At 29.4% G+C, this 118,444-nt stretch overlaps 1 protein-coding gene across 17 annotated transcripts; it reads left to right on the top strand.

The window, feature by feature from the left end:
• The first annotated feature begins 509 nt into the window (after positions 1-509).
• LOC135960936 (uncharacterized) lies at positions 510-87,798 on the top strand. 17 transcript variants are annotated; one of them, XM_065512351.1, is made up of 3 exons: positions 510-584; positions 660-717; positions 86,974-87,798. In XM_065512351.1, the coding sequence occupies exons 1-3, from the start codon at positions 525-527 to the stop codon at positions 87,405-87,407; spliced, it is 552 nt and encodes a 183-aa protein (XP_065368423.1). In that variant the 5' UTR covers positions 510-524; the 3' UTR covers positions 87,408-87,798. The 17 variants fall into 17 exon arrangements, with proteins under 17 accessions (XP_065368423.1, XP_065368418.1, XP_065368413.1 ...); XM_065512346.1 differs by lacking the exons at positions 510-584; positions 660-717 and adding exons at positions 1,557-1,688; positions 1,764-1,872; XM_065512341.1 differs by lacking the exons at positions 510-584; positions 660-717 and adding exons at positions 18,573-18,650; positions 18,731-18,854.
• Positions 87,799-118,444: the final 30,646 nt, after the last annotated feature.

Raw genomic sequence — 118,444 nt, 5'->3', positions numbered from 1 at the left:
TCCATTTTGGCACAATTAATACATTAAATTGGCACTAAATATAAATCTTAAAATCACTTCACTGGCTCATGATAGAAATAACGCTCACGTTCTCAACTCTACTTAAATTGTAATGACATTAAGTTCTCAATTAATGTCTATTTTAACTGTCTCTTATTTTATTATCTACCTAAAGTGGAAAAAACATTTAGTGAAGCTAACTTATGAGGAAATTCAATACTTAATTTGTTATTATTTGTATTGTTTACTTTTTATATAGTAGATAATAAGTTTGAAATGTCTCTAAATTCCACTCCCGTTTACCAATATTATACGATAAGATTACTGGGCCAAGTTATTGAACAGCACACAACAAACGATTGCAAAAACCAGGCGTTTAAGTAAAATTTCTAGTCTTCAATTATTTTTTCCAATGTACAATTGTTTGTTCTGTGTTTAGAAATTCGTTGTAAAAAGAAAATTTCAAAAAAAAGAAAAATTAATTAAAAGTAAACAAAATTATTTAGAATTTACAATTCATAAAAATGGTTTTATCAATGTTTTATTTTATATTTTTGGTATTGCTTATAGCTCTGATCGTAAGGGTGAGATTTAATTAAAAATTACCAACATACATTCAAATATTTTATTATTACTTTATTTTCCTTCAAATTACATAGATATTTATAACGTTTTTGTGCTCGCGTCCTAGAGATAATAGTGATCAATTAACAACGAGTAAGTAAATTTTAATAATTTGAAATCTTTATAATACATGCTATTTTCTGAAATCTGCCTTGCTCAGAAAGTTCAGGGTTCGGTTTTATATAAATGTTTCTAGAATTTTTATTACCAGTAGAACCTCTAATCGAAAGAAAATCGCAAAATTTTAACACATGGGCCAATGCGGAAAAGTTGTGTTCTCAGCTGCTCCGAAGAGCTTTTAAGAATATCGCCCATGTTCTGGAAAACGCAGCGTTTTCTAATCGATTACGGTTTGAAAACCACGCGATTTGCTATTGGTTTCAGGTACATCAGCGGTTTGAAAACACCAAATTCTTAGCGTTTTCGTTTGTCAGACCACCTGTTTGGCGTTTTCAAATCGATAACGCAAATTTTAAGCGATATGCGCTTTTCAGAACATGGGCGTATGATCCCTTTTGAAGGTTTTAAATTTCCGTTCAATCTATCCGTTAACGTTTTCATTGTTATCTAAGAAGCTTCTACGTTGTTGAGGCGAGAGTGGCTACAGTTAAAAAGCTTTTCTACTCGTATAAACTAAATATTCAAAATGATAAGATAACATCTTAATAACAATATTATTATGTATTTTTTTATTTTGTTCGTACGAATTAAGCGTCTGTATTCATTATTTTAAGATAATATTTCCTCAGTTTAACAGTAAAACTGCTTTATTTTTGTGTCGTCTATAATCAAAATACAACTTTTTTCTAATATTTTCAAAATAGCAAAATAAATTTGCAATAAATACTATTGTAACTAAAAATTATATTAATCTGAAAGTGATTTTACAACAAATATTTGTAATTTGACATAAAGAAAGATTTTTATATGATATCTTTAAAACTATTTGAAAAACAAACAAATTGAAGAAAAAAAAAAAAACTTAAAGAAGAGAAATACCTCCAGAGAAAATGCTTATCAGTGACATTGTTTATTTAATATTCTTGATGGTTTTATTATTTATCGTAAGTGATTTGAAAATTGTGAAATTTACATATTCTAAAACATAAGAATTAATGCTGAAAACTTATTCCTTATAGATCATTTATAAGGGATTCTCGTTTAGTTCTCGTTCGAACGAACAAGATGGTAATTTTAATGCTACACGAGATGAATTATATTACAATCGTCACTGTCTGCCAGGAACAGGTATGTCAAACAAGGTCCACCACAAAATACTCAGCATGAGCAAAATATCTGATAACTATTATACTTAATAGGGGTCACACTATTTGATTAGAGATCTATTTGATCTTTACGAACTATGCATCAGTTTAAAGATAAAATAAGTCTCTGAGTCAACTATTATTTTTACGTTGTTTACCGTGGCACAAGTTTTGTATAATCAAGTAAATATGTAGTTAAATGATAAAAGAAAATATTTACTTTAGTAATTCGGCAAATATTTATGCAATTCACAAATATAGTTTAAGAACTATGACGATGTTTTTTTTTTATCAGAACAAATAATTCTTAAAATATACATGCATAGCTCTTGAATAAAAAAGGTATTGTTTTTAAATATTTTACATACATTTTTCTATTTTTATACCAACCATCAAAAAAGATGGGGGTACTATATTGATTTTGTCATACCGTTTGTAACACATCGAAATATTCATCACAGACATAATAATGTTTATATATTCACGGTCCTCATTGGAATCGAAAGCTACGTTTCCGCATACACCGTAATCGGCATCAAAAACGAAATTCCATACATTTGCACCGAAAAAAGTTCGTTACAGAAATCAGTAACGAAAATTGGGAACGAAACGGCACCGATCAGTAACGAAAAACCTGTCATTTGGGGCCGGAACGAAAACAACTTCAAGTAGGTTGTTTTCGGTGCTGTAGGAACGAAATTATTTTAATTATTTATATCCTACACCCCCATAGTCGGGAGGGTATTATGCGTTTGTGCAGATGTTTGTAACGCGCAAAAATATTAGTCTAACGCCCACCTTAAAGTATACCGATCGACTTAGAATCACTTTATGAGTCGATTAAACGATGTCCGTCCGTCTGTCTGGTTGGCTGGCTGTCCATGTAAACCTTGTGCGCAGAGTACAGGTCGCAATTTTGAAGATATTTCGATCAAGTTTGGTACATATTACTTTTTCGGCCCAAGGACCAAGCCTATTGAAACTGACTGAAATCGGAACATTCTTTCACCTAGCCCCCATACAAATGTACTCTCGAAATATATACAAAATTCATGTCACCAAATTTTGTTACAATCGGTCCATAATTAGTCATATCTGCCATATAGACCCGCTTCCGAAAATCACTTTAACATGCATAAATCTCTTAAAAATGTTGGCATATACACAAAATTTAACATAAATAACTTTCATATAGACATAAATCACACGACCTAATTTCGTGATGATCGTTCCATAATTGGTCATAGCTCCCATATAAGGCCCACTTCCGAAAATCACTCACAAATATAAATTATTGAAATTTTAAAAGGAAAATATTTTTGCTCTATTACTTAGTGTAGGGTATTATATGGTCGGGCTTGACCGACTATACTTTCTTACTTGTTTTATTTCAAATTTAAAGAAAATCAAAATGAATAAAAAAATAATTTTTCTTTATTGGAAGACGAAAAAACACATAATAGATTTTGTCAATAAAAATTAAATTCTATTTAATGTGCGACATCCAAAATTAAACAATAATTTCGTTTCTGTTTTATGCCGTAACGCACCCAATTGAAACGAAAACAATTAAGAAACGAGACGGTGACGAACACCAACGTTTTTCAGTTTTCGTTATCGGTGCCGATTACGGTGTCTGTTGAAAACACGATAGGGGCCAAACGAAAGGAGCTAGCTGGGCTAATTTCCATTTTTGTGCTGTTATTATAAATACTAGACTTCATGTTATATTTTTCTTAAGCTTCATCAAAATCGGCCCAAAAATATATAACATTTCGCTGTCTTTCCTTTAGAAATTCCAAATATTGACATTTGACCTTCACGATTTAAGTTTTAACGTTTTCCAATTTTAGTAAAACTTTCAGAGTATGTATATTTAGAATTATCTGGACTATAATAATCTGAATAGGTTCTACTTAAAATTCATAACAGTAAGGAAATTGAGCTCATTCGCCAAAATATGGCCAAATAAATAGTTTTTTTTTTTTTGGAAAATTGCTAAAATTAAATCGCAGGTACGGATAAACTATAGCAGATATTTTCATATTTTTATTTCCTATTATATTCTTAATAAATTCCAAATGAGATGATCAAAAAGTTCTGGAATTTGTTTATCAAAATTTTAAAAAATTTGAATATGGAGTTTTTTCTTTGTCATACCTGCATACATACCTTTGTCCATGTATGTAATCACGTTAGAACGGCTGGAGCGATTTGGCAGATTTTTTTTTGTTTGATTCGAAATTTTCAGGAGATGGTTTGTAAAGAAAAAAATTAAAAAAATCCGGGTAAAACTCGCAAATTCTTTTTTTTGTGAGTCCAGTCAACTGTAATAAAAAGCTCCCTAAAGTATGCAGTACAAATTTTGATATTTTATTTGCAAATAAATAAGAACAGGCAGGTGTATGTGGGTTGGAGAAACTTGATGAACTAACATTAGTAAATAGCTACCGGGCGAAGCCGGGGCTGTCAACTAGTATAGAAATAAATATGGATATATTATAAGTAAAAATAAGCTTTTATTTTAATATTTCTCAAAATATGTTAATTTTGTTCCTACATTTCTTGTTCTAGTGGCCTGAGACACTCGAATTTTTAATAACTTTAACATTTTTTAACCAATTTCTGTTTTTATGTCTCATTAGAACGACAATTACGTATACACTTCTATTCTTTTAAATTAAATTGCAAAAGTAATTTTTTAATGGTAAAATTTTTACAAAAACTAAAAAATTTGCATTTCCCCTTGTAAATGCATCTCAAAACTAAAATTTTGCAGGATGATTTTTTTTACCACTGTTCACCAATCTGGGGGGGGGTGAGACTCACCAAATTTCAACTATTGTTTATTAAGGGCCACCTAAGTGCTCACTCTCGCATTGTCCTTGTGAAAAAGAACTTTTTTCTTGGCCAAATGCGGTCGGTTTTTTTTCAATCCTCATTAAATCGACCCAATAAGTTGACACAATATTTGTCATTGATTGTTTTACACTTGTGAACGTAGTCAATGTGGATTATAACGCTTGCAAAAAACGGTCGCCATGACTTTATTGGCTGACATACCCACCATGGCCATCTTTGTCGTCGATTCGCCCCGAGAAACCAATTGTTTTCACTGCTGCATGGTCTCTGGTGTTTTGGGGTGGATCCACGTTTTATCCACGATTTCAAAACTGCTCAAAACCACAATCGGTTGAACAACTCGATGTTCTAACACGATAGAATTTGTGGTCGATTGTGAGCAAATGCGGCACCCATCTTGCAGACTGCTTTCTCATACCTAAGTAATCATTCAAATTTGAAACCACAGTGCCATGTGAGATGCCTATGGCTTCCACAATCTCTCGCACTTTCAATCTCCGATCGGCCAATACTAGATCGTGAATTTTTTCCATTGTTTCGGGTGTAGAGACCTCAACTGAACGTCCAGAACGTTCGACATCTGTTGTGTGTTAGTACGGACAGAATGAAATTTGGTAAACCTCTTTTTTACCATTGCAATTGATGGTGAAGAGTTTCCATGAGCACATGAAATTCACTTTTTTCCAGCAGCTTGTTCAAAGAAGGTAGGGCGGAGCCTCATACCCAAAAATGGGGTATCTCGGGTATATGAAAAATTAAAAATGATGCCAAATTTTTGTTCTCGATCTGATTTGAAAGATTTTTATAGGATTAGAATCTACAAGAAGATTGCTACATTGCATAAACTATATTTTATCTCTTATAGTTGACGAGATATTCACATTTGAAAATTAAAATGTCAAGTTTATTATCTATTTTAATCTCGATTTTTGCTAATAGTGAATCCAAATCTCTTTCTATTTTGTTCAAATATACATTTTTGAATTACCAACAAATATATTAGTAATAGAAAAAAATAATAATTTTAAAATCTATATTAATTCAAAAGTTTTAAATTAAAAATATTTTTAAATGTATTTTTTTTTTTTGGAATTGTGGGATTCTCAATAAGAACTCACAAATTTCTTTCATACTTTTGCATATTAACTTCATTTTGTTGTGTTCGCCAATTTTCGGTAATGGAGTAGTGGAGCAAGATTCTGTACAAGGCGAATTTATTCAAGGTGGAGTCAGTCAAACAGCTGATAATTTTTTTTTTCGCTTTTTGGTTCTAACAACTGTCAAAGCTTGTTTTTATATTTAAATATCTACATATTCTAAGCTTATTAACAAAATATTTATTGTTTACATAAATTAGTAAAGCCCTCACTATTCAATTATCTATACTATATTAAGTTTAAATACTTATTTGTTTAATTTTTCATTTTGGTTTTTTGACATTTGTTAAGACCAATCGTTGTTTTTGTAGAATTGACACCACCTTGTATGAATTCGCCTTGATTCTGTAAATTTTAAGATTGTTGTTGAATTTGAATTCATAAGAAAAATATTGAGAGAGATGCGTCACAAAAATAGGTGGATATATAAAGTACTAGCTGACCCGGTGCGCTTCGCCATCCCAATTAGAAGAAAGAAATAGTACTATCAAGTCTCACTTTGTGAATCTAATTGTACACAGAAAAAACTATATTTCAATTCAAACATTCATCACATATTGAACTGTTTTCAATTATTTCATAATTAAATCAAGTATTCATTTGCTCAAAAACAAAATTTTCTGATATTTTCTATTGAATTTTGAGTTTTGAATTTGATAATTTTGATAATTGAATATAGAATTTTCGTTATTGGTTGAACTTTAAATACAAAAGTTATTGAATAGATAATTTTCGTAATTGAAAAAACAAAAAATAACAAAAATGTGTTTTCAATTACGAAAATTATCTATTCAATAATTTTTGTATTTAAAATTCAACCAATAACGAAAATTTTATATTCAATTGTCAAAATAATCAAATTCAAAACTCAAAATTCAATAGAAAATATCAAGAAATTTTGTTTTTGAGCAAATGAATACTTGATTTAATTATGAAATAATTGAAACCAGTTCAATATGTGACAAATATTTGAATTGAAACGGTTTAAGAAATAGTTTTTTCTGTGTAAATATCTAATTTCATATTTCTGGGTATATTATTATAGAAAATGCAAAATGTGTTCCTAATTTTAAATTTTTAGGTTTATTATTATGAAATATTCAATGAGTACAATTGCAATAAGGAAATAGTACCATTGATTATCACATTTAAATTCGCATTCACTAAACCATAACCCGTCAAGTTTGAATTTAAGATTTATATATCATTTCCTATATTATCAACTAATTTTGTTTCTATAATACTTAATATTTAATAAATTATCACAAAACCGAAACCGATCGGTTTTTAATTTATTAAAACCGAAATCGCGTTTTTGAAATTCTTCGATTTTTTGGAAACTCTAGCTCCATTATTATAGGAAATTCAAAAAAGTACCCATGAGAATAAAGAAAAAGTACCACGAAGTATGCCTTTGAATTTTCACTCACTTGGGATCATATACGCCTAATTTCATATTTCTATGTCCATTATTACAAAAAATTCAAAAAGTACCATTAGAATATATAAAAAGTACCAAAAATCCCCCACTTGTGGTTTCCCACTCACTCGGGTCCATATAAGCTTAATTTCATGGCTTTAGGTTCATTGGTGAAGAAATTACAAAAAGTACCATTCGAATAAAGAAAAAGTACCAAAAAGAATTCTCACTCACTTAGGACCATATATGCTTAATTTCATGTTTCTAAGTTCATTTTTATAGAAAATTAAAAAAAGTACCATTAGAATATAGAAAAAGTACCAAAAAACACACACTTGTGGTTTCCCACTCACTCTGGTCCATATAACCTTTATTTCATGTTTCTAGGTTCATTTGTGAAGAAATTACAAAAAGGACCAATCGAATAAAGAAAAAGTACCACAAAGTCTCCCCCTAGAATTCCCACTCACCTAGGACCATATATTCTTAATTTCATGTTTCTAAGTCCATAGTTATAGAAAATTCAAAAAAGTACCATTAGAATATAGAAAAAGTACCAAAAAACCCACACTTGTGGTTTCCCACTCACTCGGTTCCATATAAGCTTTATTTCATGTTTCTAGGTTCATTGGTGAAGAAATTACAAAAAGTACCATTAGAATAAACAAATAGTACCAAAAAGTCTCCCCCTAGAATTCTCACTCACTTAGGACCAGATATGCTTAACTTCATATTTCTATGTCCATTATTACAGAAAATTCAAAAAGTACCATTAGAATATAGAAAAAGTACCATAAAGCAGTCACTTGTAGATTCCCACTCACTCCGGGCCATATAAGCTTAATTTCATGTTTTTAGGTTCATTGGTGAAGAAATTACAAAAAGTACCATTAGAATATAGAAAAAGTACCAAAAAGTCTCCCCTAGAATTCTCACTCACTTAGGACCATATATGCTTAATTTCATGTTTCTACGTTCATTGTTATAGAAAATTCAAAAAAGTACCATTAATAAAGAAAAGTACCAAAAAGTCTCCCCCTAGAATTCTCACTCACCTAGGACCATATATGCTTAATTTCATGTTTCTAAGTCCATAGTTATAGAAAATTCAAAAAAGTACCATTAGAATATAGAAAAAGTACCAAAAAACCCACACTTGTGGTTTCCCACTCACTCGGTTTATATATAAGCTTTATTTCATGTTTCTAGGTTCATTGGTGAAGAAATTACAAAAAGTACCATTCCAATAAAGAATAAGTACCAAAAAGTCTCCCCCTAGAATTCTCACTCACTTAGGACCATATATGTTTAATTTCATGTTTCTAAGTCCATTGTTATAGAAATTTCAAAAAAGTACCATTAGAAGAACAAAAAAAGTACCTATAGTTCAGTTCACACATTTTGGTACCTAAATCTAATCCCCTATTCCTAACACTAACTTCACTAAGATGCATATCAGCTAACTTTATAATGTCTATAAGTGTAATAATTAAAATATTAAAAAAGTACCATTAGGAAAAAAGTACCAATTTCCCTTTTCCTCCTTGAACACCCCTAAAGCTTGAAATTTAAAAATACTCCATTTTGCCAAAATGTTTACCCGGATTTGGCCCAATATACACCTATTCACTCGATTTCCAAATAACACCCTGTTAGTTAATTTTTGTATGAATCCAGGAACCAATGTTAAAAAAATTATCAAAATTGGCTTAATAATTTCAAATAAAATTTATTTTCCCGATTTTATCCCCTTTTTGGTACCTTTTCTATCCACATTGCGGTGGTAAAATTTTTTTCAAATAAATTTCTGTATCGTGGTTGGAGCTCATAATAAAATATTCATATGTCTATGTCAAATTATAGAAGAAAATATTTTATGAAAAAGTACCAAAAATAAACACAATTTTTATCCCATAAGGGTTCGAATTTCCAAAAAGTACCAAACTTATATTTTTTATTTTTTGATAAGTAAAGAATACTATTTAAAATTTGTTTCTATGTTTATTGGTTTAAAAGATACATAGGGTGCCAAAAAAGTACCAAAATACAGTTTTTACCCGTTTTCTCCCCTAAAATGTTCGAATTTCGAAAAAGTACGAAACACCTGTCAGCTTATTTTTTAGATGAAGTAACATGCAATTTTAAGTTTTTTTGTATCTTTATTAGTATTGAAGATATAAGGTTACCGAATTTACCCGTTTTTACCTTTTTTACCCCCTAAACGTTCGAATTTCCAAAAATACCTTCTTATCGGATCGTTTTGGGGAGGGAGGAACCCACAGTTAAAATTTCATGATTCTAGCTTCAGCCGTTTGGGCTGTGCGATGATGAATCAGTCAGTCAGTCAGTAACGTTACTCTTTTATATATATAGATTATATCCCTGGTTGAAGTCTAAGTATTACCGTGAACTTGAGTATGTATGCACTGTTACTTCTTAACCATATATTGCATTTATTTTATTTCATATACATATTTCCTAGATAACGGGTATTTATGTCGCTTACGTCCTTTTCGCTGGCAGTTACACCCTTCCAATTTTATTAAAAACACAACTTACTGTTTAAATTTTTTTTGTTTTGTTCAAATTATATTCGTTTACAAAAATTAAAATTAACGTTTTTAACCATAAAAAACTAGAGTAACTTCGGGTATTGTGGACTATGCGTCTAATGTGGACCAGTGTCTTTTTTCAGAAACTATTGAAGGTATGATAAAACTGATTTGTCGTACATTTTACAATTTGTTTGAAACGACAATTGCACATTTGCTTTCATGAGTTATTGATATGTTGACTTTTTATTCTTGTATTGAAATTAATGCGCCTGCTCAACATTTTTTTCGGCTCAAGTAAGAAACTAAATTTGGTACAGTTACTTGGTAGAATTTAATGTTTGGTTGTTTTATATAGTTAAAGTGGACACGTAGTTTTGCATATATTTGGTAAGAATTTAAGCACATTTAGATTATTAGGTAAAAATAACTTTTTACCACTGTAACCCAAGTTCGTGTAATGTGGACCACTTAAATTACTTGATTATGTACTACTGGTCCATATTACCCGACAATAACTATGTACTTTGTAAGCAATCTATCTAAGCCAAGAACGCGACTTTTTAGTTTGTATTAATAAAAATATATTGAAATTAAATTTTTTAATCATTCATGATTAGCTGGTTCATGAATTTTATGTATTAAATACTAGTCCACATTACCCTCATATAGTGGTACATATTACCCTCCAATTTTTTTAATGCTGATTTTTGGGTTCCTTACAATATTTTCACATAAATTTTTTATCCTTTAACGGAAAAAATATTCAACTGCAAAAACCATTAGAGAATACATTAGCTAATTTATTGCTTCACAACTCTTTTAATATCCATATATATTGTGGCCAAAATTTAGAAAAAACAAAACGGTAGTCCACATTACCCGAAGTTACTCTAATATTAATTAATTTCTTAAAACTAATAAAGACGTAAGCGCCACTTCATGTTCAAAAAATATGTAGAAAAAACAATAAATTGTACATAAGTCTAAATTGTTTTTGCTGTAAGATCATAACGGTACATTATACAGCGATGATATTTTGTGAGATGATGCGAGATTGATAATCATGGCGCTTACGTCTTTTTGGCGGTTATGGCTCGATATTTTTTACGAAATATTGTCAAATGCTATAGTTTTCTATATAATAAATCAATATTTTTAAAAATGGTTTAGAAAATATATTTCATTAAAACCGGTTAACCGGTTTTGTCAAAAAACCTAAAAGTTAAAAAAACCGAAACCGGTGGAGTTTACAAAGATGAAAAAACCGGTTGACTGGTTTTCGGTTTTGGATACTCTAAACCATTGGTAGGCAAAAAGAGGCATTTAATTTGTGTGCTCTTTTGGGTAAAAAATAAAATATACACAACAACATAAAGAAACTGAATGAAATGTGTGTATTTTTACGCTCTATGGTTCACATTCGGGTTGTTTGACGAAAATCATCGTAACCTGAACAATATGAACGCCTACCATGGCTCTAAACCAGTGAAGTTCAAAAATAAAAATGAAGATGTATTGGTGAGAGAGCTACCCAGCAAACATAATGTCAAACACTTAAAATAATAACAAAATGAAGAAAGTTTAGATTTAGAATTTTTGTCAAATAAAACCAATTTATCAAATGAATGTAATTTAAATTTTAAGGAAATGAAAAAATATACATTGTAAGTCCGAAATTCTCTTAAATTTTGTATTTATTTTTGACTTTGTTTTATTGTGTTCAATTGTAATTGAAACGCGTGTGTTTGCTATGCTTCAAACATAAACAACCAATAACAATGCTTATTAAATTTCTGAAAAAAATTGCGATAGTCCGTCACATGTGGTTTCTTCGCATTCTCAGCGATGAATGAACAAAAGTTTTTAAAAGAGCATAACAAATGTGTGTAAATTTTTCAAACAATTGTTGTATGGCGTGAACATTACTGCTCTAAACCAGTGATGTTCAAAAATAAAAATTAAGATATTTGGTCTGTCGTAATTCAGCTCTGGGTGGAGAAAGAGCTCGCGCGTCATTGACATTATCGCTTAAGGACAATCAGGCCGTCCCTTTTTCGCTGCCTTCGAGAGTTTTGCGGCTCACTCTCGCATTGGATAATGTTTGGCGTCGTCTAACTGTACCGCGTTACAGTTTCTCGAAGTTTGCATTGTCCACATGCAATCGTTTTTGGTTTTCATAACCTAACTTTTTAATAAATGATTTAAAGTTCCAGCTTCCTATATGAAGATATAGGTCGACTGGGAACTAAAATCAACGTGGGATAACCTGGCAATTTGAGAGTTTTTCAACTCCGCCAACCAAATTTAAAATTCAAAAAAAAAAAAAGATATTTGGTGAGAGAGCTACCCAGCAAACATAATGTCAAACACTTTAAATAACAACAAAATGAAGAAAGTTTAAATTTAGAATTTTTGTCAAATAAAACCAATTTATTAAATGAATATAATTTAAATTTTAAGGAAATGAAAGAATATACATTATACGGCCGAAATACTCACAAAATTTTGCTCTAAAGCAGCGAAATGCAATGAGCTCTCAAATGAGCTCTCTTGTTTTTATTTTCACATGTACGCAAGCACACACATTGTATAAAAACAGTCAGTCTCGCATGAGCATTGATAGCAGCAGGTTGTGTTACGCTTTTATGCTTGTTTATTTCATTATTTCAGCTATTTGTTTTTGTTTTTGCCAGAGAATAATTCTCAACTCATACAACTACAATATCTAAAAACTGTAGTGGTGTGAGTTTGCATTTCGCTGCTCTAAAGTTTAGAGTCTAAACCAGTGATGTTCAAAAATAAAAATGAAGATGTATTGGTGAGAGAGCTACCCAGCAAACATAATGTCAAACATTTAAAATAAGAACAAAATAATGAAAGTTTAGATTTAGAATTTTTGTCACATATAACCAATTTATTTAATGAATGTAATTTAAATTTTAAGGAAAAGAAAAAATATGCATTATACGGCCTAAATTCTATTTAATTTTGTATTTATTTTTGACTTTGTTATTATGTGTTCAATTGCAATTGAAACGCTTGTGTTTGCTATGCTTCGTCCAAAAACAACCAACAACAATGCTTAGTAAATGTCTGAAAAAAATGACGATAGTCCGTCGCATGTGTTTTCATCGAGAGCTAAACGATGAATGAACAAAAGTTTTTAAAAGAGCGTAACAAATGTGTGTAAATTTTTCAAACAATTGTTGTATGGCGTGAACATTACTGGTCTAAACCAGTAATGCGCAGCCCATACCACAATTGTGGAAAATAAAATCACACGTATTCTTATGCTCTTACATTTTAGTAGTCGTTGTCCACTCAACGAGACAACTAGGAATACGCATGAGCACTGGTGTATGACTTTTTCTTTATTTTTTCAGTTTTTGTATTTGTGTGTTTGTACCCAGCGGGAAAAATTTATAGGACTTCAGTTTGTAGGCCTTCTAAAAGGCATACTTACATATTCTAAAAGATCGGATACTCATTCCACACTGCCTGCTCTAAGAAGGTGTTCAAGAAGGCCTATGAATCCCCTTCTAATAACAAGTGGTTGAATAAAAATAATCTACATCAAAAAATAAAATACTCTGCATCTCTTTGATTAACTCTCTTTATAAAATTTACAACAATAAATTGCTTGATGTGGCTTCTCATTTATTTTTGTTGTTTTTTAAGTATGTAATCAGAAATTATCATGTTTCAAAAATTTAAACAAACAAAATTTTAATTCTTATTTTTATTTTAGATCTTCTAATAAGACTTTAAATAGGTCTTCCATGGTAGACGTTCTATAAAACTTGAAAATGCATGACTTTTCATAGGCCTTCCTTTGATGCCTTATTCTAATGCTTTTTTTCTCTTTTAGGCACTTTATTAGTCCTTCTCATGTAGCCCTTCCATATGACTTTGCAGACTTTGCAGTAGTCCTACCTTTCTAGGCATTCCATATGACATTCCTTTAGCCCTTCCAAATTAGACCTTCTAATAACTCTTCCCAATTAGGCCTTATAGAAGCCCTTGCAAAGTAGGTCTTCTAGTAGCCCTTCCTAAGTAGGCATTCTCTCAGCCCTCTAACAGCAGCGAGTGTGCAAGGCCTTGGCTCGCAATGACACTCCGTGTAAAATGGAAATGATTTTGCAATGCGGCTTGAAGTCCTTGTGCCTGCAAAAGAAGCCCTTTATGAAGGCCTCTTTACTGCATCTTTTTCCCGCTGGGTAGGTGCACTGAATAAAATAAAGAATTGAATGTTTTGGTGAGAGTAAGTGTATTGGTGAGAGGATTTATTTTTGCGAACCTCTGCTCTAAACTGTAAGTTATTTTCATGAGCGTAACTAAATTCCAAAGGAATTTGTAACTTACGCATCTGAATACAAATTGTGTACATAAAATCACGGGCATTCATGAAAGTCAATGTATTTAAAAAGTAAATAACTTTTCATATTTCTTTAAATAATGTGTACTTACTCCCCAGCAAAAATTTTGAGAATTTTTGTAATGACCACTAGTTATTTCATGCATTATTTTGTAATGAGTGGTGGTTACCCAGCACATTATTTTATATACTAGAATAAGTACTTATTTTTATACAGGTTGGTAATTAACTTTTGCATTTAGCACAGCTATCTAGTGTGTTTGACTGGAAAACGGGAGGTTAGTGGATCGCCACCTGTCAAAGACATTAATTTTTTTGTTCATATCATATTCATTTATATGTTGATGTTAACACTATTGTTAACTTACCATAAAATAACTCGTACATGGAGCAGTGAGTTAGCAGCTTGACTATCAAACACAAGCAAATAATGTGACTGTTCGATTCCCACACAAGGCAATATTTTTTGTGTTTTTTTTTAAGCTACATATTCTTTTTGTGAATTTACTACATATTTCTTAACTGATTGTAAGTACATTTGTAAGCTTGACCCATGCATTTTTTAAAAATCTCGAACAACAGTAAGTAAAGTTTTTGCTGGGTCATACCTGTATACATGTAAAATTGTTTATCTTAACCTTTTTTGTTAAAATTTAATAATCAACTGAGTTCACCTAGTTCGTTATAAGATCCCATAGACAAATTAAATTTTTAAAATTTGTTCAAAAATAATTTAAAATTAAAAAGAAAATTATTTTCAAAAACTTAAAACCATAGGGTAACATAGAGACGAGCCGTAATTGTCAAAAACCTAAAAAATCGTAACCACTTTTTTAGCACATATTTGTTTGACGTGTTTACTCTTACAAGTGTTTTGTAAGATCAAACAGCCTCAAATAAAATAAAACTAAATTTTTTGTTTTGAGTAAAATAAGTTATTGAAATAAATAAACGAATTAAATTGTATTTTATTTAGTGGTTATGTCTTTTTCGTCAAATATTTGTCATGTGAGACCCTACCTTAAGTCTGTTGTCAAAAACCTAAAGAGGCCCATAGACATATACTGCTCATGCTCATGCATGTGTTGGTAAATTTGATTGAAGAAAATAAAATATTTTTTGAAAACAACCCAGCGGGAAAAAGATGCAGTAAAGAGGCCTTCCTAAATGCCTCATTTTGCAGACACAAGGACTTGCAAAATCATTTTGCCGCATTGCAAAATCATTTCAATTTTACACGGCGTGTCATTGCGAGCCAAGGCCTTGCATACTCGCTGCTGTTAGAGGGCTGAGAGAAGGCCTACTTATGATGGGCTGTTGGCAGCCAACAAGCTCACTTGTTATTAGAAGGGGATTCATAGGGCTTCTTGAACACCTTCTAAGAGCAGGCAGGGTGGAATGAGTATCGGATCTTTTAGAATGTGTAAGTATGCCTTTTAGAAGGCCTACAAATTGAAGTCCTATCATTTTTTCCCGCTGAGAACTAAAAATGTTTAATGGTGGTTGATATGTGTGTAGTAAAATATCAATTACACACGTATACGAAGGGTTCATCGGCAGTAGCTGTCAGCTGTATGTGTCTATGGACCCCTTAACTCTTGCAACAACAAAATACATGCTAGTCAATGTATTTTGTTTGCTTAACCCTATTTCATAAAAATTTAAAAAAAAGAAAAATATTTGATATGAACAATTTCTCAAAGTGAGTAGCACGAAATAAACATACCCAGCTAAAACTTTACTTAGTAAGCCAGCAAGTAATATTGCAGCCAAGGCATAACTACTTATTATTTGACTGTAAAACTACTTACCTTTGTTCGAGATTTTTAAAAAATTCATGGGTCAAGCTTACAAATGTACTTACAATCAGTTAAGAAATAAGTAGTAAATTCATAACAAGAATATGAAGCTAAAAAAAAAAATATTGCCTTGTGTGGGAATCGAACAGTCACATTATTTGCTTGATAGTCAAGTTGCTAACTCACTGCTCCATGTACGAGTTATTTTATTGTAAGTTAACAATAGTTTTAACATCAACATATAAATAAATACGATATGAACAAAAAAATTAATGGCTTTTACTGGTGTCCAACCTCCCGTTTTCCAGTCAAACACACTAGATAGCTGTGCTAAATGCAAAAGTTCATTACCAACCTGTATAAAAATATTATGAGATTCGTATCAACATGCCTCAATTAGTAAGAAAATATATTTTGCAAAATTATTGAATTAAAAAATATAATTTTTATAAGAAATGTATACCACAAAAGTGGTATATTTTCCCAATATTTTGGCATCAAAAACTCATTGTGCTGAAAATTCAAGATAGAGTATATTGAATATTGTACCTCCGTATAAAAACACGAATATTTCAGGTAGTAACAATATCCAATTAGGAATTAAGTTAAGTTTGTCAAAAGACTTCGTGATTGATTCATTTAGCGCAAAGATATACATATGTATGTAGTAGATAAAAATATGTAGTAAAGTGACGTCTTGTATCCATAATGTCAATTAAGTTTATACGTCAGCAACCAATTTTTCATTTGTTACCGAGTACTTTTCAATCATTATTTTGCTTTTGCAAAGGTGTGTTACTCATGCAAGTTTTAACATGTTTATCAGTTAAACAAAATTCTTGTATCATCGGGAGTGTTTCAAACTAGATAATTCAATGACGGTTTTATAACTGGTGACTTTTAAATTTATTTTATTTTTCACATTTCCTGTAATTCTTGGTTTTTGAAAACTGAAGAATTTCATAGATCATATTTTAAATGAGAGTAATAACGTTTTTAATTTTTTGTAGTAAATTAATAATTTGATTTATTAAATGTTTACATTTTAGTAAAATAGATAGAAATATAGTGATGAATTTCTATTTATAATATAAATAACTGTCTTTGTCTCTTGCGCTCTCAGTGAAATAAATTGCAAAATAACAGAAATCAGTAAGTAATTGAAACTTACGAAAGTCAAACGAACTGTCATACTGCGCTCACTTTTTGATATTTATGGTCTCTGACAAATCATCATGATTAAATTGACGATTGAACAACGCTACCAAATTATACAAATTTACTTTGAAAATCAGTCATCGATTCCGGTAACTTATAGACGACTTTTTTTTCGCAAATTTATGTTCAGAGATGAGGCTAATTTTTGTCTTAAATAAACAAAATTGAAGCATATGGAATGAGACCTATCCAGACAGACTCCATTACATCCAGAAAAATGCACCCTTGGCATCATCGGTCATTATTTCTTCAATAATTAAGCCGGAGCTCGCGTACCTCAATGGCGATCGTTACCATGATCAATAATTTTTTGTTCGAAAATATGAATGACATTGATCCGAGCGATATGTGGTTTAATCAGGATGTCGCTAAGTGCCATACGGTGACCGCAACCATCGATTTATAAAAATCGATTTATATAACTTGATGTCGAAAAATGGATCTATCAATTGGCCTCTAAGGTGGTTCTGATAAATCACTTCAAACCGTGAAGTCACTGTTTTGTGCTGATAAATCAGCAACAATTGCCGCCATTGTTCGGGTTATTCGTGACATACGGCCAGCAATACTCGGAAAACTGACCCAAATCTTATACTTCTATTTGGATCCGATTCCGAAATTAATAATCTAAAGTGGTCTGAAGAAATCTGAAAATTTTAATACATATGTGTGAAATCATAAAAATTAACAAACAGTCAATTTATCATTCTCATTTCTTTCTACCAACATTTTTCGCAAAGTGTATAATAAATAAGGAGATCCATAGTTTTTCGAATTGGCCGGCTGATAATTATTTGTCTTGTACAATTTATTTATTTATCATTTTTATTAGTTAATTGCATTAGCAAAAAAAAAAATAAAAAATAATAATACCAAAGTGTTGTAAAACAAATATTAATAATAAATAAAATTTATTTATTTTCGTTCTGCCCGTAAATATATTATTTGTCAACGTATTCTAATCTCTGGAAACAAATATTCACTGATAACTTTTTTTTTTATTTTGGGCTTTGGGAAGTTTGTTTGGCAAATGAACAAAGTGAATGCCAAAAGTCATTCATTATTTAAGTCGCTTGGCCAATATTGTATTCTAATATTTCTTTTATCAACAATTTCTTCAAGTTAAAAAAACCAAATACAATAAATAAAATAATATCAAAACAATTGCAAAAGAAACTAAACATTAGCGCGTAATGTTTAGTTACACATATAATTAGTTAAAATAGACAAGTGTTTTAGGAAAAAAAAAAGCGAACGTATAAACAAATTAATAAATAAAAAATAAAATATAAATTTCGAAATAAATATTAAAATGGATATAGCCACAGGCATTATCATTTTTATAGTGGTCGCCATAATCTGCTTTGTATTTAGAGTAAGTGTGGAGTATTATCGATAGGTGTCCATTAAAATCTTGATTATTTCTTTTTAATGTAATTTTACAAAATTTCAAAGGTTTTGTGTATTATAACGTGTCGTAATATAACGTCAGAACCCCCTCAGCGTGTTCAAAGGCGGGTAATCAGACGCATACGTATTGATCCGGCTACATCAACAGCTACAGAAACCGTTGTTCGGGGTGAGTTTTTTTTTTGCTATTAATGAGTTAAGTTAAGTTTATTTTACATAAATGAAATCTATTTGTTTTAATAGCGCTTTAATTTTTATTTTATTGTGTGATAACAAATGATATGAGAGTTCTCTCTATTTATTTCAAAATACAATTAAACTTCTAACCCCCAGTAACACGAAGTCTGGTTATGTTTTAACTAATAGTTATATTGACAGTTTTCATACAAAAATAATTTTAACCGACAGTATGACTATTAGTTAAGGCATAACCAGACTTCGTGTTAATGGGGGTAAGAAGTAATAAATATGTACATATAATACCTTGATACTTCACATTAGTGGTGATATATTTCTTTATTTATTGGCTGATTATTTATTTGGCTTTTGGTGAAGTTTACCTTTAGATATTTAATCAAATAAAAACTTCTTTAAGTTTTCTATTGAAACCCTCCAGGAAATGAGTGACAATTGTTTTTAAACTTACTAGTCCCTTGAGTTATGTTAGAAGTTGAACCGATTCCTAACCCCGAAGAACAACTCACCAAACGGTTTTCCTTTCCTTTAAGGGAACTTGCGAAGCACAGTGGAGGAATTTTTTTAAAAAAAAAACTGCAAATAAATCTGTTATTTCTATTATTACAATTAGTGCCAAAATCCTTATACAGCATTTTGCATTATTTAAAGTTGATTCCATTGAAAATTGTATTCGAGACGACTTTATGCATTAATTTTTAAGATTTTGGAATAACAAAAAAATATTAGAACATTATGAAAACTAACTTAAAAACGAAAAGCTTGTGACTACTATAATAATGAACCTATTAGCTGGAAATTAAACACACATAATCTTCATTGGGTTAGAATAAAAAAAGAGACTCACTTTTTAAAAATTTTATATCGTTGGACCTAGATACATGAAATTAAACATTTATGGTTCTGAGTGAATTCGAATTCAAAAGGGATAAATAACACAGGACAACAAAATCGAAAAATTTTTGAGGCTTTTTAAACCACTACACAATTTTGATATATGGTGGTTCCAGTAGTACAAATATGATCCAAATTTTTAATTCTATGGAGAGGTTTTTTTAAAAAGTAAGATTGTGATATTTTTTAGACGTTTCTCCACATAATTAATGATTAATCAATATAATCACAGTAAACTTAGGAAAATTTAAATTTACATATCATTTAATCCGGTTATATATTGCGTTTTAACCGGCTCAGTAGTTTCAGAGTTATAATAACAAAATTAAGCAAAAAATATATTTTTTACGTGAAAATATATATTTTTTTGTTTTAAAAAAATCATGAAAAATCTAAAACGACAGAAATTGTTCATGTTAATTGCTTTACCGCAAAGCCACATATTATTGCAACAAAATGAAATATCGGTCATAAATATCGATTGATTCTTTTCGAATTTATTCACAATTAAGTGAATTTCCTCATTTCCACAAAATTTTAGTTTTTTATTTGAAATACATAAACCTGAGTAGCATAAGCGTAGCTAGACTATTATTCTGGGGTGGGCAAGTGCCCTTCCCAAATAGTAAAAATAAACAATTTTTTTTATAAAAAAAAATATTTTTTTATTAAAACAACACTAAAATATCACAAAAATTCAAATTTTTTATATTTTTTATTTTTAAATGGGTTTTTTTAAATTTTTCTCTTGGTCTAAACTGTTATTTGTTCCTTATTATATTAGTTAGACAAAATATTATTTTTGAGTTGAAAAGATTTATTTATATCTAAACTCTCTATATTTAAAAATGGAATATTGTATACATATGTATATTAGACCGTCTCAGTTTTTATACCTTTTTCGAAATTCCTTTATGAACATCGATTTTCTTAATCTACTCTAAAAACCAAGAATTTTGGTGTATAACACTTAAATATGGATGAACGGGAAGTGGTCTCTCAAATCGCTTTTTCGTTTTTTTAGGCAAAATGCATTTTTTCCAAAAAATTAAAAAATCTTGCTTTAGTAATTTGCCTCTAATTTAAGCAGTTCATAATGGATTTGAACCTAATTACATGCATTAGAAAGCTAATTAAATTTCCTAAATGTTTCTTAAAGTAACATTGCCATTTTGTTCGATGGTTTTTTATTCATAGCATTACAAATTCAGATTTTGAAATAAGAACTTATCAATTTTTTTTTAATTTTTGCTTACCTTTTCTTATATAAAAATTGAACAAGGTAAAATTTTTATATTCTGTAAATGCAGTATGGTAGGAAATTTTAAAATGAAGATTTTGATGTAAATAACAGTAGCATTCGGTGAAGAAAAACTGCAGTTTTAGTTAAAATGATGAAATTACAAAAGTTGTTCATTTGTAAATTTGCATCAATTTCATAAATACAATAATATAAAGTAAGAAGAGATTGATGTTGGTTTTTTATTTTTTCAAATTTGTTAAAATTGTACTTTGGTTGCAGTTTGGATGAATTTTGGGAAAATGCTAAAAAGACTTGAATCAAATCATTTTGCTCTCTGTTTTCCATCACTACACAATGGGGCAGAATCAAAATTTTTTGGAAATAAATCTGGCATTTCTAAACGGCTGGTCCGTTCGGGATAAAATTTGACATGAGGGTAGTTTAATGTTTTAAAATGCTCCAGGGACGGCGATATGGGGGCTCAAAGTAGTGTAGTAGTCGACTTGTAAAATTTTTATACACGTTCCATTTCTTGTTTCCCATCTGGTTTTTGGAAAGTGCTTGGCTAGGTCTTGAAAAACGTGTTTACGTGTGCTATTTATCTCTTATAATTTCCGAAGTATAGACATTTCAAAATTGAAATTTTAAAATTTTGCCATACCTTGGTCCGCTTTTTTAAAAATATAGGTCGTACTTTTGGACCGAATGGACTCGATTTTTTTGTTAGTTAGACAACTAAATCGCCAATAATATACAAAAGATGCTAGAGCAATATCAATTATGGATCCAAAAATAAACGATTTTCAATTTAAAAATTAAAAAATAGTAGGTTTTTGCTGAATTTTGGGCGAAAAAGGTAACAATTTTTGCACAAATTTTCACATGTATATTGCGTTTTAATCGGCTCAATAGTTTCGGAGTCATAATAATAACAAATTGATGCAAAAAATATATTTTTTACGTGAAAATAGCAAATTTTTTTTGTTTTAAAAAAATCATGAAAAATCGAGAACGGCATAAATTGTTTAGATTTATTGCTTTATCGCAAAGCCACATGTAATAGGAACAAAACGAGAATAATATTGGACTAACAAAATTTATAATTTCTTTTAAAAAATCTATTCATGGAATTGAAAAATTTTACCATTTTTGTATTTAGGTAGCCATGGTGCATCAAATCTATATAATGGTTAGTCAAACCTTTTTGGCTGTTGACCTGTGTTTCTTTATTGAAATGGTACTTTTTGATTTTTTTATAATAATAAACCTAAAAATTAAGCACACATGATTCTGAATGAGCTGGAATTAGAAGGTAACTATAGTGCCATCTTTCATCCTCGTAATGGTACCTTTTGTATTTTCTATAATAATTGACCAAGAAATATAAAATTATGAATTTATGATGATGAGTGAGTGAGAATAATATGGGTCTTTATGGTATTTTTGTATTCTAATGATAAGTTTCAAATGAGTTAGAATGATCTAGAATCAACATTATAATGAACCAAATAACTAGAGATATGTTATCCTGTGTAATGAGTAAAAATTCACAAAGGGAGAATTAATAGTACTCTAATTGGGGCTCCGATGGCCCAAAAATTCAAGCACTTGATCATTTTGTTGGAATTTGAACAGAGTGCAAATGTAATTATGGCCCTAATTTTGTAAATCAAGCAAAAACAAAATTTCAAAAATTTCTAAACCATAATAAGTAAAAGTAATGATGCAGTTTTATTTCAAATGCATTTTTAGTAATATAACAAAAAAATATCGCTGAATTTATATTTAATTTAAACAATTATTCACAAAAAATTCAAAAAATATGTTGACAAAAGTTTACATACGATCTGTACACTAAATAAAATTTTTTCAGCGAATACAAATGTTCATTATATTCAATATTTCGTTGGGCCACCACGGACATCTACAAGAGTCTGGGCATCGAAGCAACTAAATTTTCCAGTTCTGCGGACGTTATATATTGCCATTCTTCTGGAAGGTTCTCCTTTAACATTGGTGCACAAGTAATAAGATGTTTTCGGATCTTCCGTTGTAGAATTTCCCACACTTTCTCAATAACATTTAAGTCCCGGCTTTGAGGTGGACATGGTAGAGTAGCCAATCTTTGAAAATTTGAGACGTATGTTTCGGATCGTTATCTTGCTGAAAAACCAACTTTAACCAAGAGTTAAAATATTAACCGATGCTCTCAAATTTTGTTCCAAAATGGATTTTTTACTGATAACGATCCATATTACCCTTAATAAATACTAACTTTCCCACTTCAGAAGCAGCGATAGTACCCCAAACCATCACACTGCCGCCACCATGCTTAACTGTAGCGAGTAAATTTTTCGGATCTATTGCTCTATTTGTTTTGCGCCATACTTTATCTCTCCCATCACTTCCAAATATGTTATACTTCAACTCATCAGTGAACAAAACTCGCTTCCAGAATTCCATTCCCTTTTCGAAGTGCTTTTGGACGAATTCCAAACGAAGTTTGCGATCTGTTCGCTAATTTACGAGGAGTTCTGCTTTAATTACCATTATTATTTAAGGTTCTTTGAATTGTTCGTGGATGAACAATAACTTCTGATCTTGTTGCGAGTTCTTCGGCCAATTTTGTGGTATTTACTTTTGGGTTTTTGTTGACTTCTTTAAAAATGAAGATTACATCTCTACGATGTAGTTTCATTGCATGCTTATCTGTTAGTATTCAAAAAAACCAGGACATGCTGTGGTCGTATGTAGACTTTTGTCAATGTTTTTTTTATTGTTTTTATGAATAATTTTGCAATTTTAAAAATAGATTTCAAACAAAACTGCATTATTATTTTTTTATTTGCCTTGTTTTCTCTCATGAAGTGGCAAAAATTGTGGTCGTACGTAGACTTATGTCGAGCGCTGTACATTTTTTGTACTTTTATCGGATATTTGAAAATAACTAAGATTTTGCATTATTTAAAAAAAAAAATTTTAATTACACAAACACAGGCTGCTACATCATCTGAAGCAATTATTGTAATACAATTTAAAGAAACCCAAAGATATTTTTACATCGATTTGTTTTTAGAGAAATTGAATGAATCATCGGCATCTGAAATGATGTGCCGCAGAACATTTAAACATTTTTGGAAATTGTTTTTCTCTAGAAGATTTCAACCCAAATATTATAAAAATACCAAAAAATCAATTTGTAAAAAATTCGAAAAAGTACCTTTTGTTCCGCGGCTCCTCAAATCCTCTTATTGTTCTGTTTTTTTCCATACAAATGATTTGTTTTTGAAAATTATCTTCAAATATAATAAAAAGTTTTTTTTTATTTCTGATTTTTTAATTTTTCTACTGAAAATATGTAGAAAATTTTAAAATCCTAATACATTATAGTAAAGCTGGCCATACACGGAATGATTTGTTCGCCTGATTTGTGATTGAAAATTTTCAATTACTTGTGATTTTGTTCGCGCACAGCCCCATTAACAAGTAACAAGACGTCGAACATGAACAAATCGGACTCACAAATCATCCGTGTGTGGCCACCTTAAGCTAAATTCATTTGAAAATATATTTTCACATTGTTTTTCTTTAAGATTTTTGCAATTATTTCAAACAAAATCAATTTTTTGAATTAATACCATTTTACAGAAACTTCTCGATATTTTGTTTGTATTATTTTATCAACAGAGCGGTACCAACTCAAAATACAACCAAATTTAAATAAAACAATTTAATTTTTTTTTAACTTGAATTAAGGCTCAAATCAAAATAATACCTTTTTTATGAAACCTTTTTTACAATGCATTTCTATTTCAGCTTTTGTATTAACACAAAATAATACCTTTTTCTTGATATAAAGGTAGTCACTACACTATCACGAAAACGGTCTCAAATGTGGTTTTCGAGAGTAATCGTGTAATCGGAATACGTTGAAATTTTTACAGTAGATAGATATTCATGTTGTTAGTTGATTTTGAGTTAATATCCTCTTGTTGATCAAATGCGATATATATTATTTATAATCTATTTTAGTCAAATACCTTAAAAATTGACTGAAAATGCTTTCGAATCTAAAGTTTTTCAATTAACCATTATTTCATAAAATATTTAACGAGACTTTATATATGTAAGTAAAATGCTCTAATTTATTATTATTTACATCAATATATATATATATATATAGTTGGGATTCTACCCGGTATGGGTAAATACTGGGTAAATACCAGGTATATTTCTTTTTTTAATCATTTTTTGGGTGTTCATAAAATGATTTTAATATCAAAATGTTTTCAAAAACTGAATGTCAATCAAACCTAAAAATATTTTTATTCATATTAGAAACTAAAAAACAATTAAATTTGTAATTCAGCGAGAAGGTGGAAAAGCATATGCGCGTCCACTGAACTGAGCAGGGTAGCTGTTCGTATTTTGACAGCTCAATGCACATCAGCTGCAACAGAACATTCATTCAGCACACAAAGTTTAATTCATTCCAAGAAACGCAATAGCTTAACTGCCGATAATGCTGGAAAAGTCTGTTTTATATCACATAATTGGAATCTCTTCAATAAAGATACAAAGCCGAAGAACACTTGTATCAAAATTATTCCAGATGAGGACGATATCAGTTCTTCCGATATCTTCTACTGGAATAATCCATTCTTCACCGACACCTCATATTATTTCTGATTATTTCCCAAGTGAAACTAATATTGAAAATTTCAGCGACATTGAATAACAAGTTTTTTTTACAATTACTATGTAAAATTTTTTCTTTTTCTTTATAAAATTAAATAAAAAAAATCATTCCCTTGAACCATCCAAGGTTTTTCATTGTTAACAAACAAATTATTCGAATAATATTTTTTACTCATTATACTTTTTTTTATTCATTATACTTTTGAATAATCGATAAAAAGAAATTATTCGATCACCAGAATAATACAATAATTATGAACTTTTATTCGATAAAAATAATTGACAACCCTATTTAAAACCCAGGCTGTACAAAGTTTTTGCTCCAAGATCCAAGCTCGTCCCATGTATCCCGAAAATGTCAATGATTGATGTGGATCTTGTGCTGGCGGTATTATCGGTCCATATTTCTTTAAGAATGACGTTGGTCAAACCATCTCAGTCAACGGCGAGCACTATAGGTCGATGATTACCAACATATTTTGGAATGAATTGGATGATGAAGAAGTATTTTCAAGTTTAAGTTTTGAATTTTGACCGCATTGGCCGCACCCAGGGGTCCCCAATGTAGAACTCCTCGTGTATTTTTAAACAACCAATTATCTCTTATAACTTAGAAGGTACATTCACATTTCAAAATTAAATTTTCAACATTTTTACCCACCCTACTTCAGTTTTTTGATAACTGCGTATCCAAATAATTACCTTTATTGGACTAACAAGTTGTTAGTAACAACAAATGTATATCTATATATATAAAAATGAAATGGTCCATGTATGTAATCATTACATACATGTAATTAATTACATTTACATTACAATTAATTACATTGTAATGTCATCACGTGAGAACGGCTGGAGAGATTTGGCTGATTTTTTTTATTCGATTCGAAATTTTCATGAGATGGTTTGTAAGAAAGAAAGAAGCCCCTAAAGTGTGCAGTACAAATTTAGATATTTTATTTGCAAATAAATATGAACAGGCAGGGTTGGAGAAACTTGACGAACTAATGCCCGTAATTTTAACAAGTAGATATCTACGGTGTAAAATAACCAGCAGATAAAGTTACCTAAAAGGTAACTTGGCATTAATTTCAAATCAATATCTACGGGTAAAAATTACCAAATATCTTTACTCCATGAGTAACTAAGCACTGATAGATATCAATTTGTTGAAATTACGGGCATAACATTAGTAAATGCTACCGGGCGAAGTCGGGGCTGTCAACTAGTTTCAAATAAAAACAAGTAAGAGCGCTATATTCGGCTGTGCCAAATCTTATATACCCTTCACCAAATTATACTTGAAAAAAAATTTTTTTAAATATTTTTAGGTAAACAAAATTTATTTTTTTTTAAATGTTTTTCAAAATTTTTTTTTAATTTTTTTTAAAAAAAGTTTTTTCCAAATTTTTTTTTTTAAATTCTTTTTTTAGTTTTTAAAATTTTTTTTTTTGGAAAAAAAATGTATGACAAAAAAAATTTTTTGATGAAAAAAAAATTCTGTTTAAAAAATATTTTTCCCGATTTTGACCCATTGTAGGTCCAACTTACTATAGCCTTATCTACATCGTTGCAATGGACTTTGAAATATCTATCATTAGATATCCATATTGTCTATATTAATGACTTAGTAATCCAGATATACAGTGGTGGCCACCAATTTAAGACAAATACTTGAATTTTTTTCATCAACTGAATTTTAAGTGCGATAGAGCCAAAATAAAAGGACCTCTAAGGGTATGAAATTTATTATTAATGTTTCCAGTTTGTGAAAAATGTTTGGAAAAATCGGTAAAACATATATGGACAAAGATATGTGGAAATATGTTGACCCACCTCAGCGAACATCCGCTGTTAATAACATGATATGACCGAAAAAATACGAAATTTGGTCCGAATATTTTATAATAATAAAAATATAAGGATATAAATGTGAGAAAATATGTTTATTTAAAAAAAAATTTTTTTGGTCAAGTTGTAGAAAAATATTATGTGTTCATGGTGAATATGTATGAATTGACACAGTCGAATAAAACACACTTGTGTGTTAAAACAGTCCTCATGCATACATATTTGTGGAAATATTTGAAAAAATAATTGACAATTACATGGAATTTAGCAAACAATTTTTGTCTTAAATTCCTGGCCACCACTGTAGATCAAAAATAGGTCAAAAATCGAGGCTGTCCCGGTTTTTTGCTCATATCTCCGTTATTTATGGACCGATTTTGCTGATTTTAAATAGCAAACTTCTCGAAAGCATGTCTGACAGAATTATTGAAGATTTGGATCCCGAAGATATCTGGGGTCTTCAGAAAATTGATTTCAACAGACAGACGGACAGACAGACGGACATGGCTTAATCAACTCCGCTATCTATAAGGATCCAGAATATATATACTTTATAGGGTCGGAAATGAAAAATGTAGAAATTACAAACGGAATGACAAACTTATATATACCCTTCTCACGAAGGTGAAGGGTATAAAAAAGCTGTTTAAAAATATTGACTGACTACAAAGTTATATGCATTTGAATTTAAAAAGGCGATTTTTTGCTAAGAAAAAAACTTAACAACTCGCAGAGAATTTACCTAAAATAGAAAGTATGTTTGCCTACCAACATGTGGTCAAAATTCAAAACTTAAACTCGACAACATTTGCGCATGTACAAATGTCCAATTTTCTATGACTCTGGCACATAAATTAAGCTGAATTTGACGGATGGCATGGGTTATGTTGGCTTTGAGGGCCTCTGTGGTTTGTGGCTTATTCGCATAGTCCTGATATTTAAGAAAACCCCAATCGTATGAGATGACCATGATCTCAAATCGCTCTTGCAGAATGTCCAATGTAACATGAGCCGTTAGTGCACATAGCGCCGCTCAGTGGTATAGGAAAAAAAATAGAGGGAAATAAATCTGTAACTTCTAAACCCTTAGTCCAATATGAATGAAATTTGACATGCGCAAAGAACTTTCCGTTTTGGTGTATTCAGGGCCTTATAGTAAAACATATTCTACAAAAATGTTCTCCGTAACATTTAACATAAATTTTCTGAACACATTTTATACCATAAGAAATCATGTGATCCTTACATTTTAGATCACATGGTTTCTTATGCCGACTAACAATAAGAATGTGTCCGAGTTGGGAAACTTTAAAACCCCCCCCCCGCCCCTCAAATGAAATTCAGATGTTAACTTTCAAAACGCCGATACGTGTCTTTTTTTGTTTTTCCTCTATTAAAATTTATTGGTCTGACCTTGTAATTATTTTTGGTGTTGTACAGTGTTATTAGAACTAGAGCTAGCAATCCCGATTTTAAAAATCCAGGAATATAGAAAAAATAGTCTAATTTTTTTAAATATTACACTAATTAATTAGAAATGTTGCAAATAAATAAATTAATTAAAGGAATTCAAAATTCTAAAAGCTTTTAGAACAGATATTTAGAAAATGTTTAATTTTTAAAATTCCGAATCCCAGGGTTATGCCAAACCAGCTCTGTTTATAGGTTGTTTTTACAAACATTTTAGTTATTAAAAATATGTACTTTAAACGAAGTAAACATAACAGTCGACTCTGCCGATTATAACACTCCTATTTTCAATATTTAACAATTTTAACAAATCATGTTTATTTATTTGATTGCGATTTAATATGATTAAATTGTAACTTTGATATTTAAAATTTTGCGTGTTTTATTATATTGACCTTAATCTTTAAATTTCAAACAGTAGTCACTCAATTAATTACAGACAAATTGAACTTTTACTTTAACAAATTATGTATAACCAAAAAAATAAAACAAACAAACGATAAACTGAATTAGTTCTAAACATAATTTTATAATTAAAACGTTATTAAAGTTTGAAAATTATTTATTATTTACACTGGTATTTAATTAATTTAGATTAAACACAATTAAGTGTATTTGTGAGTTAGGAATTTATGTATTTCCGTATTTAGTTTAGTTGTTAATGAAAGTTGTGATTATAAATACATGGTATGCACTAGTAAATATTTTCGATTTCTAACAAATGATAAAATCATGATGAAATTGCTATTTTTTAATGTTATTAAAATTAATTAATCACATGCTAAACCTTAATTTGTTTAAGTGTGGAAGAGCCCACACTTTGCAACAAAAAATTCCCTCAAAGATTAAAAAGTATGGCCCATAATAAAGCCATAATCTAAATGGCAAAGATTTCAAGTTTCAGAGTAAAATGTACTATAATCTATGTATGACTAATATTCAGGTTTTATCAGATTGGTTGTAATCAAACAAAACAATAATTTAATAAGTTTTGTGTGAGTTTTCGTTAATAACAATCAGTTCTCATATTTATGTTACTCCGATGTCAACATAATACGGAATAAACTCATAAGAATACGTACTCACTCGTCTCTATTCAAATTAACTAAAATGGAAAGAAATTCACATTATTTACAATATTCGAATTTTTTACTACTTCCCTTATTATTTCTATTGTGTACGTGTTTTTGCGATTGGATTCGGGAAAAGAAAAGAGCTCAACGTCAACAAGAAATGGAAGAGGGAGTTATTGCAAATGGTATGTATATATGAGAGTATTTATTGATCAAGAGAGAATATGATAACAGTTCATGTTCTCTTTTGTTTTTTAAATTGTTATATCAAAGTAAAGTTTACTTAGTAAAGGCCCAAACAAGGCTGATTAATAGAAGATGACCTCAGAAGAACAGCTGATTGCTTTTTTCTTCACTTGTTTAGATAATTGAACTGTCAATTCATTTCTGTTTGTTGTGGCGAAAAATACAACAAACCCAAAAGCAAAAACAACAACAGGTAACTTTGACAGTTCAATTAACTTTTAACAAAACTAAAGTACCTGTTGTTTTTGTACATTTTGTATTTGTTGTAGTTCTGTCGTCACCTATAAATTCGCGTTGGGTCGTCCGCGACTTCGACGGAAAAATAAAACCAAAACAAAATGAAAAGGGCAGTTCATAGGGAAAGAGACAAATAGAAAACTAGATTATTTTCTATCTCGTGACACCTCTGTATACTTTGTGGTTTCGTACTTTGCTTAAGCTGGACACACACGGAATGATTTGTTCGCCTGATTTGTGATAGAAAATTTTCAATTACTTGTGATTTTGTGCGCGCACAGCCCCATTAACAAGTAGAACATGAACAAATCACCCGTGTGTGGGCAACTTAAGCTGGTGGTGGCAGTTCTACAAAAACAACAATTGGTTATAACAAATGTAAAAAAACAAAAATGTATTAAATGTTAATATATTGTAGATAATTGAATAGTGAGGGCTTGTTAGTAAGCTTAGAATATGTAGATATTTAAATATAAAACAAGCTTTGACAGCTGTTAGAACCAAAAAGCGAAAAAAAAGTAATCAGCTGTTTGATTGACTCCACCTTATATAACTTCGCCTTGAGCTAACTGAATCCAGTGTATGCATATTATTGTTAAGCCCAAGGTGCTTTTAATAAGGTGCCATCGGCAGCACAGCTGATTATAGAAATAGCACGCACAAATGTCAAACTACACATATAAAAAATATCCGCCCGTATGTCAAACTCTATAATACATTAAACACATTCAAGACAACAGGCTACACGACTACACGAACACAAATTCTGCTGGTTACAGTTGTAGTCGTGTGGCAGCTACTGAATTATTTTAAAGACGACAGCTACAAAGTAAACAGCTGATTAATAATTCAGTGGTGCCACTTTAATAAAAAATAACCGTATAAAATTCCAAAGTAATTAAGACTGAAACAATTATTTTGAGTAAAAATATATATATGGTTATAATTAATTATGTACCTGTTATTAATTTATTTCAATATGGTTATCAGAAACTTCTCTTAATTAAGGAAAAAAAATATATTTTTTTAAGCACTAATTTGATTTACATTTTTTTTATTATATTAGCAACACTATTTCTGCTTTGTAGTTGACAAAAATAGAAATTAGCCTAATTCGGCTACATCGGCATGAGTAGTCGTGTGGCCGTGTAGCTGTGCTGTCGTTAAAATAATGGTCTCCATATAAACGTGTGCATTTTATTTTTGACAGATTGAAGTTGGTAGCCTGCTGTCTTGAATGTGTTTAATGCATAATAAGTGAATTCGCCTGTATTTATTTCAAGTCGCCACTGCTGTCACCTTGTTAAATACGCCTTGGTTAAGCCTTTATATTTTAATAATAGACCAACATCTACTTCCAAAGTTGTAATTTATTCGATTGTGGTTTAATTACCACGAATAAGAATGGTATGATCGGTCATAAATATAGCACTGTGCTACAGCAAATAAACAGTCCGAAACATGTTAAGGTACTATTTCTAAAATAAAGTAATGCTCAAAATCTTAGAACATATAGCAGCATATAATTAAGGTCTCCTGCATCAGCACATTTTTTCTATGTTTAGAATTGAAAAATCATAATTGTAATTGAATTAAGGTTCTAGCAACTGTAAAATAAAATATTTAACCGCTTTGTGTCTCTACTAAGCTTTATTCAATTGATTCGGAATTGACAATCGAATTAAATTAACAATATTAATGGTTGTGATTAAAAAATTCGATTAAGATATAAGAAAACCAAATTCGGTGTTCTCAATCGATACAAAATAATAAATGGTATATTGTTATGACATTTGTTCAAAATAAATATTAAACGAAATTCTGAAATACAATATTATTTATTTAAAAGAAAATAAAAATCAGAATAGTCGATTTAAATAATTAATACAAGGGTAAGGTAAGTTTCATAATTATTTTAACTGCTAGCTGGATACAAAATACGTTATATACATATGTACGTATTTTGTAGAAGAATATTTCTCACGATTTCATTAAAGACATTTTAATATTGTTTTAGGTGTAAAGGAATCAAAGATGAATGGTAATTCCCCAGAAATACCTACACTCAAGATCATAACGAAGGATAACTCAAACCCTAAACATCCGGACATTATTTAAAACCAATCCTTCTCATGCATAAGAAATTCTGTTTTCAGTCATGGTTGAACAAAATTATTTGTCTTGGTCTATGGTTCACTTCATCGTTTATGTATGGAAATCTGGAATGTGCTGTCGAGTTATAATGTACCTACTATATATTAAATCACATTTTGTGTTTCTTTATATTTTAAATATTTGTTGAATACAGTTACGTGTACTATATAATTCAGTTATTTCAATCGAATTAAGAGATAGTGCACGCAGCCGACAAAATTCGATTGGCGACAAATTCAGTTGCCACAACGAACATTGGTGATACCAAGCAATAAAAATAAAGCCCAATACTGAGTGCAAACCCATCTAATTTGTTTTAATAGAAATTTCATAAAGTAGGATCTATTATTTGTAAAGCAAAAAAAAAAAGCAAAAATTACAAGAGTAGTAAGTTTTGCTCGGAATCAATTATTTCAGCAATTGATCAGAAATATTTGGCATTGAAAAAAGTGTCAGTAATATTATGACAAAAATTATCTAAATATGTTGAACCAGTTCTCAAATTATATCTTTTAATGGACGATTTCTTCATTAGAGTGACAGCTGATTTTTTTTTAGATTTCAAAGAGTGCCGGGTGGAATATTGTGACACTAGGCCTCCAGGGTCAAAATAACCCAAAAACTGTATTATCGCAAAATTGCGAAAAAAAATGCAAATTTTTCAGTTTTTGAAAAAATGTTGCTAATAAATTAATACTTTCGCAATTGACAGGAAAAGAATCGTAATATGTACGTAATTATCGCTGTAATGAGATATAAATGACAAAATTTGGTAAAAAAAAATGTTAAAGTTATTACAAATTCGCCAGACCATTAACGTGTTTCAGGCCACTTAAACAAAAAAATTTAGGGAAAAAATTAACATATTTCGAGAAAAATTAAAACAAAAGCTAATTTTTATTTAAAATATATCCGTAGTTACTTGCGTATGAGTTTTTGTCTTCGTAGGATACCGTTAACCTATTCGCAGGTATGGCCAAAAAAAAATATTTCTTTAACGGCCGTTTCGAATCTCCATTTTCAAATTATTAAAAATTTTGTTAAACAAATTTCAGAATTTTTTGATCATCACATTGTGATTTGTTGAGATCAAAATAGGGAATAAAAATATGAAAAAATTATGTCAAGTTTCATTAAAATCGGCCCAAAACTATATAACATTTCGCTATCTTTTCATTAGAAATTCCAAATATTGAAAAATTTGACCTTTGACCTTCACGATTTAAAGGTTAACGTTTTCCGATTTTAGTAAAACTTTCAGACCATATTTAAAATTACCAGGATTATAATATTATGAATAAGTTTTACTTAAAATGTATAACAGTAAGGAAATTGGGCTCATTCGCCAAAATATGGACAAAAAATTAGTTTTTCTTGAAAATCGCAAAATTTAAATCGCAGGTACGGAAAAACTGTAAGAGGTATTGACATAATTTTTCCATATTTTTATTTCCTATTTTGATCTCAATAAATCCCAATGTGATGATAAAAAAATTCTGAAATTTGTTTAACAAAATTTTTAATAATTTGAAAATGGAGATTTGACAGCCGTTAAAAAAAATATTTTTTTGGCCATACCTGCGAATATGTTAACGGTATACTACGAAAACAAAAACTCATACACAAGTAAATATGGATATATCTTCTTTCTTAATATATAAAAATCTCGTGTCACAATGTTAGTGTTTGAACTCCTCCGAAACGGCTCAACCGATTTTTATGAAATTTTGTATGTATGTTTGGTAGGCATGAGAATAGGTCGTAAAGTATATTTCATACCGCTAGGTCATTAGGGTGACCCTATCCAGAATTTATTTTTAAAATTTTTTGACCAAAAGCTTTTTTTGCATTTTATTTATTTGGCATTAAAAATTCCTATAACCCCAAATTTTCATCAACCAACCCTCACCCTCCCGTTTTTTAGCCGAGATTTTAGTATTTTGTATGAGCAATATCCAAATATCAATATTTACCTATTTTTATTATATTATTATATTTCATACCGCTAGGACATTAGGATAAATATTTTTCGCCAAAAAATTTTGTTTGTATTTCTCTTTATTTGGCATCAAAATGCCTATAATGCCAAATTCACTTAGAATACATTCGTTATTTTTTCTTTAACAACCAAAATATTCACTAGAAATAATTTGTATGGCAGAACAACGTTTGCCGGATCAGCTAGTTTTAAATAAAAATTAGATTTTATTTTAATTTTTCTCGAAATATGTTATTTTTTTCCTAAATTTTTTGTTCAAGTGGCCTGAAATACGTTAATGGTCTGGTGAATTTGTAATAACTTTAACATTTTTTAACCAAATTTTGTCATTTATATCTCATTACAACGATAATTACGCACATATTTCGATTCTTATTCATTCAATTGCAAAAGTATTAATTTATTAGCCAAATTTTTTCAAAAATTGAAAAATTTGCATTTTTTTCGAATTTTGGCGATAATACAGTTTTTAGCTAATTTTGACCCAAAGGAGATACAGGGTTATTTCCAAAAAATTTTGTTTAATGTAATATTCATTAATATAAATAAATATACATATTTCTAGAAACCATATTATGGTTACCACAATCATGTAAATAGTTACTGTGACTATAATATTGTTAAAAAACTTGTAACACTATTTAAATGGTTACAGTAACCATGGACAACTATATTTTTTCTCTGCGTGTAGCAATAATGTTTGATAATATTCAATATGGAACAAAAATAATTCTAAAATGTTTGAATAAAACTTCTAAATCTTATCCTATCTTGTGCAAGATGTCTGAGTTGTGCCCATAAGAACCCCTTCCTTCTAATCTCCTATTCTACCGATCTTCGCCAGGTTATTCTTGGACGACTACGATTCCTACGTCCCTGGGGATTCCACTGCAAACATGATTTGGCTATATCCGCGTTGTCTCTTCTAAGGGTGTGACCAATCCACTGCCATTTTCTTCGACGTATTTCCGTTTCTGCTGGCATCTTTTCTTCTAGTTTCTTCTAGTTGCACCTTTGCTGCAGATCTTGGTTAGTTATACGCCGCGGCCAGAATATTTTCAGGATTCGCCTTAAACATTTGTTCACATATACTTGTATTCTTTTGGAGATTGAATTTGTAACCTTCCAGGTTTCACATCCGTAAAGCAATACCATTTTACGCTTGTATTAAATATTCGGATTTTGTGATTTTTGGATATATGCGATGACTACCAAACTCGGCAAAGAGAAGCGTATGTATGGCGAGCTTTATAAGGTTCTTTAGACCTAATATTTATCGAACCAGAAACGCCCAGTGGGCATCGAATCCGCAATCCTTAGACTATCGTGCAGTGTACCGCACGATTATACAGTCCCGTGCGATTAGTTGCATAACTATGCTGCTTTTCATCTTTCGGGGTCTTCGGAGAGCTACTAACTTGAGTCAGAGTAAACAGTCACTTAAAGAAATATTTTAAAATCTTGATTAATTTTGAATATTTTACTTAAGTTGATTATAAAAGTTATCTTACTTTTTTTTTTAAATTTCATCTCGCAATTAGAGATTTTATAAAATTTTTCAGTTTAACATTTACAAAAACGACTTTCTTAAAGAATCAATTACTTTTAATCTCTGGCTGTTTGTGTCCGTATCATCTAAATCGTATATTATTATTGTTGTTCACAAAACAAATTATAAATATTTTATGATTTTACTGCTCAATAACATCGATAAAATGCTTTATTTCTTTAAAAAAGTTTCTACAAACTCATATTCCAAATTGTTTAATTTATTTATTTACTCGTACTTATTTAGTTTATACTAAAATTTGTTTACACCAGTTGTTAAAAAATTCATTTGTTCGGTGTATTTTCTGGAATTTTCGTGAAATAATGTTTGAAATATTCTTATTTATGGTTTTCTTTCTGTTGCTTCCCTTATTAATAATGATCTATAGTGGGATTCGCATATTCTTTTGGACTAAGAATAATGGGAGCAATTCGTATCAGAATCGAAGGCAACAACGTGTAACAGGTTTGCATGTTAGTGAACGCAGAAGAAGAGGTAATTAATTATGTTTTCAAAAATTATCTTAAAAAGTGAGAACAGTAAACAATACTATAAACATTACTAAAATTTTTAAAATAAACCGGCAAACTCTAAAATGTCAATCTCCTACATAGCGTCAATGGGAAAGAAGAATTTGACACAAAACTATAGTTTGTGAAGCAAACCAGATCGAGTATTCGCTAAATGTTAGTAGCAAAACCCCCAATTGATTAATATTTTTAAAACGGATCGTAGCTCTTTTGCGTAGTTTCTTTTAGATAAGTTATTTTAGATTATTATTGTTTTATGAATTTCTATTAGAGGAAATTCATAAAAAAATAGAGGAGTTCAAAAAATAAATTAAATCAAATAAAATGAATCACCCTAACTATTTTTAAAGTTAATTTTTGTTAAAGTCGACTTTATTTTAAAATAGAACTTTTGTTTTTATTTAAAAAAAACTTCAAAACTTTTTCCAACATATAAAATTATTGAAAATATTTTTCAATGAATGTAAATAAAAAAAGGAAATTTCAAAAAATTAAAAAAACAAAATGTACATACACCATCTGTGGTGAACTTTCTACAATGTTCTTTAACTGTCAAAACTGAATATTCGAATTCGAATATACGAGTCGCAGCAAACATTCAGCGTTGCCATACTTACGATCAATGATCAACTGAAAGCTTTTATTCAATGTTAATAATGCCCACGGATATGTTACAGTTTGAGAGGCACTGCTATTTGAAAGCATTATGCAACTTTAAATCAGCCGTTAAAATCGTTATATTTGAATTCAAGTACAATTTCGTAACAATATTTTTAAAATACCATTCCTTTCAATGTTTGTAAGAAAAAGTTGATTTTAAAGTTTTTCTCTTTTTCTAACATTGTCTGATCTACCAATTCTATACCACATAGAACAATGACCTGTTATCGACCCCACAAAGATCCTTAAACTGTACCGGTCAAACACTAACATCATTTTGATTCATATCATGCTCAGCTTAAACATGACCATTGACTAGAGTGTCCAAAAATGAAGCTAAACTCACATTTAAGTTGGAAATATCGGCTATATATTTCGGCTCCGTGTAAACGAGGCCACCCTTGTCTACAGTTTTATCAAAAACGTTTGATTAACACTATCTACATGAACATACTTATTATACCCTCCACCTTCGAGAGAAGGGTGTATACAAGTTAGTCATTCCGTTTGTAATTTCTACATTTTTCATTTCCGAACCTATAAAGTATATATATTCTGGATCCTTATAGATAGCGGAGTTGATTAAGCCATGTCCGTCAACCGGTCCGTCTGTCTGTTTGTTGAAATCAATTTTCTGAAGACCCCAGATATCTTCGGGATCCAAATCTTGAATAATTCTGTCAGACATGCTTTCGAGAAGTTTGCTAATTAAAATCAGCAAAATCGGTCCACAAATGAGAAAAAAACCAGGACAACCTCGATTTTTGACCTATATCTGGATTACTAAGTCATTAATATAGAGAATATTGATATCTAATGATAGATATTTCAAAGATCTTTGCAATGACGTATATAAAACCTTAGTAAGTTGGACCTACAATGGGTCAAAATCGGAAAAAATTATTTTTTAACCCGATTTTTTTTCACCAGAAAATTAAAAAACTGCAAAAAAGAATAAATTTTGTTTACCTAAAAATATTTTTATTTTGAAGTATAATTCAGTGAAGGGTATATAAAATTCGGCACAGCCGAATATAGCTCTCTTACTTGTTTTATATAAGCAAGTGATTCAGAATCTATAAGAACGTGTATTTACTTTAGGTACTAAAACTACTGCAAATTGTCTGAGAGAATCCAATGAGTCATGGTAGAACTAAGATATTTTTGAACCTCAAATATCGTTAGATTATTTACCGTTCCAACGTAAACAAAAATACAATTGTGTTAGCTTTTCCAGCCCTGGCCAAAATGCTCTCTTGTTGCTCTCCAACAATTTCTCTCCTAGCGATAACAATTAGTGAGTACAAAACAAGATATTGTTATCACTAACATATTGTTATCGAATAAATTAAAGAATATTCGCACAATCGCACTGTGTTGTCAATAAGGCGGGCGTGTAACTTAAATATTTATTTTATATAGAAGAATTGTTGAAAGGTTAATACTGGTTTATTATTATTTTGCGGAAAATGCTGCCAGCTGGACTTGTTATAGCATTAGTTTTAATTATTTTAGCAATTCTGCTTTTCTATCTTCTAAATCGATGTAAAGTAAAAAACAGAAGTTATACAGGTATTTGCAATTATTTTAATACAAATTCTTTATAATTTTGTTTAATAAAAAATGTCCCCTTCAATCATTTTGTTATCACAGATATTAATGTCATAATATGAAAAACAAGTACATTGCTAATCGTATAGTGTTGTCGATAAGACGACGATTTTATTTTAGTGTAGCCAAATTATTAAAAGGGTAATGTCAGTTTTCACAAAGAATTCAACAAATTTTATTAAATATTAAAGACAAAATATGCCACTTGCCATTATTGTAACATTATTAATAATATTTATTGCCCTGGTGATATTTTGTCTCATTTTTGTGTGTAATCAAGAAGATCCAGGTAATGATCATTATATAATGAAAAGAAAATTTGAAAAAATTATATCAAATATAGGACTTTTAAACAATTAATAAACACTAAATGAGGATTTTAACTGTGACACCGATTTGAAATTCGCGTAAAAAAACCTTTAAAAAAATTTGTGATTAAAAACTTAAATTCCTTCAAATCGGTCCCTAACCCATAATATACCTTAGGCATCGAACATCCACAAAGTGCAAAATAAGAACCATCCTAATCTACATAGGGTAGATCAAAGCAAGGAGTGGATATTCCCAACTCAAATTAAAATTTACCTTGTTTAATGTTTGGTATTCTGGATAAAATGGTCCTTATTTTTATTAAAATTTTAACTCCTTAATTCAGAATTTATCGAGATAAAATTGAACAAAAGTATATTTCTCTTTGAGTATTTTAAAAACGTATTGCTATTCATTACTATATTTTTTATTCTTTTAATAATAATTCCTATCAAATTATTGAATCAATTCGTCTAATAATAATTGTACCCTGTCACCATACAGTGGGGTCGTTTATAACAAATTGGTAAAAAAATCTGAATCTTCTAAAGTAGTAGTCCGGTTGCAAAATGATATTAAATAAATCGTAGATGAGGCCATAGGCATTAAGAAAAGGAAATTGGAACCACCCTGTGGTTAGGAAAACTTATTACAGCTTGTAAATAGGTGCTCACAAATTCCGTTTCTTAAAGCCTATGTCCTCCTCTTCAATTCGTTCATACATCATTTTGCTATAGAGCCAGTAGTTTACAAGTTTCAGATTTATTACACATTTTTTCTGATCGTCGCCACTGTGCAACGTTTTGTTATCAGAGACATATTGTCATCGAATAAATATCAAAAATGTCTAATCACATAAGGTTTGATTTCAGTGTAGAAAAGTTATTGAAAGGTTAATAATTGTGTTTTTAAAATCGTTCTATAAAATCAACAAATGCTTCTTCCATTGGTGTTAATATTTGCTGCTACTACTGTTTTACTATTACTATTTTACGTTTGTAAAAATACTCGTAGCTTCAGCATTCTTTGGATTCATTGTGAGCTATAGTTATTTTATACAGTTTTATGAATCAAACTTTTTAAGGAATTTATTTATAACAAATGTTATTACAGTAAAACCTTGATCCTAATCCGGATTATCAAATAATTGCTTGGTAAATTAGTCAATGTTGTTTGTCGAGAATTGTTAAAACTTATTTCCAAAGTTTGTATGAAATCCAGTTTAAAAAGTTATAAAGATGCAAGCAATCTGGATTATAGAGTACAGAATGTAATGAAAACTTATGTCCGGATTATCAAGGTTTTGCTGTATTTTCATTGACGATTAAACAATGAACAATTGCTTATCTTCAGGTTTATTTTATCAATACATAACGCGACCAATTGAGTTTATCTTTATAAAAAGGGGACTTTTTAACACAACTGAAAACCCCCACTAACATAGTTTAAAACATAGGCAATAACTAGGTAGGTAACTGAGAGCCAAAAACCTAAGTCTGTTGTCAAAAACCTAATTCATGTATTTTGTTATTGTATCACCCGTATGTGTGAAAAGAGAGTAATTTTTCAATATATATTACTCTCTCCTTCCGTTCTATGTGTTTATTCTATGGTTTAAAATATGTATGTATGTACATTAGGGTGGTCCCAAAATATTTTGGAATGTTCTCAACTAAACTGAAAGTTTATTTCATTCTAAGATACCGCTTCTAAACATTTTTGTCCTAGCTTCAATGAGTTTTAATATAATTTAAATTTTTCTAAATTTTGAAGTACTATTTAAAAAAAAATGTTTTATTAAGGGATGTATAGATTAATCTAATATCCTGATTAATAAATTATTAGATAAATCAAACAATTTAATAAAATAAATAATTTTGAATCCTCAGAGCAAAGAATAATTCATAAATAACACGGTGCTACGATGGAAAAAAACTTGGAAAACGACCTAGCGTGGGTTATAGGTCTTGTTGAGTACATTACAAATTGTGCCGAAAAATTTCAGAAACACCTTCAAATTCAGAAGTTATTCTAAAAAAACCGTTTTCAGTGATGTTCGTCAACTTATCGACCTATAACTCAGTCAGTTTTTGTCCGATTTTTAATTGTGTAACATGTTTGTAAAGAAAACTGATTACGCTTTATAATTACATGCATTTATTGATACATACAAATGTTAAAAGTTATGGGTATTGTTTTTGTTAAGAATATCTGAAAACAAAACAAAATGTATCAACTTTTTTAATTTTAGTCGCTTTTCATTGATGATTTTGATATGAAAGCTTATAAAAATGTGTATCAATGTATAAAGAAAATTTAGTTCTTAACGAGACATGGTTTTATTTTTTCAAATCGGATGAAAACTGTAAAAGTTATTCAACTTTTCATTAATACGTTTTTTAGTATTTTCTCCCCCAGCGCATATGAATGAAAACAAGTAAGAGTGCTATATTCGGCTGTGCCGAATCTTATATACCCTTCACCAAATTATACTTAAAAATTTTAAATATTTTTCGGTAAAAAAAATTAATTTTTTTCAGTTGTCTTTTCATTTTTTGGAAAATTTTTTTTTCGATTGTTATTTTAAATTTTAAAAATTTTTTTTTTGTTTTTTAAATTTTTTTTTTGTGGAAAAAAATTCGGGTTAAACATTTTTTTTCCGATTTTGACCCATTGTAGGTCCAACTAACTATGGTCTTATATACGTCGTTGCAAATGTCATTGAAATATCTATCATTAGATATCCATATTGTCTATATTAATGTCTTAGAAATCCAGATATAGGTCAAAAATCGAGGTTGTCTTGGTTTTTTCCTCATATCTCAGCCATTTGTGCACCGATTTTCCTGTTTTTATATAGCATGTCTGACAGAATTATTGAAGATTTGGATCCCGAAGATATCTGGGGTCTTCAGAAAATTGATTTCAACAGACAGACAGACGGACATGGCTTAATCGACTCCGCTATCTATAAGGATCCAGAATATATATACTTTATAGGGTCGGAAATAAAAAATGTAGAAATTACAAACGGAATGACAAACTTATATATGTATACCCTTCTCACGAAGGTGTAGGGTATAAAAAGAAAACAAAAAACTATACAAAAAATTTAATAATTAATAACTTTTGCAAATATAAACCAATTTTAATAAGTAATAAAACGCTGTTCAAAAAAAATTGGTTTTCATAGAAAAAATTTAAAATAACTATTGTTGAATTTGAAAAAATTACGAAAAAAAAATTTAAACTTTTTATGAAAACTTAAACAATTTCTTGAAATATACACTTTATGCCTACATAAAAGGAAAGCTTAAATCTTTGTCTATCCATAGTGTCTAAAATGTGTGAGTTAGAGGTACTAAAGTACTACCAACAACCCTAAAACAGTTTTTTTCAAAATAACTCAAAATTTTGAGGGTGTTTTAAAATCTTTGAAAACGGTTTTAGTATGTCCTACCTAGGCCTATAACCCCCATTAGGTTACTTTTCAAGTTCTGATAAAAAGTGTAATTTTGTAGCAGAGTGTAATTATTTGAAATTTGGCCGAACAAAAGTCAAGCAAAAACAATAAACATTTTAATCACAAAGAAAGCATTACAATTAAATAATTGTTTTTTCCGTGAAATGTTGCAATTAACTTAGTTAATCATAAAAGTTTGTTGTATAACCCAATGAAATTATAATTTTTCATATACCAAATAGAATTCTTACAAAATTATACTTATTTTTACATACATATTGTGATTGGCTTATCGGAGAAAAAATTGGTTTCGAAAAATTCAAATTAAATTGAAGTTGATGGAATTTCTAAAGACTGAAAAACCCGTTTCGATGAATTTATATGAGGTTTATAACGTATTCACTTAAACTAATTAGTAAGATTTATTTTTTATTTATTGATAAATTCACTGAAATTTCTTATTGGGGGATAAGCTAGTACCTATCCATATTTCACTGGTTTATTAGGACAGGAAACCTTTTCCAATAAAAAGCTAAAGATATTATACAAATAAAACTATAGAGTGAATAGATTTAATTTAAATTATTTCCTTTTAGAGAACATTCACGAAAAAAGGTCATTTCCAAATTCCTTAGTTTCAGTTTTCGTACTATACTTAAAAAAAATGTTTGCTAGAAAGGGAATGTTCACGAATTAAGAAATAAAATTTGTGTGCCTAAAACTATATTTCTATCGCTTTTCGTCCAAGCAATTTAAAAATTTGCGGATTTCAGTGAACTTTTTGATCACATTACTAAAGTAAATCACACAAAAACATATGGGCATTTCTTACGATTAGCCAACCAGGATCTAAAAATAAAATATTGATAATCATCGTGTTTTATTGAAGATATTTACGATCGGTCCATATAAGGCCCACTTCGAAAATTACTCACGAATATAAATTCTTGAATTTTTAAAAGAAAAATTATACTTAGTGTAGGGTATTATATGGTTGGGCTTGACCGACCAAACTTTCTTACTTGTTTGTTAAGGAAATTTGAAGATATTTATGGGAAAATGCATGGTGATACTAATAAAAAACATATGGAAAAATCGTACGTTCGCGACCAGTCCGTTCGATACTGGTACTTAGCCATTTAAACAAACAGCAATAGAGATATTTTATTGTGTAAATACCGGATAGAGACCTACATTAATAACACTTTTAAAATAAATTAATCGCTTTTAAATATTCCGTTCCATTTCGCAGATTTTTTACATTTCACTACTGTCAGCTAAAGTTCCCACATGTTTATAACTATCATTATGAAAACTTAAAGTCGATGGAATCCATCTTTTGCACTAAACATAGAGCTACCAAAATGCTATCGAATCGCAAAAAAAATACTAGGAAAAGTTTTTCTTTTTCTATATTCTATATTCTTTGGACATCAAAAGCGTACGAACGTACGTTCGTGACCCCAGGAAATGCCCACATTACAAAATGAAAGAGCAATAACACATAATAATAATATAAATGTCTCTATACGTTAAATTCACCTACACATTTGTGTAGGCGGGGACGGAAAGGGCTGTATAAAGTGCCAAAAAAAGAAATTTCTATTAATCGGTTAATCGACACAAATTAATCGGTTTTATTGTTATTTGAAAATCGTCAACTTTAAATTATTCGAACAGTTAACCGACCAAAATTAATCGGTTAAGCGATTAACAGTTAATCGATTGAATACCCTACTAATTACTTAAATAATTCAAAACTCTTGTTGCCAATTAATTTACAAAACTTCAAATATTTTTGGACTTTCTCGAGAATTCAGATACACCATTGAAAACGCATTTCAAACACCTTTCACATGATAATAATATTTTATATGTATATTTTCTATGCAAGAGATACGAAAACAATCTTAAAAACATTAAAATAGGAAATTTGTATCCATTTATCCAGTTCAGTGGGGAAACAAACGGTGCCACCCTTATGCACATAGAAGCGTTACTAAGATAGAAAAACCTAAGTATGCTGTCAAAAATCTAATTCATGCAACAACAAAATACATGTTAATCAATGAATTTTGTTGTTGTTTCAGCCATATGGTTTGAGATATTTTTAATATTTTACTCTTTCCTATAGCCCTAAACTTCAGTCTCAAATGTTGGTCACATTATTTCTAATCGCATAGAATAAATTACATAGATAGGAAGGAGAGAAGAATGTCAGTTAGAAAAAAACGTCAACAAAATTACTCTCTTCTTACACATACTGGTAGGGCTACCAGATAATTTTCACGAAAAATCGGCACAATTTTCTTAATTAATCGGCGTAATCGGCACTTTCACGGGAAAGTGAAAAATAATTCGAAATACATATACTCGTACTTACAAACTCTAATTTGACATGATGATTTTATGCTTTTTTAAAATATTTAAGATAAAATAGTTTGAGTTTTTTGAATTTTTATTTCTATCCAAATTTACACAAGAATTATATAAAAATTATTCAGTACTAAAATAAACGCATAGAATCGCCACAGTTTGCTCCTTAATTGTGAACTTAAAATTAGTTTTTTTATGTTTCAGTTAGAAAACTGTTGAAGTATTTCAGAATACCTAAACATCATCCCTATCGCGAATCAATATTTCACATGAAATATATTCCCTTTTCCCATTTTACGTTCATAATCTTTGTTCACGTTAAAAAATGTCCCATGTTGTGAATTTTTTAGATGAAATTTTTTAAACAATAAACAGCTGTTACGAACAAAATCAATTATTGTGAACGAAAAGTTCAGGGGAATCACGATATCACGATAGCAATTTTTTCCTTTGAGGGAAATGAATATTTCATGGGAACACAAATTTCACACGTTTTTCATGATAGCAGATAACTTTTATCAGCATCTAACAAATTTAAAAGATTTTACTTGAAAATATCTATTCAAAGTATATAAAAAGAGTGATTAATTTAGAGAGTTTTTATTTCGGAATCTTTATTATAACACAAAAGTACAATCTCTTACTTTTCGATCACTCTTTCCAGTATTGCTACTGGTATCTCGCACATTACGAAAATAAGATGACCTCTAAATAAATCACCCTATACGAGTATTTCAATAAAATTTTACTCGATTAATTTTTCAATAGAATATTGAACTGTCACGATAAAAAATAACCAGAGATTGAGAAAATTTATTGTGTTCTCATAAAGCCAAAACCCCGAAATTGTTTATAGAAAAATCGATAATTTGCTTTTTTTAAGGTAAAAAATTGTCAATACACCGATTAATCTGGCAATCCTGCCTACACGTGGTACATTAACAAAATACATGGCATTACCTTCTCATGAATTCGATTTTTGCCAGTTTTTGATTTTTCTAGTTTTAATCTATAATGTTTACGGTTATCGTTCAAACACTTTGAGGGTATGAACTAAATTACGGTAATTTTTAAATCAGTTTATTTGTGACTGTTTCATTAAACCAAATTCTAACACAATGGCTCTGAAGTTTGAGGAAATATTATTAATTATATCTCTCTCAGCTGTAGTGCCATTCTGTCTTTTAGTGGCATGTAAGACATTAATACGTTGTCCTATACGTACTACAGGTAATAATCAAAAGCTTTGTCACCTTTTAGGGTATCTTTACAACAGTAGGCAAGTTTGTAATTGTACCTAAATAAAAGCGTCGAGCGTTTTCTGCCGACCAATGCTAAGGCAAAGTATCTTTCCTAAACAAGAGTGTCAACAATGACAAATACTTAGTTTAAAATTTAACTTTGTATGTACCGAAAATAAACAAAATCTTCAATAACGACCGTTTCTTCATCTTCTGCTGACGATAGTGAAATTGGCTGAAGTACTGTCAAAATTAGATTTTCAAATAGCTCGCGTTGTCGCCGCGTTATTTCGGTATGCTTCATTCATACTTAACCAATAAACAACGCTCTTATTTAGGTATTGCTGTTATTTTGAATATTTAAAGTTCCTGTCGCTCATTGTTAGTCATATAATAAACTGCTTCGACGATAAAGCGAAATGGCCTTATTCATAATCGATTTGTATAAAACTAATTTTGTACGGAAAATTTTCGAGGCGCAATCGTGCCAACAAGAGACAGACAGACGGACGGACGGACATAGCTATATTGCACAGTGGGGCAGAATCAAAACATTTTGGAAATAAATATGGCATTTCTAAACGTCTGGTCCTATCGAGTTTAAGTTATTAAAATGGATCCTACAAATACTCCAGGGGAGGCGCTGTGGGAGCCCAAAGTAGTGTACCTTCGACATGTAAAATTTTTAAACATGTGCCATTTATTGGTTTCCCATCTGATTTCAAAGATTTTTATATTTTTGAAAAGCGCTTGGTTATATATAATTTCCGAGTTATAGACATTTCAAAATTGCAATTTTCAAATTTTGCCATACCTTGGTCCGCTTTTTTAAAATATAGCTTTAATAAATAATAAACTGTTGGAGCGAATGGACTCGATTTTTTTTAGATATACAACTAAATTAGCAATAATAGGCAACAGATTTCAGAGCAATATCAATTATGGTTGCAAAAATAAATGATTTTCAATTTAAAAATTAAAAAAATAGTAGATTTTTGATGATTTTTGGGCGAAAAGGTGACTTGAGTCTTTTTTTATTAAAAAAAAAACTTTCCTCAAGACCATATAACAGTTTCATGTTTTTCTCTAAGGTATCTTTATGGAGAACATTTTGGTACATTTTTCGAACATGTCGCCCCTACGCCCTTCGAAATTTAACCCATTTTATATCAAAATTTCAAGTTTGAGCCACATGTTCTAAAATCTCAAAGCTGGGATCAGAAAAAGGAAAGGAACCTTGGAAACCCTGATGTGTTCCCTATATATCCCCAAAGTATTTTCCTAGCTCCAAAGGAAATGTGGACCCTATAAGTAACATTTAAAAAATATAATTTTTGGGATTTTCGATCCAATTGTGCGGGATGCCCTTTGACCTTTTGATAAGTTTTTTTTTGCATTTTCTTATTTAGAACGACAAATTTAAAAAACATTGAAAGTTTCATTGAGGTTTGTTAAGAAATAAAGATTTTATTGCATTAATTGATATGTAATTGATTTTCTAAAACTAAAAAAAATTGCAATAATTTTGATGGTCGGAGATTTAAAGTGACATATTTTTGAATGTAATTCAGATATTGATTTGAAATTTATTTTGTAAGACCAAGTTTGAGCCACTTATCTAAAAAAAAAATGTTCAGAATAAATGTGGATCAAATTGTTCTTAATATTTGCAATCATATTAAAATGTTGATACAAATTTTAGTTTTAAATCAATAAATATGATTTTCTGATCCAGATCGGACCAGCCGTTTAGAAATGCCAGATTTATTTCCAAAAAATGTTGATTCTGCCCCACTGTGGATTGTCTTAGAATTTTATAATGAGTCAGAATATATATAATTTTTGGTACACGAACAATATTTCGAAATGTTACAAACGGAATACCAAAGTCAATATACCATCACGCATTATGATTAATAACAATTCATTAACGAACAAAAATGTGATATTTTAGTTTAGGAAATACTTATAAGTGAAAATTTCCAATAACTTTGAATCAACGAAACTACATTATTTTCAACAGTAATTAAGAAAATACAAATTGGAAATGCAATTTTTATTTTTATTTTATTACTTACTGATTTTCTAAAATCTTATTTTAAAATGTTATATTCTGAATATTAAATTCAATTGAGGTTTTCCGAATTTGAAATGGAAAACTCCATTTTCAATTGTTACTTTCTGAAAATGTAATATTCCTTTGTTCTTTTCTGAATTTAAAATGAAAAATGTCATTTTCAAATTGTTCTTTTCTGAATATAAAATTAAAATTGAAAATGTTATAGTGTAAACTCTACATTCGTCTTAGCTGGTATTAATAAAACTTTTGGATTTACAAATATTATCACTACATACTTTTATAATTCAAAGAAACTTAGTTAAACTTAATCAGTTTAATTAAAATGCTTAGAATATTGATAAACAAAAAAGATTAAAACTCAAGAGTAAAATGGCAAACAAATAAACATTTTATGAATCTTATTGAATTTGTTAAAAAAAAAAATATACAATTTTGTTTACAAATTCATAGAACAGTTAAGTTCAAGTTTTGTTGTCTTCTTCGTATAAATGGATTCGGTGGCGGCATATTTACTATTATTTGGAATAGTTTTGATACTTCCAATTATTATTATTTGTTGTGTTTGTTGCAACTATTTCCTATCGCTCTGCTCGAATCAACGCAGACAGGAAAGGCATGTGAATCAAAATAGATCAGGAAGAGGTAAATATTAAAAATATGTATATTTATTAAAAATATTCAGTGGATAATTTTGGAAAATTTAAAGTTAAAAGAGTGATAAGAATATACAATTTATAAGAATCTAAAATTATTTTTTTTTAATTTTAGTGTTTTGTTGTTAATAATATTAAGACCCCCATTAAGAAACAAATACTGTTTTGTCGCCCTATTTGTTTAATTTTACGTTTCTGCTAAAATTTTCACAGTCACCTATACCAAATCAAGTTAAATGATGAAACACTGTGTGGAGGCCCGATTTTATAGTAAACGAACAGTTTCGAATGTATGAATTGCTTAAATAAGGCAACGGGTGTAAAAGTAGTTTCACATCGAGTGAACAGATAGTCCTGGGTAGTTCATGAACGAACTAGATCAATAGAACGATTCAACTGTTTGAACTAAATGAACTAGTTCAAATCATTGGCTCATTTAGATTAGTTATTACCAGGGCAAGGATTTCTATGCAAATGCATGTTTGTAGTCAGTAATTCAAAATCAATTTTGACAATTTATCTTTCCGAACCGAAGAATTTGCAACAAAATGGCATCGATTTGTTGTTGCATATTTTGTTATAAATGCATATTTTGCATATTTTTCTTTCCAATGCATATATTTTGCATTTTTTTCCATTTTTTGCATATTTAATTTTCTTTTGGATATATTTTTATAGCTGCAAATAGTCTAAAGGTATTCTATTCAAAACTTATTCATGTAACATGTTTACATCAAGTAGCCGAAGAAATTAAATCTCAATTTGAAGATATAGTTTTGTTAATTTCGAATGGAAAAAAGTGTTTTTAAAGGCACCATCTCGTGTTGCTAAATTTAAAGAAAATTATCCAGTACAATTGCGTACACATTTCGATTCTTTCGAATGCATTTGGAAAAATTTTACAAAAACTGAAAAATTTGCATTTTTTTTCGAATTTTAGCGATAATACAGTTTTTGGGTCATTTTAACCCAAAGGAGATACAGGGTTAATATCCAACAAATTTTTTTAATGTAATTTTCATTAATATAAATAAATCGGCTGTTACCCTAATGTACATATATATTGAAACTGTGACCTGAAACAATTGTTCAGATTTAATCAGATATCGATCATAAATATCGATTAATTCATTTCGAATTTATTCACAATTAAGTGAATTTGCAAATTGTATTCGAAAAACTTCTATGATAAACTGACTAACGACTGCAACCTATGCCACTATTTATAACAGTGCCATCTGCACTATAGATTGCTCTTTAACTGTCAAAGCTCGTATATTCTAGAGCTTTCTAATACATACGCCATCTGTGGTGTACTTTCTACAATGTTCTTTAACTGAATATTCGAATTCGAATATACGGTCGCAGCAAACAGCGTTGCCAACTTACGATCAATGGTCAACTGAAAGCTGAGATATGAGGAAAAAACCAGCACAACCTCGATTTCTGACCTATATCTGGATTACTAAGTCATTAATATAGACAATATGGATATCTAATGATAGATATTTCAAAGACCTTGGCAACGACGTATATAAGACCATAGTAAGTTGGACCAACGATTGGTCAAAATCGGAAAAAATATTTTTTAACCTGAATTTTTTATAAAAAATTTTTAAAAAAAAATTTAAAATAACAATTCGAAAAATTTTTTTTTACAAAAAATTAAATAAAAAACAACTTTGGAAAAAAATAAAATATAATTTGGTGAAGGGTATATAAGATTCGGCACAGCCGGATATAGCTCTCTTACATGTTTATTTTTAAATATTTAAATTTCATGTATCAAGGAAGCACACGTTTCTTTTTTCTAAAAATAGGTAGTTCAAACCTAAAAAGCGATTGAAATAGAAGAGTAGGTAACTCTTCTATTTCAATTAGTTAGTTTTTGAACTATGAACTAAAGTAAGCGGTCATTGCATTTTACTATTAAGTATAGGTGTAATTCTACTCCTCGGTGACCCGGTTCTCAAAAATGTTGAACTTTAAAACGTCTCGCCATTACGTTCAAAGCTGTCCTACATTCCAGGACAAGACAAGAGTCTAGAAGAAGTACGAAGAAATTTCAGGCAGATCGCAGCCTTTTCCATAGCTGAGGTCTAAGCCTGAATAACAGAACACTGGTCACACAACCAGTTCCCAAGGCTGAGATCTCAGTCTGAACACACCACCGATCAAGTATTTGAACCGTAAGTTAAACTCTGAAATGGGTTCCTTTTTTAAAGTATCCCTTAATAAAATCCTCATTCCCCAAAGTCAAATTTAAAGAGATTTATGAGTATTTAATTGATTTTCGAAATTTTGCATACATATTACTTATATGGATAACATTTAGGGCCATTATTACAACTTGCCTTTATAGTTAAAGGTAACTTTAAGCAATAGAAAAAGGTACCCTTAAGTTAACTTTAATTATAACGGCAAGTTGTAATAATGGCCCTAAATGTGTTTTTCGAAATTTGGCCTACTATGAGAGCTATGGCCGATCATTATAAAATTCGGTATGGCGATTTTTTTTATATATTCGATTTTCATCAAAAAATTAACGTGTGCAAAATTTTATGGTATTATCTAGGGTTCCTAATTTCCCGGACTTTTTTCTTTCCCGGGAGGAAATTAAAAAATCGTTTCATTCCCTGGAATTCCCGGGAATTTTTTAACACTAAATTAAACCAAAAACCAGACATTTTTTTCGAATAAATTGACTTATAATTTTACCAGGGTTTTAAAAGAAGTATAAAATAACTGTATTTGGTTGGCCTTTATAAGGGTTTCTGATTTAATAGTGGCATTTGATCGGTATTGTCACAGTCGTAGTTTTAATCAGTATGAAATCAATAAATTCATTGTTTAATTAAAAAAACTTAAGAATTTCGACCATGTTAAATCTACAAAACATGCGTAGTTAGAGACATTTTTCAAATCTGATTGTAGATAAACAAATTTGAACCACTATTATTGTTATTATTTTCTCTAAATATGAATAATGATCATTGAATATACCTAAAAGATGTAATGTTAGGCATCTTAATAATTCGTTTATGAGCATAAACTTTAAATTTGATTCATTCTTAATAACCAAATTTTTCTGCTGTGGCTTGAGTTGAGTTAAAAAATTCGGTTATTTCAATAGTAATACTTCTTTGCTAACTGAATATCTGTTGTTAGAACCGAAAAAATCTATGAATATAATAGAATAATTCAATTAGCAACAAATTTGGCCATCGAAAAGTATCTGAATATAGTAACTTTTAGAAGAAAACTTATGAAGAAATTCCCGAAAATTCCCCACAAATATTTCCCGAAATGAACCTAGTAGTAGGAACCCTAGTATTATCTTTGTTTCACATTTTGGTCCAGAACTCTGGTACCACTTAACCGATTTTGACCATTTTCTATACCCAACATTTCAGATCAATGAAGAATATTTTCGAAATTGTATCACACTATGTCCTTTCCTCGTGGCCTCATATTGCCTTCAACAGATGGAAAGACACCTACATCATTTTAGAATTTTATAAAGACGCAGAATATATATTTGTTGGTTATACGACCAATGTCAATATATCCCCCATATTTTTGATATTGGTTATATATGAGTCCCTATACAGACATATATCTTTGATAATTTTAATCATATGAGTCTTTATTAGACCTACGGTGTCATGTGCTACCCTAAGTATTAGAAATTTGAACCACTGTTTTCATTTCATTTTATAATGACTAAACTAAAGTATATTTTAATCTATTATTATCGTATATATTTATATGAAGTACATACTTCGCCGATAAGCAAATAATTGTGAAATTATTTTCATAAGTAGCCAAAAAGTGTATTGGAAGGAGAGTTTTATTATTTTATACTTTTTACGCTTTCACAAAATGCCAAAGCAAGGAAAAGTTTCCAAGTAGTGCGAGAGTTTATTCTTTGCATTAAGTTGACTTTTATTATATAGTAAAGAAATTTAATAGAAAATATAGAAAATGGGTGATGCGACTTGGTTTGTTGCATTCTTTTTGATTTATGCATTTGTGGTGATTGTATGTGGTTGTTTTCGTATAAATCTAAGAAACCGCCAATTGGCCGAACAATTACAAGCAACCACTGTTGATGAGAGTAATAACGGTATGTTATGATTATTTAAAAGAGAGTAACGCTATTATTACTATTATGTTTACAGTGTAGTACACTGATAAAAGTGTCAAGTTAATAGTTAAATTTTAAGAATATTTTCTTTTTAATTATTTCCCTTATTTGCTAAAACTAAAATCAATTATTTAAAAATTTCTTTATGTTCATATGTTGATTTGAAATAATCTTTCATTCATGTGACATTGTTTACATTTGAAATGACAGTGTCTGTTAATTTTATTGTCTGCTTTGTTTTAATTTAATCTAAAATGATTTTGGTATTTCCACCCAATTTCTTTTTAGCCAAACGTTTCTATTTTGCACATTATCAGCGATTTTTATCAATACCTTTTGAGATAATATGTTTTCTCTTCCTTTCAAAAAGCCTCAAAAGCACCATGAATAAAATACCAATAAAAAATATCAGTTGGTTGGTATAATTTTTGTGTAAAATACCTATTATTTATGTATCAGAACGTTTCGTTTTAGTGTCGTGTAATCATGTTTGTTTTTCTAACATTTTGTGTAATTGCAATTTTTGTTATATGTTTTTTTAAGGCATATAGAAAATCACGACGAGTGGAGCAAGGTAAATCATAATTTTATTAATGGTGTAAAAAGAAAAATAGTGATTAAAAAATGAGTTTAAAATATAAAAAAAAATCAGTTCTGTGGCAAATATTTAAACAAATATTTGAAAAGAACTTTTTAAAATAAACAATATATAATTTTCATAAAAAATTAAAAATTTGCACAAAAAATCTTAAAAATTTTTATAACAACACACAGTGAAATGGATTGCAAAGTGATTAATAATAAATACAGAGTTACAAATTTGAGATATCAATATTTAGAAAGCTGACTTCTTCATTCATCATGCTCCAATTTTGTTTACTTATCAATTCAGTTGTTAAAACCAAATTGATTGTTTTTTTTTCATTTGTGTTATGATTTGCAAGAATATTAAAAATAGTATCTTTTTCTACATAAATAAAACTAATACATAAGTGTTACTACAGCAATTTTAACATTAAAACTGTCATATCTATTGGTTACTTTCCAATCACAGATAATTTTTACTTGTTTTTTTTTATTGTTTGTTTTTGTAATGGCTTAAAACCTCTCAAATATTTATTCATTCATCAGTGTATTTTAATCATTTTCACCTAGAAGTGCTGTTTAGTTAATTACTTACTTATATTGAGTTTGGATTTTGCGATTAAAATTAAAAGTACGAAAATAATATGTTTTTATTAACGGTTTCAATATTTTCTATAATATTTTTTATCGTAATTTTATTGGCATATGCAAAATATAAAGAAGGTCCAGATCGTAATACAACTAATAATTGTGAGTAATTGAATGAGTATAAAGTAGGGTATTCATTTAATCGGGTTTCTGGCTTAATCGGTTAATCGAGCAAATAATTAATCGGGGTTTAGATTTAATCGATTAATAATCGATTAATTTTAAATTATTCGATTAACCGAATAATTTATTTTTTAATTTTAAATTGAAAAGAAAAACATGAATTTTGTGCACTTTTATAAGCATTTTATTAATAAAAAGAACAAAAACATAAAAAACAAACAAAACATAAGAATTCAACAAAACAATTAATAAATACATACACATGTGAGTTTTTTTACGATTCTAGGGAAATCTTCTGAAATAATCTTTTTAAAAAAGAATATAATTTAAACAATTTTTTTTAGTTTTAATAAAACTTGACTTAAAAAAACTCTGTTGGAGAAATCAATAGTAAAGGATGATAAAGAATATTAATGTTTTCAATTCTTTTTTAATTTTTTTTTAATCCTCTATCATACCAGTGGAGTACTTTTTGGATTTCTTTAGATTTTGAATACTTTAACAGTTTCGTTAAGTTCTAATAAAATACTCGTTTCAGTAATGTCTACCATGTCGTCCTCCGACTCATTGGGACAAAGTTCATCATAGAACTTTATAGAAAAAAAGGTCATTTCCAAATTGCTTAGTTTCAGTTTTCGTACTATTTGAGGTATTGTTAGAAGGGAATGTTCACGATTTAAGAAATAAAATTTGTGTGTTTAAAACTATAATTCTATAAAAAGTGCAAAAAAAAAAGAAATTTCGGTTAATCGAAACAAATTAATCGGTTTATTTGTTATTTGAAAATCTTCAATTTTAAATTATTCGAACAGTTAACCGAATACCCTAGTATAAAGCAATAATAATTTTTATATTTGTTTTTTATTTTTAAAAAATATTGTTTTTCTTCAAATATTAGATCATAGAGAACATAGAGCGGAAACTAGAAAAAAAAACCAAACAAAAAAATTACTCAAAATATTCACACATACGAGTGTTGTTTTTGTTTTCACATAGTTTTTTCTGCTAATACATTCTCACCACTTAGGTTTCTGACAACTGAGTTAGGTCTTTGACAGGAGAGTTTCTGCTCTATGTCTATTCTCTATGTATTAGATTATTTGTGATTATAAATTAAATTGATATGAAACTCAATCTCTTTAACTGGAATGTTTTGTTGAAAGTCATTGATTTTGTTGTCATCATAATGCATTGAAATAACAAAACTTTTCTCTTTATACATACTTGGTTGGTACAATCTTGGTTTAATCCAACATACAGAATAGTAATCTGATCTAGAGTGGAAGCATTCATAACTTGGCGCTATAACCAAAACGCATCTGATTGGCTACACAAAAAGGCGAGGTCTTCGTGTGTCAAAGTATTAAGGCGCGGAAAGGCTCTCTATGAGCGACACCGCGGGTCGTATTGCTCCAAAAATTATTAAAAACTGTTTGTCATTCGCTAAACAAGTTAAGGATAATGCTAGATACTCAATTCAGACTCTTTTAAAGGATGATCGAATGAATATACAGTAGAGTGCTCCAAAAAAAAAAATTGCGAATTTTGACCGTCCCCCCCTCTAGAATGGTTCTATGTATTGTAAAAACTCGTTGTGAAAAATATTAGGATGATATGATAACGTTAACTGGTGCCGCAACGACGCTGAAGTTTTGAGGTGCATTTACAAGGGGAAAAATGCAATTTTTTCAGTTTTTGTAAAAATTTTGGCATTACATAATTACTTTTGCAATTTAATTTAAAAGAATCGAAATGTACATGTAATTGTCGTTCTAATAAGATATAAAAGACAAAAATTGGTTAAAAAATGTTAAAGTTATTAAAAAATCGCCAGGCCATTAACGTGTCTCAGGCCACTAGAACAAGAAATGTACGAACAAAATTAACATATTTTGATAAATATTATAATAAAAGTACATTTTTATTTAAAATATATCCGTATTTAATTGTATATGAGTTTTTGTCTTCGTTGGATGCCGTTAACCTATTCACAGGTATGACCAAACAAATTTAATTTTTTTAAAGGCAGTTTCAAAACTCCAATTTCAAATTTTTAAAAATTTTGTTAAACAAATTTCAAAATTTTTTGATCATCTCATTGGGATTTATTGAGAACATAATAGATAATAAAAATATGAAAAAAGTATGAAAATACCTCCTATAGTATTTCCGTACCTGCGATTTAAATTTTGAGATTTTCAAGAAAAACTATTTTTTTGGCCATATTTTGACGAATGAGCCGAATTTCTTTACTGTTATGATTTTTAAGCGAAAGCTATTCAGAATATTATATTCCAGGTAATTTTAAATACAGTCTGAAAGTTTTACTAAAATCGGAAAACGTTAACCCTTAAATCGTGAAGGTCAAAGGTCAATTTTTTCAATATTTGGAATTTCTCATGGAAACATAGCGAAATGTTATTTATTTTTCTGCCGATTTTGATGAAACTTAAGAAAAATATAACACAAAGTCTAGTATTTACAAAAACAGCAGAAAAATTAATATTAACCCTTAATACCACTTGGGGTTAAAATGACCCCAAACTTCTAAAACCATAAAAAATTGTCAATTTCAATAGTGCTGATCAAAAATTGTTTTTTATAGGAAACAAACTTTAAAATATTGTATTGTGTATTAGAAAAATAGTACTACTAAGCCACTTTGAAAAATGTTCACATTTTTGTTCAATTTTGACCACACATTTTTCAAAGGACAAAATATTTTATTTATACCTGATTTTTGCTTTAATAACGTATTTAATATTTTATTGAGGATTTTTTAATAATAAAATTGATTTTAACCTTTAGTGCACTTTTAATTTATTAGATTTAAAAAATAACTCGAATGATTCAGTTTATTTAATTCTGAAAAACATTAAAGTTGGCACCATTCATATTGACTGTGTTTTTCGTGATTTTAAAAGTTGAGGTTAATTTTAACCCCAAGTGCTATTAAGGGTTAATTATATTTTGTCTGCAGTTTTTGTAAATACTAGACTATGTGTTATATTTTTCTTAAGTTTCATCAAAATCGGCCCAAAAATATATAACATTTTGCTATCTTTCCATGAGAAATTCCAAATATTGAAAAATTTTACCTTTGACCTTCACGATTTAAGGGTTAACGTTTTCCGATTTTAGTAAAACTTTCAGACTGTATTTAAAATTACCTGAAATATAATATTCTGAATAGCTTTCGCTTAAAAATCATAACAGTAAAGAAATTCGGCTCATTCGTCAAAATATGGCCAAAAAAATAGTTTTTCTTGAAAATCTCAAAATTTAAATCGCAGGTACGGAAAAACTATAGGAGATATTTTCATACTTTTTTCATATTTTTATTCCCTATTATGTTATCAATAAATTCCAATGTGATGATCAAAAAATTTAGAAATTTGTTTAACAAAATTTTTAAAAATTTGAAATTGGAGTTTTGAAACTGCCTTTAAAAAAATTAAATTTGTTTGGTCATACCTGTGAATAGGTTAACGGCATCCAACGAAGACAAAAACTCATATACAATTAAATATGGATATATTTTAAATAAAAATGTACTTTTATTATAATATTTATCAAAATATGTTAATTTTGTTCGTACATTTCTTGTTCTAGTGGCCTGAGACACGTTAATGGCCTGGCGAATTTTTAATTACTTTAACATTTTTTAACCAATTTTTGTCTTTCATATCTTATTATAACGACAATTACGTACACATTTCGATTCTTTTAAATTAAATTGTAAAAGTCATTATTTAATGGCAAATTTTTTACAAAAACTGAAAAAATTGCTGTTTTTCCCCTTGTAAATGCACCTCAAAACTTCAGCGTAGTTGCGGCACCAGTTAGAGTTATCCTATCATCCTAATATTTTACACAACGAGTTTCTACAATTCTACCATTCTAGAGGGGGGGGACGGCCTGTGCCTAGAAAAATTTTTTCGTCCATACAATCTTGGAGCACATGACCCAGTGAGTAATGCTAATATTTTAGCTAAATTATTCGCAAGTATTCTCACTTGCCGGAAATTGATCAACTACTCTTTAGGAATTGGCGTTAAATTAGCAACCTTCGAATTTCCTGTATGTTAGAATGTTGATATAAGCTTAAATTATCGCCCAATGCACTTTCTAAAGTAATGGAGAGTATTGTAAACTAACATCTATTATTTTGTTAAATATTTGGAGTCCAACAATTTATTTAGCGACCGACACACAGTGGTTTAGTCAAGTTTTTTTTAAATAATTCGGTATCTCGGGAATTATTAGAGATATTGCTACGAAATAGGTTAACGGTATCCTACGAAGACAAAAACTCATATACAAGTAAATGTGGATATATTTTAAGTAAAAATGAGCTTTTTTTTAATATTTATCAAAATATGTTAATTTTGTTCCTACTTTTCTTCTTTTAGTTGCCTGATACGCGGTAATGGCCTGGCGAATTTTTAATAACTTTAAAATTTTTTGCCCAATTTCTGTTTTTTATGTCTCATTAGAACGGCAATTACGTACACATTTCTATTCTTTTAAATTAAATTGCAAAAGTAATTTTTTAATGGCAAAATGTTTACAAAAACTGAAAAAAATGCATTTTTTCCCCTTGTAAATGCATCTAAAAACTTCAGAGGGCTTGCGGCACGCCTTAACCCCAACCGATTTACCTAACATTTTTTCAGGATGATTTTTTTTACTAATGTTCACCAAACTGGGGGATGAGAATGGCCGAAATCCAACTTTCGTTTATTAAGGGCCACCCTAGTGTGGCATGGTGCGCTTTTGTCAAAACGTATTGCTTTTGGTGACGGTAATAACTTCTATCGATTTATTTTGAGCTTTCTCAGAGATCGGAATCTCATCAAACGAATTTAATATTAATTCAGGGATACCTTTCTTATACTCTATGACTTATGTTTCTAAACAAATTTTGTTTACGCCTTTTTTTTTGTTGTATCGATTTAGCCCATTTTTCAATTCCAAACATTTATGATCAGCAGATAATATAAACGGACATTTTAAGTCCTTCCGTCTAGATCTAGCCTTCAGCCGGCTGACATACGCTCAGACATAAGGACCCTTAATATATATACTTATGTGTGTCTACGACCAATATTTCTTTGTGTTACAAACGAAGTGACAAAATCAATATCTTCTACATCTTTAGACCATTCGAACAGATTTTATTCATTAAATAATCGGGAAATTACTTATTTTGCACTAAAACTTTATTATGTGGGTCTTAGAGCTCTCCTTTTGCTCACAGTAAGCTAGAATAACGATTTCTCAATGAATAATAACATTGCTCGTTATGTTTAACAATTGATAAAACAAAAACTTTACTTTCTATTTCAAAATAGTGGCCAACTTACCGGTCCATGTTAAATAGTTGAGAAATATCCATAACACCACACTTTTTTATTATTATTTTCTCTCCTACACCATTATTTTGTTGGTTTTTTTGCAAATGTATACTCCAACTTTTTGGCTCCATTAATCTTATCGCTCAGTTAGCAGGCGCGATAAAATTCATTTATTATTATTTGGACAGAAGAAGAATGACGTCTGTCATAATAACAAAATCAAAAAATAAGTTTGTTAGTTGTTTTATTAGATTTCAGTTCACTGCCAGTTAAAATAAAGCGTTAAAAATTGTGTCCATTATTATTAAATTGACATTATTAAACAAAACTAAACGAATATAAACAATTTTCATTCATGTAGTAGTATTGATATTTATAATACAAAAACAATTATTAAAAAACATTGAGTGTTCATAGAAAAATAACTTAAATATGGATATCTTTGGTATTTATATTTTAATATTTTTCATTTTGTTCTTGGTGATGCCCATAGTGTATTTTATTTTAAGGGTAAAACAACTGTGGAAATTTTTGAAATTAAAAACAGGTATAAATTAAATTTTTCATTTATACGTTATGTATTTAGGTTATATTGTGGTTAATTTTGGAATATTGCGGTTTTGGTAGTGACATACATAGGCGCAATCATCGTAATAGACGCAATCCACGTCATATAAATACGGGTAATATAATATTGTTTATTTATTTAATTATTTTGTTATTGTATTTAATTATTATTGCTAGATATTGCGATTTGTTTAATATTTTATTAATATATGTATTTTGATAAATAACATTTATCTAGAAATGTAAAGTAAAGTAGCTGATAAAATAAAATCCGAATATGTATATTTGATCTATTGTGTAGTTGTAATTAGCTTTACGGAAATCTGGCAGTGTTAATTATTGGCAGTGTTGCCACAGTATTAAACATTTTTATTAAAAAGCAAATATTTTAAATGTTTAGGGTTTACATATGCAAGTAACGGTTCAACAAAAACTTAATAAACCCAGTAGTTAAGCAATTCAATGTATCCTTATATATAGTAATTTTCACTAATCTCTGAAAACTAGGCAGACTCAAATTTGTTGTTATAGATTAACAGAATTGCCAATAAAAAGTTTTTGGTAAAACAATAATTTATTTTTAACTAAGTGCTGGTTCACACACGTCAAGTTTACTTGATCAAATCTTAAGCTTATAGAAGAGAGTGGAGAAAAAGAGGAAAATATTTTGAATCTACTCTACTCTCATATCAACAAACTTAAAATTTGTGCAATTAAATTTGACGTGTGTGAACCAGCACTTATTTGATGTATATTTGTAAAAACAAATTGTACAAATAGCCGTATCGTTTTCGCAAAAAATACAAATTTCATATAATATTTAAAATGTCCCCCGGAATACTGTTTGATTAGTCATAAATTTCTGATCAACAAAAAATATTTAGAGAAAATTTCATCCTCCTGAGTCCTTCCCTATATGCCCTATTGCGTTTTTAACAATCAGAAGGACCCATTATATATGTATATAATATATGAAAAAACGTACTTTTAATAACATTTTTCATTATAACTCCTGAACTAATCGAGTTTCCATCGAAATTATTTGGCACGAATATAGTAGAGAGTTTAGGTGTCTGCATACCATGTTTTTTTTTGAATTTTTAACACCGCGATCTTTGATATTTTTTACATTGAAATAATACTCCGAAAATTAACCCTTAACCAAAGGCAATATCTTTGCTGGTGGACTTTGAGTAGTTTCAAAGTTATGGGCAATTATGTGTATATAATTTTAGACAATTTTAAAAAAAAATTAAATTTTCAAGTCGCGATATTTTTGAAATGGATGAAAAGTCGTATGTGTTGTAAATTTTATTAAAATCGAAGATGTCAACTCCGAAAATAGCAGTTTTCTGTCCGTTTTGATATGGATTCTGCCATGTGTAAACACTAGGGTATTCGAATTATTCGATTTTTCTCTTGTTCGAATAAAACGAATAATTCGAATAAGAGATTTGGGACACTTGGGCTTTGGGCTTGGGCTTTTAAACGCATTTAAGCAAAATTTTGATTAAGTTAATCAAAGCCGTTCACATTTCATTGGAGATGCTTAAGTTGACATTAAAATGATTAAGTTGACAAATAAAAAACAACAAACAAATTTATATTTCTTTAAGGCATTAAATATGAAAATAAATACTTTATTAAAGATATCAGCAGATTATTTTAAACTTTTTAATTATGAAATTGTGAACATTGATGAATTATTTAAGGTTTTTTAAGGGAAAAAAAACTTCTGTCAAAATTTATTTATCGGTACTACACTGAAATGTGGCCGATGCTGCATCATAGTCGATTTGAGGTATATTCAGGTGATTGTATGTGATTAATGAAGTGATTAAGTTTTAATCATGTCAAATTGAAGTGATTAACAAATCATTTCAACAGAATATTCTGATCAGATTAACTCCCGAACAATCTACAAAACAATTGAATGGCAAACCCTTTAGATTCCGTTTTGGAGCTATGCTTTAAACAATTTGAGCTAGTTGGACATGATTCTGAATTCAAATACAATATAAACGTATTAAGAACTTTTTTATGTCGTTAATTAATTCAAGTTTTACATTGAGTAACTAATTCTTTAGTAAATTAATTATTCACTATTTCTAAATTATTTATAACAAATTGTATTATACATCAAGTTCTATCAACGTTGCCGAATCTTTGCTTAGTAAAGTGGTATTGGGGAATTACACAATAAAGGGAATCTGTCCAAAGTTTGATATCATTGTCAGTGAACGTGTCTAATTTGAAGTCAGGCAGTGCATGATTGACACATTTACAAATACGCAAAAAGTTTATTAGATGTTCAACGATGCTTTTCTTGCAACAAAACGTTAGGTTGCAATATTTGTGTCAAAATCATTCGATTTATTAAATATTTTGCAACACTTACGTACGCGGTTAATAACATCACTTAAATATATTTAAGATCATTATAAATGTGATCCTCAATATCACTTTCGACGACCGTTTCAAAATCACATTCTCCATCACATTCAACTCCACTTTAATCTAAGTTAAAATTTTGATTATTAATTGGGATTCTTCTAAAATTTCGCCAGCTTAATAACAATTATTTTATTCCGTACCTTTTATTTTCATTGGTTCATGTCCTAAGTTAAAAATTTTGAAAGATTTGTTTTTAGAATTGTAACTTCTTGCAGTAATATTTATATATTTATAAAAGGAGCTATCGAAACACTCATCTACAGTGATCGAAAGTCCCTTTGTCTTTAGTTATTTGTCGAATTTCAGAAACAATACAATTTTTGTGAGTCATTATTACATATTTAAATTTGGAATTGTGAAAAAATTTTAAGCAATTTAATAAATTTATTCGATTATTCTACATAAAATTGTTCGAATTATTCGTTATTCGAAAATGGCCATTTTTAAATTGTTCGAATAATTATTCGCAAGAAATTATTCGATTAATCGATTAGTCGAATGAATACCCTAGTAAACACTCAAGCAAGTTGTAGATATTTCGCTGGCTTAACATGCAAATGCTCTAAGTCCACTTTTTTTAGAAATTGAGATTTTAATGCAGTAATGTACAATAGGTAAAAATACATTGATTACAAAAAAACAATTGCAGTTATCTCGTTTGTAGTGATGAGCAAAAGCGCTTAGTCCAATTTATCACAAGAAAAAACTGTAAGACCTTATAAAAAGTACAGTTTCTTTATTCTCATTACGCACACATATCTTTTACGCACATAGAAAATAAAGAAAAATATAAAAAAAAATTCGTTTACAGAATTAAAAAATGTTTACACAAAACAAAGTTAGATCACTTTGTTTTATTTACATATATTTTTGTATCAAAAGTTTGTCCTATTTATGTTTTAAATGATTTACAAGTTGTTATCAAAAAAATTTGTTAAAATTAAATAAAACAAAGGTACAACGATTATACTACTAAAATTAGGCGCAATTTCTCAGTTTTAAAAAAATTCGACAACACACAGTGGTATGAGAAATAAAAAAAGGGGGAAATAAATCTGTAACTTCTAAACCCTTCCGATTTGAATGAAATTTGACATGCGCACAGACGACGTGTAGTCGAGTTTAAGTTTTGAATTTTGACCGCATGAGCCCACCGGGGGTGCGGACATGGTTCCCCAAAGTAGGACACCTCGGGTATGTTCAATTTTTAAAACGATTCTATTTCTTCGGCTGTGTTCCGATTTCAAAACGATCACATATATAGAATCTTCTTTACCCGATTTTATTTTTCTTTTGTTGGACTAACAATAAATTTATGTATGAAATATAGAAATAATTGTTTAAAAATCATGACTGATTCCAAAGTTACATGCATTTGAATTTTAAAAATTTTAAAAAGGCGATTTTTCGCTATTTTTTTGGGAAAGAAGTACTATTATTCTTTTTAAGTAATCTAAAAAATGTCTAAAAGGATGTATAAAGAATTTGTACCTTTTAAAAAGCTAACTTTACATCGAATGTTTTAAATTAAAAAAAAAATTAAAATTTTGAATACCGAGGGGTCCAGGTCCATTCAAAGAACACCTATTTTTTATGTAAAATTCAACTTTAGTGCAAAAATTCTCAAATCGCATACTCGATATCAAAATATAGACCCATTTTACATGGCCCAATATGTTCTTAACTATTTTGTAAAGGGTTCCGATAACACCGCCCCTGGTATGGATATTATAGCCTAAAAACTAAAAAATTCCATTTTTGGGATTTTTCAACACTTTTTTGGGAATTGCGGGATTCCTGATTACAAATTTAAAAATTTGTGTTCAGTTTTTCATTTTAAATCGAAAAATCTATATTACTGTAAAATTTTGTTAAAAAATATTCAGTAATAAAAATTTTATTTCAAATTAAGCCATTTGTATTTTGAAATTATTTAATATTCGTCACTCATAGAACAGTAAATGAGTCATTTATAAAATATATTGAGAGTATGACTTAAAAATGCGTGATTTAAAATATATTGCATATCTTTTGAACGCGGTTTTTGTTTTTAACCCGAAGTGTAAGAGATCGAATCGACACCAAAGCCAAATATCCATGGTGCTAAGGTAATGCTCTGTATTTGGTGGGACCAAAAAGGTCCTATCTATTATGAGCTACCGAAATCAAGCCAGACCATCACATGGAACCTGTACCGAATGCAACTGATTCGTGTGAAGCGAGCATTTACCGAAAAACGCCCAGAAAATGCGGCATGTCATGAAACAGGAATATTCCATCATGACACATGTTGCAATACCTGTTAGAAAGTATTTAGAATGAAGTGTTTGGGGAGTTTTACCTCACCCTCCTTATAGTCCAGACCTAGTCCCGTCCGACTATTATTTGTTTCGATCGATACAGAACGTTCGATCTGGGTAATATTTTTCTCGGTTAAAATCCCGTTTTTTTTTGTGAAAAAGTGGGTTTTCTTTAGTTGATTTTTAAAACAAAATATTTCTGACAAATCTGTATCTTCAGAATCTCCTCCTTCAGTCATTTATGAACCGATTACTAAATATCAGCCTAATCGGAACCATAACCGATATAATGATGTATCATTTATGTTTGTTATTGGAAAGTTATTGGAAATTTCGACTTTGGAATTCTGATTTTAACAGACAAAATATTTCTGAATAATTTTGTATCCCATCTCAGTCATTTATGAGCCGATCAATAAATATCAACCTAAACGGGAGCATAACTGATGGAATGATGATGTGACTTTCAAAATCTGTTTACAACAGTGATAAGTGAGCAGCACCTTATATTTCAGTGTTAACTGTATTAGTATTTAAATTTAGTTCTTTTAGAATTTCTCTCTTAAAAACAATTAAACTTTCATTTTATATGGAAACATTGACCATTTAGGGACCATTTAGTGTAGGGTCCACCACTAAACAGTGTAAAATGTATCTTCACACATGTTCGAATATTGTATTTAATCTTATCTGAAACTAAAAACACTATGAACTTGTTTAAAACAAATAAAATACCTACATTCCTTATCACTTATTGGCCGCGATTAAACAAAAGAAATGGAAAAATTAAACACCAAAAAATGTTTAAGGCCATAGTGGTATGAGAAAGAGTAAACAAATCAATTAACATTTAGTATTAAATCAACCATAATTTGAAAAAGGCTTCGGGCCGACCCTAAAAAAATAGGCTATCGAAAGCCTCTACTACTCTAGTGATAACTGCAAAAATATGTCGTAGTTTAATTAAGCGTTTTAAAAAAGTGTTTTTTTAAATTCGAAAGCAATGAATGATTTAATTTACTATATTATAGGATTTTTATTCCTTTTTCTTGTATTGCCCATTATATGCTTTTTAGTCCATATAAAAAGTACAAAACTAGAACGTTTATGTCGTCCGTCGCGTTGCCGTTCCAATCGCAATCAGTGGCTGAGAGCCTGGCAGTGCACAAGCTCATCGTCTTTAGAGTCGGGTATGGATTATAGAGCAAAATAAAATATTTGTACTTTTTTTTATCTTATCACAAGTACAAACAGAAAAGTATTTATTGGCAAAATGTGTGTTTTTTATTGTTATTATAATCGATTTCACTGCTAACTGCCAGTTTATTGCAATACAACTCAATTCGTTGAAAAACAAAATAGAAATATTTATAACTTTGTAGCCAGTTTATTGGAAATTGGTTTAAAAAATAGTGCTGTGCTTTAAGTTAATCTCTTTGTAAATAATATTAAATGAATTTTATATAAATATTTTGTTAAAATATTATTGTAATTGAAAATTTTATTTAATCATGGGTGCTGCTTACAACGCTATCATTTATATTGTGGCCATGGCTACACTCTTTGCTATTTATCAATTAGTTTTAGTATGTCTTTTAATGTAATGTGTAATTTTTGTTAAAGTTTTTTCTTCTCCTTTTTTTGTAATTGAAATTGTTATTTTAAATAACTAAAATATATAGTTATTTATACGCGTTTGTAAGACATGGCGTTTAAATCGGCAACGTCTTGAAAGAGGTATGTGCTTGAAATAAAATAAAACAAATTTAAAACTATACATGTCAAAAAACACTATCATATCGAATGACCGATCCTAAAAAATGTGGGGTTGATCATAAAAAAGTTGTAATAAATCTAAATCTTTTAAACTACTAATCCGATTGAAAATGAAAGTGATGAATAAGCAATTAGAAAATTCAATTTATAACCACCCTGTTAGAACATATGCTGAGACACAGGGCGTCAAAATCGAACACCTCTGGCTAGGAAAATATTGTACAGCTTGTAACTTATGAAGCAAGTGGGAAGACAAATAAATTCCTATATATTTCACTAAGTTATATCTTATAGTTTAAACGATATTTAAGTTCAAAAATAAGCTCTTCGAAAATATCTTCTGTAATATATCTATATCCAAATATATTCTAACAATATCCTCTAAACTCGGATTTCTCGGCTTTGCTTCACCATAGTAGGAGGCGGTATTTAATTTTGTTTGCATTAAACGATGCATTTACTTTAACAAAATAGTAATCGCCCAATAACTCAATTTTGGATTTTTTGTTGCTTGATTGGTTTTTTAAATAAACAATTCAATTGTTACTCGGCCGCCGAAAAATGTGGTCAGGGGTGTAGGTATTTGTACATATACCTACTCCCCTAAAATTGTACATTAATTGAAATTTTATATTTTTCTTCATGGAAAATTCCTATATTATAATTTTTTAGTTTCTATGGTAAATGATGTCCGAAAAATTCATAAAATTATTTCATTTTATTAAACTGATAATCCTCAAGTCCTAAGATTTTCACAAATACCAACTAGTTATACAAAAAGCGTACACCCAGAGAAAAAATGAACACATCCGTGTACGATTTGACACCATTCGGTGTCAATAGTGTATCAACCCCGTATGTGCACAAATTGTACACGAACGGTGTCAATTTGACAACGAAAATATGACACCATTCCGTTGCGGAATTGACACCATCCGTTGTCGATTTGACACCGTTCGTGTACGATTTTATAACAGACCGTTGACAATTTGTCACCGTTCGTGTACGATTTGACACCATAAGTTGTCGACTTGATACCGTTCGTGTACGATTTGACACCTGAAAATGTTTCCTTTCTATTTTTTTGGTAATTAATATAAATAACAATTTCTTTATTTTTTACATTTTTTTAATACAATACTTATAAATACTTAAATATAAAAACTATAAGTTTCCATTTGGCGTTGTATGTCGTCACTGGATTCGGTGGTCTTCTCTGCCTGGATCTTCACTGACTGCACTGCCTGGATCTTCATCTGCATCAACACAAATTCACAATCAAACATAATTACACTTTCTTTTATATTTTGTTTTTTTAACCATTTATTTGCATCACTATTACCCTTTATTATTTATTAAAATATTTTAAATTGTTTAATGTAAATAAAATTAAAACACACTTATAAAAAGCAACTCACGTTGAAATGCGTCGCAAATAATTTAACAACATTGCGTTGTCGATTCGTACCCGTTTGTTTACAAATTGTAAACGTACGGTGTCGAAAAAAGTGACACTGTATGGTGTCAAAATGACACCAACCGTTGTCGATTTTGCAACGTCGTTTTTCCCTCAGTGTATACTTATTCATCAGGAGCTCCACAAACCTTGCTCCCTTTGGAAAAAATTTAACGTTTTCTTTTTAAATATTCCATGCAAAATGTGTTTTGGAAAAAACGTAAAAAATATGGGCATTTTTACATGTTTGAACTTTTAATGCTAGCAAATTGTTTTTATTGCATTCGAAATTTTATCGCAAATATAGGTAACCCCCGTAAGCCCGACATATCTAAAAAACTAAAACTAGATCGATCAAAGTTAAAATAAATAAACCTAAATAACTCTTAACCTAAAAGTGATAACCTACACATATGTACATGTTTTTTGTAGATCTTCTCAAAGACTCCTCATGTTTTAAATTTCAGCTAATTCGGATCATAAATGGATTTTTGACTATTTATTTAAAAAATGTGAAACCTAAGGTGTCGTGTAATTTTGCTAATTAAGGGTAAAGAGTTTTATTTACGACTTTGGTGAAATTTTCCGGCCACAATTTTCGTAGAATAATTTAATCCTTAAATGTCCTTTTTGAAAGGACTTTTTTCGATTTTCTCGAAAAAAGGGTCAAACTGACCCCTAAAGAGAGGAGCTAGAGGGTTAAGATCATCCGCAAAAATGTTCCCCATAAAATTCCACAATATAACTCTGACAATAAGAATTCTCTCAGAGATTAACATACAGCATTTTTTCAGTTAGAATAATGCTCCCTTCGATCAAAAAATTAAAACTTTGATCCACTGTACATAAAAATTCAAAATCGAGTCTTTGATTAAACTATTTTTAAACAAATAAAGAAAAAAAATTATTTTAAAACCCCTCCATTAATAAAGAATTAATAATGAAATGTGTTTATTTCTAAAGAGTGCCAACAAATTTATCAGAACGGGTAAATTACGCTTAAATTTAAATAAAATTTCTTTGCTAATTCGAAACAAAAGTTCTTTTTTTCAAACAAATTACCAAAATGTGTTTATTTTTTAACGTAGTATCACATGCCGGTTATCCGCTAGTTAATGTATATTTAAGTTTTAACCTAAAGTTATTCTTAGGTTTTTCATGCAAAAATTGTTTTAACTATAAGTTAACATATAACCAGACATCGTGTTAATGGGGGTTAGAAGTTTAAATGTTAAGCATCATAATTCAAAAAAACCGGTTATTAAAAACCTGGCCGATCACTCTAGTAGTTATTCTATGTCAACTGATTTTTGATAGTATAACAAAAATCTATGGATATATTATAATTATTCGATTGGCAATAAATCAAAACGCATCTTTATTATCTGTAATTTTAAGAAGAAAACTTCCCGAAATTTACAGAGTTTCTAAAAAAATATTGCGGGGAATTTCTTTAACATTTTTTCCTATTGGAAACCCCAATATACAATATTATATCAAAAATACAATTTTGCTAAAAGGAAACAGAAAAACGGTAACATTTCATTCTAGACACATTTCACACTTACATTGTGGCTTTACTTAATATGACCACACTGCGTATACGTGTTATTTAATGAATATTATTAATACGCTACCGTGCAAGTACTGAAATCAAATTAAGAAAAATAATAAGTGCAACATTTTGTGTGGAATTGCAAAGTTTGAATAATTGGGTGGACCAAAAACGATGTGGATATTCCAAAGTTTATTTCATTTTAAAAACCTGCTAAAAATATTGTTTGGTTATTCCTAATATACAAGCTATTATTCTTGCTCGTTTAATTTCTGTTATTATTATTATTTTTTTTTTTTTCATAATTACCTTCCCATAAGTAGGGGAATGGCAATCTTATCAAAAACTTATCATTAGACTCAATTAAAAAATAAATGAAATAAAAAAAAACAGTAAATACAAATACACATAAATAAATTACGAGTAATAAAAAACCTTAAACATCTTCACTGTCCTCTCAACCCCTCGCACGCCCAACTTCTAACCCACTTCAAATGCTACGATTTTGACAAACTCATTCAAGAGATACGGCAAATATAACAAATTTTATTAACAACTGCTCACATATGAAAATAGTAGACACAGCAAAAAAGTTGAATAAAATTTAAAAAATAAAAACAACTTATTAGAAAACACTTTGTTTTTGTAAATTTCAACAACTAGTTGTACTTGAAATTATTTAGTGAAATATAAACAAACAATAACGTGCATTTTTCTATAGTTTTTAATTAAAGTTGACAAAAGTTTTCAATATCAGTGTCAATATGCAAAATATTTTGATGTACATGTCTGCCTTTTTCATGGTATTTCTTTCGTGTGCCGTGATGTGCTTCTGTTTACGCTTTTCCTTTTGGATTTACATGGAATACTGGCCACAAGAACTACAGAGACGTCGCAATAGACAGAGAGAGATTGCCAGGCAAAGAAGAGGTTGGTATGTGGGTTGAAATTGGAAATAAAATGAAGTGATAGTGGTTTGAATAAAAAAGAAACAGTTAATGCGGAGAATTCAGTAATATTAAACAATAATAAACAGTAACATGTAGAATAATCATCATTCTTTAAATTTTATATTTCTCACATACGAGAATAAAGACATAATTCAAGCAGAATAAAATTACAGAGAATAACTACATATTTTCATAAACGCCTAAAATTATGCCACTTTTTTCTGCACACACTTTTAACGTTCTTTAAAATTTAACGGTGCTGATATGATGTAGACGAAGGTTCCAAAAAATTATTTCTTTATTCAATTTTCAAAATCAATTAATCATTTCATTATGAATTAATTCATAGGCTTAATTTCTTGTTACCTCTAACTTATTAAATTCACTACTTTGAGAATAAATTACTTATGTGTATGTATGCATATGTATTTGTATTAAGTGACATATTCAGATTTATGTAATTTGTGAAATCTTACGTTAAAAATATAAATTTTCTATATATAGAAAATATTTTGAAAAATCGTGTCATAATTTCTCCATGAGTGAAGATGGTTGGTTGGTTGGTTCAAATAGGTTTTACAATGCCGCCAAGTGGTATCAATATATTAGTTATATTCCGGTCCAAAAATTGCTAAGACATAAGTACGATACACGACCAGATCAATTTGTGTTCAAACATATATACCCCGAAATTAACTTTAGGAATTTTCTAATTAACTTTTCTAGAGTTAAAAAATTCTCTAATCTGTTGGAAATTCCTTTGAAATTCTTACTCAAATCAATAAAAACTGTACTTAGACTGTATGTATGTATATGAAATATCCAACGGTGGACTTTTTAAATACTTAATTTAAATTTATTGCTGTTTTCTTATAAAGTAATAAAAATTAAAACTCAATACATAGAAATGCTTATTTTATTAATTTCTATTCCTGATACTGATATTCTATTCCTGATAATATTTCTTTTTAAAATAAGAAAATTGTTTTTGGTTGTCCATTTATAATATAATAATGGTATTTGAACTGACTTGTCACACACATAGTTTTAATCGGTCAATATCTTTCAGCCTAACCAAAAAAATGTAAAGTTAATTTTTGTTAAAGTCGACTTTATTTTAAATAGAACATTTGTTTTTTCCGTAACATAAGAAATATTTTAAAAAAGCCGTCACAACATTTTTCAACTCATGCATTCAATAATTAAAAAAAATTAAAAAAGTACATTACTTTCAAAACAAAAAGCTTATATTAAAATAATAAAACAGCATTTTAAATTTGATTGAAATTTATTTTATTGTAAGAAATATAAAATAATACAGCCTGGCTACAAAAGCCTTGAAGTCGATTTTAATTCCATAAAGTTGACTATTATTTTAAATTTCGTACCATAAAACAAATTTAAAATATAATTTAAAATGTTGTTTTATTATTTAAAAAAAAAACTTTTTGTTTTGAACTTTTGTGTACATTTTGTTTTATATAATTTTTTGAAAAATTTTTGGAAAAAGTTTTGAAACTTTTTTCAAATAAAAATGAAAGTTCTATTTTAAAATAAAGTCGACTTTAACAAAAATTAACTTTAAAATTTCTTTCATAGTTAGGGTGATAGACTTTATTGATTTAAAATCGAATTTTCGGCTTTTGTGGTTAGGCTATTTACTGTATATTATATTTAAGTCACTATTAGTGACATTATTTTCTCTTAAATATGTATATTCTTAATATAAATTGAAATTTTAATGTCTATTAAGTTGACCGAATAAAAAAATATTCTATTAAGGTTGAAGAAATTTCATAGGGATCAAACAGGTTTATTACTAGAATATAAACATTTATTACTAGAATATATAAAATTTGTTCTACTTTTTTCTTTTTATTTCTTTTTTATATGAAAAATTTTCGGTTTTGGGTGGGGGTGTACTACATGCTAATTGGGAGTATGTAATGTCACCACGTGTGAACGGCTGAGGCGATTTGGCTGATTTTTTTTTCGCCGCAATCTTTGCCTAAAAGATACCAATTAAATTAAAAACTTAAATATAGTCATTTTAGTTTTTTCTCCTATTCAAATCATCTTGAAAAAAAGTTTCAAAGGTTTTTGTGTTTTTCAGTCGTGGTTGGCATTTTCGTGGAATTTCCCATATTTTTTTATTATTTTTGTTAAAAATTGTGGTAGTTTCATAGAAAATATGTAACAAAATGCTTGTGATTTCTACCTTTTTAGTGTCTAAACAAAACAAATGCATTTTTTCCAAGAATTCATCTTAAAGTTACAAGATAATCTGAGATAATTTAATCCTTGAAATTTCTAAATATTTGTTTTTGTTAATGACCCCATTACAAATATTTGAATTTTGTAATATGCATTATCACTAGACACATGTGATTGTGTCGCTGTCATCACCATCATCTTCTTATCTTATTTGAAATTGTAACACGTTAATGATAAATGTTTTCAATATTATTTTAATGATAACAAAATGACGTTGGCTTAAAATCGTAATGTTTATTTTTGAAAAAAAAAAACAGTTGTAAATACTCGTAGATTGACTAATTGCAGTAAACATCTATTTAATTGGCGTAAAAATCCAAGATCACATGGATACAATGAGAGACTGCAAGAAATAAGTTTAAATATTTTTTTTACCGAATAATATTTTATATTTCAGTTTAAAATTTTTTTAAATAAATTTCAAAGAAGTCAATTTACACAAATCTAGGAGTCCATAGGTAGATGGCTTCAGTCTGCATCTGAGAATTAAATGATTTGTGAATAAAATGCTAAACAAATACTTTCAGTTATTCGATTCAGATAAGAACACTGGAGGTATAAAGGTAGCTTTACTAGAACAGCGACAATAAAGGTTTCAGATAATTTGTTGTCGTCAATTTGTAAATGTAATACAAAAACATATCTTTTCGATGGATTCACTCCATTACTATTGAAGTTAATAAATAATATAGTTCAAACCTATGAGTGACAATTTAAAGATGTTTCCGATGAAGATTTCCGAAGATGAATTATCTATCTATCTTCTATCCATATCTTTTATATATATAAAAATGAAATGGTCCATGTATGTAATGGCGATCACGTGAGAACGGATGGAGCGATTTGGCTGATTTTTATTCGATTCGAAACTTTCAGGAGATGGTTTGTAAAGAAAAAAAAATTAAAAAATTCCGGGTAAAACTCGGAATTTGTTTTTTTTTTTTTGAGTCCAGTCAACTGTAATAAAAAAAGTTCCCTAAAGTATGCAGTACAAATTTAGATATTTTATTTGCAAATAAATAAGAGCATGCAGGTGTATGTGGGTTGGAGAAACTTGAAGAACTAACATTAGTAAATAGTTACCGGGCGAAGCCGGGGCGGTCAACTAGTCTATATATATAAAAATTAAATGGTTCACGTATGTAATGTCTTAACGTGAGAATGGCTGGAGCGATTTGGCTGATTTTTTTATTCGATTCGAAATTTTCAGGAGATGGTATGTAAATTAAAAATTAAAAAAAAAAATTTAAAAATTTAAAAATTACGGCTAAAACCGGCTTTTTTGAGTACAGTACAAATTTAGATATTTTATTTGCAAATAAATAAGAACAGCCAGGTTTGAAGAAACTTGACGAACTAACATTAGTAAATGCTACCGGGCGAAGCCGGGGCGGTCAAATAGTATTTAATATAAATTTAATTTCCAAAAAAAAATCGTGACTTGAGCAGAAATTGGAAAAAAATTAATTTCGTCTGCTCATTAAGCATTTTTATTGCGAAAAAAACCATCACTCAAATAAAAGCAAATCTTCATAAATACAATGGGAACGAAAAAAACCATCACTCAAATAAAAGCAAATCTTCATAAATACAATGGGAACTCTGCACCATCAACTTCAATGGTTAAAAGGTGGTTTACAGAATTACCGTTCTGGACACACAGTTGTGGTCTCTACATCAGAAACAATTGAACAAAAATCATGATATGGTGTTGGCCGATCAGAGATTGAATGTGCGAGAGATTGTGGAAGCCAAAGGCATCTCATATTTTGAATGATCACTTGGGTAAGAGAAAGCTCTCCGCAAGATGGCTGCCGCGTTTGCTCACTATCGGGTGCACAAAATGTGCACGAAATATCCCTCTTTCGCCCTTTTCTCCGGATTTAACTCCGAGTGACTATTTCTTGTTTCCAAAACTGAAGAAATGTCTCGGCGGAAAGAGATTTGACTCTAACGATGAAATCATCTTACAAAACTTCCTATTTTGATGACCTCGACAAATTCTATTTTTTGGAAGGGATAAAAAAATTGGAGGAACGTTGGACAAAGTACATAGAGCTCAAAGGAGACATAGTCTACTTTTACACATTGCAAGTTTTCTTGCCGCAAGTCTGAGTTTATAGGAGAGAGAGGCAAGAAGAAAGAAGAGGGGTACACACTTGCTTGTACTGGCAAGTCTCTTCAATTCTCTTTTGTTTTCTCATTTTCACTATGGCGTCTATTAGGTTTTGACATACAAAATTGAACACAGACTTGCTGTGTGTAAACAGACGATCAAGTTTAAAAGGGAATCGAATAGACTTGCTTCAAGTAAACTTGCTGTGTGTAAAAGCAGACTATGTATGATGAAAAATAGAAAAACATTTTTATCTAAAAACCTTCATTCAAAAATATTTAAAATTGTAAATGAAGTTTTTGTTGGGATGTTAATAAAGTATTCGAAAGATCTATAAGTTATGTTCAAATAAATCACAAAAAATAATTTTTAGTTTATAAAGGAATAATGTTTCTCACTGTAAATTTCTAAAAATACTCGTTATGTTTATTTTTAGAAATCGGCAATCATTTGTAAATGTTATGCTTTCGATAACAAGACATTTATTTCTGCAAGTGTACACATGTAAACACTTGAATATTTTAATCTTATCTGAAATAAACTTTAAATAAATATCGATATGAATTTATAAACGTGCAGAAAGTCGTTTACCCTCAGCTTTTAACTCTTTCATCTAAAATACAAACATCTGAATTCAGTGTTATTCCAGTCATTATTTAAAAAACTCCTTGTTTTCCTAAATCGAATAAAAAAAATTAGCAAATGAATTCATTAAATTTATTGGTGTATTTACTAGAAGGATGTTTAATCCTTGCGGTGGTAATTTTCAACATAACATTAATTAAAAATTAAAAAATAAACCTAATTAGTGCTGCTAGCTAAATAAATGCTAAACAAATATTTAATAAATATATAATCTTATCATCAAGATAAAGAAATTGTTGAGTTTTTTTTGCAAAATATTTATTCTTTTTTTTCGCAAAATGTTTTTTTTTTAATTTTTTGCTCTTTAGTCTATTTGCAACAAAATTTATTAATAGTTACTTTAATACGAGTGTTTGTGTTTAAATTTCCTTATTTTTCGGAGTGTTTAAGATTTTTCAATTGAATTTCTTAATTTTTTAAATTTACCATGTGAATAAGAGTTAAGTGTTAAAATTAAAGTATTGGAATTAAATATTGAACGTTTGTATATTAAAAATGGATGAAGAGGAATATTATGATGATCCCTTGGCCTATATCATTGCACTGTCCGCCCTTTTGGGCGTTTATATTTTGATAATTGTATGCACATTTATTATTAACAATTCCGTAAAAAGTTTATCAAAATTAATTAAATTCAATTTTATGTTTTTCAAACTAATAGTTTGCCATTTATGCTTGGCGTCGTATAAAACCATTAGAAGAAACGGGTATGTTTAAAGACATTTTTTATTTATTTAATACATATAGAACTTTTAATGAAAAAATAAAGCATTGCAGAATACTTTTACCAATGTTACCCAATAAGCATTATTACTGGAATTCAAGTTGAAAGCAAGTGTAATTCAAGCCTTGAATTATAGTCAAGCAATTGAATTACAGTTGTATTACACTTTATTTCAATAGTATTCTCCAGTAAAAAGGAAACATAAATTCAAGCCATATGTTTTTTGTTTGAAAAATAAATAAATTTTCAAATATTTTTCATGTTTAAAGTATAATTACATTTGCATTCAAGTCAAATTCCAACAAAATCTTCAAGTGCTCGAATTTTTGGGGCTTTGGTGCTTACTGGGTAGATATTTAAAAATAAACTATCGAATTTGTTTTCCTTTGTGATTGATTTTGTTTACATTACACGTTGGAAAATTCAGTAGATTTTACTTTTTGTCGATTTGTCTGAAAAATTTTCCTCAAAATTGTAGGAATACATACTAGTATTATCTTATGGAAAAATATGTTTAAAGCATATGAGATAATATGTATATCTCATTAATAAGATAATTCTTGATTATGAATTATATGTTTTACTAAAGTTTTATAAGATAATTTGTATGAACATTTTGCTTTATAATCTCTCTATTAAACACAGATTTGTTTGTGTATAAGATCTACGTTATAAGGTTTTTAGACTTAACCCCCAAATTAAATCGCTGCTAGCAATTTTCCATTGATACCGTAACAAAATCCTTTATCTATCTAAGATCAAAAATGGCTCGGAACCCTAATTTTCATAGGATGACAATGAAAGGTTCTGGTTCCATAAAGATATGTCGAAACACTTTCCCGTTCGTTCCCAGAATGAACTTTGTGGCCAGGTATTCAGCAAATTGTGTTTGCATAGTTCGTTCATAGATGTAATGCAGTCCATTTCATACGATCTTATTTCGTACGACAATAAGACCCTGTGTGAAACTAGACCACCTAATATCAGTTATTAGCAGTTAGGTGTTAGATACTACACCAAGCCGACATAAGTCAATATGGCCTATAAAATAATAATAAATGACCAGTAGATCATTCTGGGCACGGCCATGGGTACTTGTGGTACTTGTCAAGAATAATCCCAATAATCCTCTTCTCAGAACACTCGTGTTCTATATTTTCGGCTATATTCGGATATAGATTTCTGTACATTGATAACAACAAGGGTGGCTCCTATATTAAACTTATTCGATTTTCAGTGCAACCTCTAAACGTTACCCGATTTTGCCCAAATTTTCAGCATTTGGTTAAAAAATTCTAAACATATTAAATTTGGAAAAAAAATGGAAAAAAAGCCGTTTCGGAGAATTTATAATTCGATGTCAAAATTTAAAAAAAAAAAAACTTAAAATCTTTGCAAAAAATTCAAAACTTCGAATATGTTTGGTCTTGAACCAGAATTCAGATACGTCCAAGGTATATTAATTAGGTCTGTCCTGGATGGACTCATAAAATACTCATTTAGACGAATCGCGGAATGTAGCTTTGTTGTGGTATTCGCAATATCAAACTTTAGTGAATTTGACAGCTTGAGCCTCTAAACAAGCGAAGCTGTGCTATCGACACCACCTTATTGTGAATTCGCCTTGATGAAGTTTGGCACAAAATGTCGGTTTTTCCTTTTTTTTATTGTTGTGGAGTTGCACAGACCTTATTAATAGACCTTGGATACGTCATTAAAAGCGCCTTTCAATGATCTTTCACATTATATCAATATTTCATAGGTTTCCTTTGCCAGAAATATGAAAAAATCATAAAAACCTTAAAAAAATACCTTTCCAGCTCAAACAAGTAATAGAGCTATATTCGGCTGTGCCGAATCTTATATACCCTTCAACTAATTATACTTCAAAATAAAAATTTTAAATATTTTTAGGTAAACAAAATTAATTTTTTTTTCCAAAGTTGTTTTTTTCATTTTTTGGAAAAAAAAATTCGAATTGTTTTTTTAAATTTTAAATTTTTTTTTTTTAAATTTAAAATTTAAAAATTATTTTTTTTTGTTTTTTAAATATTTTTTTTTGTGAAAAAAAATTTGGGTTTGACCCATTGTAGGTCCAACTTACTATGGTCTTATATACGTCGTTGCAAAGGTTTTTGAAATATCTATCATTAGATTATCCATATTGTCTATATTAATGACTTAGTAATTCAGATATAGGTCAAAAATAGGTAAAAAAATCGAGGTTGTCCTGGTTTTTTCCTCATATCTCAGCCATTTGTGGACCGATTTTGTTGATATTAAATAGGAAACTTTTCGAAAGCATGACTGACAGAATTATTGTAGATTTGGATCCCGAAGATATCTGGGGTCTTCAGAAAATTAATTTCAACAGACAGACAGACGGACATGGCTAAATCGACTCCGCTATCTATAAGGATCCAGAATATCTATACTTAATAGGGTCTGAAAATTATGTTGTGGAAATTACAAACGGAATGACAAACTTATATATACCCTTCTCACAAAGGTGAAGGGTATAAAAAAACTGACAAATATTGAAAAACAAACAAACCATAGACTAGCGACGTAATTGAAAACCTAAGTCTGTTGCCAAAAAACATACATCTTGCAACAACAAAATACACGTAAGACAATGTATGACCACACACAATGTCTCGTCTCTATGTATAATTCTCTATGAAACATCTCGTATCTACAAATGATATAAAAGTTTATCATTTTTTCGCTAAAAATAAAAATCGTCAAACTAAATTGACAAATCTGGCAACAGTGACGGTTTTTTGTTATTGAAATCTAAAATCTTAAAGATTTTAAAATAAATGAAACTATTCTGTAATAAAAATTAATGGTTTATTATCAATTGTAATCTTAAAATGTTACAGATCATATGATCGAACAATATAAACAATTTATGTTTTGTTTTTTTTTATATTTACATATTTTATATTCTTTTCGCCGTTTTCTCCTATTTGCATTAATAAATTAAAAAACGCGCGTTTTATTTATATTTTATTTGCAATTTGCTGTGATTTATATAATCTTATCATTAACGTCTCAGGCTTTAAAAGTTTTGTTTTTATCATTCTAAATAGAAACTCTTTTTTTAGTCGTTGCGTTGTTATTTTTAAGTTTCAACACAATTTCATTCATTTTATTGCTAAAAAGTTGAATAAAATCAACATCCCCCCATGAAGACACTTCTATTCGCTGTTTAAAAGCCTGCAAATAAAAACGGCGTTTAAAAATTTGTGTTTTCTTTTAAATATTTTATTAAATTAATGGAGTCTTTGGTGATTTTTATAGTCGGCTATGTGGTTTTAATAATAATAATATTCATTTTACTACAAATAATAATACCAGTTTTATGTACGTAACTACTATTTCCAATAGAAAATAACGAAAATTTAAAACGAAATATATTCAATTCTCTGAAGAAAAAATGTACCAAATTTAAATTTAAAAAAAAAACCTAACAAGTATAAGACAGTGTACGAAAATTTGAATCACTAAAATTAACATTTAAATCAACAGCTTCTAGACTTTGGAACGAAATTTCTAGAAGTATAAACTGTAAATATCGTATGAAAGAGAGATATGTAGATAAATTCTTTCTAGAACTAACTATAAACTGTGAAAATTATGTGGATAAAGAAGTAAATTGTAGCAATTTGATGTTTAATCTCTAATCTCATAAGAGATTTTTTTTTATGATATATCATAATCATAATCTTTGGAATGATGCTGCAATGAATTCATAAAATAATAAAAATCGTTCATCAATTACGAAAACTTTGTGCAAAAGAAAGAAATAAGAAATATTTCAAAGCCCCCTGGGTTTAAATATATAAGAATAAAAATATGAATATAATAAAATTTTATTGCTCGTTTAATGTCTTAAGAACAAGTGTCATAACTCAAAAAATATAAATTAGAAAAAAATGGGTTTTAATTCATTTAATGGAAATTAAATGTCTGGAAAAAAAATCAATAAATCTAATATGAAAATATTAGCAACAATATGAAATTATTTGGAATATATCATTCTAGAACTACATATTTATGATATTATGATGATATTATTCATAAAAACCTACACTTTATACAAAAAATTCAGACATTTGGTGTTTAAACCTATTATCTGAAAAAAAACCTTTATCTCAAATCAACATTGAGATGATGCTGCAATGAAACTATAAAATAATAAAAGTCTTGGAAATCTTCTAATAAATTTATATAATTATAAATACGAACTTATCTGTTATGTTTTTTAATGAACCATACAAAAAATTAATTATTTTATTTGTATAAATGACTTAAATATTCAAACAAGTCAAAATAGTATACTAGAAGAAATAGTGCAGTTTTTTGTAAAAAAAATCTGCGGAATTTTAATAGATGCAGTGTAGAATTTCCAAAAAAAAATCAACAAAAATCAAAATTGAGGTTTCGGTATTAAACAATTTAAAATCGATCGGTTTTGTTTATTTTCGGTTTTTTCGAAATTTACCTAAATATTGTAATACTAGCTGAACCCGGTCCGCATTGCTGGCCCTTAGAAAACATCTGTGAATGAGGTGGTCATATGACAATGTTGTAGCAGATATCTATAAGTACCATGATATGCCCTTAAAAAGAGAAGCGAATGTATTTAAGGCAAATGTAACCCAGCAATTGCCAACGATTCGACTTATGCTTTGTTAATGGTTATAGCTGAGGCAAGACGACGGGAACTGGAGCCGCTTGAATTCAAATTGTCTTCGCCTTTGATGCCACCGACGATTGTTTCATCAATTAAATTTGGTGAACTTTTTTTGATGGACAATCTTGTTCCGCTGCATAATTTTAACTAGTATAACCCGGTGCACTTCGCTACCCCTACCCTAGTAAAATTAAAAAAATATGATTGGAAATACGAAAATAACACATACAAAATTTGAGAATCTCTCAATTACAGTTCACTTGATAGTCGAAAATAACTAACTAATTTTGTATGGGAGATACCACTCCTGCTCTGCACTGCTCTGATCCCTCCCATTTTTAATCCTTTTATGTAAATATCAAGCTTTACTTTAACTTTCCTTTATAAGGGATTGGTCATTCCTACTAAGCCGATCATGCTTAGCTAAACTTCGCACAGTAATAAGGAATAAATTCGTTTTTAGCTAACCTTCTTAGAATGGTAATAAATTGATTGATACTGAGTTTAAATTCTTTTAGAATTTAGTTCTCCAGATATTCAAAATTAATTATTTACTTTGCGCCATAACCACTAATGCAATACCGACCATTTTCAGCCAATCTGAGCTATGCGGACAAAGTTTGAAGAACTTTGCAATTATTACTTTGTATGGGAGGTGACGCACATCCTTTTCCGACCTCTCCCATTTTGGGTGCTATGCCCTCTAATCTAATTCCGTCTATATTCAGCACAGTAATAAGAAATTAATTCGCTAAAAGTTTAAACACTTTTACAATTATAGTTCTACAGATATTCGAAATTAATTATATACTTTGTATAGGGTGTGCCACGCCCACTATTCCAATCCCGAACAATTTCAGCGAAACTATGAAAATTTATAAAAGAGCCATTTAGACTAAGTTTGAAGAATCTTGCAATTATATTTCACAAAATATTTAAAAATAACTATTTACTTTGTATGGGAGGCGACTCATCATTTTTTCCGACCCGTCCCATTTTTCATTAAACTTCATGCAGTGATAAACCATTGAAAATCGTAACAATTATAAAATAACTATTTACTTATCTACAATTACATATTTACCCCCATATGCATAAACAGTTTTTTAAATTTGTTTTATAAACCTTTGATAAATTTAAAAATTGTTTATGCATATGGGAGTTAGAAAATAAAAAAAAACACCTTCAAAATATATTTATTAAAGCGAATTTAAATTACTAAATTCTTCTTCTTTGTTTTCTATAACAACTCTCACTTAAAACAGAGCGAAATCAATCAACTGTTTAATTGTTTCTCTTATTTATTTACAACAACAAATGGGACAATCACACATTGCTTTGTTTACTTTTTAGCTTATGTGTTAGTAACATCTTTAAACGCTTATAACACCTAAAAAACTGAACCGATTTCAATAAAATTTATTCTGCACTTCTGTGAATAAATCCCTTTAAAATGGTATAGTTCTTGCCCAAATTAAATGTATAATGTGAGAGTAAAAGGGGTCTAAATAAAGACTTGCCTATTAATATTATGAGATGAGATGATGATGATTGACATCCAAATTTTTTGGTGACAAAATTACACGTTCCCACAGCCAATCCGAATTTTTGTAGTTGGTTGTAAGACTTGGGAATACCTATTCGACAACGGCTTGAATCTTCATTTCAATTTGGCAGGGAACGAAATCTTATTTGTGGCGAAATCAATTGGAATTTTTCCATTTCCGATGTCCAAATGTTCTTTTGAGAATGTTTCGGCAGAAGCAATGTTCTTCGATAGCGTGATGCACTCCGCGAAATTTAACATAGAAATATGTGTTTAATAAAATCTATGATATTCACAAAATTTTAAAATTAACTACCAATTTCAGAACACAAGTCAAACTAGTTATTTCTAATATCGAAGAATATTGGAAAATTTATTTTTCACTAAGAAATTTAATATAGAAAAATCTAAAACACTTCGAAAATATTGTAAACATATCAAGCAATTTCGAAATTATATTCGAATTTTTAAACATAATAATTTTGGATGTTGTCTCACATTTTGATATATAACTCTGGTTCTATTTGACCGATTTTGCTCATTTTCAATACCAAACTTTTCAGATCAACATAGAATTTTTGGGAATATTTTCATCGAGGCCGTATCCTGCGAACAACATACGGACGGACAAAGCTATTTTGCCGTAGAATTCGATAAGGACCCAGAATATACATATACTTTTTAGTTCTATGAGCAATATATCAACATGTTACAAAAGCAATGACAAACTCAATACCCTGATCTTTTTGATGGATGGTATAAAAATGGGAAATGAATGGTTGGCAAATTCTATTTGGAACCTAAATATGTTTCATATTTCCTCAATTATTTGAAAAATGTGAACGTAGCATTAGAAATCTTTTTTTGTTTATTGTTGTTTTTACTAATTACCTTTCTAATAATTACAAAAATATGTTCTTCTTAATTATGAGATTATTGAGATTGATATTTAGACTTTTAAATAATTTTTAGCAAAATTACGTATCTATTACTTGTTTAAAATGAAGTGTTTACATTTCTAAAAATAAAATGACCAACCTTTAAAACCCACCCAGTTAATAATAAACGTTCGTAATCTTATCAATTGAAATTAACATTTATATCGCCTTGGTTTATTGTCACTTTTAGCCATTTCGCCCAACAGTTTTAAATTATAATCGACAAAGAGAAACCTTATAGAAATTTTATGAAAATGTCGGAGGAATATTTAACATTTGTGATATCATTTGTGTTTTTAATATTTTCAACATTCGTATTTTTATTCTTTCTAATGCCATGTTTGCGTTATTATTTTGATAAATGGCAGAAACGGGATGTAACAAATCAAGCGATTGGTAATAAGTTTTTACAATCAATTTTAAGTTTATGAAGTTATAAAATTGATAGACAGACAGCTAGCGATTAAATTTTGAGAGGCAGTTAAGAGAAGTGAATATTACAAAAAAAGAAAGAGAGAACATGCAGATAAGAAGTTTTCCAGACAATACAAATAACGATAATACAAAGTTTACAGTTTAAAAAAAAAAAACAGATCAATGAATCAAACTTGATTAAAAATAAACTGTTTATATATTATATTATTATATTATGAGATTTCCTTACATTTTAATCGAATTACGAGCTGTGCGAATCGGAATAGTCTGACAGAATGTGTATAATATTAACGTGGGTAGCTGTCATGACGGCCCAACCTCACGGTTAATACTGTATAGAATAAGTGTGTCTATCAGCACCTTTGTGTGTCTTGAAAGGACTACACAATTAGCAACTTTTCGTACATTGATTGCACGGATTAATGTACAAATCCCTTATTCGAGAGCACGGGCTATCTAATCCCTGTCATCCGTAGCTAGCAATTATCAAAGCAGATCATCCGTTCTGGTAACCCAGTCCAATATATGATCACTAACTTCGAAGGCTCACCGCCCATAAAAGTCAAAGTGTATGATATGACCACACACAATGACCTCGTCGCAGAACCAAGCCCAACGATCAGTATATCACGATTACCACCACCGCAATATGTTTCCTGAGCTCAGTGCCAATTGCTATCTACTCTAATTCATATAAATTTAGTAGAGTGGTTTCGATTTCCATTAAATATATTTTTGAGGGATTTTATCTCTATTGTATGAGTTCGAAGAGACTTATGCCCATTAAAGATATTACTTATAATGGGGCTAACACAAAGCGCGGATCGAGAGGGGGTGAAATAGGAATTCCCACACTCCAAAACCGAAAAGTTTTCATATAAAAGAGAAGAAAAAAACATAAATGTAGAACGATAACTAAAACTGCAAAACATTGGTGTTCGTCACCACCTCGTTTCTGAATTGTTTTCGTTTCAGTTGGGTGGGTTGCGGCATAAAACAGCAACTAAATTATTTTTTAATTTTGGATGTCGCACATTAAATAGAATTTCATTATTTTTGACAAAATCTATTATTTTTTCCTCTTCCAATAAAGAAAATTTTTTTTTTTATTAATTTTGATTTTATTTAAGAAAATAATTAAAATAATTTCGTTCCTACAGCATCGAAAACAACCTACTTGAAGTTGTTTTCGTTCCAGCCTAGGGTTCCTAATTTCTCGTACTTTTTTCTTTCCCGGGAGAAAGTTAAAAAATCATTTCATTCCCGGGAAATTTTTAATACTAAATTAAACCAAAAAATAGAAAATTTTTTCGAATAAATTGACTTGTAATTGTACCAGGGTTTTAAAAGAAGTACAAAATAACTATATTTGGTTGTACAGTGTTGGTCCAGCCTTTATAAGGGTTTCTAATTTAATATTGGCATTTTATGGGTATTGTCACAGTCGTAGTTTTAATCAGTATAAAAGCAATAAATTCTTTGTTTGATTAAAAAACTTAAGAATTTCGACTAAGTTAAATCTACAAAACATGCATTGTTAGAGACATTTTTCATATCTGATTGTAGATAAACAAATTTGAACGACTATTATTGTAATTATTTTCTCTAAATATGAATAGATAATATTAATTGAATATCCCTAAAAGTTGTAATCTATATACATCTTAATAATTCCTTTAAGAGCATAAACTTTAAATTAGATTCATTCTTAATAACCAAATTTTTTTGCTGTGGCTTGAGTTGAGTGAAAAAAATTCGGTTATTTCAACCGTAATACTTCTTTGCCAACTGACTATCTGTTGCTAGAACCGAAAAAATCTATGGATATAATAGAACGATTCAATTAGCAACAAATTTGGCCACTTATGAAGAAATTCCCGACAAACATTTCCCGAAAATTGAGAGGTATTGCCAACTGAAAATAATGTTTTTTCGGTATATTGAGAAAACCAAAATTTTTAACGGACAGTTTATCGGCCTAATACATTTATGTCGACATTTAGTAACAGGCATTGAGAAAACGTGCCAAAAACTATATATTTAAATATTTCTGCACAATAATACTTTGCTTACTAATTGATTACACCTTTGTATACCTACAATTTAACCTTATATTTATACAAATTTTCCAATACTCGTACAAACATACAATTAATAAAGCAACAATTAACTCTAATCTTATCTGTTAAATACAATATATAAAACAAATTGTAAATAACCCTATTTTGCCTCATTTTATTTTAAAAACAAAGACGCTACAAAGTAGAATAAAATGTGGTATTTGTTACCGTACATTTTAGCCGGAATAGGAATATTTGTAGTATTTTCATGTCTAGCCTACTATACGTATTTGACCATTAACTTTAACAATGGAATTTATGCTAACAGTAAATTAAAAATCTAAACTTTCACATAGTTAAGACTTTGTAATTAATTTGTAAATGTTGTTTGCTTACAGATCGCCAGGGTAATAACTTTGCAGTGCCGGATGAAACGGGCAGAGACACTCGCTACAATGACATATTCTTTATTGAACCCAACAGTCCGGAAGCAGCACGGATACGTTCACAATTGGAAAAAGACGACAAAGATTTGCCTTCATATGACGAAGTTATGCGCATGACAAATTTGTCTACACCCACAGCGGCCCCAGCCGCCGATAACTTTGTACCCGCCATGCCCAGTGCTCTGTCGATGGCCGCCTCTAGTTCAAGCGTCAATACCACCGATACCACACTGTCTGTGCCGCCCTATAATGAAGCTAATCCCAATGTATCGTCCAGCGTACGGCCTCTGACACCGCCCCCTTATACACCTGAACCCATAGGAGCCACGGTTGTCTTGCCAATTACCACTCCACTGCATTCCCAACAGCATACACAAAGCTCATGAAGCACATTATTTTTGGAGAGACTAAAGACCTAGCGTGTGTGGATTCTGTGTAGTGGATCCAGTGTGGATAGTGTTGTTTTTCTAGTTTATAGTTATGAAACGATATTTTTTTATTTTTATTTACTTATTAGCATTTTAAATCGAAACAAAACTATTTTTGGCTTTAATTATAAAGAAAAACAAAACAAGTACTTTACATATTTAATTGTTCCTGATCTTTTTTTTTCTTCCATATTTTTGTTTTCGTTAATTTTATTGTAAATATATACTATACATACATATATAGTTTTTATTATTGTAATTTTTAGGAGTATGTTATTGAAAATATATTTTTTTAAATTTAATAAAGTAGAAACTAATAGATTTAAGTTTTATAAAATAATCAACTAAAGTATTTTACTTCAGCAAAATAGCTTGGCCGTTGCTCTTCAGGATTATTCCTGTTCTGACTTTCACAATGATAGAGCCTTCTATATGGGCAATTCCATATCATCGTACGTGACATTTGTACGCCTATAGAGTGGAACAGATTTTGCAAAAATAAAAGTATCTGAAAAATAATTTGGTCTTTATGTTACATTCAGAGGGTACTATATTTTAAAATAATAAAAAGTTCTTTCGAAATATTGTTGTCCAAAATATTGAGCGAAATAAGGGTATATCGTACTTGACATAAAACGGAACTCATTTTGAGATACGTGTTTTAATTTCTTACACTAAACGAAATATAAAATTTTAATATCGTACGTGACATACCGTACGTGACAGATTTTTCTCTTATAATAAAACAATATATCGAGTCATAACAGCAAAAAATACGTAAGCGCCAAAAACCAACTTTTACAGGGGAAGGTTTTTTTTAAATATCCTTGGTTGAAGTCTAAGTATTACTTCTTAACTATATATTGCATTTATTTTATTTCATATATTTCCAAGATAACGGGTATTTATGTCGCTTACGTCTTTTTCGCTGGCAGTTACACCCTTCCAATTTTATTAAAAACACAACATAATGTTTAAATTTTTTTATATTGTTCAAATTATATTCATTTACACAAATTCAAATTAACGTTTTTAACCTTAAAAGACTAAGGGCCATTATTACAACTTGCCGTTATAGTTAAAGTTACCTTTAAGGGTACCTTTTTCTATTGCTTAAAGTTACCTTTAACTATAACGGCAAGTTGTAATAATGGCCCTAATATTAATTAATTTGCTAAAACTAATAAAGACGTAAGCGCCACTTCTTGTTCACAAAATATGTAGAAAAAATAATAAATTGTACTTACGTCTAAATTGTTTTTGTATTTTATGGTATTTTATGAGATGATGCGAATGATCGAGAACTATCGATATTTATCAAAAAACGAAAATTGATAATCATGGCGCTTACGTCTTTTTGGCGGTTATGGCTCGATATATTCCGTAAATAGTTTCAATAGGGTTCGTCATTGGCACATATGAATACATATATAGTATAAACTAGCAGACCCGGAGCGCTTCGCCACCCCAATTAGAAGAATGAAATAGTACTATTAAGTCTCCCTTTGTGAATCTAATTGTAAATGTCTAATTTCATATTTCTGGGTCCATTATTATAGAAAATGCAAAAGAAAGTTACCACTAAAGTCACCTTTTGTGAATTCAAATTCATTTAAAATCATGTGTGCCTAAAAATATTATAAAATATTCAAAAAGTACCATTGCAATAAACAAATAGTACCATTGATTATCACTTCTGAATTCGCATTCACTAAACCATAACCCGTCAATTTTGAATTTTAAATTTGTATAGCCTTTCCTATATTATCAACTAATTTTGTTTCTATAACAATTAATATTTAAAAATTATCACAAAACCCAAAAAAAAAACGAAACCGCGGTTTTGAAATTCTTTGGTTTTTTGGAAACGCTAGGTCCATTATTATGGTAAATTCACAAAAGTACGTATGAGAACAAAGAAAAAGTACCAAGCGCCTTGAATTTTCACTCACTTGGGACCATAGACGCCTAATTTCATATTTCTATGTCCATTATTACAGAAAATTTATAAAGTACCATTAGAATATATAAAAAGTACCAAAAAGCCCCCACTTGTGGTTTCCCACTCACTCCCATATAAGCTTAATTTCATGGTTTTAGGTTAATTGGTGAAGAAATTACAAAAAGTACCATTCGAATAAAGAAAAAGTACCAAAAAGTCTATCCCTAGAATTCTCACCCACTTTAGAACATATACAATTAATATCATGTTTCTAAGTTCATTGTTATACAAAATTCAAAAAAGTACCATTAGAATAAAGACAAAGTACCAAAAAGTCTCCCCCTGGAATTCTCACTCACTTTAGAACATATACGATTAATTTCATATTTTTATGGCCATTATCACAGAAAATTCAAAAAGTACCGCTACAATATACAAAAAGTACCAAAAAGCAACCACGTGTGGATTCCCACCCACTCGGGCCCATGTAAGCTTTATTTCATGTTTCTAGGTTCATTGGTGAAGAAATTACAAAAAGTACCATTCGATTAAAGAAAAAGTACCAAAAAGTCTCCCCCTAGAATTCTCACTTACTTAGGACCATATATGCTTAATTTCATGTTTCTAAGTTCATTGTTATAGAAAATTCAAAAAAGTACCATTAGAATAAACAAAAAGTACCAAAAACTCTCCCCTTAGAATTCTCACTCACTTAGAACCATATATGCTTAACTTCATATTTCTATGTCCATTATTACAGAAAATTCAAAAAGTACCATTAGAATATAGAAAAAGTACCAAAAAGCAGTCACTTGTAGATTCCCACTCAATCCGGTCCGTATAAGCTTAATTTCATGTTTTTAGGTTCATTGGCGAATAAATTACAAAAAGTACCATTCGAATAAAGAAAAAGTACCAAAAAGTCTCCCCCTAGAATTCTCACTCACTTAGGGCCATATATGCTTAATTTCATGTCTCTAAGTCCATTGTTATAGAAAATTCAAAAAAGTACCATTAGAATATAGAAAAAGTACCAAAAAACCCACAATTGTGGTTTCCCACTCACTCGGTTCCATATAAGCTTTATTTCATGTTTCTAGGTTCATTGGTGAAGAAATTACAAAAAAGTACCAATCGAATAAAGAAAAGGTATCAAAAAGTCTCCCCTAGAATTCTCACTCACTTAGGACCATATATGCTTAATTTCATGTTTCTAAGTCCATAGTTATAGAAAATTCAAAAAAGTACCATTAGAATATAGAAAAGGTACCAAAAAACCCACACTTGTGGTTTCCCACTCACTCGGTTTATATATAAGCTTTATTTTATGTTTCTAGGTTCATTGGTGAAGAAATTACAAAAAGTACCATTCCAATAAAGAAAAAGTACCAAAAAGTCTCCCCCTAGAATTCTCACTCACTTAGGACCATATATGTTTAATTTCATGTTTCTAAGTCCATTGTTATAGAAATTTCAAAAAAGTACCATTAGAAGAACAAAAAAGTACCTATAGTTCTGTTCACAGATTTTGGTACTTAAATATTATACCCTATGCCTAACACAAACTTCACTCAGATACAAATCAGTTAACTTTAATGTCGATAAGTGCAATAATTTAAAATATTAAAAAAGTACCAATTTCCCTTTTCTTCCTCGAACACCCCTCAAGTTCGACTTTTAAAAATATTCCATTTTGCCCAAATTGTTTATGCTACAGACATGTCTCAAAATATTAAAATCTGTGTTAATGTGCCCAAGAAAAAATATGTTTTAAAAAAGTACCAAACTGTGTACCCGGATTTGGCCCAATATACAACTTGGCACTCGAGTTCCAAATAACACCCTGTTAGTTAATTTTTGTATAAATCCAGGAACCAGTGTTAAAAAAATTATCAAAATTGGCTTAATAATTTCAATAAAATTTATTTTTCCGATTTTATCCCCTTTTTGGTACCTTTTTTATCCCCATTGCTTTGGTAAAATTTAATTCAAATAAATTTCTGTATCGTGGTGGGAGCTCATAATAAAATATTCGTATGCCTATGTCAAATTATAGAAAAACATATTTTATGAAAAAGTACCAAAAATAAACACAATTTTTATCCCTTAAGGGTTCGAATTTCCAAAAAGTACCAAACTCATATTTTTTATTTTTTGATAAGTAAAGAATGCGATTTAAAATTTGTTTATATGTTTATTGGTTTAAAAGATACATAGGGTGCAAAAAAAGTACCAAAATACGGTTTTTACCCGTTTTCTCCCCTAAATGTTTCGAATTTCGAAAAAGTACGAAATACCTGTCAGCTTATTTTTTAAATGGAGTAACATGCAACTTTAAGTTTTTTTGTATCTTTATTAGTTTTGAAGATATAAGGTTACCGAATTTACCCGTTTTTACCCTTTTTTACCCCCTAAACGTTCGAATTTCCAAAAATCCCTTCTTATCGTTTTGGGGAGAGAGGAACCCACAGTTGAAATTTCGTGATTCTAGCTTCAGCCGTTTGGGCTGTGCGATGATGAATCAGTCAGTCAGTCAGTCAGTCAGTAACGTTACTCTTTTATATATATAGATTAAAATAGTAATTATCAGATACTTAGGAGAATGATATACCCCTGCGGAAAATTTTAATTTTTAACTTAACCTGTCCAATTATGATAAAATTTTGACAATTTATGAATTAATTTTAAACAAATCGGATTAAAAATATAATCAATTAATTTTCATCAAGTTTAGTGACCCGTATTGTGAAATCCAAAGCAGAACAGATCAGCATCAATACTTCTGTGTTAATTTGAGGAGTTAATTTACCAGCTCGTAGGACATCGCCATATTAAAGTGGCAGGTTCCTTCCATATAAAGTATTAGAACAACTACTGGTCCCTATCACTTTAAAACTAGTCACGTGTCATGTTTTGTGTCAGTTCCTGTCCCCTTAGGTATATTTTCTCAGCGGCTACGATCTTCAGCATTCTTTAAGTATGCTAAATAAAAATGCTATTTCGACATGAAGTTTCACATGGACGTTGTGGAAGTGTTTTAGTTTAGATGGGCCTCTCAGAATCGGCGCTATAGGTTCACATCTCTGATGTGTAATATTTTTCAACGTTTGGCAATTTTTTTTTTTGTTTTCTACGATTTCTTTTGGCATTGTGAATCCGAAACTTAGAAGAGTTTTTTAATGATTTGATTTCTAACTTAACTCCAACATATATTAGAGTCACTAAACTGTGGACATTTTTTAATAGATCATGAGCGCGCATTAGTCAAATAAAATTTCGAAAATAGAATTTAAAATACATATTTACATATATAGACATCTTCTTGATAGCTGAGCATCAGGAATAAAACATAACATTAAAATAAGAATGTTTTCATTTAGCTTGATACCAAAATCTTATTGGCATTAAAATATCCTTAAATATTTCATATTGTACTCTGATAGATGTCAAACTCGCATTCCACTATGCGAAAAAAGTCAACAAAGGTTTTTGATTTTGGAGAAACATTTTTTTTTTCGAAAGATTTAAGAATAGCTGCCTAAACTACATATTTGGGATATATTTTGCTAAGAACAATAGGTAATACGTTACATGGTTAAGATAAAACACCTGTTTGCCCAAAATGTCAAATTTTGACACCATCTAACTCAGAGAGTTCTAGGCCGATCTTGTTGAAAATTTGTGTGTGACTATCCAATAGGACTAACCATCCCGATCGAAAGACATCGATTTCAAAAGTTGGCTCACATGAAATACCCCATTTGCATTTTATTTTCTATTTATTCAAACAAGTAATTTGAATTATTAATATAAAAAGGTAAAAAGAACCAAAAACTAACAGAATATTTACATGTAAACTTAATCAAATAACAAAATGTTCACACTTTAGTTTGACTTACAGACAAAAAGATCACGAGTATGTAGCGACGCAAATCGAAGTCATAACGACTCAAACGAAACAAGTTGAAGTCATAACGACACACAGTGGCGCCCGTAGAACAAGTGAGGTTGCAAAAATCAAAAATTTTATGTGCCCCTAAAAAATACTGAATAAATTGTCTAACGATTTCAAATATGCTACTCTTATTACAATCAGATTTTTGGTTCAGAAGATATAGCCCTTCAAAGATCACTGATTTTCAATTACACGACCTAATTTCATGGCGATCGGTCCATAATTAGTCATAGCTCCCATATAAGACCCGCATCCGAAAATCACTTAAAATTCAATAGAAATAACATTCATATAGACATAAATCACACGACCTAATTTCATGGCGATAGGTCCGAAAATAAATTTTAATGTAGGGTATTATACAGTCGAACTTGGCCGAACATACTACCTTACTTGTTTTTATCTGCTGATAACTTTTTTAATAAGTATAGCTGATTTAAAAAACAAAAAATTTGCATTTTCATACTAAATGCTATACAAAAATTAAAAGTTCAACTTTAACTTTAAATTGCGCAACAACTGCTGAACCGATTTTAATGAAATTAAAACTGGAGAAAAATTCAAGAAGTTATCTGTCCATCAAAAAATTTCTAAAATATCTCTATCGGTTCAAAAGTTACAGAGTTTTTGGCTGATGAAAAACGAAAATGAGCCACTGTGGACCGTACAAATACGAAAATGCTAAATGTTTCAATTTCAAATCCACCAGTGTAAAATTATAAACACGTGTATCTTCCAAATAAAGCAAATTATATTTTTTATAACAGCTAACAACTTGCTCCCATGCAATGTAAAATAGTTTTCTAATTAATTGGTTTTCATGAGAGTATTTAATTAACTAATTAAAAGTTCGAAATAATAACTAGACTATTTTTGTTTCAACATTTCTAATAAAGTTTTATCTAAATAAACAACTAAACTATTTTTTATCTCAAGGAACCCATACTTCAAATCTTATATAGAAATTGCAAAGGTTCGAAAGAATTTGTTATTAATTCCATTTTTGAAAACTTAACCATTCCATAGGCTTAATTTCTTTGTACTACAAATGTATTGAATTCATTGCTTTGAGCATTCTATTTTTATGGAATTAATTGTTTATCATTAAAATTTTCTTTAATTCAAATTTATTGCAAAATATATTAAAAAAATCTGTATTCAATTCAAATCTATTACAAAAAGGCTTAAGTCAAGTTTTTCAATTAATTTTGTAAATGGTTAAAAGTAAAATAAAAAAACAATACTGAATGAAGAAAGAATATTTTAATTGCATTGTGAATTAATTCAACGATGAATGAAGTCTATTTAAATAAAAGCCTTTGAACGAAGCTGAAGAATTTTATTTTGGAAATGGATTTTTGGAATGAATGGCTGACATTCTTTTTTTAATTCCTAATTAAGATTTTAGTCATTTAAGCTCACATTGAATTAATATATTCGAAGTTTTATTCTACATCTTGCCAAAAGCAAAGACTTCTGAAGTCCGTCAAATATCTAAGCTCATCTTTTACGATACCTTATAGGGAATGTGTATTCCCTATAAGGTATCGTCGTATTCGTAGGGTAACATAGAGACGAGACGTAATTGTGAAAAACCTATGTTAAGTCCACTACAAACATTTTATGAAGATCGGCCAACCTATATAAAATTATAATCAACGATCAGTCCATATTTGGTCATAGCTCCCATATACGACCCACTTCTTAGAATAATAAAACAAGTAAGAAAGTATGATCGGTCTAGCACGACCATATAATACCCTACACTGAGTAAATGAGCAAAAACCTTTTACTTTTAAAATTTCAATAATTTTCGTGAATGAAATCGGAATTGGAAAAAGACAAAAAATTTTCATATTGAAATTAAATTTTTATTTACGAATATTTTTTAATGAAATTTCACATTTATATAGATTTTTCCATTGAAAATAAAAAAAATAAAAATAAATTTGTAATCAGGAATACCGCAATTACCAAAAAAGTGTTGAAAAATCCCAAAAATGGGATTTTTAATTTTTATGGCTTAATATCCATACCAGGGGCGGGGTTATTGGAACCCTTTACAAAATAATTAAGAACATATTTGGTCATCTAAAAAGGGTTACTGTATTTTCATATCTACTATGTGATTTGAGAATTTTTGCACAAATATTGAATTTTACATAAAAATTATGCGTTTTTTGGATGGATCTGGTCCCCTCGGAATCAAAAATTTTCAAATTTGTTTCATTTAAAATATTTTATGTAATGTTAGCTTTTCAGAAAATATAAATTCCTTATACATCTTCTTAAACATTTTTTAGATAAATGAAGAAAAAAAAAATGTTTCGCTTTTTTAATTTTTTAAATTAAAATGCGTATAACTTTGAAGTCGGTTATGATTTTTAAACAATTCTTTTTTTGTTTAACATATACATTTGTTGTTAGTCTAATATAAATGGAGAAAATCGGGAAATATTTGCACCAGCTATTATCAAAAGTAAGGAGGGTAAAAATGTTGAAAATTTAATTTTAAAATGCGAATATCTTCTAAGCTATAAGAGATAATAGATAGGTTTTTTATAGTGCTCGACGATGAGATTTTTATATGAAATATTTGTGAAATTGGGACCCAAACGAAGAAATAGGATCGTTTTAAAAATGTAACATACCCGAGGTATCTTGCTTTAGGGACCCATGAGATCCAAACTCAAAACTTAAACTCGACAACACTTCTTCTTTACGCATATCAATTTCATTGAAATTAAACTAAGCGTATAGAAGTTACAGATTTATTTTCCTCTATTTTTTTTCTATACAACTGTGCATCGTCTATTCAACTCACTTCTATATTATTTATGACGTGACTTACAACTTTTTTCGATTTTTACAGAAGACATGATTTGTTTATAGTTTTTATTTTCTCGCCTACAATTTAGCCATTTATTTGATTACACTAACTAGTACATCAAAAGTGCTTCAAAAACTTAAAATACTGGCTCAATTAAACTTTGTGTAAATAGGCTGGAATTTCGGTACAAAAGAATGATGTCATATCGGTATTATTGCCAACTTCTGCATGCATTAAATATTCACCTTCGGCATTATGTGTAGGCAAATTTATATATACAGCTTCCGAAACTGTAACGCTTATTTGTTGCTAAACAAACAAAAAGTTATTAGTAGTAAATTAAAGATATTTTTAAAAACTATTTAATCCACAAATAAATTAATTGAAATTTTTTAAAACTAACACTTACACCTTCAAAGAGCGGGCATATAAATTGATCTAAGGGAGTTTGTTTTAGGTAATCAAAAAACACCTCATTCGAATCAAATAACATGAGACAAAAATCGGCACGTTTAATATTTATGATCGTAGGCTGATATGTTCCTCTTTCCTTTTTGAACATTTCTAAAGACACCTAAGAAAATTAACAATAAAAAAAAATGTTTTAAAAAATCATATTTTATGTAAAATTAAAAATACTAAGGGCCATTATTACAACTTGCCGTTATTGTTAAAGTTAACTTTAAGGGTACCATTTTCTATTGCTTAAAGTTACCTTTAACTATAAAGGAAAGTTGTAATAATGGCACTAAGGGGCATTATTACAACTTTAAGCAATATAAAAAGGTACCCTTAAAGTTAACTTTTACTATTACGAACATAAAGGCAAGTTGTAATAATGGCCCTAAAACTAATAATACCGGTTGCACTTTATCGTAGGATTTCTTTAAAACCGCATAACCATCCATAATTAAGGTTCCTTCATCCGTTTGTTCAATATTCAGATTATCAAAGTCAAAGAATTCATTCACAAAATTATCGGGAAACTTTGGGCAAGGCCTATGAATTTTTTCCTCAATAAACTCAAATTCATAAAGATCCGCAAAAGCGAACTGCGTGTTTAATGAATTAAGTACATAAATATATTGTTTTAATTTGCTAAATCCAGTTATTGTATTTTTTGTTTGATTAAATTTGAATAGTAACACACTTACAGAAGTTATGGCTATAAAAGTTAAAAATTTTAAATATTTTGTGAACATTATTATTACAGTTAAACAAATAAACTATTTTAAAATTAGATATAATTATGGTTTAAATACAAACTCGTTAATTATTAAGTAGATAATAAATAGAATGCTTAACAAATAAATCTGTCAACGATTTCATGTAATAACAAATTACACGAATTTTTATCGAATTAAAGAGAATTAGATATTTGCATGTATTATTTTCAGTGCTGTAAATTTAACCATTTGCCAACACCACACAGTGGGGGATCTGAGAAAAAAATGTGGAAATAAATCTGTAACTTCTAAACGAATAGCCCGATTTTATAATTTCCCATGGCCATAGAGGAGGTGTTGATAAGATTAAGTTTTGAATTTAGGCTTATAACACCAAGGGGGGCCGAGCCACAATGCCCCAAAGTGGGGCACCTCGGGTATCAAAAATTAAAAATGATGCCAAATTTTTGTTTGCAATCCGATTTGAAAGATTTTTATATATGGAATCTACTAGATGAGATATACAAAAAACATTGCTTTAGCCATATATTATCTCTTATAGTTTACGAGTTATTCGCATTTGAAAAGTAGAATTTTTTATTTACCTGGTCTGGTTTTTTGCTAATAACAGATCCAATTCATTCCCGATTTTCTTGAAATATAATTTTTTGAATTAACAAGACATAGCAATAATAGTAGGAAATAATTGTTTAAAAACCTATACTGAGTCAAAAGTTATGTGCATTCAAACTTAAAATTTTTTCGAAAAAAGTACTTACATAAATTTTAAATTATACAGAAAATAAAAAAAATAAAAATAGTGTATTTATATTTTTCTGAAAGACAACATTTTGGAAAATATTATTAAAGCAAAATAACATCAAAATTCGTATTATTGCGTGGCCCAGAGCCTTCTGAAGTAGACCTATTTTTTATATAAATTTTAACTTAAGACAACATTTTCTCAAATCGCATAGCTGCTTTCAAAAAATTGAGAACTGTTTTGTGTGTCCCAATATGTTCTTCAATATTGTGCAAAGGGATTTCATAGCCCCGTGCTTGGTGCCTTCAATAAATCAAAAAATCTAAAAAAATCCCAATTTTGGGATTTTTGGAAAGTTTTTTGGGAATTGTGGGATTGTCATTAACAATTCACAAATACACTGAATCAATTAATTCTCCGTACAGGTCCTCCTTTCTGAGCAATTGCTTCATTTTAATGGCTGCGCAAGGAATGGACCAGCTTTGTTGTTGTCAGGGAATCCAAAAATAAGCAAATTTTAATGTATAGAAAGAAAATTATTATTAACTTGCAAAATGAAGGAAAAAATCTAACCGAAATCAAGGATATTGTAAAAAGACCACGCTCTTCCATTCAGTACGTTATTCAACAGTTCAAAAAAACCGGAACAATGGCAAATAAACAAAGAACTGACCATCCAAGAAAAATAGACCACCACTTAGAGAGAAGAATTGTACGATTTGTAGAAGGTAATCCAAAAATTAACGCATGTGTAATTGCGGGAAACTTGAAAACTAGTGATGAATTAACGGTAAACCCCCAAACTGTAAGAAACGCTCTTAAACTAAATGGATACAATGGTCGGGTAAGCCATAAGAAGCCCCTTGTTTTTTTGGGGTCGAGTTATTTTTAGCGATGAAAGTAAATTTAATGTTTTTGGTTCTGATGGAAGATAAATGTTATGGAGAAAGCCAAATACTGAAATGAATCCGAAGAATTTTACGCTAACCGTAAAGCATGGAGGAGGTAACGTTATTGTTTGGGGTTGCATGGCTTCATCTGGGGTGGGAAATCTTATTTTTGTTGAAAACACGATGGATAAATATGCATACTTTAATATATTAAAAGAAAACTTAAAACAAAGTTCTGAAAAGGTAGGCTTGGGACATTTGTAATGCTTCCAACAAGACAACGATCCCAAACACAGCTCTAGATTAATAAAGGAATGTCATATTTATAATGTTCCTAAGCACTTAAATCGCTCAGCTCAGTCACCTGATCTCAACCCGATTGAGCATCTATGGGATCACTTGGAAAGAAAGATTCGGCAGCACAATATAACGAGTAAAGATCAGCTAAAAGCCGTTATAATGGAAGAGTGATATAAAATAGATTCCCTGACAACAACAAAGCTGGTCCATTCCATGCACAGCCATTAAAATTCTGCAATTGCTCAGAAAGGAGGACCTACCACATATTAAATTCAATTAAGATTAACATTGGGATTCCTTGCCTTAAAATAGTTAACTGTACGGAGACTTTTTTGGTGATACTTTTCGTACAATTATTGAATTTATGTAAATTTTTATGTTTTTAATGAAAATGTTTGTAGTTTTTTTATGTTGATTTCTAGTTTATAAGATTTTTTATAAAATGAATTAAAAAATGGTTTAAATATGTATTGAAAAGTGACCATAAATAGCTAGTTTATATTATGAGTATGTCTGTACGGAGACTTAATTGATTCAGTGTATCTTTTTCACTTTTGGATTTGGATCGAACGTTTCTATATAAGTGTAAAATTTTATTAAAAACGACTAATAAACAAAACTTTTATTGCATTTTAAAATTTAAAATTTTCCAAAAAAATCAGCTATAATTTTTTATTCCCATATTTTTGAAGAAAGTCTTCTATAATTTTTTTAATTCTTAAAAAAATGTGTACATTTTTGAAAAGAGGACATAATTTCCTACACGTTGATATATAATTTTCCACTAGTCAAATTTATGGATTCATTAAATCGGGCTATTCGTTTAGAAGTTACAGATTTATTTCCACTTTTTTTCAGATCCCCCCTGTGCACCATTTTTGCATGAAAAAACCATAATTTTTCGCAAACATAAACAGAGTACTAGGCTTAAAAGGAAAATGTTTGGAATAAAACCAAAGTCCGTTAAATTGAAATTTGTTTAATATTATTGGGTTTTCTTCTGGTTTTAATTAACATCTTTACTTAATTTTTGATTTAACAAGCAAAACATTTCAAAATTAAAAAAATTAAATATTTATATATTATTTGTTAATCTAACGAAGGTGGAACAAAATCTAATGGAAATTGGAGCCATTCCGATACAAGATACCTTACAGAAAAAAATACAATTTTTATATGTTCTTAAAGAAAGTTTTCATTTAGTAAAAAAAAGAGTTAAGGCACCGTTTCAATCAAGCAAAAATCTAATACATATTTTTTGAATTTTTAAATTGAAAATCGTTTATTTTTGGTTTCATAATTGATATTGCTCTGAAATCTGTTGCATATTATTGGTAATTTAGTTGTCTAATTAATAAAAAAAATCGACTACATTCGGTCCAAAAATACGCCCTATATTTTTAAAAAAGCTTATAAGAGATAAATAGCACACGCAAGCATCTTTTTTCAAGATCTAGTCGAGCGCTTTCCAAAAATATGAAAGACTTTGAAATCGGATGGGGAAAAAAATTGCACGTGTTTAAAAATTTTACATGTTGAAGATAGCCTACTTAAGCCCCCATAGCGCCGCCCCTGGAGTATATGTAGGGCACATTTTAATAACCTAAACTCGAATACTCCTCCATTTAGAAATGCCAGATTTATTTCCAAAAAATTTCGATTCTGCCCCACAGTGTATAGCTACATCAATTAAATATGTATTTATTTCTTTATATGTATATTTTAGTTTAAAAATTAAATTAATAAACAAACAAAACAATAGTTAGATCTACATTTTGTGTAGCATTGCAAAAATATCAAAACATAAAAATAATTCATCACTCTGAGAACCAATTTCAACATGGATATTGTATTCTCCTTCACCGTTTCGAACCGGTAGTGACATATAAGTTGGCTCATTGATATCGACATCTAGTCGTTGCTAAAATAATATAAATTAAATTTTAATAGAAAAAAATTGTAAATTTTTAACTAATTCTGTAAAATGTTATGAAATTATTTATGAAAAAGATTATTTAATTCTACTGCCTAATTAACGAGTTTGATGTTTTCGTGAATATTATATATAATTAATATATGTATAACTAATACATACACCCTTAGTAAATGGACACTTCAATTGTTGCTTTGGTGTATTCTTCCAATAGGAATGCCACAATTCCATCTTACCAAACCAGGCTGTGCAAGTGTCACCACGCTTTTGAGTGTAAACGGTAGGCTGCCATGTACCCCGTTCCTTTTTAAATACGTCAACAGATAACTGACAAAATACAAATAATGAAATTAAGAATATATAGTTAGTACAATAATATAAAATTGAGAATAGGCAGTATTACTGAACTGTCTTTAAAAGTAAGGTCTCTAATTGGGTCATACTGTTTTGAACATTAAAAGTCTTTCCTAATAAAATTTTTAATTTATCTAAGGTATGTAAAATAAAATATATAAATTTTATTATACAAATTTACAAGGATGTTAACAAAACACTTCAAAGGAATTTTGTAGTTGAGACATAACATTCTAATTACGACAAAAAAATAAAAAATCGAAATCAAAAGTACTTATTTTATCATGGACGAGCTAGTATAATATTTAGTAAAGAAGATTATATTGCAGTTTAAGGACATGTATAATTACCGGTAATGGTCCCTCCACTGTAGTTGTAATAATACCAAAGCCATTAACCATCAAACTCCCATCCTCGGTTTGTTCGATATTTGCATTATTCATATCAAGAAGATGATCAAGAATATTATCTGGATAATTCTCGCAGTTCAATTTTCTTTTGACCACAAGCGATCTAAAAATGTAAAATAATACAAGTTATACATAAAAGCTAACAAATTAATATTAACTCACATAAATCGAGCTTGTTATTGTCAATAAAATTATTGTAAACTTCATCGTTTAACCGCAACAAAAGAACTAACTAAACAATTGTTTGTAAATTAAAAATTTAATTACTATATCCTATTTATATCAACCCATGCAATACACAATCTAATTGTAATTTTTTTCTTATCAAACATCAGATAATTATTCTTTTTATCAAACATCAACATTATATTTACGCCAAATTGTTATAAAATTGTTATCTGTATTTTGATCACAAATCTCAGGATGGACTGACAGAAGAGACCTGAACCGACCAAATGTTGCTTCGGCAGAGACCAGAGACATGTTTATAAATATGTTCATCAGTAGAAGCTTCTACTTATCAACAATGTTGATATCATTCAGTTATTAGCATTGTTTGTAAGTATGGCAGCACTAAATGTTTAAACTGCTAACATTAACATTGAAACTCGAGAATTCGAGTATTCTAGTTTTGTCCGTTAAAAACAATCCAGGCTACTCGAATGAAGATGGCACTGTCTATAAACAGTGGCTGTGGTTGCAGTAGTTAGTGAGTTTTATTATAGGCTCTGTTAGAGTTAACATCAACTAAACTGCTTTTATTTGTAATCAAAAGTATCCGGTTTCTTTCAAAGATATAAACCACCGTTTTTAAAAGGTAAAAACGTAACAAAACAAATAGTATTGAGTAATTACTTGTTGCTCAAGCGTTATTCAGATTTGAATCCTTTCATCTCACTTAATAGGTATTTTTATTAATTGTTTTATAAATGCGATTAGGCAAATTTTCTAGGGTTCTTAGCCTTATATCCGTCAATCATTTAAATTTCACCTCTTAGCTTTACAAAATGTAAAGCATACCATTAATGATCCCTATCCGGGTTGTAGGGACGATTAAAATATGGACTCTGATTCAGAGAAAAATGTTGGAGGCTTTTTAAAATGCTACACAATTTTGATATATTGTGGTTCCAGTAGTACAAAAATGGATTTTTTTAAATTTTTGTACCTTACACCACCATAGTGGGGAGTGTATAATGCGTTTGTGCAGATGTTTGTAACGCCCAAAAATATTAGTCTAACATCCACCTTAAAGTATACCGATCGACTTAGAATCACTTTCTGAGTCGATTAAACGATGTCCGTCCATCTGGTCGGCTGGCTGACTGGCTGGCTGTCCATGTAAATCTTTTGGTACATATTATTTTTTCGGCTCAAGGACAAAGCCTATTGAAACTGGCTGATCGGTCCATTATTTCACCTAGCCCCCATACAAATGTACTCCCGCAATCAGGGCAACCAAAAATATGCTCTAAAAAAAGTGTTTTATGCGCATAAAATATGCACTTAAAAACGAAAAATATGCTGTTAAAATATAAAAATAGTTGGTTATTGTTTGATTTCAAAGTTTTATTAATAAAATATATGCGAAATCAAATAAATATTGAGCTCATAAATTAAAATTGGTTATTATAGCATTAAATTTCGATTTTGGTGACTTGGGTACTACCTGAAAATAGTTTGGTTCAATTAATTGTATTATATTTAGCAATGAGTTTACTTAAGTTTTGAAATTTCTTAGACAATCTTAATTAATTGGTTTCAAAAACTCTATGGAGAGCATGTGTACTTTGTTATTAAAAAATTTCAATGGAACATTCATCGTGTACATCTAAATAAATTCGTCTTCCAAAATTTAAATAGAATTATCAAAAAGCCTTACAATAGTGGAATGATTTGTTCTATTTAAGACTGCGGTAAAAAAAACATTTTGTTGCAGTTTTATCATTGGAACTCAGAATGCCGTTACAATTTCTATGTTCGATCCTTGCTCATCCATTGTTTCGACTATCGATATCCATGTATATTGTTTTTAATGATTTCTTAATATCTTCGTTACAATTTTTGAACGCGAAGTTTTCGATGAATCTTAATATTCTGAACATTTGTTGAATAGTTGTTTAGTTTTATATTAGTGGTAAACTGTTAATGCCCAACCATAACTGGCTCAAGCTACCTTATGCCTAATAACATACAATTTTGAAACTTTCTCTTAATTTTTAACATATTTTTTACTAAAAATTGGTTTAATTCAAATATATGGAAACTAAATTAACGAAAATTCGATGAAGATAAGTCGATTATAGATATTATAATTTTTTCTTTAAGTAGATTATGCCAATTATCATTGGACCTTAACAAAATATTAAAATATAGAAATGAAAAATTACAATGCAAACAATAAAATTATATTAAGAAAACAAAATAATGAAAAAAAATAGAAATTATGCAACAAAAATATGCATTTATACGTTGAATATGCAAAAATATGATATAAAACCCAAAATATGCTAAAATATGCAGAAAAGAGCAAAATATGCAAAAATATGCACTAACAAACCGATGCCAAAATTCTTAAAATTGTCTGAAACGGATAAATAACTAACTCATATGTTTATACGACGCACAGCAAAAAATATGATATTGCATATTTTTGGTTGCCCTGGTCATAATTGTTTAATTTGCATATGTATCTCCACAAATTCCACTCCAAATAAGTTTTATATACACAAAATTCATGTCACCAAATTTTGTTACGATCGGTCCTTAATTAGTCATACGTCCCATATAGACCCGCTTCCGAAAATCACTTTAACGTGCATAATTCGCTTAAAAATGGTGGTATACACACCATAGTCTATCGAAGACCAAAAAAATAAAATTTTTTTATAATGGTTATAAAGACCAAAAAAATAAAAATCATTCATAATGGTTATTGAAGACCAAAAAAAATAAAATGGTTTATCAAAGACCTAAAAAAATTAAATTTTTTCATAATGGTTATCATAGACTAAAATTTTTTTGAGTTATTTATAATTGTTATTACGGGACCTATTTTTTTGCAGTTATTTTTTCTATAACCAATTGCATACTTAAAAAAAAAATAACAGTTATTTCGGGTCCCTATGTAAAATTTTACCATTTTTGTACTTAGGAAACCATGATGCATCAAATCTATATAGTGGTTAGTGAAGCCTTTTTTTGCTGTTCACCTGTGTAATAGTACTTATCTAAAATATAATTTGGTCTTTATATTCCACCCACAGAGTATTAAAAAAAATAAGTACTTTCGAAACAATATTGTCCAAAATATCGAGCAAAATAATGGTTATCGTACGTGATATAAAACGGAATTAATTTTGAGGTACATGCAAAAATATGCGAAAATTTGCGAATCGTGAAATATCTTTAACTAAACCTACCTTCACAATCCGTCATATTGAAATAAAAACAATATTTGGGTGATTTTATAATAAAAAAAATTAATATCGTACCTGAAATACCGTACGCGACTTATTTTTCTCTTATAGTAAAACAATATACATATTCTGTAAATATGTATGTATATTAGGGTGACCAGATCTCAATTAGGGGGAAAATGATTTCCCCTTTCCAGATATTAAGATAGCCGAAATTTGAAATCGATCAAACGACGTTAACCCGTGCTGCTCGTCGCTCAAAGTTTCAAATAATCCAAATTTTTGGCAAACATATGGAGACTAGGGTGGACCTTAACGTTTGCTGAATTTTAATAAAAAACTGATCCTGAAAAAATTTTAGGTGAATCAGTTGGAGGCCGTAAGTCCTTTGAAGTTTTGAGGTGCATTTACAGGAGAAAAAGCCATTAAAAAATTACTTTTGCAATTTAATTTAAAATAATATAAATGGTTAAAAAATGTTAAAGTTATTAAAAAAAATCCCCATCCACTAACCTGTTTAGGCCACTACAACATGAAATGTTGCAACAAAATTAACATATTTCAAGAAATATTAAAATAAAATCTAATTTTTACTTAACATACATACATATATCCATATTTACTTGCATATGACTTTTTGTCTTCGTAAGTAGTACAAATATAGGGATTCTGGCTTGATTTAGAGGAATTGTTTTCCTCTAAACTGGTAGAGAAGAGGAATATTGAAAAATTGTTATGAGGAATTTTTGGCAGAGAAGAGGAATATTGAAAAATTGTTATGAGGAATTGTTGGCAGAGAAAAAGGCAACGAAAATTTGATGACGAGGAATTGTTGGCAGAGAAAAAGGCAGTAACAATTTGCAAATTTTTCTTTTCTTGCTTCAGGTAATTTGAGTAATGTAGAAAAAATGCTTTGCAAGGCGTATTAACAAGGTGAGTGCATAAAATCAGCTGTTTCTTAATTCGCTGTGGTTTTATGTACACTATATGTCAAAGTAAATTAATAAAGTAGACTCAGTAGAACAGCTGACTATTTTTTTTACTTTGGTCTAATCTGTCAATTCACTTGTGGTTGTTGTGGCGAAAAATACAACAAGCCCAAAATCTAAAACAACAACAGGCAACTTTGACAGCTCAGACCTTAAACCAAAAACAAAATTGCTTGTGGTTTTTGTAAATGTTGTATTTGTTGTAGTACTGTCGCTACTTTATTAATTTACTTTGCTATATGTCAAACATTGTTTATGTTTACATTTGTTATTGTAAATAACATAGTCATATTTTAATTCGCCGTGATTTTGACATTTACCGTACATTTTAACAAAAACAAATTGCCTGTTGTTTTTGCATTGTTGTATTTGTTGCCGGGACGCACTCACCTTGTTAATACGCCTTGATACTTTGTGTGTTGTATTGTGTGGAATTGTTTTTGTTTTTTATTTCATTAGTTTTGTTGTAGTATTGTGTAGAGGCTTTTAATGCAGTTTTAATAGGAGGGTTTATTTTCTTTTAATTAGTCTACATTAGGGTATACAATTTTAATTATAGGGAAGATTAATTTTCGTGACTTGTAAATTAGCAAGATGATTTTTTTTCAAGAATTTGTGAGAGAAAATTTAGTTTTGAGTTTCATATTTTTTTGTAAATTGTGTTGTTTGGTTTGTTTTCCTGTCTTTGAGTGTGAGTTGTTTTAATGTATTAATGTAAAACACCTCCTTGAGTGTTTTTTCAAATTAAATATATTTTGGAAAATATTTGAGTAGAAATCATCACTTAAAAATATAAATACGCAGTTCAAATATATATGTAAATGTAATATGGTCATTAGAGTGACAATCAGTTGTATGGAAAAAATTTTTGTTAAAAATTTGAAGAGTGCCGGGTGGAATATTGTGACACTAGGCCTAAAAGTTAAATTCTGAAAATTTGAGCCAAATCGGACAACGATTTCTGGACGCGCATCGAGGTCAAAGTTCAGATATATGCAAAATTATACTATTTATATGGGATAAATAGGTGAAACTCGTTAACTTTCTGCATTGTTTTCTAGAAATATGTAGATTTATTTATATTAATGAATATTACATTAAAAAAAAAATTTGGAAATTAACCCTGTATCTCCTTTGGGTCAAAATGACCCAAAAACTGTATTATCGCTAAAATAAGAGAAAAATGCAAATTTTTCAGATTTTGAAAAAATTTTGCTACTAAATAAATACTTTTGCAATTGAATGCAAAAGAATCGAAATGTGTACGTAATTATCGTTGTAATGAGATATAAATTACAAAATTTGGTTGAAAAATTTTAAAGTTATTACAAATTTGCCAGACCATTAACATTTTTCAGGCCACTTGAACAAAAAATTTAGGAAAAAAAATTAACATATTTCGAGAAAAATTAAAATAAAGCTTATTTTTATTTAAAATATATTCGTATTTACTTGTGTATGAGTTTTTGTCTTCGTAGGATACCGTTAACCTATTCGCAGGTATGGCCAAAAAAAATTATTTTTTTTAACGGCTGTTTCAAATCTCCATTTTCAAATTTTTAAAAATTTTGTTAAACAAATTTCAGAATTTTTTGATCATCACATTGGGATTTATTGAGATCAAAATAGGGAATAAAAATATGAAAAAATTATGTCAATACCTCTTACAGTTTTTCCGTACCTGCGATTTAAATTTTGCGATTTTCAAAAAAAACAAATTTTTTGTCCATATTTTGGCGAATGAGCCCAATTTCCTTACTGTTATAAATTTTAAGTAAAACTTATTCATAATATTATAATCCTGGTAATTTTAATTATGGTCTGCAAGTTTTACTAAAATCGGAAAACGATAACCTTAAAATCGTGAAGGTCAAAGGTAAAATTTTTCAATATGTGGAAATAAAATCGGCTGTCACTCTAATGGTCATGAATAATTTTGAATATTGTAATAATAAATTAATGGGAGTATTTTTTTATTCACATTAAACCATATTTACATTTGGAACCTAAATTAAGATTTTCGCAATTTGAAATATTAAAGAAAAATTTGTACAATATTTGAATAAATTTACTCATTTTTGGTAAAAGTTTGTTCACCAGAAACCTCAATGAAACAAAAGAGGAAACACTAATTCAAAAAGATTTCTACCAATTATTATTTCATACATTTTAAGCGGAGATATTGGAAAAATTTTAGAAAATATTAAATAATTTATCCAAATTAATAGTTCATAGGGTATACAATTTTATTCAAAGGGAAGATTAATTTTTTTGTTGAGTATGGCCATGAATAATTTTGAATATTGTAATAATAAATTAATGGGAGTATTTTTTATTCACATTAAACATTTTCATATCTAGAATACTTTTAAAATTAGTATATGGCTCAATATTTACATAACGAACGTAAATTAAGATTTTTCTCAATTTGAAATTAGAAAATTAAAATAGAATTTTAAAGCAGACGCCACTTACAAATTCTTAATAGATATATATTTACATCAAATTAAAAAATTGTACATCATAATAGCAAATATAACCACAAAAATTAGAAGTTTCCTCAGTATAACATAAAATCTAAACAATTTTCATTTCTCTATTCAAATAAAAATTTAAATAACTATAACAGGTCTCACTAAGCCTTTAATTCACAAGTCTCCAGTAAATATAACTTTAAAACGAAAATAAAATGTTAATAAAAGTCTTTACTTTAACCAAATTTTAAGAAAAAAAATATGAATTACCTACTAAAAACAATATAAAATAAATCCCTACATCAGTTTTACAAATTTCAAACATTTTAATCTCAGAACAAGGTCTCAAGATATAAAAATAAATTCACAAAATAAATTATTTAAACTTAGTTTTCAGTCTTTATTTGGGAATTGAACTTTCAACCTCATAATTGATAGATTAGCTCATTACCAAATAGCCTGTCGAGTCATCTCAACTATATAATAATAACTTAATAAAATTCTGGTTATTGAAATTACTTTTTAAACCCTAAACAACAATATTAGATGTATAAAAAGGTCTCATTAAAAATAATTACAAGTCTCCACTTATCATAACTCCACTAAAACATAATTTTAACAATCAATGAAATCCCTTATAAAGTAAATAAAATTATCAATTAATGAAATGAAGAATAATAAAAATAGATTAATAATTTTTAATTCAAAATCAAATAAAGATTTCAAAATACAAAAATATAAATTTTAATATTCAGGCATGTGATGAAAAACAATCGTTTTCAAAACTGAAATCAATCTCAAAAACGATTTAGGTGTGATGAATTTCGATTGATTTCATATTCCATTTTTGTTTCATTCCGTATCATTTATTAGCAAAAAACCACAAAATAAGCAACCCTGCATTTGTTTACTGTGAAAAGTCTGTTGAAGTAAAATTTTGTAAATTATAAAAAATATTTATCTATAAAATTAAATGGCATTAGTTCTGACGGCAGCAGTACTTTTATTGGAAGAAGAGCACACGAAAGAGAATGTGAGAAGAAAGCAATTGCGGGATAATTCAAATCCACTGGATTTGCCAGAGGACATGTATGTAAAACATTTATTTTAAAAGTGCAGTTTCTAATTTTTAGCTTATATGTATGTAGATTTATTCAGTGTTACCGCTTGAACAAAGAAGGATTTGTAATGGTGCTAAATATGATTGGTCACGATCTGCCGCATTCCTCAATTCCGTTGACATTGCAGTTGGCGGCAGCACTTAGATTCTTTGCAGAAGGTGGCTTTCAAAGGTCTATTGGAAACGATGCATATATATCAATGCATCGTTCAACCATATCAAAATATTTATCTAATCTTTTGCCTTGCCTTGAAAAAAGACTCACTCGAAATCTTATTAAATTAAAATCTAGTGAAGAAGATGTAAAAAAGTCTAAGAAGTTTTTCTTCGAAAAATATGGTATACCCGGTGTGATTGGCTGCATAGATGGAACACATGTTCCACTAAAGAGACCAACTGATGAGGAATACCTTTACTTCAATAGAAAAGGTTATTTCAGCATAAATGCTATGATCGTAAGTTTATGAAATATTTTAGGCATGCTAATAATTTTTATACCCTTCAGCTTCGTGAGAAGGGTATATATAAGTTTGTCATTCCGTTTGTAATTTCTACATTTTTCATTTCCGACCCTATAAAGTATATATATTCTGGATCCTTATAGATAGCGGAGTCGATTAAGCCATGTCCGTCTGTCTGTCTGTCTGTCTGTCTGTCTGTCTGTCTGTCTGTCTGTCTGTCTGTCTGTCTGTCTGTTGAAATCAATTTTCTGAAGGCCCCAGATATCTCCGGGATCCAAATCTTCAACAATTCTGTCAGACATACTTTCGAGAATTTTGCTATTTAAAATCAGCAAAATCCGTCCATAAATAACGGAGATATGAGCAAAAATCCGAGACAACCTCTGAAAATTTCATCAAAAAACACAATGTATTGCATGCTTTGACAAAAAAGCAACAAAACGTATGGTTGTTGCTTTGGCGTTGTTGTTGTTTTTTATACAACTAAACTTTTGTTTGGTTGTGTGTTGGTTTTTTTGACAAAAAATCAACAAATCGTATGTTTGAATGTGCATGCTTTGCGTATTTGGTTTTTCTTTTGTGTTTTTTTTTCTTTTGGCGTTGTTGTTGTTTTTTATACAATTAAACGTATGTTTGGATGTGTGTTGGTTTCATTGCCTTGCGTATTTTGTTTTTGTTTTTTCTTTTGGTGTTTTGTTTCGTTTGGCGTTGTTGTTGTTTTTTGTGTTCTTGATAAATTTAGGATGCTGTACGCTGAAAGTGGGCAATGTACATTAGAGTGCTCCAAGATTGTATGGACGAAAAAAACTTTTTAGGTACAGGCCGTCCCCCCCTCTAGAATTGTTCTATGTATTGTAGAAACACATTGTGTAAAATATTAGGATGATAAGATAACGTTAACTGGTGGCGCAACGACGCTGAAGTTTTGAGGTGCATTTACAAGGGGAAAATATGCAATTTTTTCAGTTTTTGTAAAAATTTTGCCATTAAATAATGACTTTTACAATTTAATTTAAAAGAATCAAAATGTGTACGTAATTGTCGTTATAATAAGATATAAAAGACAAAAATTGGTGAAAAAATGTTAAAGTTATTAAAAAATCGCCAGGCCATTAACGTGTCTCAGGCCACTAGAACAAGAAATTTATGAACAAAATTAACATATTTTGAGAAATATTAAAATAAAAGCTTATTTTTACTTAAAATATATGCATATTTACTTGTATATGAGTTTTTGTCCTCGTAGGATACCGTTAACCTATTCGCAGGTATGACCAAAAAAATTAAATTTTTTTAACGGCAGTTTCAAAACTCCAATATCAAATTTTTAAAAATTTTGTTAAACAAATTTCAGAATTTTCTGATCATCACATGGGGATTTATTGACAACATAATAGGGAATAAAAATGTGAAAAAAGTATGTCAATACCTCCTATAGTTTTTCCGTACCTGCGATATAAATTTTGCGATTTTCGAGAAAAACTAATTTTTTGGCCATATTTTTGGGAATGACCAGAATTTCCTTACTGTAATGATTTTTAAGTAAAAGCTATTCAGAATAATATAGTCCAGGTAATTTTAAATATAGTCTGAAAGTTTTACTAAAATCGGAAAACTTTAACCCTTAAATCGTGAAGGTCAAATGTAAATTTTTTCAATATTACAACAGTACAAAAATGGAAATTAATAGCACTTGGGGTCCAAATGACACTCAACTTTTAAAATCACGAAAAACACATTCATTTTGACCCCAAGTACTCTTAAGGGTTAATTTCCATTTTTGTACTGTTATTGTGAATACTAGACTTCATTTTATATTTTTCTTAAGTTTCATCAAAATCGGCCCAAAAATATATAATATTTCGCTATCTTTCCATGAGAAATTCCAAATATTGAAAAAATTTACATTTGACCTTCACGATTTAAGGGTTAAAGTTTTCCGATTTTAGTAAAACTTTCAGACTATATTTAAAATTACCTGGACTATATTATTCTGAATAGCTTTTACTTAAAAATCATTACAGTAAGGAAATTCTGGTCATTCCCCAAAATATGGCCAAAAAATTAGTTTTTCTCGAAAATCGCAAAATTTATATCGCAGGTACGGAAAAACTATAGGAGGTAATGACATACTTTTTTCACATTTTTATTCCCTATTATGTTGTCAATAAATCCCCATGTGATGATCAAAAAATTCTGAAATTTGTTTAACAAAATTTTTAAAAATTTGAAATTGGAGTTTTGAAACTGCCGTTAAAAAAATTTAATTTTTTTGGTCATTCCTGCGAATAGGTTAACGGTATCCTACGAGGACAAAAACTCATATACAAGTAAATATGGATATATTTTAAGTAAAAATAAGCTTTTATTTTAATATTTCTCAAAACGTGTTAATTTTGTTCATAAATTTCTTGTTCTAGTGGCCTGAGACACGTTAATGGCCTGGCGATTTTTTAATAACTTTAACATTTTTTCACCAATTTTTGTCTTTTATATCTTATTATAACGACAATTACGTACACATTTCGATTCTTTTAAATTAAATTGTAAAAGTCATTATTTAATGGCAAAATTTTTACAAAAACTGAAAAAATTGCATATTTTCCCCTTGTAAATGCACCTCAAAACTTCAGCGTCGTTGCGCCACCAGTTAACGTTATCCTATCATCCTAATATTTTACACAATGTATTTCTACAATACATAGAACAATTCTAGAGGGGGGGACGGTCAAAATTCGCAATTTTATTTTCTTGGAGCACTCTAATGTACATACATACATACATACCTACAGTGAGTGTCACTCAAAATCGTACAACATATTTTTTTTTAAATATTATGAAATTATACAGGCATTAATAGGTGATTATATAAAAAATTAAAAGTCATTTTATTATTTGGAACAAAAAATATGTATTTCAACAAAAAAGTTAACAAAACCTCAATTCGTTAAAAAATATTGATGAAAATTAAAAAACATCACAAAATTCATATTTCACTTAAATTCGTACAATTATATAAAATTATAATTAAAACTTTAAAAATTAAAAAAAAATGTTAATATTAAATAATCCTAATACTTTGTAAGGTATCATTTGCTATTTTTTAGTGCCTTTACGGTTTTAATTGAAGCGTTGATATTCTGGGAACTGACAGTCTTACCCAATTTTTTATTTGTGGATAAAGGCAATTAAAATTATACCCAATTTTCTGATAGGTAATAGCACACACATTATAAAAATAGCATTTTAAAATATTTCCAAAACATCAACTTTCTAAAACTAATGAATAAAATTTGACTACGATGGTGTACGATTTTAAGTGACATTCACTGTATATACTAATTATAAAAAATAATAATGCATCCACAACAAAGGTGAAGGGTATATAAGATTCGGCATAGCCGAATATAGCACTCTTACTTGTTTTTATTACAGATATGCGATTACAAAACAAACATCAAAGCTGTTGACGCAACTAGGCCTGGATCAAGCCACGGTGCCTTTATATGGAGTATGAGCAAAGCACGAAATACTTTTGTGTCGCAATATGACAACGGTGACCGCGGCAGATTCTGGTTATGCATTGGAACCATTTGTTATAACCCCTTACAGAACTCCCAGCACAATTATACGACAACGCTTTAATAAAAAGCATGCTTCAGGTAGAAATATTGTGGAGAGAACAATCGGCGTACTAAAGAGTCGATTCAGATGCCTGTCTCGAACCCTTTGGTATTCACCATCAAAAGTGGTCAAAATTATTAATATATGCTGTGCTTTGCATAACCTCTGTAACTCATTAAAAATTGAACCTAATATTGAAGGCTTGCAAGAAGTAAGCAGTGGTGAAAACTCTGAGTCAATTGAAGAAAACGAAGATCAATCAGATAATAATGCAATTACCATAAGAAATATGATTGCAGAAAGTTTAAACTAAAATTAAACATACATACATATAAGTTAACAAAAAATAAGAATTCATTTTATTTGAATAAAAATGTAAAAATATATATGTAATTTAAACTATTGCTTATTCAAATTTTTTAATTGATCCAGCTCAAACTGTTTTTGTTTTATTTCTAAGTCTAGTTTCTTTAAATAATTTTTTTCTGTTGCGGCTTTTTCCATCTCCGTGTGATGACGTGTAAATTCCGTGCTTATGCTTTCAATGGCTTTGTATGTACGTCTAATATTAGAGCACATTGTGTCCAGACGTTCGTTGGTTTTCTGGCCAATTTCAGAAACATTTTTTAAAGCTTCGGATAATTCTTTTCCATTTCTCATGTCATTTTAAATGTAATTTCTTAAATTATCTTTTAGGCTATCAGACGTTGTTTTTCGTATATTTTGCGAAAATCTCTTAGAGCTCTTAGGCTCAGCATCATTTGTCTTTCATCTCCCGCAGGCTTTGCATTTGATATCCCATCAACAAATGCATACAGTCCACATATTTGACCGACTGTCTCTTCTTTTTTCGATACATAAATTTGGTTGTACGGTCCTCCTCCTGTTGCCACAACTTCCTTTTTATTTGTGGTAATTTTCTTCTTAATGGCCGCTTTCCAACAAGTTCATATCTTAAAAGCAGAAAATTTAAATATGTATTATATATATATATATATATATATATATATATATATATATATATATATATATATATATATATATATATATATATATATATTTAATATTAACTGCAAGTTTATTATACCCTTCAGCTTCGTGAGAAGGGTATATATAAGTTTGTCATTCCGTTTGTAATTTCTACATTTTTCATTTCCGACCCTATAAAGTATATATATTCTGGATCCTTATAGATAGCGGAGTCGATTAAGCCATGTCCGTCTGTCTGTCTGTCTGTCTGTCTGTCTGTCTGTCTGTCTGTCTGTCTGTCTGTCTGTCTGTCTGTCTGTCTGTCTGTCTGTCTGTCTGTCTGTCTGTCTGTCTGTCTGTCTGTCTGTCTGTCTGTCTGTCTGTCTGTCTGTCTGTCTGTCTGTCTGTCTGTCCGTCTGTCCGTCTGTCTGTCTGTTGAAATCAATTTTCTGAAGGCCCCAGATATCTCCGGGATCCAAATCTTCAACAATTCTGTCAGACATACTTTCGAGAATTTTGCTATTTAAAATCAGCAAAATCCGTCCATAAATAACGGAGATATGAGCAAAAATCCGAGACAACCTCTGAAAATTTCATCAAAAAACACAATGTATTGCATGCTTTGACAAAAAAACAACAAAACGTATGGTTGGATGTGCTATGCGTATTTTGTTTTTTTTTTGTGTTTTGTTTCTTTTGGCGTTGTTGTTGTTTTTTATACAACTAAACGTTTGTTTGGTTGTGTGTTGGTTTTTTTGACAAAAAAACAACAAAACGTATGTTTGGATGTGCAAGCTTTGCGTATTTTGTTTTTTTTGTGTGTTTTGTTTCTTTTGGCGTTGTTGTTGTTTTTTATACAATTAAACGTATGTTTGGATGTGTGTTGGTTTCATTGCCTTGCGTATTTTGTTTTTGTTTTTTCTTTTGGTGTTCTGTTTCGTTTTGCGTTGTTGTTGTTTTTTGTGTTCTTGATAAATTTAGGATGCTGTACGCTGAAAGTGGGCAATGTACATACATACCTATATACTAATTATAAAAAATAATAATGCACCCACAACAAAGGTGAAGGGTATATAAGATTCGGCATAGCCGAATATAGCACTCTTACTTGTTTTAGTTATACTTTTTTCCACCCATTTACATCACGTATCGGGGGACCCAAGCTATTTAACTCTGCTGCCAGATCCTTCCACAAATTTTCAATATCAATTTTATCGCTTCTTGTAAAAACCCTTAGCAATATCGACGTGACTTTGCATGAAGTCAATAAGTGCGTCTTCCTGACGAGAATTCTTGTGTTGGCCCCTGAAAAACCCAAATATAAAATACATACATATATTTAATTTAAAAAAAAAATTTACTTACATTTCCTTGTTAATTTTTCAAATGGCGAGTTAAAAAAAAACAGCTAACGCACGGTTGCTTTAAAAGCAATTTGAAACAGATATTATAACTTTACATCACATAGCAAAACAATAAATTCCCTTTGAAACAAATTGGAAATTGAAACTAATATGACAAAACGATTCAAACAAACACATCACACCTTTTGTCGTTTTGAAATCGTTTTTGAATCTAAATCGTTTTTCATCACATCTACCTCAAGAGCATTAATGATCGAAATAATAATAAGGATTCAAAAAGAATTTTCCAGAATTTTCAACACAACATCCATTATAAAATTCTTCACTCAAATCTAACTTTGTCAAACAAATAAAAACCACCCATTTTAATCTCACATTTCTAACACAATATTTTAGATTCAAAAAGCTAATTAAGCAGATAATAAAATTTATCATTTTTAAAACATAAAATTAAATCAACAACACTTTAAACACAACTTCAAAAATCCAATATCAGAGACTCCAAAATTAAAAATATTTACATCAGAGTCTAGATCAAATAATATTTTCTTCAACTATTTAGAACTACAAACATAAACAATTGCTAAAATAAAATATTCAATTAAAGTTTCAAACCTTTTTGATTTTAATTATATTTCTTTTTGCGAAGTCTCCATCCACATTTTTTCTGACATACAAACAACTCAATCCCAACTTCTCTAAGTCTCCAGAATTTCCAACACAACATCCAATTTATTCAATTCCTCATTCAAATCAAACTTTGGCAAACAAATAAAAAAACACACATTTAAAAAGCTAATAAAGCTGATAATAAAATTTATCATTTTTAAAACATAAAATCAAATCAACAACATCAAAGTCCTTGATCAGAGTCTCCAAAATTTTCAAAGTTTACATCAAAGTCTACAAAATATTTCAAACTATAAATATTAAAAATTTCTACAATTGCATAACAACTGATGAATAATATTCAATTCAATAATCAATTCAAGTTTAAAAATTTTTTACTTTTTTACATTTCTACTTTTATAATTTTTTTACATTTCTACTTTTATAATTTTTTGCTTTTCTACTTTTTTACTTTTCTACTTTTTAGTTTTTTTACATTTCAACTTTTAGGTTAGGTTAGGTTCCATGGGCTGCTGCTCCTCAAGCAGCTCACTTGGGTCACTTGGGCATGATAGGAATGGAAATCCGAGGATGCGTTCCCTCAGGTTTGTAAGAGCAGAAAAGATGATACACAGTCTCTTCCTCTTCTTCATTATGGCAGCTTCTACAGTAATCATTGTACCGTAGGCCTAATCTTCTAGCATGTGTCCCGATTAAACAGTGTCCTGTAATAAAGGAGACAATTAGCCTTATTTGCTCACGACGGTATTCTACAAGTAGATTCGTCCTGTTGGCATCATATACGGGCCAAGTCGACCTCGCTGTAGCACAGGAAGGTTCATTAGTCCACCTGTTTTGTGCAGTCTCATATAGTTTCTGCTGAAAAACCATCTTGCATTTAACAAGGGAAATACCAGAAAAGGCATCGATTGCCTTTAGGTAGCCTAAAGTAGGTTTTCAATATAGTTTTCAATATAGAAACCTCCACCGACCCTGTTTCCCCTATTAGAGCCATCAGTATATATCCGTATGACATCAGTAGGAGGGAAGCGTCCGCGCTGCCATAAATCCCTGTTCGGGATCATAATATGGAAATGCCTATCGAAAAAAGGTTTTGCGATGCAGTAATCGACATTACCATGTATCTGTCCATAGTAATTCAGTATCCTAGAGTGTCCAAGGTCCTTACCAGACCACGAACAACCCGCATTTAGTCTCACAGCAGAGTTGAGAGCCATTTGTATCACAATCAAATCCACTGGTAACCAGTTTAGAATAGTAAAAAGTGTCTTAGAGGAAGTAGACCTTATAGTGCCTGTAATCAGTATCGCAATAGTCCTTAGAACTCGTTCAACGGCCTTCCGGTGAGTAGCATTATCCAAGGCCTGCCACCACACCAATACTCCATAGAACAAGATGGGTT

The sequence above is a fragment of the Calliphora vicina genome, chromosome 5 (genome assembly GCF_958450345.1).
Source record: "Calliphora vicina chromosome 5, idCalVici1.1, whole genome shotgun sequence".
Classification (NCBI taxonomy): Eukaryota; Metazoa; Arthropoda; class Insecta; order Diptera; family Calliphoridae; genus Calliphora; species Calliphora vicina.
Note: the sequence above shows the minus strand (reverse complement) of the source record. Positions and strands in the feature narration are given on the sequence as shown.

What these genes read in the sequence shown, in the direction of transcription:
- LOC135960936 (XM_065512341.1), top strand. Translation starts at nt 18,588, where the DNA reads ATGGATATAGCCACAGGCATTATCATTTTTATAGTGGTCGCCATAATC. An exon ending in TAATCTGCTTTGTATTTAGA is followed by an intron (nt 18,651 to 18,730) that starts GTAAGTGTGGAG and finishes AAAATTTCAAAG; the next exon opens with GTTTTGTGTATTATAACGTG. An exon ending in TACAGAAACCGTTGTTCGGG is followed by an intron (nt 18,855 to 86,973) that starts GTGAGTTTTTTT and finishes GTTTGCTTACAG; the next exon opens with ATCGCCAGGGTAATAACTTT.